The sequence below is a fragment of the Panicum virgatum genome, chromosome 7K, assembly GCF_016808335.1.
Source record: "Panicum virgatum strain AP13 chromosome 7K, P.virgatum_v5, whole genome shotgun sequence".
NCBI lineage: Eukaryota > Viridiplantae > Streptophyta > Magnoliopsida > Poales > Poaceae > Panicum > Panicum virgatum.
Genome location: NC_053142.1, coordinates 48776419 through 48898617, shown reverse-complemented (window position 1 = coordinate 48898617; position 122199 = coordinate 48776419). Strand labels below are relative to the sequence as shown.

Below are 122199 nucleotides of genomic sequence, written 5' to 3'. Positions count from 1 at the left end.
CAGGCCACAAAGCTCGTCACTGCAAGGCGCCGCAAAAGCAAGCAGAGCGCACGGCGGAGGCAAGGAGTCGTGAGGAGGCGACGGAGGCGAAAGGGCGACGTGCGGAGGCTGGGCGTCGAGTGGAGGCCAAGGAGGCGGACGGGCGACGTGCGGAGGCTGGGCGTCGTGTAGAGCGCAGGAGGGAGTCGGGTGACCGCGACGAGGGTAGCTCCACTGCAAGGAGGAGGGCGCCGATGGAGTACTTCATCCCGGGTGAGCCGGAGAGGCGCCCAAATAGGGTGGTGGCCTGTGTGCGACGCTCGCCGGCCATGCGAGAGGCGGAGCGCGACATCATGATCCACACTCTGGTGGCGGTTCAGATGGATGCCTCGGCGAGGCTTTCGTGTGAGGCTGTCAAGCAGGGAGCTTCCAACCAGCTGCGCCTTCCGGAGCATCTGCTTCAGGTCTCGAAGCTCCGTTCCGCGACGTACTTGCTGCGGTTCGAGACGCAGCAACAGAGGAATGCCGCCCTGGGGCGGGAACTGCTTGTCTTTGGTCGCTCACGGCTGCATCTTATGCCATGGACCAGGCAGTTTGGGGCTTCAGCTAGCAACATGTTCTACCGTGCTCGGGTGTGCATCGAGGGTGTGCCGCCTCATGCTGAGCAGATCGAGGTCGTGAGGCAATTGTTTGATCGGCGCACTTTCGTCCAAAGCGTCGATCATGAGAAGGCAACGGAGGATGAGAAAGCTTGTTTCTGTGTTTGGGTCGCTTGTGGTGATCCAGACTCCATTCCTCGTGATGGAACGCTTCAGGTGGAGGAGCTGCCGGAGTTCGCGGCGGAGGTCTTTGGCGAGCAGAGTGGATCGGCGGCGCACGTCGGCACAGCTCAGCTGTTGAACTATAGAGTGTTCCTGCATGTTGATCGTGTCGTTGACTACACAACACCGCCAAGAAGTTCTTATCATAGCTACGCGAGCGTCAGGAGCGGGATCTCGGATGATGAGCCGGAGGTGGAATGGCCGCTACAGCATCGCTTCGTCTGGCAATTGGGCGTACCAGATGGCTACCCTGTACAGAAGAGAGTGCCTGTGCATGAACGGCTGGGTGAGCGGAGGCGTGACCGCTCGCCGTCGGGTGGAGGCGGCGGATTCGGGAGACTTGACTTGAGGCAGTTCCCGCCGCCGAGCCAGCATGGGTTTGCGAGGGGCAGCGACAACCATCAGGGAGAGAACAGAGGAAGATATGGTGGTGGCGCTGGAGGGCGCCAGTACTCCGGCGTGCATGGCCAGGGCCCAGGGGGTAGCGTTGAAGCAACGAAGAAGATGAGCGGTGACCTGACCAAGGTCGGTGATGCGACCGCGTTGCAAGGGCCCGACCTGACCAAGGACGGCGTTGCGACCGAGTTGGAGGTGCCCGTGGTTATCCTAAAAAGACAGGCTGCAGATGAGCCTTCCTGGTGTGCAGACCTGCCTTGCCGTTCTCGTGAAAGTCCTGTTGCGACTCAGGAAACGCAAGACCCAATGAGAGAGGAGGCTAGCAGGGAGGCTGCGCAACAAGACAGACGCCAGCAGGAGGAGACAGCAACGCCACAGTCTGAGAAGACGGTCCAGAGCTTGCTGGGGGCGAGAGTGGGCCAGCTCCCTGTGCACGATGACCAGGGTCAAACGTTGGCTGGTCACTGTTCGACATGCGTTGATACTGATGAAGACACATGGCCGCAAGGTGGGCAGCAGCAAGTGGTGGATACTGAGTCGGTGGGGGACCAACTGGTGGAGAAGTTCGGAGCAGCTGGCCAGTGTTCTGTGTTACCTATTGAGCTTGGGCTGGGCTGTGATCGGGACTCTCGTGGGCCGTTTGGCGCGGTGGGTGCTGGCCAACCGGCTCAGGCGATGGGGGATGCTGTTGATCTCGACCCTGGTCAGAGTGGAGGCAATCTGGAGGCAGGCCTGCCGCCAACACCGATTTACAGCAAGATAGCAGGGGCGCTCCTGACGCCTCCTTGCGCCAGGGGCTTCAGGCCGGATCTGAATGAAAGCACAGCCAAGGAGCAGCCGCAAACAAAAAGAAAGAGCATTCGGATTGCAAACAAGCCAAAAACTGACCTAACGATGGAGCAGCAGGCAACGGTGTTGCTCATGAAAAAATGTGGGTTGGTGGACGATGGTGATCTGATGGTAAAGGATAAGATTGCAAAGTTTCCAGAGCAGTTCACCGGGAAGCTGAAAGAAGATGCTGTTGGTGGCTACAGGGACCTCTTTGGTCTGGATAATGTCGGGAGTGCTGATGCACTCAGCGCTCTTGCCATACATGCTGATGCCTAAGAGGGGTCCTCCCGTGCCTGGGGTGCGTGTGTTTGTAGGCGCGCGTAACTTGTATCGTGCTGTTCATTTGGTGCGTTCCGTGCCTGCCAGGGTGCCCGATGTGTTTAGTGTGTCCAAGTTTGTTCAGTGTCAAGTGTGTTTGGAGGAGCACGTTGGCACCCCCCTGTCCCTGCGGTTGCCGGAGCATTCCTTTTGCTGTTCTGATGAGATGGCAGTGCCTTTGGGAGATTCCCCGTTCAAATCATGAATAAACAGAACTGCTTAATTCTGAATTGGAATGTGAGAGGGCTCAACAACTCAATAAGGCGGCGGGTAGTGAAAGATCTGGTCAGAGACACCAAGTGCACCATTGCAGCGCTCCAGGAGACAAAGCTGGACAACTTCAATGTCTCGGTTATCCGAGAAACGCTGGGGGAGAAGTTTGCGGCAAATTTTGCCTTCCTGCCAGCACAGGGTACACGTGGAGGGGCTCTTATTGCAGTAGATGAAGACTACTACACTATTCAACAGTCTGAATTCCGCTGCCACTCAGTAACGGCATTGCTGAAATCTGTGCGCACGGAGGAAGAGTGGTGGGTGACGGTGGTCTATGGACCGCAAGGAGATCAGGAGAAGCTGCAGTTTTTGCAAGAGTTAAAAGGGTGGAAAGACACAGTGGGGGAAAAATGGCTCGTTATTGGTGACTTCAACCTAATCCTAAATGCAGCTGACAAGAGCAACAGTAACCTCAATAGGCGTCTGATGGGGGAGTTCAGAAGCGTGGTTAATGACTTGGAACTGAAGGAGCTGAGCCTTAGGGGGCGCAAATTCACATGGTCTAATGACATGACACAAACGAGAATTGATAGAGCTTTCTGCTCGGTGGACTGGGATCTGATGCTGCCGTCCTCCCTACTGCATGCTATCTCTTCTTTGGTCTCTGACCAGCCCTATTCTTCTAGTGGGAGGGCATCCAGTAAAGAAATAGAGGCTTTTACCTCCATACCATTATAAAAGATGTATGTTACCTCCATGCCATCAAAATTTTAAAAAGTTTGTCCATGCCATTGAAGAAAGTTCCCTTTACCTGAGTGTCATTGCCGTCAAATTGACCCCTAACACCAGTTAACTTGCTGCGGAAAAGACCATTTTGCCCTTGCTAGTAGAATGCAGCATTTTTTTCTATTCTTCACTCTAGTGGCATTGTACAGGAACACACGTTATATATTTGCACATGAAAATTACACCCTCATCATAGAGTTGAGATATAAACTGAATATTTGAGACAACCACAATTAGTATTTAATTAAACAGAATTAGACATAAATGAGGTCCACATATATCATCCAAGTGCATAGTCTGCTTGATCACAAAGTCAATTTCGCACACAAAAGATGGTCACATTGACCTCATTACTAGTCTAAACAATGCTTTGTCTTGCAGACCTCAAGTGCTACAAAAGCATGTCATACAGACTCATCAAAGATCAAGTCAGATCAAGTTTTTTCTTGCTTCTAGTTCCCATGGCTGGACTAGAAGGGGAACTAGGGACCTTGCTGCGTGTTGACATGGCTGGACTAGCCTTGCTTGGAGTTATTTTTTTAATGGCCCTCTTCTTCTTGTGTTGTTGCTGACGTGTGCTCTTATCATCCATGTGCTGCTTACTTGATCCAGATGGATATGTAATCAACAAAAGATCTTGCTGATTTGAACCTGTTGCGGACCCTCTGATAATAAAGGTGACATTAGTAAACCTATTATAATGGTTAAAAGATAAGTTACAAAATTAGTTTACCTCACGGAAGGGTCACTAGCCTCAGCAGCTGAACTACTCTTTTGTTTCTTTGCACCAGTTGATGAGGATGATTTGTTCTTTCTTTTCTTTGATAGATCAACAACAGCATGTACAAATGGAAATGCCATCCTTTGTGCAGGTGCTGCAAGCACAATACTGGTCTCAGTATTGGCTGGAGCTGTCTTCTTTTTCTTCTTTTTAGGTGGACCTCTGCACGAAAAAATATGTTAGCAACCTATATTGCAGCAAATATGTAAAAAAAATTACAAACTTTAGCTTGCCTGGTACCTTTCCGCAAGCATTGCAGCTATGTCGTTTGGGTCACCATCCTTACAAGTGTACCAATGATGTCCATACTGCTGACAGATTGGACACTGATGCCTACCCTTAGCTCCTTTGCTACCACCCTCTACTGCTGCCTTGTATCTATTTTGCCTTCTCCTACCAGCTGTCGACTTCAATAATGGAGGATGCATAAAGAAACCATGTTCTGATTTGGGCCACATGGACTTGTCTGGTAAAGAAGGGATTTTACCTTCATAGGCAGCCCTAAACATCTGTATCGAGTAGTAGTTGTCCACATGATCTTCTATCTTCTCTCCAGGTATAGAGGTGATAAAAGCAATTGCATGCTTGCATGGTAATCCAGAAACTTCCCATGCCCTGCATGAACATGTCCTTTCCTTTAGGTTTACAACGAACCTGTAACTAGAACCTTCCCTTGCTGTAACCTCTGCAATCCCATCAGGTGAGCTAGTGACAACATCAATGTTAAGGTTCCTGCTTTGTTCCTTTAACTTAGTTATGATGTGTGGCAACATTTTACCTTCCAACATCTGTGCAATTTTTTTTCTCTGGTTCCACTTGATTAGGAGCTTCTGTCTTATAGTATCCATGAAATCATCTAGATGCATCCCCTTGTCATTTTTTACCCAATTGTTGAAGCTTTCTGCTAAATTATTTGTCACATAGTCAATTTTTGGTATTGTAGAGTATTGGCTTCTTGTCCATAGTTTTGTATGGTTTTGCTGCAAGTACAATATTGCTGCTGGACTTTCTGCAGCCATAGCTTGGATATGCTTGTCGAACATATATGAATTCCAAGAATAAGCAGAAGCCCACAAATGCTCATCAAACACTTTTCCACTATACCTTTTCTTAAAATTCTGCAGCAAGTGCCACATGCACTCTCTATGCTCTGCATTTGGAAAAACCTCACTTACTCCTGCCATGACTGCCTGACCACAATCTGTGCAAAAGGTTAAACCAGGTGGGGTACCTATAGCTTCCTTAAGCCTCTCCATGAACCAAATCCAGTTTTCATTGGTTTCAGAATCAATGACCCCTATAGCAACCGGGTACATCCAATTGTGCCCATCAACTGCACAAGCAATGCATAGCTGCCATCTGAATTTTCCAGTCAAGAATGTACTATCAACAGCCAAATAAGGCCTGCAACCTCTAAGGAAACCTTGAACACAAGCTTCCATTGCAAAAAAAAAGCCTATTGAACCTGATCTTGCCCTCTATTGTGTGATGATCAATAACAACAAAGCTGCCAGGGCACTCTTGTCCTATCATTGCCTTAAACTTGTACAAGTTGTCAAAACTTTGTTTCCAATTACCAAACAACTCATCCATAGCAAGTAATTTGCCATCATACACTCTCTTGTAACTAATGCTGACTTTGTAATGCTCCTTAAGTCTTCTTTGAAGTTCTGTAGGCCCAATATTTTTGTCCTCAGCCAACCAATCCTTAATCCTCTCACAAATCCAAAACTTGGTAGCACCTTTGACCTTCCCACTCCTCCTGGTACTATGACAACTATGAGGAAAAGGGTTCTTCTTGACCTACAAAATTTAGTTTGAAACAGAGAAATGTGAAATCAGAAATATGAATGAAGTATTTGTGACAAAATATGCACAAAATATGAACAAAGAAATTACCTGGATAGTAGATTGATTTTTCATTGTACGTGATACATGAATCCTCCACTTACAACCATCTACATAGCCCGTGCAGTATGCCCGATACTTCCCTGGTTCACTCTTTTCAATGTTATAATCAAATTCATTCTTGATAGCATGTGTTGCAAGAGCCAACTTAAATTCAAACATATTTGGATAGATGCTCCCTACTTCAATAGGAGGATCATCTTTGTTGTATGCAACTTCAGATATGTGAGATGGCAATGTATCTTTAATAATCTCATCTACCTCAGCATCCATATCGGACTCAGAGTCAGACTCAGATTCAGAGTTCGAACCTGGATCATAATCTTCATCTTTTTTCTCACTTGTGTCAACATTTGCATGAGAAGTAGGTGCTATGTCAATGTATAAACCCTCCTCATCAACCCCCACATATTCATTCTGTGGTTCAGGATTCATAAACTTGTTGTCCTCTACCATGTCATAATCTGGTTTTGTAACAGTCCCAGATTGAATTGCTTTGCTAGATTCTACATAGCTAGGGGCTGACATTAACGGGGTGCATGTCATTTCAACATTGTCCCACAGTGGAATTTTTGGTGGATCAACATCTGGTTTATGGTATGCAATTGACATGCAACAATATTTGGAACTCATATGTTTCTTGAACATATTCATTAAGTCATGGTCAGAATGAATTTCAATGTTGGACTTGCTAGCAGCACAGAAATAGAACAACTTCACCACATCACCATACCCACAAGGAAACTGATCAACAATTTCATCAACAAGGTCTTTAAAATTTGTGGTGTCTGAGTCAACAACTTTGTTAAAGGCAAACCATGGTCCTCGCATAGTTGTACTAATTATCCTGATTTCTAGATTGAAACTAGTCCCGATATCATTCCTACAGATGAACATAAATATTTATAAAATTTAATTAAATCATAACAACACCAAATATAACACTGATGTTATGCAATTGAAAGCACAAACAAAAACTCACCCATCTAGAAGCCAATCCGGTCGGTCAGCCGCCATCCCGCTCAGATCCCGCAGACAGACCACGCCCCCGCGGCACCCGCTCCCCCGCTCCGCGCAGCACCTCCGCGTGCTGGGCCCGCTCCCGCTCCCACGCCTGCGCACCGCTCCAGCCCTCCGCGCGCCGCGCGCTGCGCGCTGGGCCCGCCTGCTCCCGCTCCCACACCTGCGCGCGCTGCTCCCGCGCGCTGGCTCCCGCGCGCTGGCTCGCCCGCTCCCGCGCGCTGGGCGCTGCCCCGCTGGCTCGCCCGCTCCCCGCGCTCAGGCCTGCGCGCGCGAGCGGCTGCGCGAGAGGGAGGTGCCGATCTAGGGTTAGACTTGAGAATGAAATAGAGAACAGAGGGGAATAAGAGCCCTCGGGGAACAACTAGAGAAGAGAAGAGAACAGAACAGAGGAAGGATAAAAGAGTCTTTTTACAACCAGTTGGATGTATCGCAGTTACATTTTAACGGAAAAACTAACAGCAGTGGCACGTAGGTAAAAAAAATTTCGATGAATGGTACAGAGAAATTTTCTCAATTTTGAATGGTATGTAGATCATTACAAACTTTTATAATGGCATGTAGGTAAAAAGCTCAAAGAAATATAGGGGCTTCCGTTTTGAAGCTTTTTGGCCGAGCATTAATGGATATAGCGACGTGGTCAACTCAGCCTGGAACAAGGACCTGCACGTCATGAACCCCTTCCTGCGGTTACATATAAAACTGCAAAGAACGGCCAAGGCGCTGAGGCAGTGGGCAAGAGCGCAAATAGGAAACAACAAGCTACTACTCTGTGCAGCAAAGCAGCTTATTGCGATACTAGACGTGGTTCAGGACCACAGGCAATTGAGCCAGGCAGAGATACAACTCAAGAGAGATCTCAAAGTCAGGTTTTTGGGACTGACAGCCATAGAAAAACTCAGGGCAAGGCAGAGGTCCAGACTAATCAGCGTTCGGGCAATGGAAGCAAATACTAAGCTCTTCTATCTGCAAGCAAATAGCAGGAAAAGGAAAAACCACATACATAGACTTGTCACCAGCCAGGGCACGTTGTTTTCCCAAGAAGAAAAGGAGGTTTTCATTCACAATCACTTCAGTAACTCCCTGGGACCACCAGGGACAAGGGAGTTCACCTTAAACTGGGAAGAGCTTCACATTCAAAGGCATGACCTGCGACACCTTGAAGATGAGTTCACTGAAGATGAACTAAAGGCAGTTGTGATGGATATTGCTTCAGAGAAGGCGCCTGGGCCGGACGGCTTCATCGGGGCTTTCTACAAAGCTAGCTGGGATACAATCAAGGGGGGTCTGGTGGCAGCAACTAATTATTTCTTCAATCAGCATGACCAGCACTTTAAACTGATCAACAATGCACATATTATCCTGCTGCCGAAGAGGGCCGATGCAGCAGCTGTCACAGATTATAGGCCGATCAGTCTCTCTCACAGTGCGGGCAAATTAATTTCCAAATTACTAGCAACAAGGTTAGCTGGGAGTCTTAACCTCCTGGTGTCAAGAGCCCAGAGTGCATTCATCAAGAGGCGAAGCATCCACGATAACTTCCTCTACACGCAGAACATAATCAAGGAGCTGCACAGGGTGGGAATGCCAACACTTTTCTTGAAGCTAGACATTGCCAAAGCTTTTGATACTGTGAGATGGGATTTTCTTCTTGAGGTGCTAGATCGTATGGGGTTTGGGCATCGCTGGAGAGCTTGGATCACCACTCTTCTTGCTTCAGCTTCGTCCACTGTTCTGCTGAATGGCACAAGAGGACGCTGGTTCAGTCACAGCACTGGTTTACGGCAAGGCGATCCGTTGTCACCAATGTTATTCATCCTCGCCATGGAGCCGCTGCAGCTCATGTTGAACAAGGCCACTGAGCAGGGGCTTCTCACACCAATCAACAGCAGAAAAGCAACACTAAGAACTAGTCTTTTTGCCGATGATGCTGCCATCCTGCTGAATCCGGTGAGGCAGGAAGTCACAATAGTGAAACAGATTTTGAACAGCTTTGGAGCTGCGTCGGGCCTGATCACAAACACACAGAAAAGCGCTGTCTATCCGATCAGGTGTGAAGGGCTCTCGCTGAAGCACATCATGGAAGCGTTTCAGTGCCCGATCAAATCTTTCCCGTGCACTTATCTGGGGCTGCCACTTCACACAAGACAACTGCGTCGTGTGGACATTCAGCCGATCATTGACAAGATTGGAGCAAGACTGGCGACGTGGAAAGGAAAATTGCTGAACAGGGCTGGTCGGCTACGCCTGATCAACATTGTCCTAATATCTCTTCCAATGTACCACCTCACAGTTTTCAGGCTACAGAAATGGGCGATCAAGAAAATTGACAAGATGCGGCGTGGTTTCCTTTGGAAAGGCACTGAAGAAGCACAGGGTGGTCATTGCCTTGTTCAGTGGGCAAGGTGTTTACGGCCAAAAAATTTTGGAGGCCTGGGTATCCTTGATTTGGACCTGTTTAGTCGAGCGTTACGCCTACGCTGGTTGTGGTACCAGTGGACAGACCCTGGTCGACCATGGACAGGCACCGAGCCTCCTGTAAATGCAGTTGATCGTCAGCTTTTCCGAGCCAGTACGGTGGTCACGCTAGGAGATGGCAAGAGAGCTTCATTCTGGCAATCCGCCTGGCTAAACGGTCGCGCCCCAATGGACATTTTTCCGGATTTGTTCAAGCTGGCGTGGCGGAAGAACCGTTCGGTGATGGAGGAACAGGAGCATCAGAGCTGGACTAGGGGACTGTGGCGAATGGAAAGTGTGAACGAAATGGCAAACTTCATCACGCTATGGGATTTGGTGCAAAGTGTACAACTCACGGAGGAGCCGGACACAATCCGGTGGAAGTGGACGTCACATGGAGACTATTCAGCAAAGACGGCTTATAACATTCAATTTGCAGGTTCGCATAGTCAATTCCAGGGGTCAACCATTTGGAAGGCGGAAGCGGAAGGAAAGCATAAGTTCTTTGCATGGCTATTGGTCCAATCGAAACTTCTGACAGCAGACAATCTCAGCAAGCGGCAGTGGCCGTGTGATCCTATGTGTTCGCTTTGTAGTCAAGAGCAAGAGACGGCTGACCACTTAATCCTGCACTGCTGCTTTGCTAAGGAGGTTTGGCACCTAATGGCACGGTGGACACAGAACTTGGTCAAGATACCGGACATGGGATCCTCAGTGGCAACATGGTGGCAGCAAGAGCTGACAGGCCTTCCAAAGAAGCTGCGGAGAACTAAGGCGGCGTTGTTGATGTATACTGCCTGGAACTTATGGAAGGAGCGGAATCAGCGCATCTTTGAGCACAATCGGGCCATTGCAACTAGGGTCTTTCAAGAAATAAAAGCGGAGATCTCGATCAGGAAGCTCGCTGTGGGTGGGCCGGTGGTACCGTCCAATCCATGTTAAGTTTAGCTCTATTGCTAGTGTTGGGGCCGCCGACCACCGAGTTTCTTTTGTTTTATGTAATATTAATTTTGTACTGAACTTGCATGCTTCCCTTCTTATATGACATAGCAGTGCTCCTGCTTTCTCTTCAAAAAAAAAAAGTCAAAAAGAGCTAGGCTTTATACCTCTCTAAGGTTCAAACAAATCGACTTGAGTGAAATGAAGCATGTGCATCACCTTGGAGCATGTGAAGCATACACAATGTACACTAGCCCTCAGACTTGGAGCCTCCTAGTGTCTCGTTCCTCCATTCCTAAGCAAGTTCTCTCCCCTTTCCAGAATCGAAGCAACTGGAAAAAGGAAGCTCCAGTTTCTTCACACTGCTGCCAGAGCAGTTGTCCCGTCCTGCAGTAAACAGCACAAGATCCTGCAAGGGTGCCAATAAGAGGGTGCGTGCAGAGAGGAGATGGAAGCAAGCAAGTACAGATCGAGAGGCCACACAATGGGCAACAACAACACCACCAAGAAGTTGCCCCTGTACCTGCTGCTCGTGCTGCTGGCGATCGGCGCCACCGCGGTGAGCGTCGGCATCCTGCACAAGATGAGGGAGCGCCGCGTCCTCGGCGTCCTCCAGGAACGCGACCAGCAGCTCCTGTCCTTCCAAGTCCTCCTCGAGGTATGGATATGACTTTTCGCTTCAAAAAAGGTATGCATATGACTGAATGAGTTGCAAGCATATGCATCTGTGTTCCAAAAAAAAATTGCATGCATCACAAATTCAAAAATCGTCTTTCTAGTAAGTGGTTGCTGCTTGCCTGCTTCTTTGTTCTTGCATTTGTCGACTGGCTCCACCAGTCGATTATGAATGCTCTCCTTTTATAACCTGGACTATCAACAATTAAGTACTCTTAAGTCTTAACAATCAGTTGTGTTACTCCTTTTCTTCACCGGTTTGCAAGCTGTAACAAAAACATTGATGCTCAGGATGTCCACTTGAACTTCAGAAAGAACATACTTCCGCCTCGTACTGATTTTTTTTTTTTGAGGGTAGCCTAGTACTGAAATGTTGATACCATGGATACATGATAGGAAATATTGTGTCCTCAAGTAAAAATTCGGTACACTGTAGATGAATGTTTGGCCCTTAGATTAGTGAGATTCCTTGATCAAACAAGGGTTCTGGACTAGCAAGTATTCAAATAATTTCAGGCCCCTTCAGATCTCTGCATTACATGTGGCCAAGCAAAAGATAGTGTACATGATTAATTGTTTGTAGCTAAACTTGAGTTAAAATAATATGGGTTAATTGAATACCACATCATCAATTCCCTTGTTCATCATCAAACAGATTAAAACACATTAGTGCATAATAGTTCAAAAGTCAAGATCCCACTATAACTTGTATATAGTTAATTGCCTATACTGCTTAAATTAGGGCATTTTATTTACTAGTAGATAAAATATAAGAAATAATACAATCTCATGGAAAGTATAATTCTATTTGCATTCAGTATTGTCATGACTGGGCCATCACAGTGCCAATTTAGGGTGTAAGTACACACAAATTTGCGGGGTTCGAATGGAAACATTACAATTTCCACAGGACGAGAAAGATTCTAAACAGGGCCCTGGTAGAAGTATGGATACAACAAAAACTGCAGTATTGCACTCGCAAAATCTTTGCACACTCAAACCATGAGGAAACTATCCAATCTAGAGCCATGCCTTCACAAACTAGTCCAAATAAATCACCCCTGAAAAGACTTTCATATTGACACCATTTTGCAGACATACTTTTAGCTGGAGGCGTCACATCACAATTTAGTTTCAAAATGCTAGTAGCCAAATAGATTGATATACTCAATGGAACACCCTCTTGTTCTGCAAATAAATAATACTGAGATGATGGTCTGCCATAGCTGCAGCAGATTTAGAGCCTTCCATGCATGTTTTCTGTTGTGTGTTCTATACAACAACAATAACAACATGGCCTTTTTGTCCCAAGCAAGTTCGGGTAGGCTAGAGATGAAACCCAAAAGAAACAAAGGTCACGGTTCAGGCACGTTGATAGCTAGTCTCCAAGCTCTCCTATCCAAAGCTACCTCTTTAGAGATATTCCACTCCTTAAGGTCTCTCTTAACCGACTCGTCCCAAGTCAGTTTAGGTATACCTCTACCCCTCTTTACATTATCGACCCACTTTAGAATTACTAGATAATTATATCAGCTAAATACTGCTATCTTCTTTATGACAGAAAGAAAAGGAAATTAATAAAGAGATGAGAAGGAAAGTGGACGAACTGGAAGCCAAAACATCCGTCCTAAGTATTGAGAGGACAGAATTGAAAAACAAGCTCATGGATTCAGAAACTACCACCACATATCTTACCAACACCCAGAAAGAATTAGAAGCAGCTCTTGTGGAGAAAGAGAGCCATATCAACCAAATGAAAGAGAATGCAGCTGCTTCCAACTCTGGTCAGACAACACCTATAAAGGAACTCATGCAGCAAAAAGAAGCTGAGCTTGACAAATCTGAAAATTCCAGTGATTCCATACCTGCTACAGCAGATGAGAATTCCAACAGCACTACTGCATCAGAAAGCAGCCACCAGGATGAAAGCACTGTTGTGGGAGCAAACAATGAAAACGCAACTTCAGACACAACGACACTTGACAAACCAGAAAACTCTGGTGACTCCATACCTACTCCAGCAGAAGAAGAAAATTCCAGTATCATTAATGCATCAGAGAACAGCCAGCAGGATGAGGGAGCAAACAATCAAAATGCCACTTCTGATGCTGTGGTACCTGACAAATCTGAAAACACCAATGATTTTGTACCCGCTGCAGCAGAAGAACACAATTCCTACAACACCACTGCATCAGAGAGCAATGACGAAGACAATAGTACCTCACAAGAGCAGTTCTTAAAGTTAACAACTAACATGGAAGATGGTCAGCCACAAGAGAATAAAGATGATGCAAATGAACAGTCAGATGATGCTCCAGAGGGAAATCATTCAGATAAATCTGAGCTTCCACAGGGGAGCCAAAAACAAGAAGATAGTCAGGAAGCCAGCAAAGAAGAACCAGATGGTGCAAAACAGGTGGAGAACCCTCAAGACGAGGCCAGCAATCACAGCAGAGATAGTAAACTGCTGGAGAATGAAGATGGTAATGTAGTTGTTAAAGAAGCAGGGAAAGAAAAAGATCCTGAAGGTACGAGCTCAGAAGAAAGCTTGAGTGAAGCCAACCAGAACAAAATGCAAGCAGCAGAACCTGGTGCCAATCCTGCAGATATAAGCCCCAGCACATCCACGAATAATGAGAGAAAAGAATCAAGCAAGAGACATAGGAGGAGAAGGTCCAGATCTAGAAGGAAGAGGAGGGCCATGGTTGCTGCCGGCAACAATGATGGAGATCATCAAATGGAGGTAGATGCCACAGCAAACCCATGAAATTTGGATTGGAAAAGCTTTGCAGCACAATGATGGATGAAGTAGTAGAAATACAAATTTCATAAAAGCGTTCTAGAAGAGACAAAAATCAAGACCACATTCGTACACTCAAATATCGCTGAAGTGAAGTAGAGAAGAAAGAGAATACCAGTTGTCATTTGTAGCTGATGGCAGCAAAAATAACAGTTATTTTCATACTTTAAATGGATTCCTTCTGTGGACTTGATAATTTACTGTTTACTGTATTTACACTTTATTTTTATGTAAACACTTGCCTGAATTGTAGCCTCTGTAAGAAGTTCAACCACAAGTGATGAAGATATTCTCTCTGCATAAAATGGATACACCTTTTCCCACACTACATGGACTTGTAAATAAACTTTACTATCCCTCACACAAGATGTGACAACATTGAGCAGCAAGATTGCAAGAAGGACAAAATAAATTCAAGTAGAGGTGCAAATGAGATATGGCAACTTTACTTCTCAAGATGTATAAATAAACAGGAAAAGCTTTGCTGTCTTAACATCCAGTAATTATGGATATGTAACTCGAAACTTGTAACACTTCAAAGAATTTTGAATCAATTCTACATCATTTCCATTCTGTGCTTCTGTCTCACCCAAAAAATAAAAAATAAAAAATTACATTGACGGTTGCAGTTACAATAGTAGTGGATGTGGTTCAAGTGGCAGCCTAGTAGCCTACTGCATTGCAATCTTAGCTCTTGTGCTGTTGACCTGTGACTGAAGGTATATGTGATTGTTGTACTTCATCAACTACAGATGCTATAAACAGCCACTGATGTTTCGTCAGAGATTAAGATTATAACTTGAAAGCGAAGCCAACTGGTCTAAGTACAATGTTTACGTGTGGCAGTTGCAGCATGCACTTGGAACATTTCTACTAGGGTGCTTACAAAAATTTCTAATGTTGATACACAGTAATCAACGCATGAAGCACTGCTGAATCAAAGGGTGTGAATAGTCCACATAGTTATCCCAAAAGCTCTTGTACTTCTCCATTCCAATTTTGAGCCATGGCTTCATATTTCCATTGTAATGCAGCACTGCCCCTTCCTTGATAGTAGCAGGATCCACAGTAGTGTAGCCAAGTCCCAAGACATGCCATTTGGGATCCAGTGCTTCAACCAAACCATAGAAAGCAAGAAGCCCAGGCGGTAAAGACCCAAGCTTCCATAGGGTATGATCAGCATTGCGCTCCTGCCAATAATGATATATACCTGTCACATTCTTGTTCCTCCATTCGACAAGATCGAGCACATTCATACCAAATGCCCAGCCACAAGCATCAGGGTCAAAATGAGCACGGATTAGAGGATGGGAATGGTTAAGATACTTATGAAACCTGTGGAATGTCTCCATGCAAGTTTCTACAGCACCCATCACATTACCATTGAGGTTGATAGTAAACAGTTCGGATAAGTCCTTCTGAACAACAATATCATCATCAAGAAATACCACCTTCTGCAATTCAGGATATATTTCTGGAATGTAAAACCTCAAGTGGTTAAGCATGGACAGGTACTTTGGGTTCCTGAATTTAATCGGTGTTCCGCGGTTACCACTGCCAGAGAAGTAGAACTTCTGAGTAGCAGTGTTCTGCAGCTGTTTAAGAACAGGAACATATGATGCATTTAGCCAAGTAAAGTCCTCCACCTTTTGTATCTCCACAGTGACCCCTCTGTAGTCACTCATGGCAAACCATGCCCTCATTGGAGCATAGTTCAACTCATCGGTAACTAAGTGAAAGACAATCTTTTCAGGGTGCTTTGAGTTTGTAGCTGTAGAATTGACAACAACTGAAACAGCAAGGATGTTGTCTGAGAAAACACAAAAATGATAGAGGCTGTTATCCCTTAGGTTGTTCTGCACTACTGGGCTCCTATCAGAAAACTTCCTCTGAAGCTCAGAATTCTTGAACCATTCCATGGTTAACCGGACACCAAGGCAGTAGAGCCCCTTAGGAAGCTCCTCAGCAGCAATCTGCCCGTACTTTGTGCTCTTCTCTGCCTCAGCTTTCGACTTCTCCTCTAGAGACTGAATCTGTCCCTTCAACTTCATGATTGTGATGCCGCTGTCATACCGCAGCTGCTGCGCCTGGAAGAGCAGCACAGACATATCCCTGATCGCCTTCTCTGCTTCCTGCTCCAGCACCGTGCCCCCGTGGGCTGCAGCGTGCACGAGGATGCTCTGCGCCTGCCGCACCTGGGCACTAAGCTCCGCTGCAAACTGCAAGTTATTGGCCTCCTTCGCGACAACGACATAAGATTTGGCTAGATAAATCTGGTCCATGAGCTGCCTGGAGAACGAGCGAGCGCTCAGCATTTCGTCAGTCATGTTGAGCGCATCCGTGATGCCTTCCAGGTAAGATCTCTGCACAGGAGAGGTTTGAAAACGTTCAGATGCTACTCGCTAGCGCACTCATTATCTTTCAGCGAAAGCTAACAACACTAGACACTAAGACAGCTAGCGGATTCAGCAGGTGTAATGCCTACTAACTAAGATTGGCTTGCTCGTGGTCAAATACTCGGATGACGAAACGATCCCTGAAATGCGGTAAATGCGACGTGGTTACCTGACGGAGGAGAGGGGAGGAGGTGGCCTCGGTTCCGGAGGAGGCGGTGGAGGTGGACGGCGAGGCGCCGGGGTCGGGGGAGCCGAGGATGACGGTGAGGAGGAGGACGCAGGCGAGGGCGAAGAGGAGGGAGAGCGCGAGGCGCACCCACCACGGTCGCTGCTGCCACCGGCGCTTGAACGACGGCCGCCGCTGGTCCAGGAACGGCCGCCGCCTCATCGGATCGCGCGGGGGGCGGCCCCGAGCCCGCGCCCGTGCCCCCGCTGCTCTCGCCGCACTGGCCGGGGCGGGAGGCGCCGCGCCGAGATCCGAGACGCGCCGCTAACTGCCGCTCGCGCGCGCGCGCGAGCTGCTCGATTTCCCTCGGTGCCGCGCCTTCAGATCTCGCGGCGCGCGGCGCGGCCGGGCAGCGTCGACGTGCCTTGCTTGACTGCTCTGCGACTTGATCTGGCTGCCCGCCCGCCTGGCTCAGACGCCGTTCAGATCCAGGGGGGACAAGTCACCGCGGCTGCCTTTTCCTGGCTCCCCGCTTCGTCGATGCTGCTGTCCGCGACGTGCGAGCGAAGCAGAGTTATTTCAGTAGGCGGCAGATAGCATCCGTCGTTCGATATGTCGCAAAAAATTATATATATTTTTGAAAAAAATTACAAATAAATTTTATTTGGCACTTTATGTATGCGAGATTCGTTTCTCGACTTATGTGCACTAGAAATCCAAGTGTGAACCAAACAAGATCTAAAAATGATCACGCTGACTGTCCTGTGCCTATATAGTTCTGAACCATTTGGGGTGTCAAGTAGGAGTAGAGAAATTACCAAATTTGTAGGGTAAAACCTGGAGCCGGTTTAACCTGTTGATGCGCCCTCAATTGTTTTCCAGCCAAGAGATGGAGGATAAGAAATGGAAACGGGTTACAAATCTAGCTTACAAACCGAAGCAAAAAAGTACAGAAATAACGAAGATGCTAATTTATTACAAACTATGTCTAACACAACTACACAAGCCAAGATTTCGAAAGCATTCACCACATTATCTAACCTTATATTCCTTTGCCTTTGAAAAGAGATTTCAACAATGTTATCGGAAGAAAAATCGAGGGAAAAAACATAACAAAAATTTCTAGGAACGTTCCCTTTAATAGGCATGTTATCATGGACATCCAAAAGCTGACCAAACAATTGGTCCCAAAGAAACCTGTATACCAAGCTGCTCCATCATAAGATCTGAAATTAAAAAAAAACCACTTTTACCTTCGTCAATTTTACTTGTGTATGAATTTAGATTTAACATATATATATTTAATACTTGGTATAATTAATTTATATAATCATATTAATCTTGGTAATTAACAGCAAACAAAAAGAAACTTTTTTTTGAAAGGACACAAAAAGAAAAAAGTACCGACGGGAATAAGGCCGGCCCAACTGTGAGCCCGTATCGCAGCCCAACGCAACATCTCCTCAGTCGCCGCCGTACCGACTCGACGACGACTCCTCTCTCCTGCGGTCCTGCCACGTCGGTTGCGGTCTAGCGGACTCGCGGTCGCTCGAGCCACCTCTGCCCTCGTAAACCCGACCGCGAGAGCCCCGGCCCTAACCCAATGGCGTCGCCGGACGACGAGGCCGCGCAGCCACCGCCGAAGCGTTCCCGGCGCGACCCCGAAGCGGAGAAGGACGCCGCGCAGCCGCCTCCGCCTCCGCCGCGCGTGGAGCTCAACCCGGCGGACTGCGATCTCGGTACGCACACACACACACTTACCTGACAACCCGTCTTCCTCTGCACTTTCGCTTTCGTTAATCGCGCCCCTAACCGTTGGCGGGGGCGTTCGTCCATCCAGACTTCGATGTCGGCGGGGGCGGCCTCAAGGGGAGCGCGCTGCACGAGGGCGGGTTCGCCTACTGCTGGTCGGGCGCGCGCGCGACGGTGGGCGCCAGGGGCGGCGGGAGGTACTGCTTCGGGTGCAGAATCGTCGCCGAGCAGCCCGTGGAGATGGACCTCACGGCCCCCGAGGAGCGCCACCTCTGCCGCATTGGCGTCTCCAGGGGCGACGATCCCGTGGGGGCGCTCGGGGAGTCCGACCACAGCTTCGGGTTCGGGGGCACGGGGAAGTTTTCCCACCAGCGGAGGTTCGCCAACTACGGCGTCAGGTTCGGGGTCGGGGACACGGTCGTCTGCGCCGTGGACCTCGATTCGAAGCCCATGGCGTCGATCGGGTTCGCGAGGAACGGCCAGTGGCTTGGTATCGCGAAGCATTTCGATGCCGGTGAGAAGGGGCTTGGCTTGGTTGACGCAGCTGTGAGGCCGATGCAATGGGAATCAGCGCTCTTTCCCCATGTCCTGCTGAAGAATGTTGTCGTGGAGATGCAATTTAGCAGGGAGGATGGGCTGGAGCCAGTTGATGGTTATGAGCCCTGGGCCTCGGCTTTTGCTGATGGGAATGCTGTATTTGGACCTCTGTTTGAACAGAGTGAATGTGAGGTCATGATGATGGTTGGTCTCCCGGCTTCAGGCAAGTCGACATGGGCAGAGAAGTGGGTCAAGGAGCATCCGGAGAAACGTTTTATCCTTCTCGGGACTAACCTTGCATTGGAGCAAATGAAGGTTGGTTTTCCTTCTCGCGGCAATAGTATGGCGTTATTTTACTTGTGCTGCCTCTTCAGTTTGTGACAGCCTTGATCATTGCAGGTGCCAGGATTGTTGCGTAAGAATAACTATGGTGAGCGTTTTGATCGGTTGATGGACTGCGCTACATGGATTTTCAACAAATTGCTGACCAGGGCTGCAAACACCCGTCGCAACTTTATCATTGATCAAACAAATGTTTACAAGAATGCTCGTATTCGCAAGCTGAGGCCATTTGCCAACTACCATAAGGTAAGATGCAAAAGAGTAAAAAATACTGCATTTTCTGTATGGTGGTTGGATTAGCAAGTCTTGGCACTGGATTGGTTGATATTGATATAATGTGTAATGCTACATTCTCTTGTATGCAACAGACTGCTGTGGTCGTATTCCCACCGCCAAGTGAACTGAAATCCAGGGCAGCAAAGCGATTCGATGAGATGGGAAAGGAAGTGCCAGCTGAAGCAGTTAACGAAATGACAGGTACCTGGACATATGCACATCTTCATTTTACTCTCAAATAACATGTTTGCTGTCCAGTTTCACTTTTTTGTGTCTCTACATCGATCACTTAAAGTTACCGTACATTCCCGTTTCAGCCAATTTTGTCTTGCCGCTCTCAAGGGATATGCCTGATTCGAAGGAGCCTTTTAACAAGGTATACTCAAAATTTGGTATTATCATACTTCATCTTCTGACTACTCTCAAATGCTTGCTTAGTTCACTGTGCTTTTAAAATTTTTTCAGGTAATTTTTACAGAGCTTTCTAGGGATGAGGCCCAGAGAAACCTACTTGAGATGCAACGACTGCTGCCAAAAACCGGGACCCAAAGCTATGGCAATTCCAGTAACCAAAATGTATGGTTCCTTTATTGTTATTTTGAGATAGTTCCTTTTTTGTTTTGTGTCATCATGGATAAGATCAGTGTCAGCATGCAAAATAACACACTAGTGTTCTGATGTTCTGCGTGCTTACAGGCTAGCTCGACGTATGCAGTGACTGCTGCTCCAGTTGATACTAGGCCAAGGTCATCCATGGCAAACATTCACCCTCCAATGGCCAATTCATATGGAAGTTATAGTGGCACGGTACCTGGAAGTGCTGCTACTTTCAGCACAGGTGTGCATACTGTGGGTATTACAACACAGCAACAGGCACTGTCTAGTGTTCAGAGGTTTCAGAGTCCAACAGGAAACCAACATGAATTTCATTCAGGCTACCCAAGTGATCCGAACCAATATCGGATGCCCTCAAGCTATCCGAATAACCCAAACCAGTATCAGTTACATGGAAGCTACCAAAGTACCCCACTTCCTGGTTATGGACAGAGTACATATGGATCCCATAGGAACCCGAGCCCATACAATCCTAATCCTTATAACCCTGAGATGCACCAATGCATTCAGGGTCCAATGACTAATAGGAACCTCTACCAGGCACCTGGGTCAGCCAAAGCCTATGGGGTCCCTGGCTATGCAGCTGCAAATCTGATTGGGAGGCCACATCAGGTGCCACCACCAAATCTTCCAGCATATAGTTCACAACCAGTTGCTCAGTGGGTGCCAAATCAAGGTAGTTCTTCCTCATGGAGTTCTGACAGCTACAGGCCCTATGGACAACAGTCTGGTAAGTGAACACCATGCGGTCTTGTTAGTCCAGTTCATAATCTACCTATAATTATAATGGTATATTTCTAGGTTAATCACTCATGCTTGAAAACCATTGACGTTTTTAGACCAACAGTTATCATTCCATTAGCAAATTAGTAGTCATCTTGATAGAGTCTTCTGTTTAGCTCACTTGTCATTCAGTTTCCTTGTCACATCTTCTTGCCTGAATTTAACAATCATTGGTACACCCTGATCTTATATTGATTTTCCATAATATGCTGTCAAACATAGAAGCAATGTTCTAATGGTTTCTTCAACTAATGGCAGATGTGCACTACCCGCCGTGTGCTGCTCCAGCAACACCTCCGACTCCCTGGCTTCCTCACTGTTCCGCCCCAAACCACATGAATCAATGGCGGAGTTAGAATTAGCTTGATGGCAGCTATTACTTGTTTTGCAAAGAAAGCACGAGATGCATAAATCACAGGGATATGTCTGATTTCATCCTTTTCAGGTTCAAGGGAACCTTTTTGCTGCCATTATGTACAATAGCTACACATTTAAGATTTAGCAGTTCGTTGGATTATCACACATTTAAGATTTAGCAGTTCGTTGGATTATCTTGTTGAGGATTTTCATGTCTGTGGATGCTCGATCCATTTCCTGTCCTTCTGAAGTCTAAGAGATGGTTATGTACATAGCTACACATGAATGCTTCTCATGGTGTTTTGTGCAAGTTTTGAGTGCCATGCAGTCGATCGAGAACTTCGTACAAAAATATGCACCCAATACATACGCGCAGGCAAGCTTTGACGAACACCCTCAACATCTACATCCCTGGTCAAAATTCATGCGTGACATGTGGATTTAGCATCTACAAGCATGTATAATTCCGTACGCTCGAGTGTGACAAGGTACAGTTAGTTCACCGGCAAAACAAACCATCGTCCATGTTGATGCAAGCTAGCCGGCTCTTCTAAGAAAACTCACAAACCGCTAGCCTATATTCTCAAGGGCACGGAGCCAAGAACTTCCTAAAGATCATCTCCTCTTGACAGCTCCATAGTTCCTGGCGGGCTGCAAAACAATATTTTTTTTTTCAATAAATCAACTCATTTCACGCAATATGTTTTCTTTAAAATGCAAAAAAATTTGCATGGCAGTGGAGATAGCTACAGTATGCGAACTGAGAATACTGAGGTGTTCACTCACCCGAGGATGAGCTTTCTTGGGCGGCTCATCTTCTGAATCATCATCATCTTTGCTCATCATACTTTGGATGGAAGCAATATCTGTTTTTCTCCCCCTCTTCGCAGTAGAACCTCGACCTCTGCCTCTACCTCTAGGAGCCGCTCTTTTACGCCCAACTTGTTGCGCACTCTCCTCTTCCTGTGAGCATTAGAGAATAAAAACAGGTAACGAGATCATTTGGCAGGAAAATAAGGCAGTCCAAAATATCTACATGCACCTGCACCTACAAACAATGAGTAAATAGACATACTGAATTTTCAACCACTTCATTTGCATCTGCTTCTTCCTCTGAGGAAGATGCCACCTCCTCACTGCGGATAACGGCACTTGACCTGCAAATGGATGCTATGTTAGTAAATTTAGCAATGAAGTAGCATTCTAGCTTGGCTGCAGCCTGAAAATCAGGGCACCTGCAAAATTAGGCTTGGGATGGCTATTCTATTTGGTCATTGCTGAATAACTACATTCTCCATAGTAACACAAAATTCTATTGAATTTCAGAAGTTCAAAGCTGGAAAGAAAGATGATAACCCAACTAATGGTTAGAATAACCAACCTCGGCTGACTGAAACTAAGAGTGGTCTGCTTCATTGAGCTGGTGCCTCTTCCCCTGCCCCTTTTGGGAGACCCAAGTTTAGCAACATCAGTACTATCTTTCGAAGGTCTAGTAAATCCAGATGATTTTCTTCCAACATCAGTTGATCTGGCACCAAGGAGCATCTCCCTGGTGTCTTCATCATCACTGAAGGAGTTCAGGCTGCTTTGAGCTGCACCAGATTTGCCTCCAGTATCCTAGATGAATATCATAAGCATTATAAGCTTTCTAGGAAAGAAAATATTACATAAAGAAAAAGAAATTTTAATGCTCAAAGACAATAACAACCAACTGACCAAGTTTTGAGAGCTTGATGTGAACCGTGCGCTTTCCTTAGAGCGAAGGGACCTTTCCTTTACACGGTTCTAGATTTTAGATTGGGACTTGTTAACCCTTTTGAGCCAGAACATTATTGGATAACTATATTTCAACTGTAGAAAGTTTAAATACCTGCATGCACTCACTAATTTTGACTATTATATCTTCTACCTCAATTTTAGATTGATCTGCTTCAGAACTCAATTTATTCTGCAAAATTTGTTATCAAGATTTGTAGATTAGATGCATGATTCTTCTCTGGCATCCAGAACAAAAAGCTAACAGCTCACAATCCTAGGGAATTATACCCTGGTTTCCTCAAGATTTCGCTGCAAACATGAATAAAATGCCATCTTGTCATCCTTATTCACAAAATCATGCAAAGCAATGTCCAAGTCATCCACCGGAAGAATCTCCATTTTCTGAAAAAAGAGAAATGTGTGCCATTATAAAGCTTATATTTTAAGTACATATAATGACTGCAGAAAACAAAGAGAAGGTGAAAATCAGCCAATGGATTCACAAAAAAAATGCAAACTACATAAAATGAAATACTTTTTACAGCACATCATGAATGAGGCATGCACCCAGTAACCCAGAATATGTCATACATTGGGAGAGGACCTGAACAGACATGTCTTTCATCAAAATAATGACTGGTGGTTTATTCATGCCTACCCGCGCGGCTCCTAGCCCTAGCCAGAAGCATTTTTCCAGGCAGTAAAATTATATTTCAGATGAAAGCAAATTGATATGCTGCACTAACAGAAAACATTTTTACACCTAATTCGTGTGGGGATTATTAAGAAGATTAGATGTTTTCTTTTAGTTTGCACAATTAGAGGGATCAGTAAGCATAAAATTGATGCCAACATTTATTCCATCCTCAAAGAGAGCCAAAGAAGTATGTGCAGTATCATAAGTACCAAATTGCTCTCCGCAACCAAGGCTTCAATAGTTTGTTGGTTTAGTTCCTCGGGACGAAGTTTCTCTGAATCATCAATATGGTCTAGAAGATAGACATAATTAAAAAAGAAATCATTAAGAAAATAATCGGATCATTTGTAGCCTTTTTTCTCAATATATAGATATCAGATGCACTGTTTCTCTCAAAATATAAAGACATACCTCCTGCAGTTTGACACTTCTTTGCAGATTTTGAAAAAAATGAGAATATCTTGAGGGTTCGCCACCTTGCAAAATCATCAAACAAGTTCAACCAAGTAAGATTGAGATAGGACACTTCAGTAATACCAAATTAGTGATTTAGGTACCTTTCCTACAAATTTCTGGCCAAAGCGTTGTGGGTTTATTGTTGAAAACCCAGAGTAATCAACCTACAAAACAATATGAGCCTATACTGATTTCCCTATTTACGAAACATAAAAGGAATGAAAAACTACAAACAACACATTCAACATGAATAAGAGAGTTCTGTTTTGAAAGAAGACCTTGATTTCTAACAGAAGAACATGCTTTGGTTTTGCTTCACCATCTATCAGGGAGGTCGCAACTGATGAGCCTGGTTGAGTGATGTGGAAACCCATCCCAGGGACCTCCTCTAAATAGTTTATTAGAAGGCAAGTGCCCTTAAATCATGAAATGTAAAAACCGAAATCCCCAAGCTGTTACCTGAGGATCAACAAGGCATTCATGCTCATGGCCCCTCACAACAAAGTCCATAAATCGTGGTAAGAAATGCTCGTTGATGGCACTTTTAGGGTTTGTCTTTATCCTATGCGAGTTTTGGTGTACATTTGATTTTCAGTAAGCAGGATGTAGGACCAAATGAACAAAATAAATCATTTGTTGTTTTAACTTGCTATGCACACCTGTTCTGATGAAGAACCAATATATTGAACCAGTCAGACACTGAATCTCCATCTTGAGTTCCAGGCCGCATCCACTGTACTGAATGAGGTGTCTGAAGTATTCAAAAACAAAACATGATAAAAATAATAAGAAAATGGCAGCATATAAGTGTTTGCAATATCAAAAAAGTGCTCTTGTTCAACTGACAAAAATATATTTCAAGGTCACAAGAAAATGATGGAAAGGCACCTGAAACATTCTATTTAGTCGTTCATCCCTAATGTTGCCAAGACCATAAAGTGCAACTGAAGTTATGCCCTGAAATAATAGAAAGCAATGAAGTTAGCATGTTGAACATAAGTCATTCCATGGAGCTGAAGTAGTGCACCTTTTTTATGAGTACGGGATAAACTGCTACTTGGCCAACGCCAGAGCCACCAAGGTCCATCTTTCCAAAATAATTTACAAGATTGCAAGCCGAAAGAATATCGATGGCTGAGAGATTGTCCTACAACAAGAAGCAAAAATGTTTCAAAGAAAGCTGACATCCCATCATACACATAATTTCAGTAAAAATACACAAAGTTTAGAGGGTACAAAACAATGTCCATATAGAGGGTACAAAACAATCTCCTTACCACTCCAGCTGGGTCATCGTGATTTCCATGGATAGTGAAAACAGGCAGGCCAACATTGAAATTTGGGTCTTCATAATTTACTTGTCCAAATCTGAAAATACAGCAGAAAATTTCTTGTAACGAAATGAGATAAGCACATATACATATCTACACATCTTTCCAGAAGTTCTCATAAATCATATATCAGACAAATGAATCTCAGGAAAAAAATAATCAACTAAATCTTTCAAAAGAAAGGTGATCAACTTCTCCATAAGAGTTATGTGGTGAAGTTGTCTTGAACTTACATAAATTGACTATCAAAGTATTGATCAAGCAATAACATTCATGTGCTCACCTGTTTGGGAAGTTAACTGTCTGGTCACTGACAACCTGGAACTTCACTGGTTGGTCATTTAGGCAGTAGCGCCGCAGGATCTCAATAGTTTTCACCAGGGTTGAGCGTGACGGCTTGTTCTCATGGAATAAATCACCACCAAGAAGTATAAAATCTACCTGGAATTCAGTTTCGTATAAAACATAAACAATCCATGAGCTCACAAGAGCCGGGAAAACAAGTGGTAATAGCAGAAGTATCATTCCTACAAACCTTATTTTGATCTGCCAATGAGCAAATCTCCTCAAATGCTTGAAAGGAATCGAACCTGCGTATCTCGTCTTTCTCCATGTAGCCTAGATGGCAGTCAGTCGCCACAAGTACCTTGAGCGTGTTGATATCCCCTCCCCCTTCCCTGCGACATCATTGGACACTTGACATAAAAGAACCCAGCATGACACAACAGGCAGCCCTTCAAGTTATATTACTATGGAACAACTATGCCGATGGCTTAATTGCTTAAATTGCAACAATTGAGTTCATTTCACAAAATAAGTACTTGGAACACACCCAACAAGCCATGCAGTGCGCAGCAGTAATCCACAGGACCAGACAACAGGTTCCATGATTAGCAGTTTGGCACCTATTCACCTAATGAGCAAGAGAACTCACATTGGGCGTGCTGGTTCAGACATTGGACTCGACCTCAACTAGTTGACCAGATCAATCCCTTCTGCAAAAAAAAAAAAAAAACATGCGGTGTCACTGCAAAAACCAACGGTTGCGCAAGTTACATTACAAATGAATTAATAATACAGCAAAAGGGTGCAAGAGAGAACACCACGGAGGGGGTGCAGGCATTTCGTCGAACAGGTGCCGCGCGCAAGAACATTGACCCCACACCCAATACGAACAAATTCAAAAACCACTCTGCACGCATGCGACTGCGCGCCCCCACTCAGAAAGCCCGACGCGAAACACGGAAACGCAAGGTTATCGGACGCGATAGACGGAGAAGAAATTACCTGTCCGTCCAGCGGCCAGTAGCCGCCGCCGCCCTGGCGAGGAGACCGCGGCGCCCGGCACTGGCGGGAAGTCCAAGCCTGTCCCCCTGGTGGCGCCCTCCGTCCTCGGTTCCCTCGAAGTCTCGAACGGAGACAAGGGCAGATGAAAAGCATGAACTGAGAAATACGCTTTCGAGGAAACGAAAACGGATATAGGACCCTAAAAAGTTATGGTCTGGGCCAACATTGAACATACCTATGCAAGTTTACATGGGCCGTGTGAGCTGCGACTTTCCCCATCCTCCTCTTCTCGTCTTCTCCGTGAGTTCCGCAGCTGCGGCGGCCGCATCGATTTCTAGGGTAGAAACCCGCTCAAATCCCTCGTCGATTTGAGGCGCTCGGGCGGAGGTAGGAGGAGCCAGCCTCGCGAAGGGTTCGGCCGCGTGCTAGTGTCGAGATGGTAAGGAACTAAGCATGGACTTCCCTTTTCGTGCGCGTAGTAGTTCGCTTGTTTTAGATTCGTGTGGCGGCTGGCTCGTGATGCGAGGTTGAGTGGTGCTGTTTGTTTGCTTCCTGATCAGGCGGGGCGCAAGGAGACTGCACTCGACCTGGCGAAGTTCGTCGACAAGGGCGTCCAGGTGAAGCTCACCGGCGGCCGGCAAGGTTGATTTCACATCCCCCTCCTTCCTCCTCTAATTGTCTGAACAATTTCGTGCCCCAAATTTGCGCCTTCTCCATGAGGAGGATGTAGCTATTTAACACAGTTAAAGTGGAATCCTATGGATAGGCTCCCTATCCAGCTTGTGATATGTTCATGTGCTTGGTGTTTGTGTTAACTTGTGCTGCTGTGCCGTCGTTTTAAGCGAGTTATCGGGTGAAGTTCACAAAATCTGCTACATAACCATGGCATTTGTTTAAACCCATAGTCATATAATAATTTTTTTTTTGTTGGACTTGTGGTCAGGGAACCACAAAACCTGGGGTTAGTCACCTGGGCCAGAAAACTTAGGTTTTGTGAAATTCACTCGAAAACATAATGTGTGCTTGCTCCCCAACTGGGTTTATGTTTGCATACATGTATTTATAGAACAGGAAAAGGATAAAGTAGATAGTGAAAATTAATTAGGATTGTTGTCATATTTTTGTGGGCTACAAGTGTACTACAATCTGGAATGTTTACTGCAAATCATTTGCACAATCTCTTGACTTGCAACTTCCTTTTATTTTGGAAGCATCTTATTACACAATAGGCTTATTGTCTCTTGTGCTAGTAGCTGAAGAATGTGTAAGCTTCTTTAGTGATTTCAATACATGGACCCTTGTGTACCTTTTCTGGACTTTTTTTTCTGTATATGCTTACCTGCCACCATATTCATGTGTCCAGTGACAGGAACTTTAAAGGGATACGACCAGCTACTCAACTTAGTGCTAGATGAAGCAGTGGAGTCCGAAAGAGGTACTGTCTGATTCCTTTGGTTTTGTTGTATAACATCTTGCTCATTAAAATTGGCTAGAGTTAGGACTTAGGACACAATTTACAACATTGTTGCCTCAATAATTTTGGGCAGTTAGCATTTGCTAGCTGATAGTTTAGTTAAAATTTGGCTAGGGATGAGATAACTGTTCACTAGCACTCAACTAAGTGTTAAGACTGAATGAAGCTTTGGATTCTATATTCTGCAAAGAACTGGGTCATAGTGCCTTATTTCTGTAGCTCATATGCTTTGTACGCAGATGGAATACTGTTAAAGTTCTTTTTGTAGTGCTGAATGGAATGATCCATAATCTATTCATTTTCTTTTGTAGAGCAAGATGACCCATTGAAGCTATCTGGGAAAACCAGACAGCTTGGCCTCATTGTAAGTATTCTTTTCTGAGAGATTAGACTTAACATGTGTTGTCCGTCATTTTTCTATATTTCACTGATGCGATCGGGGAGCTGTTGGTCCATGTTGCTGATGTTCTCGCAAGCTTGTGCCCATTTAGTTAGCAATGAACGATTTTAAGAATAAGCGCAAAGTAGGCTCAGGCACTAGTATTTTAGACTTTTAGTAGTCCTCCTGTTGTTACCTGAATATTAGTAAGAAACTACATGATTTTCAGGTCACTGCTAAATAAATTACTTTTGGTATATGTGATGTTGCTTTGTGATGGGCTTTAGAATACTTTTGGTATATGCGATGTTGCTTTTTCATGGCTTTAGAACTGCCGATCTGAACATTATACGCTCCTTTCTGTTCCTTGCAGGTGTGCAGGGGCACGGCAGTCATGCTGGTCTCACCAACTGATGGAACTGATGAGATCGCGAACCCTTTCCTTGCCGATGGGGCATAAGCTTGCACTGGTTGGTTATTTAGAACCGTGCTCTCAAAGCACCCTCAGAACCATCTGTTCCAGTGAAAAAGAACTCCAGTCTCATGTATTATTTACCCGTTGCTGATGAAGTTGTAATTTCCATTGTGCAACTTAAAATGTTGACCCTTTGCTGCTAATGTATTGTTGCAATGTACTTAAGTTTTTGCCTCTTTTCTGATACTACTATTGAGTTATTTTTTTTGCCTGTTTTAAATTAGAACGAGGGGTACATAAGTTGTCACCAACTCACCATGCACACACGAACTACTTGTCCCTAAAGGCTTCAGGTTAATTTGATGAGTAAGCACTATTTGCCGCGCATTGTTGTGGAACAAACTCGTTCATCAATGTTTGACGCCCTCTAACTATATATAAAAAAGTTTGACGCCTTCCATGTCTTCATTCCTCCTGTTATGCACCAGCAGCAAAGGAAACGACTCATGTTTGTGATGTCTTCGTTTTTTGCATTTAAATTCAGATCGTCAATGTTTCTGTGCTGTCATGTACATGTACAACAGTTTCATGTTCCCCCATCATTTTCTCATGTTTAAACTCTCAGGTCATCTTTCCAAAATAATTTACAAGATTGGCCTTTTTTTTTGAGAAATATTTACAAGATTGCCTGTCATATCCAGTTTCAGTTTGCCTCCACAGGGAGTAGTTGCTCATAGGCCGGCCCACAAGCAACACTCCGTCGGCCCACATGCCTGTTTCGGCCCGTTTCCCTCTAGGGTTAGGTCAAGGCCTCCCCCGATCCTCCCTTTATTAATACAGGCCAAGCGCCGCCGCCGTCCGAATCACCATCACCATCACCACTTCTCGCCGGAGAACCACAAATCCACCGCACCCAAGAGAGTAGAGGGGAGAATTCGGCGGCGGACAAGATGGTGTGCATCCGGCAGGCGACCATCGACGACCTGCTCGCGATGCAGGCGTGCAACCTGATGTGCCTGCCGGAGAATTACCAGATGAAGTACTACCTCTACCACATGCTCTCGTGGCCGCAGCTCCTCTTCGTCGCCGAGGACTACGGCGGCCGCATCGTCGGCTACGTGCTCGCCAAGATGGAGGAGGACCCCTCTGAGCCCTGCCACGGCCACATCACCTCCCTCGCCGTCCTCCGCTCCCACCGCAAGCTGGGGCTCGCCACCAAGCTCATGTCCGCCGCGCAGGCCGCCATGGACCAGGTCTTCGGCGCCGAGTACGTCTCCCTCCACGTGCGCCGGTCCAACCGCGCCGCCTTCAACCTCTACACCTCCACACTCGGGTACCAGATCCACGACATCGAGGCCAAGTACTACGCCGACGGAGAGGACGCGTTCGATATGCGCAAGCCTCTGCGGCAGCCGCAGCCTAAGAAGCACCACCATCATCACCACCACCACCACGGCCCCGGTGGATGCTGCTCCCACGACGCTCCTGCGGCGGCGGCTGGTTCTTCTCCACAGTCTTCTAATTCGCCGGATAAGAAGTCTAACACTTGACATGGGGTAAGCTTTTCCTTTGTTAGGTTTTTATTTACTGTCATCTACTGGCGCCTTGTTAATGGTTCCTGCCGAATGCTTCCTTGTGATTAGGCTGGTAAGCGGATTACATTCTTAGTTCGGTGTAGAATGAAGTGATTGTGCCTCTCCTCACCTTTGGTTTCTTGAGATTGTTCACTCTCAAGGAAGCCCAGTCATGGAGGCACAGAGTTACTTGTGAGTTTAACGTGGAAGCTTGCTGTTTCTTATGGTATTGCTTCTAAAATCGCTCACTAAATCGGCTCTGGTTGCTTGTTCTCAGATTACGTTTAACTTCTGGTATATTAACGTTATTGTCTGTCAATCGTTGTTATATAATTTCAGTTCGCTAGGCTTTTTTCATCACTTTTAAATTAACGTACTATTTTTTTTTGTAGTGATAAAGTTGTATTTGACTTGCTTCTATCCAATGATGAATTGCCCTTTAAATTAGGTGTAGATCGCTCCAAGTCTCTGAATTTCAGGGAGAACCTACTTGGGGTCCTACATTGAAATGAGATATATGGGCCTTTACTGAGCTTTATAATTGAAGAATTTTCCAAAGTTTTGAGAAAATGATGGTGCATTTATTTATAGCATGTTTTCATTGCTAGTCCTATGATGATTTGCCTGATGTGTGAGATGTAGATAGCTCCAAGTCCCTGCTCGTCAGGGAGAACCTACTTGGAGTCCTACATTGAAATGAGATTTCTGGGCATTCTCTGAGGTGTTTTTTTAGTTTGCTACTGTACTCTGTTGTACTCTGTTCAGCTTTTTTCCCTGTTGTGTTTGTATCTTAATTAGTGGAATGCATTCATTTGAAATTCTTGCATGTACCAATGATGTGTTGTCCACAATTCGAGGTGTAGTTGACTTCCAAGTCCCTGCTTCAGGGAGAACCTACTTGGGGTCCTACATTCAAATGAGATGCCTGGGCATTTCCTGAGGTTTGGAATCGATGCCAGATGTTTCTATGTTATTTGTATGCATACTGCATGAGAATTGTTCTTTATGACTGATTTGGAACGGTGCTTAGGGCTTTTTGCCATTTTTTTAACTGCTCAAGTCATATTACTGAGATGATCTTCCTTTTACTGGGACTCAGCGAAATAACGTGCTTTGCGAAACTTGGCTGCCTGTGATGATTTTGTCTGCAAAATGGATGTCCTGTGGACTCAAGTCCCTGCTTAAGGGAGAACCTACTTGAGGAAGCAGTGAATAACATGACATCAAAATCATGTATCTGAGGCATTGTGGGAAAAAATGCTTCATTGACAATTTTGCATCTACTCTATTTCCTCTCATTCTAAAGTTGAGCTTGCTCTTTTTTGGCATGCCTATTCTCCATGTTCCTTCGTTTTGGTTAGAGGTCACTTCAAATTTCAAGTACTCTTCTTTCAGTGATGATTCTGTCTGCAAAATGGATGTGCTGTGTATCCAAGTCCCTGCTTCAGGGAAAACCTACTTGGAGAAATAGCATCAAATATGACATGAATTCAGACGTCTGAGATAATGTTGGCTTTATTGCCTCTTCAGCATTTTTATTACTAACAAATTATTCTCTTGTTAATTGAAGTATGCTGTGCATTGACGTTCGTTGAACTGCAAATAAAATATTCAATTTGTTTTGTAGATTAATTGAATTAGTTTTTTGTGTAGTTCTGCCTAACTATCTGAATCAATCTGCAGGAGTGAATCTATGGAGATGCGTTGCGGAGCCCATTGGATACCACACATCTTGTGCTTTCCTTTTCCTATTAGAACAGAAAGGCCCTGTACTGTGATTATTTGTGTTTGTATGTGTCTGATGGTTGATGATTTAAATCCATTGACTGAGTGTCCCTGTAAACTGTGAGAACGTCGTGGAAATATACTGACCTTTCAAGTCACTTATTTTGAATGCCATACCTGCCCGATGATTAATAAGTTGATGTTGCAACAGTATAGAAGAAAAGTTGGTATCCTGGTCTCTGTTTTGGTATTTGTTTAAATATCTAAGATTTGGTAACCGTGATATAGGCAAGTCGTAACAGTTTTTATGGTGTTTAGTTCAGCACCGGTTTCCTGTGATACATTCTACTTGGATATATACTTAACTCAGCCTAGTCAACTAACGAATGCATGAACTTAATGAGAAGATAAAATAGTCATTTTCATCCCTCAACTATAAGCTGAGGCTTAATTTCATCTTCTAAACTATTAAAGTGACCATTTCGGTCCTCAAGCTTTTCTTTTTAGACCAATCTTGTGCTTCGTCCTATGTGGCATGCCCTGTTGTAACACCACTTCATCTCAAGCATTCTGAGAAGTGTGGCATGTTAGAGCTACTCTGCTGCTTTGATTTTGAGAGGTGGTTTGAAGCAGATTTAATTGTTCGTGCTTGGTATGGATGAAAACAGATCGGATGCGGACAGGTATTACTGATATCGTATTTGTTTTTATATTTGTGTTCGAATACGGAGTCGGATACGGATAATGTTAGTTTTTATCGGATAAGATTGTAATGAATATCGACATCAAAAAATGTAAATTTTGAGCATTCGGATACGGATCGATTACGGATATTGGATACTCGGAATCGGATACGGACGGATAAAAATCCTTCCAGACCGGATCGAATTCGAATACAGTCGGAAAATATCCATACCATTTACATCCCAGTGCTTGGGATCGAAGGATTGTGGGCTTGCTGTCTTCTTGGAGTGGTACTCGTAGTGGGAAGGCATAGGAGTGGTAGCGCTGTGTGCTCTCTGATTTTTATTTTTTTAAGACATGGAGAGGGGACATTTGTCCACGAGTGTAAGCAGAGGATCATCAGTATTTGGAGTTGAGCGATGCTGGATGCCGTATTCATCATACTGTTGCCGGTTATAGTTCAGGAACTAAACTGACCCTTGACCATTAGTTGAAGGATGCAATTGGCTATTTTGCCTAACAAGAACAAGAACTACCTACTTTCATCTCGTGCGTTACTGCTCATAAGTGATATATCATAGAAGTGTCATAGTCTTCAGCTTTTTTCATAAGTCATCACGAGCAGGGTTCGAAGTCTGAATCGAAGCTTAAGGCCTTCAGTAGTCATCACCAGCACGGTCCAGACAAGAACTACCCCCTCTTTCTATCTCTCATGCATTACTCGACACTCATTTAAATCTGGATCGAAGCTTTTCATCAGTCATCATTCAGCAGGGTAGCTCTGAGTTGCGGTTTGGTGCTACCAATTTAAAAAGTGCCTTAGCAGCACCAGCTGGTCTTCATTGCTTCACATATTCTGTGATAGTATTTTTGACGCTACGGCAATCAGATCTGATTCATCGAGTGAGTTACCTTTCCTTTTGGCTGTAAACGAAGTAATTGCTCCAAGTAGATTCTGGTCCTAGAACATGTATCGGTGTAGTGTACAGGTGTGCCATCGAAGAAACTGATCCCAGTTTGGTTCTTCAAGCAATCAGGGAAAGGTATCTTAAAAAACTGAATAGCAATATAATTTATTGATTTAAAGCTGGTCCCTCAAAGCTACCAAACCATTCAACAGAAAATCCTGTGCGGAGGGGATGCTTTCTTCAGGAAGATAGCCTGGGCCCTGGAGCACGAGATGTTAACCTCGGAGTACACTTTAGAGGAAAACAGCACTGGCAACTCACTCGAGCAGGGTCTGAAATTTCACTCTCTTTTTTATGCTGCCAGATCTTTCATACCCAATGCCGATCTTACTATGCACCAGTTTAACTGCCAGGTCAGTGTTTCCAGCTTTTCTTAGTGCATTCATCATCATTGTTCGAACCCTCCCAGGTATCTCACGGCCCTTCTGCACAATTCCATCTGCCAACTTGCAGGCCTGCTTTAACCTGCCAGTCTTACACAGGGCATTGATCATATCCTCATGGGCTGTCTCAGGGATCACCCCCATTGGAGCCAGTTCATCCAGTATCCTGCATGCCCGGCTGAATTTGCCAGAAAGGCAGAGTCCATTGGCGAGGACCCTGAAAGCTGCAGCAGTGGGGGTGATTCCTTTATCAATCATACTGTCCCAGAACTTCAGGGCTTCCTCATTCTTGTGTTCCTTGAACAAACCGTCAATGAGTATGGTGTACGTGTAGACTGTTTGATCACAGCCGTCATCTTCCATCCTCTTGTACAAAGCACAAGCATCGCCTGTTCTTCCTGCTTTGACTAATGCATCAATCAGAATGTTGTAACAATATGAGTCTGGCACAAAACCTTTGGACGTCATCTCCTTGAAGAGTTCCTGTGCCTGGTCGACCATCCCAGCTTTCCCAAAGCCATCAATTAGGCTTGCATAGAAAATGGCATTCACTGCCACACCCTTCTCTACACAGCTCCTGAAGCATGCAAGTGCCTCATCCATATTGCCAAATTGGCACAAGCAATTAACACCCACACCATATGTGACCGCATCAAGCTCAATTCCACTAGCCTTCATCCTCTCAAAGAGTGCCATTGCCTCTTTCTCCCTCCCAAACTTACCCATCGAGTCAATGAGTGCAGTGTACATGGCTGCATTAGCAGAACACCCTCGCTTCAGCATCCTCTCAAACACAGCCATCCCCTCGAATGGTTTCCCGTCCTTGCAGAGCGCTCCAATCACCAGCACATAAGCATGCTGAGGTATCTCCTGCTCCATTCCCCTCTCTTCCATCTCTTGGAACAGTGCTATGCATTGTGGAAACGTGCCCTCGCTGTAATGCCGCTGCATGAGAGTAAGGTAAGTGATCTTGTCCGGCGTGAGCTCTGCCTGTTCCCGCATGTCTGCAAAACGTGTCACTGCATCCTGGGTCCTCCCTGCACGGCAGTACCCCTTGATCAGAATGTTGTAGGAAACCACGTCAGGACGCACCCGATCCTCCGTGGACATTGCGTCGAACACGTTGATGGCAGTGTCTAGGAGGCCGGCGTTAACCAGGCCATCCAGGAGGCAGTTGTAGGCGAGCCTGGAAGGCTCAACGCCGGCGAGGCGCATGGCCTGCCACGCCCACAGAAGCTCCTCGGAGAGGCCGAGTGCGGCAAGACTGCGGATCAGCGACGCCGACGACGCCGGCGTGAGGTGCTGCAGTACGGCGTCCCCGTGCGCTCGCAGCTCGGCGACGAACTGCCGCACCTGGCCGGCAGCATCCGGGGTTGCGTCCCTGAAGCGGGCAAAGGAGTGGACAAGCGAGACATAGCAGCTGAGGAGGCTCTGCGGGTGGGCGAGGAGGTCGGCGCCGTTGGGCAGGGACCGGAAGAAGTGGAGCGACGGGAGAGGATGCGGGGCGAGCTGCGGGGAGCGGAGCGCGGCGGCGACGAAGACCGGGGAGAGACGGATGAGGAAGGTCTTGCAGAAGGCGCGGAGGTCGGCGGCGAGGGTGGCGGGCGGGGAGCGGAGGACGAGGGAGATCACGCGGGGCAGCCACGGCGACGGGGTGGGCGGGGCGGAGGAGGCGGAGGCGTACGGGCTCGGGTCCGCGAGGTCCGGGTACGGCTCGATCCACTCCGGCGGCGGGAGCCGCTGGTGGTCGTGGGGCGCGGTGGCCGCCCGCCGGCCGCGAGGGACGTGGCAGAAGCGGCGCATCGGACGACTGCGGCGGCGGAGGCAAAGAGGAGACGCGCGGCAGGTGTTCGACGAAATGAGCGCGGGGCAGGCGTTTTTGAGGTTAGCCTCGCCCGATAACCGTCAATGTCAGTTTGTCACTTCGCCTGAATTTTGCTCCCCGGGAGAGTGTCCAACGCTACAGAAACTTTGCAAACATGAAACCAAATCGAACGTTCTGATGAGGACGCATGAAATTGTTTTTCCAATTGGGAGGGTTTTTTTTTCAGCTTCAGGTATGGTGATGCAACTAGAGAATACAGCAGGTATGATTAGGGACCAGAATACAAGTGAACATTTCCTCAAAAGCTCAAGTCGTTTCGTTAATCATGAACATCCAGAAGAGGCCCTGAAAAAAAAAAACTCTATTCCGCCATAGCCCTGCAGTGCTGGGATGCAGGTGGAACTAGAAGGCAGGGTCGTCCCACTGCAGGACGGCGGTGCCGAGGTTCTGCTCCCTCTTGAGCTTGTCCTTGATGAACCAGTCGCAGACGCGGCCGGCGTTGAGCTCCTCTATCGGGACGCCCTCCTGCTCCGAGATCACTCTCAGCAGATTCAGAGACGATATCTGCGGAACGCGCAAAACAAGTAGTGGCAGTCATCAGACGGTACGTCATCCTCCAAGCTCTCGTGTCTATTCGTGTGTCGTCTCGACGACCCTACATCAGTATTTTCCTTACCGATCGGTAACCGTCGGTTACCGCCGATTTTTACCGATACCGCTACTAGGCGGCAACCCATACCGGCGGTAAATTTCGAAAAATTTCGCCCGAATTTAAAATTTTCAAAAATATTTGAAATAAAAAAGGAAAAAATATGGTAAGAAAGTAGAGATGACATACATCATTCTAATATAGAACATGTTCAAATATTTGACTGTTTGGGCACTCAAAAAAATAAAAAAACTTTCGGACCGGTAATCCCGAGCGGTATCCTCTAATCCCGAGCGGTATTCGGCGTTTTCCGAGCGGAAATCGGCGTGTTTGGACCGGAAACCACTGCATTGTGAGTATTTCTTGTTTTTACATTGATTTTTAGATGTTTGTTGTGTAGCTATATTCAAAAACATGTGTTCATATTAGCTATATGGATCCATTTGTTCATGGTAGTTGGATGTTAATTTGTTCATTTTAGCTATATGTATATATGTGTGTTCATATTTCAAATATGTACATATATTTTCATTTGTTCATTTGTTCATTTGGACCGGAAACCACTACTATGTATTATATATATTGACGATGATGGTTTGTGAGGACTATGGTTGTGATGATTTGCATGGACTATTGTTGTGATGATCTATATGGACTATGGATGTGAATTTCTATTTTTATGGATATGAACTTCTATTCTATGTATGTGTAAATGTTATATAATTGTTTGATATATACCATCAGTAATGATATTTACAAAATTACGGTGAAATGCTGCCAAAATTTTTAATTTTCCAAAGTCATACGGTGTTTACCGGTTAAAAACGACGGTTACCGGTCGGTAAACATCGATTACCGGTCGGTAAACAACGGTTACCGGTTTTTTGAATTTGAATTATCATTTCGAGCGGTTTCTAGCGGTTTCCGGCGATTTACCGCCGGTTTACCGATACCGCTAGTTGGCGAAAATCGCTTTACCGTCGGTGAGGTGAACCCTGCCCTACATACAATGATCACTGGACTTACGGTGAGGCGGCAGAGGAAGCGCTCGTGCGTGCTGAGGCCGGACATCTCCACCAGCCCGGCCTCCTCCAGGCTCAGGAAGGTCCTCTTCTCCTGCTCGTCGGCGCCGCCGCTTCCCTCCGCCGCTTCTTGCTCCTCCTGCTGCTGCTGCTTGTCCTCCCCCTGGCACCTCCTCTTGACCACCAGCCGCGAGGTCGTCGCATCCCTCGCTGCAACCGCACATGGAGTCAGGTTAGCGGTTGGTAACAGGGGTGAACAGAATTCGTCACCCGATCTCGAATCTCGACCTGGTAGTAGGCGGGGGAACGCTGCCCGTCCGGGCAGCACCGGCCTCGGCGGCGGCAGGAGCGCGGCCGCCCGGTGCGACTGATGCGGCTTGCAGGCGCTGATCATGTTCTGCATATCGCCTGGTAGCCGATGAGCGAGCACCTCCCTTTGTGCTGATACGGATAACGCTCGTTGCCTCTGCCACGTACTGTACTACACACGAGGTAGACGACGGGCCTTAAATGGAAATGGGCTGTCATGACTGAGGCCCAGCCTAGCGTGTGCACCGAGCAGGCGTCTTTTTTATTTCTATATTTTTCAAAAAAAAATTACAGAAATATATTTTTCATTTCACATTTTATAGTTCTATACCCCTACCGCACGGCAGGGGTGCCGCGCGGTAGGGACCTCTATGTAAATAAATATAAATTTTATTTGCGTAGAGGTCCTTGGCGGGGGCCTGCCGCCCCGCTGCCGGGCGGCAGGCCCCCTGCCGCCCGGCAGGGGGGCGGCAGGCTCCCGCCAAGGATATAAAAGCTCCGTCCCTTCCCCTGCGTCCTCATTTTCTGCCCACGAGATCCAGAGAAGGGAGAGGGAGAGAGGAGGGGTGAGTGAGGTAATTCCACCGGCGAAGCCCTGCCGGATTTTGGATCCGAACCGCAGGTAACCAAAATTTCTCAACTTTTTCATTCCAAAATTTTTGTATGTTTAATTTTATGATTAGTATTTTTTATTATTGTAAGCACTTAGGGTTCGGATTAGTGGTTATAATTGAAGCCATAGCATATTTCTAGATATTAGATTAATTAAAATGAAGTCTTTGGAAGGCCAGATATGTCGAGTAAAGTGGCGTTTCAAGTTCATTACGGTGACTTCTATAGAATTACTCATGATTCCTATGGAGTAAATCTATCAGCATTGGAAAGAAGACAGTACAGTCTAGATAAACCCCTAGAGAGGAGTTTTGAGTCCATTCGGAAATGTATTCACAGGATGTTCAATGTGAATCCAAAGACCCATTTGCTTACGGTTCATACCTTGACTTCCTGGAAAACTAATGAGGATTTCTGGGAGTTGACGCATATAAGTAGTACGGAAGAATGGCAACATTACATACACATAGCTCTTGAAAGTGGGTGGCCTCTCGCAATGGTAATTCAGATTCACCAGAAGACCGGTGATTTAGGTGAAGGGTCAACACACACAACATCTGACTGCAATGAAGAGATGAAAGAGGATAAAGAAGAAGAGAACATGCAAGCTCCAGAACCAGAACCACAAGGTTTGGCAGATGAAGGCGAGCGGATACCTAGAATTGTGAAGGAAATAGAGAAAGAAGACCAGGATGCGCTAATAATTGAGCAATGTGGGGACTCATCGGATGATGAACACTTCCCAGTGCTAGGTGAATGGCGTGAAGAGGGTTTTGGGAATGCAGTGGTACAAGATATTAAGAGTTCGGAGTTTTAATACAGAGTGAATGAGGTTGTACAAGGGGCAAAGTATCGTACCATTGATGATGTGAAGGATGATGTGAAGCTCTGGGCTGTATCTCTGAGGAAGGAATTCAGAGTACTGAAGTCTAGCAGCAAAGAATACGAGGTGAGGTGTGCAGATAGAGACTGTACATGGCGAGTGCATGCATACAAGGAAAAGTTCAAGACACACTGGGAACGTTCAATTGTTACACCACATACTTGTAGATTGACATGTGTTGTGGGACATCATCGTAATATCACATCAACTTTCATGGCTAAGAAGATGTATGGGGTGATTCTTGACAAAATGGATTACGAGCCTGCATTGATAATTAGGGACATTGAACAGAATTTACAGTATGTGATCAGCTATGCAAAGGCTTGGCGGGCTAAACAAAAAGTATTTGAGATGAGGTTTGGCACTTATGAAGCATCATATGACAACATACCTCGTATGCTTGAAGCAATTGTGCACAGAAATCCTGGAAGTGCTTTTGATACATACAATGTACCGAGCTTGTCAGGGGGGCCAAGCATTCTGCTGCGAGCTTTCTTCTGCATTGGAGCATGTGTCAGGGCATTCATTTACTGCCTTCCTGTTCTGTGTATTGACGGCACTTTCCTGACAGGGAAATATAAGGGAACAATATTGACGGCAATCGGAATTGATTGCAACAAGCAGATAGTTCCAATCGCCTTTGCCTTTGTTGAGAATGAGAATACAGAAAGCTGGTACTGGTTTCTTGAACGTCTGAAGAATCACGTTGTTGCTGGAAGGCCTAATGTTTGTCTTATCAGTGATAGACATGCAGGTCTCCTTGCAGCTATAAGACAGCTACAAGAAGGTAGTACATTTTCACCTCCTATATGGCCAGATGTTGTCAGTAGGTGGTGTGTCAGACATATGACTGCTAATTTTTATGAGCGGTTCAAGAATAAGGATCTCATGAATTTGTTCAAGCGATTATGCACTCAGAATCAGCAGAGGAAGTTCGATGCTTTGTGGGGTATAATTGATGATATGAGCGCCGAATTGCTTAAGAGACAGGCCTCATCATCCAGCAGAAGACGTTCTACAGATTCATTAGTGGGACATGCTAAGCCATTTTCACAGTGGATTGATGGTGCGCCTAAAGAGAAGTGGTCACTTCTGTATGACACAGATGGAGACGTTATGGGATCGAGACGACCAACCATGCTGAGTGTTACAATATGGTAATGCGTCGTGTTCGTGGATTTCCTCTTGTTGGTATTGTTGAGTTCATCATGTATGGATGTATAAGGTATTTTAGAGAGCGATACACATCAGCCGCTCCCTTACTTAATGATCCAGGAGTGCATTTTTTGCAGAAGGGTCAATGAGTACATGGAGAAAAAAATTGAAAAGGCTCGATTTCACTCAGTCATATCGATGGGCACAAAGGAGCAAAGATTTGAGGTATCATGCAGGTATAGGACCGGCCAGTGTGTCCGCAGGCAAAGGGTAATTCAAGAAGTCTTGATAACCATTGACGGGAGGGTGTTCTACCGATGTCAGAAGCCAAAGGTGCATCACTTACCATGCTCCCATGTCATCGCGGCTTGTTCTGTATCTGGGTTAGATGTTGCGTCATATGTTTCTCAATATTTCACAAAAGAAGCCGCAGCACAGACTTGGTGTCATGAGATATACGGCATCGGTATTCTAGGCCCATTCACTCAAAAAAATCCCCATCCAATCCTCATCCCTGATGCAGCTACGAAGCGGGGCATAGGCTGACGGCAGACACATCGTATCCGTAACGGAATGGACGAGTCCGAGACTGGAAAGAAGAAAAAACGTTGCAACTTGTGTGGAGCGGACGGTCACACTTACAAGAAGTGCCCACAGCTTTCCGTACCCAATGCTGCTGCCGAGGCTGGACCTTCCGGGAATCCGACGGATGGATCGGCTCCACCTACAAGAATTCGCCGCATCTAGTTGTGCATTTATTTGTGTGTACAAAATTAGGTATATTGTGTATGTACTATGCCTAAATATCTTGTTTAATTAGTTGGAAGTGCGTATTTCTATAGAATTTGGTTGTAATGAACGTAACCTTCAATGTAATATCTTATGTGGTATCTTGTTTAACGTTCTATTTATATTTCGTTTATTGTATCAAATTGGTTAGCCCCAAATGTTTGGACACATGGTTTGTGGCCACCTATAGCACAAGCCACCACATAATGTGACACATAGAAGAAAGCTAAATGAGTACACATCCATGATACTGAAGAATCCAAATTATTTCAGTACAATTTACTTCACAATCTAGACCGATGAACACCATATGTTACACATTATTTCATGAAATCATCTAGGTAGTCACGCACAGGGGGAGGAACATCATCTCTTGGAGGCCATGGTTTGGGGGGCATGAAGTCATCTAAGTCGTCATCCAAGTTAACAGAACTTGGTGCTGGAGGTGGTGCAGTTTGACTTGACGAACCTCTTGACTTTCCCTTTCTCTCTTTTATGGTTCTACTTTCATGTACAAGGGGAGGAACATCAGGTCTTGGAGGCCATGGTTTTGGGGGCATGAAGTCATCTAAGTCGTCATCCCAGTTAACAGAACTTGATGCTAGAGGTGGTGCAGTTTGACTTGACGAACCTCCGGTTCTATGTGATTGCCAAGTACTATCACCCGAAGATCTTCCACGCCTCCTTCGTCTTGTTTGCGGCATGAGTCCACCGAAGATACATACCAATTTACGAAAATTTGGTATTGATTTGTTAATCAACTCCGTGTCCTCGGGGTAATCCTTGCATATAATTACACAACAACTTTAAAATTTACGGAATATGGATTACAAATGACTATAGATATTAGATCTGAATGATAGTTACCTTAATGTGCATTTCATACACCTCTGACCGCATCCATATCGTAGAAGTACTTTGTACGAAACCAATAACATTAGGATGATTAGCTAGTTCACATACCCTCATATACATCTTACGGCGTTCTAGCAGGTGTCCCTTTACATCTTGTGTTGTAATACCTCGAAACAATGTGAAATTTTTAAACCCTACTAATTTGGACAACACCATCTCTATCGTACTATCCGCTAATGGATCCAACTTCTTACTGATTACAAGATGTGTCATGATCTCACGAAATATACTAGATTTTTCTTCGGTCCATGAAAATCCAACAGAATTAGAAGCAGCCATTGCCTTATGCTGCAATAACAATAAAGTACTGTCATTCCAAATTTACTATTTTATATTTCACTAGCCAAAAACTCAATCTATTCTAATTCGTAATTATTTTAGAAACAATTCTATAATACGTCAGAAATATTGGTTACCTGCGGTTCGGATCCAAAATCCGATAGGGCTTCGCCGGTGGAATTACCTTCCTTACCCCTCCTCTCTCCCTCTCCCCTCTCTGGATCTCGTGGGCAGAAAATGAGGACGCGAGGGAAGGGACGGAGCTTTTATATCCTTGGCGGGAGCCTGCCGCCGCCCTGCCGGGCGGCAGCCCCCCTGCCGCCCCACCACTTGGCGGCAGGGGGCCTGCCGCCCGGTAGCGGGGCGGCAAGCCCCCGCCAAGGACCTCTACGCAAATAAAATTTATATTTATTTACATAGAGGTCCCTACCGCCCGCTGCCGGGCGGTAGGGGTATAAAACTGTAAAATGTTAAATCAAAGATATATTTCTGTAATTTTTTTTGAAAAATATAGAAATAAAAAAAGACGCCACAGAGCAGCACCTGGGGGCTTGACCAGGGTTCAATTTTCCGACCGGACCGGCCTAACCGCCGGGCTCCGGTACCGGTTTACCGGACCGGTTAGGCCGGTTACCGGTCGGAACCGGTCAAATGTGAATTTGAATTTAAATTTCGCCGTGGTGGCGGTTCCGACCGGTTAGACCGGTTTACCGGCCGGTTTGGCCGGTATACCGGCCGGTTGTGCGATCCGGCTCCCAGCGGTATATCGGTCGGTTATTCCGGTTTACCGGCCGGTTTTGCCGGTATACCGGTTGTTTCGTGCAGTTTTCCGACGCTTAAAAAATGGATCCCCGGTGTGAAATAAAAGAAAATTTCGGTATTAGCTATGCACATTTTAATGTAAATGACCCTACCAAAGCAATAATTTATAATCATACATACAAATACAATAGTAATAATCGTGCATACAAATACGGAGTCATACACCTATACACATGAAATGAAAGTTCAACGTAGGAATGGGAAGACCCCAATTTGGGACGCGGTTTGGTATTCGGTGGTGGACATCAAAGCGATACCTCGCACTCTAAGCAGCTCAGCCTTGTAGTGTTGCCAAGTTTGGCCCGTCCACGCCGATGTTGTCTGCCATTCCTGAACTAACATAGTATAAAACATACACAATGTGAATGGAACAGGTTTAGGGACTACTTTGAACAAATATGCAGCATCTTGAGTTCTTCCAGTCGCATTAATAGACTTATGGAACCACATGACCCCATTGCAATATATCAAAAAGTTGATGACACTCATCCTCGTCGGACCAGTCCATGAATCACACATCAACGTGATGCCAAATAAGGGCCAGTCTTTCTGAAACTTTACGTACCTCGTCTTCAAGTCTTGCTCATTTTGATCAAGGTACTTGCCATCAATATCCCGTCCAGTGGGTGATGCGATACCTTCACCTGCAACCATATGAAAATCATAAGATACAAAAATTTAAGCTTATAGGTATCATTGCAATGAAAGAAAACTTACCCCACTTCTGTGTCTCCCTGACCGCGCTGATAAAGTATGGACTGTCAGCCTGTCTTCCAGGTACTCCTGCAATATGGAAAAACTTTGACCAAGCTTTACCAATAGCTTCCTTTGCGTTCTTACCCTTCTGCGTCCAGGAGCCTGTATCAATCCTTGGTTGCGTCATTTCTCTTCTCCCACCAGCTGCCAAGTTATAGTCCTCCACCACATGACTCTCCCTCTGCGAAGTGGACTTTAGAAACATCCTCTGCATAACATTCCCCCTCGTCGAACCACTACCCCCTCCACGCTCATATGCACCTCCTCTCTGTTCCACCCCCCGTCGGAACTCTACTTCCGCTCTCGATAGATCCATGGCACGCTGCACCTGAGCCTCCTCATCTTCTTCATCACCGGGATAGTTTCCCTCTACTGCAGCCTTCTCCCGTCTCAACCTCTCTCGGGCCCGGTCAGCAGTTGCCTTCTTTGCCCTATCCAACTCACGCTGAAAGAAGTCCCGCACATCAGGTGGCACATTCCTGCAATGGATCACCTCTGCCCCGCGCCCAGCCAAATGTTGTTTCAATCTAGTCGCACCACCTCCTCCTTTCTGCGTACGACAATAGTTACATCACCATCTGGGATAAAGATTTTCACCGTGTTCCCATACAACATCTCTGCTTGCCATTGTCTCTGCATACATGCACAACAAAAATATATCATCTAATATTCTTACTCCTACCTAAGTTATAGTGTCAAAAATCATCTAATACACCTAAATTAAATCTAGCTAAAACCTACTACATAGTGCAAAAAATCATGTAATACAAATAAATCTTCCCTAAATTCTAAATATACCTAAGTCATACACCTAAATCCTAAAACAAAACATCTAAATACACCTAAATCCTAGGGAAAAAAATACCTTACCTGACCGCGGCTTACCGCCGCTAATTGGCGGTTTACCGCCTCTCCAGGCCGGTAAACCGGCCCCCCCGGGCGGCTAACCGGACGGGAGCGGTAGATCTGCTACCGGTCCGGCTTACCGGTGGGGGAGACCGGTTAGCCGGGAGCTGATGGCGGCTAGCCGGCGACGGGCGGCGGTCGGCGACTTCTGGCGGCGGACAGGACTCACTGAGGGGGGAGCGGATGAGGGAGATGCGAGTGAGCCTTCTGGTTCTCGGACGCCAGGTTAAATGAACGCTGCAACACGATGGGCCCTTAATGGGCCGCGGCTTTTTTTCTTTTTCTTTTTTTATTTAACTTATAAATTCCGCAAACCATACTAAATGAACGAATTTTGCAGAAAATTTGACACCATTAGATTCGTCGCACCTTGAAGTATTTTTAAGAATTTTTTGGGAATTTTTTATTTTTTTGAATTCAAATTTAAATTTTGAATTTGGAACGGTTTCATACCAGACCGAACCGGTACCGGGCCGGACCGGTTTAACCGGTAACTGGTCAAACCGGACCGGTTACTGACGGTTCGGTTAACCCTGGGCTTGACAGCAAGCAGCCCATCAAACAACGCCGGCAGGACAAGGAGGCGTCCTTGTCTGGTGAGTCCCTATTATGGGGCGTGGGCCCGCCGCAACAACAAGTCGAGAGGGTCGTCTTTTTCATTTTTATATTTTTGGAAAACATTTTTTACAGAAATATATTTTCAATATCACAATTTACAGTTTTGTACCCCTACCGCCCGGCAGAAGGGCGGCAGGGGGCCTGCCGCCCGGCAGGGGGGCGGCAGGGACTTATATGTAAATTTAAAAAAAATTATTTGTGCTGAAGCCCTTGGCGGGAGCCTGCCGCCCCCCCTGCCGGGCGGCAGGCCCCCTGCCGCCACTCCACTGGGCGGCAGGGGGCCTGCCGCCCGGCAGGGGGGCGGCGGGCTCCCCCTCCCCGCAAAATGGGCCGGTTTTAGATATTTTGGATTTTGGATAGAAATAAAAAGCATTAGTAAAGTATATGAATATGAAAAGTATAAGTTAGCAATTAATACACATACGCAAATGAGAACGAAATAGGTGATGCCTGAGAATGAAATAAGTATAACATGACGACATGTCCATAACAAAAATACAGAAACAGCTAGAACCACCTCCTAACCACCCCGGCCATATCGACATCTTTTACGCTGAGCGTGGACATGGTCTGTAGAGTAGGTGTGCCACTCTGGAGGCCCTACGTCTCTACCTGGACGTCCGGTGGCCATAGGTGTCTGGAAGGTAGGATCGGCCTGCTGGTTAGGTGTAGAAAATAACCGACTCCAATCTTCGAAGTTCGCCTCAAAGGTATCCTGTGTGGGCCCTATACAGTAGCAATTAAGATATCTTAATCATCGTCTTATAAGTCATATATTTTGGTATATATTCATCATACGTACCTGGTGGTGGTGGATACGAGGAATGACCCATATCAGGAAGCTGGTGGTGCGATCCTGTAAACCGTTCAAATTATTTAAAATATTCATAGAAATAAGAAGCACATGATAAATTCGGGCTACAGATTAGGTATTTACCTTGCGTTCCTTCTGTTGTCGCCGTAGGGTAATACGAAGAAGGTCCAGCATCATATAACTGTTGTGATCCTATATGTAAATACAAAAGGAATTAGACTTCATACCATAATTAATTGAAATTAAGATATTGACTATATGTCTACCGAAAGGTAGTGGTGGTGCCTGTGTTGGTTGAAATGACATCCCTGCAGCTGGTGCCATGGTACTAAACTGAGTCCCTCCGTGAGGTTGGTAAGGTGGGTGTGCATCACCTGTATGGACTGAGAATTAATTGTTGGCTTCAAAGTAGGAAGTTAGTTAGTATCCTCACGTACCTGGATAATGCTGCTGAGACCAATAAGGTGCTTGGGAAGACTGCTGCTCTGTGGGACCACAAGAAAACGAGGTCGAGGCTTGAGACGAACCGTACGAGTCATCGTACGATGTCCGGCTACCAAAGGCTTCAAGCATGGAATGGGCTCTTTGTGAAACTCGGGTCCAGGCCGACTCTTGCTCATTCCTATCCATCATAGATCCCCTCGAATCCTCATCAAATTCACCCTGGCATCTAAGTCCATCAACCTGGACATTTCAAACTGCAAGCAAGAAAAAGAAAGGCATTAACACTGTAATCCAAAGTATTTGAAAAGCGATGATAACTTTGACTCACCGCCCCAGATAATGCCTCATCCCTATGTCGTGCGTACCCATCCTGTGCTGTCGCAACATGCGGCTGTGGTTGCATGTCAGCATATATCAAGCGACAACGAGTCTGAGGTTGGTACCAGCTCAGGTACGCCCTGTACGAAGCCTCCGTGTGTGCAGGGGTCACAAGCGCCACGTTCTACTCTTCCTGGTCCCAGCCATCGACCCAAGGCTGCACCCTTGTCACCCACATGTTGGAGAAGGGTTGCCCAGTCCTCGATAAACTAAATATTGAAAACAATTTAGTCAAATATGATTAGTTAACTATACAATGCATAGTCACTGAAATAGTATATGAATTGTTACCTGTGGTCATGGCGGTCGACCCGATCCAATGCTGACGGCACAGGATACAACTGCCTTTGACCGAACTGTCTCCTGACTCTGTCCGGGCAGTGAGCCTCAATGTAAACGTCGTACACCAACGCTGTAGTTGTCATCCAAAAGGCCTGGTCCTGAAAGCAAACCGAAGATATCCCGATCGGTGCACGAGTGTTTATAGCCAACTCGGAGTAGGGCTCCCACACGACGTCTTCAGGTGTCAACCGATCAAACTCAGCCACAAATTCAGGATAGGCCCGACGAGACTGTACGTGGGCCCACCTCTTCTGCACAAAATTAATAATAATATGTACAAATAAGAAATACAAAGAGGGTAAAACAAAGCAACAGAATTGCCAACAGAATAGTACGAGTAGCAGTCATTTCCGTACCTGACGAGTGTACCAGAGAGTCCCCATGGTGGGCCTATCGTCCTCGGTGTCACCGTACATATCCAGCTCATACGGTGAGTGGTCGACAAGCGGGCGACCAATTGCTATCCTCTCGTACGACCAAAGCTGTAGCAGAATTGGACATCCTGTAAGAATTGCATTGTGCTTATTTTGCACCGATGCCTTGCAGAGGCCACGATACGTGGCTGCAAGTACCGCTGCACCCCAACTGTATTGAGGCATTTCCTCCACAGCTGCCTCTGCGATCTCCAGTGCGTAAGGCACAAGCACCCTATCCACATAGGCCCCGTGTGAGTTGTTGAACATTATGTATCCAAACAACCACAACAGGTATGCCTCAAGGGATCGAGTGACGCTATCATCATCAGCATCATGTGCCAAATTGTCGGGCTACATAGAAAAGATGAACATTTATGAGTACGAGATCAATTATAAAATAAAACCATAACTGCACTTGTCAAAAGCATAACTCTAACATTAATCGTAACAAAACAAGGTATGTACCTGGGACTGGAGGATCCATGCCTTGGCAGGGCCTGTTGCTTTTGGGTGCTCTTCTACATCAATCGCGATGTCAATATTTGCAAAACGCTCTTCTAGATCGTCCAACCACGTAGGCGGGACGACACGAGGCCCTACGGCATCCCCACTGATAGGAAGACCCAGCAGCATCGCAACGTCCTGTAGGGTCGGTGTCATCTCCCCACAAGGGAGGTGGAAGGTATTTGTCTCAGGCCTCCATCTATCAACCAGAGCCGTCAGTAGGGACCTGTCCAGCTGTACTGAACCACTCTCAGCAAGACGACCTATAGTAAGAAGACCAGCCTCACTCAACCTGAAAAATAGAACGATCAAAGGTAAGTACATTATGTACGAAACGTATACGAAACAAACGTATTCTTAAAAATATAATCCGACGACATATCACATGGGCACCCATCGTGGGTCAACAGGAATAAACCACTGCAAAGAAGGACCGGTGCGACGAGTCTATGACTCCATCAAGTAGAGCTGGCGTATCTTCGGCCATACCTAACACAAAAAAATATAAGTTTTCTGCATGTTCTACAATTTTTCTGCATTTTTCTACAATTTATCTTAAATTTTCATAAACTTTTCTAATATTTTCTTGCATTTCCTACAATTTTTGTACAATATATTTTTATAAATATATTTTTCTAACATTTTCTAAATCTTTCTGCATTTTTCTACAATTTATCTTAAATTTTCATAAACTTTTCTAACATTTTCGTGCATTTCCTACAATTTTTTACAATATATTTTTATAAATATATTTTTCTAACAATTTCTAAATTTTTCTGCATTTTCTACCATTTATTTGAATGTTTCATATACTTTTCTTACATTTTCTACAATTTCTGACTATTTCTCGAAATTTTTTCTCGTATTAAACAACTAATCAATACCACAAAATTTGTTGGTAAACCTAATTGGTTTTTCTAAAAACTAATCTTAATTCTACCTAAATTATATTAAAAACATTACCTAAATCGCTAAAATATCATTACTGCTGCATACACTAATTATAGAATTAAACATATAAAAAATTTAGATCGAGAAAGTTGAGAAATATTTATTACCTGCGGTTAGGATCCAAAATCCGGCAAGGCTTCGCCGTTACAACTCCCTCCCTCACCCCTCCTCTCTCCCTCCCGCTCTCTGGATGTCGTGGGAAGCAAATGAGGAGGAGAGGGGGAGAGAAACCTTTTATACAGTATGTGGGAGCCTGCCGGGCGGCAGGCCCCCTGCCGCCCAGTGGAGTGGCGGCAGGGGGGCCTGCCGCTGCCGGGCGGCAGGCTCCTGCCAAAGGCTTCCGCGCAAATAAATTTTTTTTTAATTTACATATAAGTCCCTACCGCCCCCTGCCGGGCAGTAGGGGTACAAAACTGTAAATTGTGATATTGAAAATATATTTTTGTAAAAAATATTTTCCAAAAATATAAAAATATAAAAAACGCGTCGAGAGGGTGGAGCCACTGGGCCGGCGCCGACGAAGCGGTATGGGCGCGCAAACGGACAAGCAGAGGCGCCGAGGAGGGGAGCCCCCGGTATGCTGGGAAACCAGCGCCCGCCGCCGCCTGTTTCGCCGGCGCTCCCCCAAGTATATTAACCCACCCACCCTCACCCGATCGTCTCTCAAGTCTCAGCATCACAATTCACACAACCTCACTGCAGCGACCAGCGACAGCGAGCTATCTCTCGAGACAGGCAGCTAATAAGCTCCGACCTCCGAGGAAGAAGGACATGGCGGGTGCGGCGAAGGCGTCGTTGATGGTGGCGATGAGCGTGGGCGCCGTGGAGGCGCTCAAGGACCAGGTGGGCCTCTGCCGCTGGAACTACGCGCTGCGATCCGTCCACCGGGCCGCCAAGGCCAGCGCTCCTAGCTTCGCGCAGGCCAAGAAGCTGGCCCCGGCTGCGGCGGCGGCGGAGAGGCGGCGGGCGGACAAGGCCGAGGAGGGCATGAGGACAGTCATGTTCCTCAGCTGCTGGGGTCCTAATTAGGCGTGATTAGGTTGTCTAGCTCTGTTTCAGCTTAGAGCAAGCGACTAAGCGAGCTTTGCCTTCAGGCCTGGCCGGTTGCTCCTAGCCTCCTGATTGTAAATACACGACGACGATGATGATGAAAAGTTCTGCCACTTCTGCTACTGTATGATCTCTTTGCGCTCACACAACAAAGACTTTCGTGTGGTTCGATGTGCTTTGGTCACAACAAAGACTTTCGTGTGGTTCCATGCTTTGGTGTGCGAATGTAGAACAAATCGCTCATGGGCTCAAGGCAAATGTAAGACGATTGGTAACAGGTACAGGCCAGTCTGCATCTGTATCGGCCATGTACTACTCATTACCTGGCCCACGCTAGCTAACCAAAATTGTACTCCGTATAATTCAGACATGATCTCCCAGTTTTTAGGGGAAGCCCGTACCTATTTTTGTGGCGAAGCAAAGCAACAGAACGGCCTCCATTCTGGTTTGCCAGTTTCTAGTATGCAGTAATCAACCTAGTGTTGGAGTAATGGGCTTGGCCCATTCATTCTAAAACATTAAAAGAATTTAAAGCCCACTATTAATGCTAGGGAATCAATGCTTAATTCCGTACCGGGAATTGAGGAGGATCTCAACCGACTTAAAAGGTGGACTTCGTGTACACCACTTGTGAAGCCGGTAAGAGGAGGACGGTGAACCACACGCCCGCGCGCTCGATCGCCGGGCCGGGCCGGGCTGTGGCCGAGACGAGACGAGGCGCGGCCGGCCGGCCGGGCGGTGCGCGTGCAGGTGCAGGTGGCCCGGCCGTGGCCGTGGCTGAGGCCGAGACGAGGCGCGGCGCGGCCGGCCGGCCGGGCGGTGCGCGTGTGCACCTGCACGCCTTCTCATCCCCGGCGCTACTGATCCGCAAGCGCGATGGCACGTGGCGCTTCTGCATTGACTACCGGGCGCTCAACGACGCCACCGTCAAGGACAAGTTCCCTATTCCCCACCGTCAAGGACAAGTTCCCTATTCCCGTGGTGGAGGAGCTGCTGGACGAGCTGCGCGGAGCCAAGTTCTTCACCAAGTTGGACATGCGCTCGGGGTACCATCAGGTACTCATGCACCCGGACGACGTTGAGAAGACGGCGTTCAGGACACATCAGGGCCTGTTCGAGTTTCTAGTGATGTCGTTCGGGCTCACTAATGCTCCGGCGACGTTTCAAGCCATGATGAACGACATCCTCCTACCGTATCTTTGCCAGTTCGTGCTTGTCTTCTTTGATGATATATTAATTTACAGCTCATCGTGGTCAGAACATCTCCGCCACGTTCGCACGGTGCTTCGCACGTTGCAGGACCATCAGCTCTTTCTTAAGAAGTCCAAGTGCGAATTTGGCCGCCCGTCCGTGGCATATCTGGGCCATGTGATATCGGAGCGCGGCGTCGAGGTTGACAAGCAAAAGGTGGAGGCCGTCCTCTCGTGGCCACTTCCTTCATCGGCACGCGCTGTCCGTGGCTTCCTCGGCTTGGCGGGCTACTATCGCCGATTCATCCGCAATTATGGCGCCATCGCCGCGCCTCTTACCGCGCTGCTCAAGAAGGAAGGGTTCTTCTGGAATCCCAATGCGGAACAAGCATTTCGGACGCTACAACGCGCCCTGACGGAGGCGCCTGTCCTACAGCTTCCGGCGTTCGACCGCGACTTCGTCGTCGAGTGTGATGCGTCGGGCTCTGGCTTCGGCGCTGTTCTCCATCAAGGCGGCGGGCCAGTCGCGTTCTTCAGCAAGTCGATCGCTCCTCGCCACACCAAGCTAGCGGCGTATGAGCGAGAACTGATTGGCTTGGTCCAAGCCGTTCGGCACTGGCGACCGTATCTCTGGGGTCGCCGCTTCATCGTGCGTACTGATCATCACAGCCTGCGTTTCCTCTTGGATCAACGCTTGACAACTATTCCGCAACATCAATGGGCAAGCAAGCTTCTGGGGTTCGATTTTGTTGTGGAGTACAAGCCGGGCTCCTTGAACGTCGTCGCTGACGCTCTATCTCGCAGGGGTGAGCACTCCGGTGAACTGGCCGCCCTGTCGTTGCCCACGTTTAGCTTGTTTCAGGCAGTTCGTCGGGAGATCAATGGAGATTCAGACCTGTCCCAGCTGCGTGATGCCATTAGAGGTGGAGCTAAGCCAGAACAATGGTCGGTGAAGGACGGCTTGATATTGTTCAGAGGTCGGATTTTCATTGCACCGTCCTCGGGGCTTCTGCCTACAATTCTGGAGTCTGTCCATAATGCCGGACATGAAGGGGTTCAGAAGTCGTTACATCACCTGCGTGCTGACTTCCATGTGCCGAATGATCGGCGGGTTGTTCAGGGTTTCGTCCGTGCTTGCTCAGTTTGTCAGCGCAACAAGACTGAACACTTGCAACCAGGAGGCTTGCTGCAACCATTGGAGGTTCCTTCATCGATCTGGTCTGATCTTGCTATGGATTTCATTGAGGCTTTGCCCAAAGTGAATGGGAAATCAGTCATCATGACAGTGGTGGATCGTTTCTCCAAGGCAGCTCACTTCGTCGCCTTATCTCATCCATACACGGCAGTTTCGGTGGCTCGTGCTTTCTTTGCTGAGGTTGTGCGACTGCATGGCATACCGGCGACAATAGTCAGTGATAGAGATCCGGTATTTACAAGCTCTTTTTGGCGTGAGTTGTTTCGTCTGGCCGGTGTCAAGCTTCAGTTCACCTCAGCGTTCCATCCTCAATCGGACGGCCAGTCGGAAGTAACAAACAAGATCATCACCATGTATTTGCGGTGCCTTACAGGAGATCGCCCACGCAATTGGTTAGACTGGCTTTCTTGGGCAGAATTTTGTTATAATTCTTCCTATCAACAATCGCTGAAGACTTCTCCGTTTGAGGTGGTTTATGGTCGCCCACCTCCTCTCTTCGGTCTTATGACCATGGTGACGCGCGGCTGCCAGCAGTGGAAAAGGCCATGCTGGACCGTGATGAGTTTTTAGCCGAAGTTAGAGATCGGTTGGAGCAAGCACAGCAACACTACAAAGTTGTGTATGATCGCCGTCATCGACCAGTGCACTATGCTCCAGGACAGTGGGTGTGGCTTCGTTTGTTGCACAGACCAGCGGCGTCACTTGATGTTCGTGGCCGTGGGAAGTTGGGTCCTCGATTTTTTGGTCCTTTCCAAGTTCTGGAGCAGATTGGTGATGTGGCTTACAAGTTGCGCCTGCCTGCCGGGGCGCGTATTCATGATGTGTTTCATGTGGGTCTTCTCAAGCCTTTCCATGGTGAGCCCCCAACACAGGTGCAACCGTTGCCTCCTGTGCGTCATGGCCGTGTGTTAGTGGAACCTGAAGAAGTTCTTCGGAGCCGACTTGCTCGAGGTAATTGTGAACTTCTGGTGCGATGGAAGGGCGCACCAGCATCCGAGACATCTTGGGTTTCTTTGGAAGAATTTCAGCAGCTGTTTCCCAAGTTTCAGCTCGGGGACGAGCTGTTTGTCCAGGGGGGAGAGATGTCATGGTCGGACTTCAGTTCAAGAGGCGTAACAAATCAGGAGTCAAGGAGGCGTGATCTGTTAGGATTAGTTGTTAGTTTGTTTCCCGGTTTGTTACCAGGCTTGGCATTATATAAGTCAAGACCTAAATGACTCTGATGGTGTCCAGGTTCAACGATCCTGAGCACCTGAGTCACTATATAAGGAGAGCCATTCCCCTCATCCATTCTGCACCAGAGCACTGAGGCAACTCGGCTCCTCTCTTCTCCCTCTCCAGTTGCAACAACTGAGTTCCCCAACGCTAATTTCTGCGCGCACAGAATTAGCGTGAGCAGGCCTCCGAAACCTTGCTCGCCTTGAGATCCTGCACAGGATAGGCGGGCAATCAGGTTTTTGGGTAACGCTTTAGCGTGACTGCTAAAAAATACTAAGGCTTTGCCCGATTGTACGACTACTTCCTGGTGGACGAGCCGAACGACTACGTCGACTACATTCTGGTGGCCGAACGACTACGTCGACTACATCTTAGTGACCGTCCGCGGGACTGCACTGCGAACTTCTTCCTGCACCGATTTAGTTCGACTACTTCGACTGAGGCCAACCGAGTAGATGTCTACTCCAGTTGGTAACAGCGCAGCCAATGCCTCCGGCAACGGCCCCGCTTCAGGGTACTCCCTGAAACTTTGGTTATTTATATTGTTTATGCTTATATGTGTGATAAGTATAAACATGTTCACATGTTTTATTTTACTCCTTAAAGTCATAGAAATATTGTTAGTTTATACATTTAATTTTGGAATTAAAATATACCGAAAATTGCCTAGATATCTAACAATCCAAAAACCTGATTGTGTTAATAGGCTTTCGATATCTAGCTTTGCTGCATCAATCAAACCATCACCTTTTGATGGTTCAAATTACAAACGTTGGCAAGAGCGGCTTATACTGTGGTTAACACTATCGAGAGTGATCCATGTGAAAGAGGGTAAGCCTGAACAATTCTCTCCAGAGGAAGGGAGTGCGTTCGATGAGGCTGATATCCTCTTTCGAGGCTTGATCATTAGTGTTCTCAGTGATAACCTGGTGGATTCTTATATCCGGCTGCCAACTGGCAAAGCATTGTGGGATGCTCTTGAGGCTCAATATGGAGTATCTGACGCCGGGAGTGAGTTGTATATCATGGAGCAGTTCCTTGAGTACAGGATGGTCGAAGACCGTTCTGTAGTGGAACAGGCTCATGAAATACATACTCTGGCAAAAGATCTCAAAAATTGCAGCAAAGAGTCCCCATGTGTGTTACCCAATAAGTTTGTGGCTGGAGGTATAATCTCTAAGCTGCCACCTTCTTGGAGGGACTTTGCTACTTCTCTAAAACACAAGAGACAGGAGTTCACAATAGATGGACTCATAGGGACTCTTGATGTTGAGGAGAAGGCGAGAGCAAAGGACATACGTGGGAAAGGAGTTGTTGGTGCTTCAAGTGCCAATCTTGTTCAGAAGAACAACTCCCACAAGAACAAGAAAAAGCCACCGCAGAACCAACCAAAGACTAAGAAGACAACCACTTTTAAGAAGAAGAAGAAGACGGGAGCTTGCTATGTGTGCGCTAGTACGGATCACTTTGCTGCAAAGTGTCCGAACCGCAAAGGCAACGACTCCGCCAACATGGTTATTAGCGAGCCTAGAGGAACATCGGGGTACGGTAATTTATTACCTACTGTTCTTTCAGTCTTTGGTTCACCCGAGTGGTGGGTTGACACTGGTGCTAATATTCATGTTTGTGCTGATGCTTCTTTGTTCTCTTCTTACCAGACCGGCGGGACTTCCTCCTTGCTGATGGGGAACGGATCACATGCGCGTGTTCTTGGTGTTGGTACGGTAAATCTGAAGTTTACTTCGGGGAAGACCGTGCAGCTGAAGAACGTACAGCATGTCCCCACCATCAAGAAGAATTTAGTCAGCGGCTCTCTACTGTGTAGAGATGGTTTCAAATTAGTCTTTGAGTCCAATAAATGTATCTTGTCTAAGTTTGGTACTTTTGTTGGAAAAGGTTATGAAAGCGGAGGCTTGTTCCGTCTTTCTTTGTCAGATGTTTGTAATAAAATTGCATACAATGTTATTAACGTTGATGAAACAAATGTTTGGCATTCGAGGCTTTGTCACGTTAATTTTGGTTGTATGATGCGCTTAGCTAATTTGAGCTTAATTCCAAAGTTCACTTTTGTCAAAAATTCTAAGTGTCATGTATGTGTTGAATCAAAACAAACTCGTAAGCCTCATAAGACCGCGGAGGCAAGGAGCTTGGCACCCTTAGAATTAATTCATTCCGATTTGTGCGAAATGAATGGAGTGTTGACAAAAGGTGGTAAAAAATATTTCATGACTTTGATTGATGATAGTACTAGATTTTGTTACATCTATTTGTTGAAGTCAAAAGATGAAGCTTTATACTACTTTAAAATCTATAAAGCTGAAGTAAAAAACCAACTTGAGAGAAAGATCAAAAGAGTTAGGTCAGATCGTGGTGGCGAGTATTTCTCAAATTTATTTACTTTATTCTGCGAGGAACATGGTATTATTCATGAGAGGACGCCTCCCTATTCACCTCAGTCAAATGGGGTTGCCGAAAGAAAGAACCGCACTCTAACGGATTTGGTTAACGCCATGTTAGATACAGCAGGGCTTTCCAAGGAATGGTGGGGTGAGGCTATATTGACTGCATGTCATGTCCTAAATCGTGTTCCTACAAAGAATAAAGAGATAACTCCATTCGAGGAATGGGAGAAGAAAAGGCCAACACTGTCATACTTACGTACATGGGGTTGTTTGGCAAAAATGAGTGTGCCAATAACCAAGAAACGTAAGCTTGGACCTAAAACTGTGGATTGTATCTTTCTAGGTTATGCTATTCACAGCGTTGGATATAGATTTTTAATAGTGAAATCTGGAGTACCTGACATGCATGTTGGTACTATAATGGAGTTCAGAGATGCTACATTTTTTGAAAACATTTTTCCCATGAGAGATGAAACAAGTTCATCTAGACAAGAGTTCATCGAGGATGATGGCTCTGCTGAGCCGATAGAACACAATGAACATATACTTGTAGAAAATCCTGAGGAGAATAACAATGATGCTCCGAGAAAGAGCAAGAGACAAAGGACTGTAAAGTCTTTTGGTGATGATTTCATTGTATACCTCATAGATGATACACCCAGAACTATTGAAGAGGCATATTCATCTCCTGATGCTGACTATTGGAAGGAAGCAGTAAGGAGTGAGATGGATTTTATTATGTCTAATGGAACCTGGGAGGTCGTTGAACGTCCTTATGGATGTAAACCGGTTGGATGCAAGTGGGTGTTCAAGAAAAAGCTTAGGCCAGATGGTACTATTGAAAAGTACAAGGCTAGGCTTGTGGCCAAGGGTTATACCCAAAAAGAATGAGAAGATTTCTTTGACACTTATTCACCAGTTGCCCGATTGACCACAATTCGGGTGTTACTTTCCCTGGCAGCCTCTTATGGTCTTCTCGTTCATCAGATGGACGTTAAGACGGCTTTCCTCAATGGAGAGTTAGAAGAGGAGATCTATATGGATCAGCCGGATGGGTTTGTATCAAAGGGTCAAGAAGGAATGGTTTGTAAGTTGTTAAAATCTTTATATGGTCTCAAGCAAGCGCCTAAGCAGTGGCATGAAAAGTTTGATAGAACTTTGACCTCTGCAGGCTTTGTTGTGAACGAAGCTGACAGATGTGTGTACTATCGCTATGGTGGGGCTGAAGGAGTGATTTTGTGCTTGTATGTGGATGACATACTGATCTTTGGCACTAGCCTTAATGTGATTAAGGAAGTCAAAGAGTTTTTATCTCAAAATTTTGAGATGAAGGATCTGGGAGAAGCTGATGTTATCCTTAATATAAAACTGGTAAAAGAGATCAATGGTGGGGTGATTCTTACACAGTCTCACTATGTGGAGAAGGTGTTAAGTCGCTTTGGTTATAGCGACTATAAACATGTCTCAACACCATATGATGCCAGTTTAATTCTTAGAAAGAACAAAAGGATAATGCGAGATCAGCTGAGATATTCTCAGATCATTGGTTCATTAATGTATTTAGCGAGCGCTACAAGACCTGACATCTCGTTTGCTGTAAGCAAACTGAGCCGGTTTGTTTCAAACCCGGGAGATGATTATTGGAAGGCTCTTGAAAGAGTAATGCGCTATCTGAAGGGGACAATGAACTATGGAATTCACTACACCGGGTACCCAATGGGTACTAGAAGGGTATAGTGATTCAAATTGGATTTCTGATGCTGATGAGATAAAGGCCACAAGTGGATATGTGTTTACACTTGGTGGTGGAGCTGTTTCCTGGAAGTCTTGCAAGCAGACCATCTTAACGAGGTCAACTATGGAAGCAGAACTCACAGCATTAGATACCGCCACTGTTGAGGCTGAGTGGCTTCGTGAGCTCATTATGGACTTGCCGATAGTTGAAAAACCGTTACCGGCAATCCTAATGAACTGTGACAATCAAACGGTAATTGTCAAGGTGAATAGTTCTAAGGATAACATGAAGTCATCTAGACATGTGAAAAGGCGGTTGAAATCTGTCAGAAAATTGAGAAACTCCGGAGTTATAGCCCTGGACTATGTTCAGACGGCTAAAAATCTGGCAGATCAGTTTACAAAGGGTCTTTCACGAAATGTGATAGACAATGCATTTATGGAATTGGGCTTGAGACCCACGTGAGTCATTCTATAGTGGAAACCTGTCCTATGTGATCGGAGATCCCGTGAATTAGGATGGTGAAACAAACTGAAGTCTGACTGTGAGAAGAGAACCTTTGTGAAAAGGGCTCATTCCGTGTATAAGGTGCATTTCTCTTCTAATCTGTATGGCAGGTTGGTCTATACCTTAATGTGTGCCAGGTGGTTTCTTTTAAACAAATGAGTTGTTTTCTTGAAACAAAGATGTTGTCCTACAGAACATCTGAAAGGAACACACCTATATGAGTTTGACCACTGGTCATGGTCTATGAGAATTGGGTATTCTCTAGAAACTCATGAAGGGCCTGGAGTATGACTTATAAGCTCCAAACCGCGGGGATGCTTATGCAGCCTAGTACCAATGTCGGGCTCTGGTCAAACTTGTTTGCACAAAACTGGCAATTCAAGGCATAGTCCATTGCACAGTTGTGAATAAGTGTAGCCTTTGTCCTAGATGGAAGTTTAACTTAACAGTCTCTGTCGAATACTGGTATATCAATGAGGGAATGAGGGTATTTCTAGTGTGGCTTGAATTTCTTGGTGGGGATTGTTGGAGTAATGGGCTTGGCCCATTCATTCTAAAACATTAAAAGAATTTAAAGCCCACTATTAATGCTAGGGAATCAATGCTTAATTCCGTACCGGGAATTGAGGAGGATCTCAACCGACTTAAAAGGTGGACTTCGTGTACACCACTTGTGAAGCCGGTAAGAGGAGGACGGTGAACCACACGCGCGCGCACTCGCTCGCCTCGCCGGGCCGGGCCGGGCCGGGCCGTGGCCGTGGCCGTGGCCGTGCCCGAGGCCGAGGCCGAGGCCGAGACGAGGCGCGGCGCGGCGCGGCGCGGCCGGCCGGGCGGGCGGTGCGGTGCGCGTGCGCGTGCGCGGCCGGACGTGACGTGACGTGCAGGTGCAGTGCGGTGCGGTGCGGTGCGGCGTGGCGTTGATGGTGTCCAGGTTCAACGATCCTGAGCACCTGAGTCACTATATAAGGAGTGCCATTCCCCTCATCCATTCTGCACCAGAGCACTGAGGCAACTCGGCTCCTCTCTTCTCCCTCTCCAGTTGCAACAACTGAGTTCCCCAACGCTAATTTCTGCGCGCACAGAATTAGCGTGAGCAGGCCTCCGAAACCTTGCTCGCCTTGAGATCCTGCACGGGATAGGCGGGCAATCAGGTTTTTGGGTAACGCTTTAGCGTGACTGCTCAAAAATACTAAGGCTTTGCCCGATTGTACGACTACTTCCTGGTGGACGAGCCGAACGACTACGTCGACTACATTCTGGTGGCCGAACGACTACGTCGACTACATCTTGGTGACCGTCCGCGGGACTGCACTGCGAACTTCTTCCTGCACCGATTTAGTTCGACTACTTCGACTGAGGCCAACCGAGTAGATGTCTACTCCAGTTGGTAACAGCGCAGCCAATGCCTCCGGCAACGGCCCCGCTTCAGGGTACTCCCTGAAACTTTGGTTATTTATATTGTTTATGCTTATATGTGTGATAAGTATAAACATGTTCACATGTTTTATTTTACTCCTTAAAGTCATAGAAATATTGTTAGTTTATACATTTAATTTTGGAATTAAAATATACCGAAAATTGCCTAGATATCTAACACCTAGTTTATGTTTGATTGTTTCCGTGAACGTTTGGTTGATGACTGTGAGATACAGGCCGCCGGGGCAGGGGTGCGGCTGGGGGAGCAGCGGCGGCTCGGGAACCTCCCGGCCGTCCAGGCACTCGCCGGAGAGAGGAGAGAAAGAAAAAGGGAGGAAAAAGAAGAGAGAGGAGAGAGGATGGCTGACAAATGGGTCCCACAGTCATGTGGTGTCCACGTCAGCGAAACCGGTCACTAAAACAACCCGATGGTAAAAAATGAACGGTTTTCATAGTTGAGTGGTTGAAGATACCCGATTTTGAAGTTTAATGGACAAAACCAAAATTGAGCAAGAGTTGGATGACCAAAAATAGATTTTATTTTGTTTTCATAAATTGCATCAGCAAACGCTCCAATGGGTAAGTGGATCCTGGGAACCATGTCCCATGGCGCATGGTTATCCCGGCCCACAATGTCGCGCTCTGACGGTCAGTCACTGCTGGTCCAAGATCACGCGGTAAAATGTCTGCTGCTAACCCATGTGATTCAGCGCGTGAAAACGGATTAGTTTAATCCGTGCGGCTCACCTCGAAGGCCAGAAGAAGATTCCTGGACACCTCGAGTGAGTTTTAAAAACCTCGCACGAAAGATTTGTAAATTCTGGCAGATCCCTCATCCTGTTCACTGAAAGCAGGACAATGCACCGGCCGGCCACCACACGCAGTTTGCTTCAAATCGAAATGTAAATTTGTACAGCACACATCTCTAGCCCAAACAGTAGTCTAGTCCAGATACAAAGATGCATCGTGCCAGTTGTGCCAGTGGGACGGTGACGCGGCGTCCGTTTCAGCCCCCAAATAAACAAGATGAAGGGTGCTCTGTACACTGCGCACCTGGGCCGGTGCGGGAGAAAGAGAGCCAGCCCCCGGTATCCGGGGAAACCAGCGTCCGCGGCCACCTGTTTCCGCCGGCCGGCCTCCGCTATATCAATCAACCCGGCCGCCCCCGCCTCTCCGCCGCAACACAGCGTCACACAACCTCACACTCACAGCACTGCAACCATCACCAGCAGAGCTCTCACTCTCTAGGCTCTAGCCCACCAAGACCTGCGAGACCCCGCGAAGAAGGAGGTCAGGACTCAGGAGGACATGGCGGGTGCGGCGAAGGCGTCGTGGATGGTGGCGATGAGCGTGGGCGCCGTGGAGGCGCTCAAGGACCAGGCGGGGCTCTGCCGCTGGAACTACGCGCTGCGCTCCCTCCACCGGGCCGCCAAGGCCAACGCCCCCAGCTTCGCGCAGGCCAAGAAGCTGGCCCCGGCGGCGGCGGCGGCGAGGAGGCGGGCGGACAAGGCGGAGGAGGGCATGAGGACAGTCATGTACCTCAGCTGCTGGGGACCTAATTAGGGATGGATCATGGATAGGTCCTCTGTTTCTACTTCCAGCAAGCAGCAACCGAGCTCGGCTTGAGACCTCGCCGGCCGGCTGCTGCTCCTGATTGTATCATACCACGATGATGATGAAAAGTTTTGCCACTTTATTCGATCGAGTATATATATATATATGAATGTGCATGCTTCTGATACTGTGCTTGCTTACGACCTCTCTTAGCTGAGCTCGTAACAAGATCTCTTTGATGTGCGAAAGCGAACAAATTGCTCCCGGCAGATACTCTATGAGATGGATAATACTCCAGCTCCAGGTCTATCCGTATGAGCTTTGGAGTTCTCGGCTAGAGCACCGCATTAATCAACCGTGATCTTCCAGTAAAAGATAATTCAGTCATGGTCTCCAACAACTTAGCACTAAATTCTTCAAACGGGAGTGCTAATGAAATAAGTGCTAACTAGGCGTATAGCCCGCGTATTTGCGTGGCTAATATTGAAAATTCAAAAATTTGCATGTCGTTGTATCTTTACTTAAAAATTATACTATTTTTTTACCGTACATCATCCTATTCATTATCGTAAATTATGTTTTATTGTTGATTAAAACAATTCAACTATGATCTACCTATAATAACAATTTGATTTGTTGAGCATTAATAATATTATGCAGATAATTATTTTTATTTTCATAGTTTTTATTAATAGTATATATTTATAACTGATACATAGCTAAATGATAATTTATATTTAATTTTTCATAATGGCATTGGTGGGTGATTTTTAATTAGATATTTTATATTTAATTTTTCATAATGGCATTGGTGGGTGATTTTTAATTAGGCACAAGGGTATTTTAGGCTAATTTTTATCGTAATGGCAGTGGTGGATAATTTTTATTTTTCTATTTTCCTCCGATTAACGTGGGAATTTCTAGACCTTGATAGCGAACGTGGAGGCTCCGTTTGTTGGTCAAATAATAAAATAATAGATTAATGAAATGAAACTTTAGTCAAAATTCAAAAAATTTAGTACGTACATAAGTGCAAATATACGCTAAAGTTTAGCACTCAACTTTAACGTCTCCAAACATACCCCAAATAGCCATAGGTGCTTATGTTGTGGTGAAGCAAAGTGTCAGCAAGGTCTACATTTCGGCTACACCCTCCGTACTCAAAATAATGGAAGTCTCGCTTTCCGAAAATCAAATAATTTTAGTTTGACTAAATTTATATAAAATAATAGTAGTATTTATATTACAAAATAAGTATTATTAGATTAACCATGTAATATATTTTTATATTAAATTAATAATTTGGAGACATAAATAGTAGTAATTTTTTATAAATTCAGTTATTTTTTTGAAAAAAAATAACTCATAAGCGAGAGCTGTTTTTTTTAGGACGGAAGTAGCAGGTGGTTCAGATTTGTACTGCTGAAGAACCTTGTGCAGAACATAGCTCGACTAGGCAATCGATCATGCAAGGTGAAATCTTGACAAGTTTTGTGTTTTCTTTTTTTTTTTTTTTGCCCTCATGCGTTGCATCAGCAAATAGCAAAGTCCCAACTCCGAACGGAAGGGATCCTGTCAGACCGCGGTATACTAGAGCGACTGAGCGTGTCTGGTTGTCTGGAGACCCTTTGCCCCACTGGTTCCGTGTTTTTCACATCACATGGCCAACCGCTTCGCAGCTACAACATGAGCTTGTGGACTGTGCCAACAGTTGACCATATGATCCAGTAAATTCAGAAAAGGACCGGCCGTGTTTTCACCGAGAAGGCAAGATGATTCCTGTTTCTCGACAAGGCTTTGCCTCGAGTTAGTTCAGAATTTTCCTACTACGGCCTATCATGATGTTTGCTGGGACTAACTGCAGTGCTAAGCTTCGCGATTAGAAAAAGGTAGTGTAAGGCGTGTTTGGTTTGCCGCCTACGGCGCCGCACCGCGCCACACCTTCCGCGCCGCAGGTGTGGCGGCCGAATCGGCCGCCGCGCCTTAGGCGCGGTGCGGCGCCGTAGGCGGCAAAGCAAACAGACCCGTAGTCACTGGTCGATCCCCATCTGTGACTAAAGAGTCCAGATACAGAGATTGGGCGGTGGCATGGCGCTGACTGTGAGTGATTGCTGCCTCTCCTGCCTGGGTCTGGATCCGGGGGGTTGGCACAAGCTGCTTGCCACGCACGCCGTTTCTGCCGCGAGTAAACAAGACGAGTCGAGTGAGCCGTTTCAGCTTGGGTTGGTTGGTGGGGCAAAACAAAAGCAACCAGTGGGAGCGAGCCCCCGGTATTCATGAAAACCAGCAGCCTCCCTCCCGTATATTAACCCGCTCGCCCCCCCTCCAGTCTCCACCTCAACAAAGCATCTCTGCATCTGAGCATCGCACACAACCTCACAGCGTCACAGCAATCGCAAGCCAAATCAACAGGCCGTGCAAAAGCCTCGAGAAGAGAGGAGGAGGAGATGGCGGCCGCAGCGAAGGCGTCGTGGATGGTGGCCATGAGCGTGGGCGCCGTGGAGGCGCTCAAGGACCAGGCCGGCCTCTGCCGCTGGAACTACGCGCTGCGATCCGTCCACCGGGCCGCCAAGGCCAACGCTCCCAGCTTCGGGCAGGCAAAGAGGCTGGCCCCGGTGGCGGAGAGGAGGCGAGCGGACAAGGCGGAGGAGGGGATGAGGACAGTCATGTTTCTCAGCTGCTGGGGACCTAACTAGTCTTCACTCTGTTTCAGCCTTCTGCAACTGCAACCGAGCTTTGGCTTGAGTCCATGCGTGCCGGTTCGGTTGGCCTTTGGCCTTTCTGATTGTAATATAGACGATGACGATGACGATGACGATGAAAATTTCTGGAATTTCACTCAAGCAAGTGAATCCTGCTTCTACTCTATTTGCCAACTCTCATGGAACTAGGATCTGTTTGAGCTGAGAACAATCTTTTAGTGTGATCCGTTACTTCCACGTGCTAATCCTGAACGATGAATGGTTCATGGCACATGCGAGATGATACTATGAGACTGATGAATTTGACAACAGATTAGCTCTCGGAGAACAATTATAATGAGAATTCTTGCATCCACAACTATGCCGATTATTCATTGGATCAAAATGCTAATTAGCATAAGTAAATGGCTACCTGACGACCTTAAATTCAGGCCAATCAACATCAGCCTTGTGCTCCTTACAGTTAGGCCACGTTAATTAACAGTGATCTCCAACCAGGAGATTAACCACAATCTCCAAGTTCCAAGGAAGACCTGCGCTTATCTTTGTGCAGGAGCAAAGTGACGGCCGTTTCGGTATATTTGGCAATTTCTAGTTTCTACTAAACAACCTGCTGGAGAATTAGTACACAAAGTTTTAAAACCGGACGATGACAGGAAAACAGGAAAATCATGAGTTTATTTTCCTTTTTATTTTTTTAACTAACGAGGTGTCCCGCACAAATAGCGCGGCTAGCTAACTTTTGTATTCTACCATCTTTAATCCTAAAATTTTATGCACACATACATCTATATTGGCATAAAACTACTGAATCTTTCCTCGTCATGACTACCATTTATTATTGCTAAGGTAGAATCATCTTCTTTAAGCTCGCCATCCTCTATTCCCATCATCATTGTCTTGAAATCTGACTCCTGTTAATTTATTTCTCTATTTTCTTTTACTCATAGTTGTTCAATGTAAGCTAATGTTATTCAATGTGTTTCTCCATCATCATTATTCTAATGATTTTTCAGAGTTGTTAACACACTCCCTAAATTGCACGCTATTAATCTGTTTGGTTGGACCTCATCTGCTTCTAAAATTGCTTTAGTTTTGACTTCAATGCTGAAATCATATTTTGATGGAGACAAAATTGAAAGCAGCTTCTTGGTGCTAATGTGGCAATTTTAAGAACACTTTAGAACTTAAGGAGGCAAGAGAAGCCATAAAGTTATTCTTTCTCCTCTCATTTTAAGCCGTTCTGGGATTTCATTTGGCTTCGTTGGTAAGGCCACTTTATTTTTATGTATTTGGTGTAACTTTACAAAAACTGTTGGAAAAGCTTCCAACAAACATGCCCTAATACTTTACGTATTTGGGGAACTTTACAAAAAATTATTTTTTCTTCCTAATTTGCTTCTTAATCGCTATGCAAAATAACTATTTTTCCCTATTTTATATTTCTTAAATTTATCTATTTGTTAGCCATATTCGATTTGGACTCTTTGGTCAACTGCTATTTTTTAATTTCTAAAAACTTGAATTTAGCTATTTAATAATTGTATTTGATATGGACTCTTGGGCAACTGCTAATTTTCTTATTTTTTCCATTCCGAAATTATATTAGTGGTACTCGATATTCGGTATGGATTCTTTGATCACGTTCTATCTTTTAAAGTTTTTAATTCCGAAGTTATATTAGTGGTACTCGATATGGACTCTTTAGATTAGTAAGCACCATCATAACTTAATCCATAAAATTAATGGCATAGAATTCAAATACTAATCTTCTTTACTTTTTAAATTATGAATATAGTTATTTATTAATCATGTTCGACATGGCGTATTGAACATAGACTCTTCAGGCGACGGTAGATCTTTATAAAATCTAATGGTGTATATTCTCATCTTTTTCCTATTAACTTGAGAGAATTTCTACATTTTTTGGGCGAATGTGGTGGCAAATATATCCTCAGCTGCATTGTGGAGGAAGGCAATTTTTAACTTCACTGATAGATGTAGACTCATGCTTTACAATCTTTTCTTTGATCAGGGCATCTGGCTAATTATTTGCCGAGATTTGATTATGGGGTGAGCGGCATGTAGTAGGATTGTTAAGTTTTTGTTGGACCCTATGATTTTTTTTTGACTTTGCACATGCTGAACTTATACCAGCTAAAAAACTACTCCATGCGTTTGTACCTCTAATATATATTTCACTTTGCTTGTTGTACTGTACTCCCTCGGCATATTAGGGGATTCATTATTTGTTTATTCAAAGGCATCTTTTGGACGGAAGAGATGAGTCCTAGTCCGTGTATACCTGTTTACATCAAAATATAATAGAGTCCATATCTAAATAGGAAATACTAATTTTTTATTCAATATAGATTTTTATGTCGAATTCTTCATAATAATATAAACCGTTAGATCTTTATAAAATTCAACGGTGTAAATTCTTCTTTTTTTTAGATTAATGTGAGAATTTCTAGACTCTTTCGGCGAACGTAGTGGCTTCTTTTAACACTATTGTATTAAGATAATAGATGAACTAGCATCTCTATCTCGGCAAGGGGGTAGGCGTAAACGATCATGGAAGACAAAAATGCGATTTTTGGGGGGGTGTCTCGAAGAAAGAGCAATTGTTTTGTTTTGTTGTATGAACTATGCAAGCACGCAACCATTGGTTAGGTTACATGTCTCACCATGGTCCTCACCCACACAGTACACCACGGTTTGTACATGTTTTCTTAAAAAAAAATCGAATAGCCGCATAAATTGCATCAGCTAGGCTCCAAGGATATTTGCAGCCCATGGTATCCTGGAAACCAATGTCTCCTGCCGGCTACAGAGTCTGCTTATGCCATGAGTCATGACATCGTTCTCAGTCTCAGACTCTCAGTGCCTCGCGCCCTCACTGCTGCTAAGCCATGCGTTCCGCGCTGTACGGAGAGCACGTTACGTGGTAACAATCTTTAGTTAAACCATTAACCATGCGTCCCGCGCGTTAAAGAAACGGGTTAGTTTAATCGGCGAACTCAACAAGAAGTCGATAAGATTCCTGGACGGCTGGGGTCCCTCGTGCGAGTAGCTCGGATCCTAATCCTGTTCGCTGAAAGCAAGACAATTCACGGCCGGCCACCACAGGTAGGATAAAACTATCTCTATTTTACTTCCCCTACAAATTTGATGGTACTGCTACAAAGATGTCCAGATACCAAGACGATGGCGGCGGTGGCACGGTGCTGCGCGGCGTGCGTCCTTGTCCCTGCGCGAGACGCGGAAGACAACCGCTGGGCCGGTGCGCAAGAGGACGCGAGCCCCCGGTATCCAGGAAAACCAGGGTCCGCGGCCACTTGTTTCGGCCGGCCCCTCCCGGCCTTCCCCCGCTATATTATCCCCGGCAGCTCGTCTCTCCACCTCAGTCTACACAGCATCACTCAATCTCTCACTCACAGCATCAAAGTGATCCCAATCATCGAGCTCTCTAGCTAATCGAGCCTCGACGAGAAGAAAGAACAAGGAGATAATGGCGGCCGCAGCGAAGGCGTCGTGGATGGTGGCCATGAGCGTGGGCGCCGTGGAAGCGCTCAAGGACCAGGCGGGCCTCTGCCGCTGGAACTACGCGCTGCGCTCCGTCCACCGGGCCGCCAAGGCCAACGCTCCCAGCTTCGCGCAGGCCAAGAAGCTGGCCCCGGCGGCGGAGAGGAGGCGGGCGGACAAGGCCGAGGAGGGGATGAGGACCGTCATGTTCCTCAGCTGCTGGGGACCTAATTAGTTAGTCATGGGTCTCTTTTCTTTTCTTTTTCCCCATCTTCAGTGACTGAGCTTGGCTTGAGATCATTGCCGGTTGCTTCCCTTGATCCCTTCCCTGATTTGTAAATATCCGATGATGATGATGATGATGAAAAGTTCTGCCACTTAATTCCCGTGTGTTACCAGTGATTCTGCTACTGTACTGTCGTGCAAATCTGAAACTCAGAGTTTTGAGTTTATAACTAGACTCTGTGGATCGATGTGTTACGAGTTACCACAGGACAACCCATGTTGGATAATGTGATCACGATAATCTCAACTCCTAAAGTCTGGAGATCTCCAACTGACAAGCATGCCCCAGGTCGTGTACCGAATTTAGTTTCCGAACTTGCCGGATTAGGCCTTCTGCTATTTCTATTCTTGTAAAAAGATATAACTTAATCCTGGCATCCAGAATTTGCGTTAAAAGTGTGCGTGTCTTACAAGAATGGGAAATGACAGCAGAACCTCTCCCATCAGTTTGGCAGTTTCTACTTTGTACTGAACCAGCAGCTGGAGGGAGATCCAAAGTCCAGAGCTCAATTAGCCAGGATCAGGAAAGGCAAAAGGTCTAGTAAGTAGGATCTACTAGTATTCACCGACAGTTAACAATTTGCAGACCTCGTATTTTCCGTTTGTGTGAAGCATTCGTTCATGTAACTGCAGACAAGCTGAAAATCGTAGGCATACGCAGGTTATAATTTTTCCTTTTGTCACAAAAACAAGGCATCAGCAGAAGTGAAAAGCCATGACCTGTAGCCCCTGGTTTTCCCAGTCTCCCATAACATGTCAGTTCCACTCCAAGAGCTTCTGAACATGTGGTAAATAACAGTGTGCACTTTTTCTTAAAAAAAATGTGCACTTGAACCCCATGAGATCTACTGCGTTAAAAAATGATTACTACTACGACTTTTAACACCCAGCCAGTCACCGAGAAAACCGGAAGTTTCTTGGATGGAGCTCGCCTTGAGTAAAGTGTTTGAGCGTGGGTGTAATCGAGAGAAGAATGAATGAACTGCAATTTTACATTGAATGATCTCGGGGATTTATACATAGCGAACCGTCGCTATGGGAGTCGCGAGATGCCCGTTCGGGGACACGGATACGCGGTCGCCCAACGGATGGCGATGTCGGTTCTCGAGAAGGTAGCGTAGTCCGTACGGAACTTTACAGGGAGGTTACATCGTGATTGTAGGATTACATCTAATGGCTAATATTAATCTACGTTGCTAATCCAAGTGGATGTGATCCCTGCAATCCTATTGGCTCATCTCCTGAGGAACGGATTGCCTCTTAACACTCCCCCTGATGGCATCCAGTCTTGAGATCAATCAATAGCTTCAGAACCTCCAAAAAACCTTGTAGGAAAAATATGAGGTGATAATGTTTGTTGATATGTCATTAAACTCCTCAAAACCTGTAGGAAAAATTAGGAGAAATGATATGACACATATTTAGGTTATTGTTCATTGTAAACTTATATGGAAAAACCTATAAAGGAAAAATCCATAATTTAGTTTAGAACAATGTTATGGATTATGAGCCATAATTAATATATCCTCCTCAAAAACCACGTGGGAAAAAATATGAGGAAGAAAATGTCTTTGTTGTTTCCTTTAAAAACCTCTTTTGAGGAAAATAGGAAATATGATATGATATGTATCGTATATTGCCTCATTAAAAACCTTATTTATGAGAAAGTTTATAAAAACTTATAAATAGGAAAAGAGTACAATATAATGTTTTAACACAAATGATTAATTTCAGAGAGTATCTCCCCTGAAGCTTGCAAGTCTTTAAGTCATCGCATACCAATCCCATGAACAAAATTTTGGAACATGGGACCTGGTAATAACTTAGTGAATAAATCAGCGAGATTATCACAAGAATTTGTTTGCAAAATGTTTATTTCTCCATTCTTTTGTAATTCATGAGGATAGAATAATTTTGGAGAAATATGTTTGGTTATATTACTTTTGATATAGCCTGTTTTCATTTGTGTAATACAAGCAGAATTATCTTCATAGATAATTGTAGGTGATTCAATGGAACCAATTCCACTAGATTGTTGTATGTGATTAATCATTCTTCGGAGCCATACACATTCACGTGATGCTTCATATAGTGCAACAATTTCGGAATGATTTGTAGAGGTTGTTACAAGGGTCTGTTTAGAAGACTTCCATGATATAGATGTTCCTCCATATAAAAATACAAAATCTGTCTGAGATATGCCATTATAGGGATCAGATAAATAGCCAGCATCAGTGTATCCAATCATAGTTGTGTCTTGGTTTCTTTGGAAAAATAATCCAAGATCTTTGGTGCCATTGAGATATCGTAAGATATGTTTAGCTCCTGTCCAATGACGTTTAGTTGGAGCAGCACTATGTCTAGCTAGTAAATTTACAGCAAATGCAATATCAGGCCTAGTTTGATTTGCAAGATATATAAGTGCTCCAATGACACTCAGGTATGGGACCTCGGGTCCTAGTACTTCATCTTCATCCCTCGGTCTAAATGGATCTTTCTCCATGTCTAGAGATCGAACAACCATGGGAGTTTTGGATGGATGTGATTTATCCATATTAAATTTCTCTAGTGTTTTATGGATATAGGCAGACTGATGTACTAAAATTCCTGAGTGAAGGTGCTCTATTTGTAAACCCAAACAAAATTTGGTTTGACCCAAATCCTTCATCTCAAATTCCGTTTTTAAGAGATTGCGTGCTTCATTGATATCATGTGGGTTGCCAATGATATTTAAATCATCTACATATACGGATATAATGCAGAATCCCATTTGGGATTTCTTTATGAAAACACATGGGCAATCATCATTATTGATGTATCCCTTTTGTAATAGAAATTCACTCAGTCGGTTGTACCACATACGTCCCGACTGTTTTAAGCCATATAGTGACTTATTTAGTTTTACAAAATATGTGTTGCGACTTGCTTTAGGATTCGGAATAGGGATTCCATCGGGAACCTTCATGTAAATATCCGAATCAAGTGACCCATATAAATATGCTGTCACTACATCCATCAACTGCATAGATAGATGATTTTGAACTGCCAATGCTATTAAGTATCAAAATGTTATTCCACTCATAACTGGAGAGTATGTTTCATTGAAATCAATGCCAGGTCTCTGCGTGAACCCTTGTGCTACAAGTCTTGCTTTGTATCTCACCATCTCATTTTTTTCATTCCGTTTTCGAATGAAAACCCATTTAAACCCCACAGGGAAGATTTTTGAAGGTGTAGGCATTACTGATGAGAATACCTTTCTTTTTGTGAGCCAGGCTAACTCTGCTTGAATTGCTTCTTTCCATTTGTTCCAATCCGGTGCTTTTTGCACTCTGCCATGGTCTTTGGATCTGGATTGTTTTGGATAATTTCAGCAATTATTTCGGCAAAGTATATGTCGATAATTGTAGTCTTTCGGTCATATGATTCTCCAGAATCAATGTAGTTTATGGAAATTTCTTGTACCCCTTGTGACGGTTCGTTATTTCCCAATATGATATTGTCAGGGCGTTCCGATGTCCCAACATCAGATATTGAGTGCACTGTTGATGTGGGATGTGAATTTTGTTTATTCACTTGGTGCCTCTCAACTTGTTGTTGAGTTACATTTACTAATTCAGAATTTTTGTTATTTTGTTTCCTTTGGCGTTTTGGCGCCACATCCTGATTAATGGCCTTACTTCTCACCCTCTTACCTTGAATCGGTTTCTAAGGTGGAAGTTGAATAGTTTTGTTTGGTACCTCTATTCTTTCAGGCACATTCCTAGCAGGATGATAGGATTTAGTGACACCTTTATAATCAGTAAATGCGTCTGGCAGATTATTCACAATGTTTTGCAAATTTATAATTTTTTGAACTTGAAGTTCAAATTCTTGTGTACGTGGATCGTTAGTGGAGATGTCTTGTGCATCCCAATTTATTTCCGGGCATTCCTTTTGGTACTTGTAATCTCCCCCTAATGACGGAAAAAGATCCTCATTGAAGATAGAGTCAGCGAATCGGGCCGTAAACAGGTCCCCTGTGAGGGGCTCCAGGTATTTAATAATCGACGGAGATTGATACCCGTCATAGATCCCTAATTTTGTGTGGACCCATTGATGTACGCTTTGGTGGTGAAATCGGTACGTATACAGCGCAACCGAATTTTCGCAGATGGAAAATACTTGGTGGATTTCCACGTACTAATTGTAAAGGGGAAGCAGTATGATATGATTGTAAAGGGGAAGCAGTATGATATGCAGTTGGTCGCAATTGTAGTAAGTCAGCAGCGTGTATTACTGCATGACCCCAACATGAAGTTGGTAGATTACAATTCTGTAATAGTGGTCTTGCTATTAGCTTAACTCTTTTGATAAGTGATTCTGCTAAACTATTTTGAGTGTGGACATATGGAACTGAGTGCTGAACTTGAATGCCTAGAGCCATACAATAGTCATTGAAAGCTTTTGAGGAAAATTCAGCAGCATTATCCATTCTAATAGATTTTATCTGATGTTCTGGATAATTTGCTCTAAGTCTAATAACTTGGGCTATTAGTTTAGCAAAAGCATGGTTGCGTGTGGATAATAGGCACACGTGAGTCCATCGTGTAGATGCATCTATTAGAACCATGAAATATCTGAATGGTCCAGATAATGGAGTTATAGGACCACAAATATCGCCTTGAATTCTTTCAAGGAACTTAAGTGGTTCAGCTTTAATCTTAAGATAAGATGGTCTTAAAATCAATTTCCCAGTGGCACATGTAGTGCAAATAAAATCAGAGGAGTTTGGGAACTTAGAATTAGCTAAGTCATGACCATGAGAATTGTTTATAATTTTTCGCATCATCCCTATGCCAGGATGACCAAGGCGATCATGCCAAGTTTGGAATGTATTAACATTCTGAAAAAATTATTTTATAGGCAACATGTGGTACGGGTTTGATGTATGTATAATATATTCCAGATGGTAAAGAGGGAATTTTCTCAAGAAGTTGTTTGCCATAACCGGTATCTTTAATTAAGAGAAGAAATTCTTCTTTATGTTCTTCATGTGTTTCCACGTGAAGTCTATTTTTCCGGATATCTCTATAGCTAAGTAAGGTACGAGTTGAATCAGGATACAATAACGCATCCTCAATTGTAATTTGAGTACCCATGGGAAGTGTAATAGTAGCGCAGCCAGAGCCTACTATTGTTGCATCGCGTCCAGCGATTGTTAGAACATTTTCTTGTCTCTTAGTTAGAGTTTGAAAATATTTGGTGTCCCTTAGTATAGAATTGGTAGTGCCACTATCTACTAGACATATTTCCTCCATTGGATTTATCCCGTAGAAATGTGCTATATATATGATATAGCGAGCAAGCCACAAATATTTTACAAGACTGCTATATGTAGCAATAATTTACAACACTTTATTGGGACATAAATAAGTACGTAGTACTAAGGATCATGGGAGTCTAATTGAGATCTCCAAACATGTCAGTGGATGCAAATTCCTCGAGCATCTTGTCCGTGTCCATTAAGTCTTCCGTAGTTGGTAGAGTCTTGTGGTTGCTTGGTGCATCGGGAACACTCTTGGAGCAACTAGCTTCTGCCATGTTGATGTCATTTGGGAAGTTTTAATGAGCAACGTCTTCCATTTGAACGCCATTTTGGAAGTTGAAATGGGCTTCATACTTCTGTCCTTGATTTGGGCGATCATGGCCAACTGACTTTAAGTACAAGTCAACCAAGTGACGGGGGGTGCGACATTTCTTAGTGATGTGGCTGTAGCAATCACACTTTTGACAAAGTTTGGATTTGTCAAAATCCTTTTTGGGAATGTCCTTACCCTTGGAAGAATTATTTGATATATGCTCTCTTTTGCGCTTATTGTCGCCTTTTCTTTTACCTTTACTTTTGAATTTCCTGAATGGTTTCCTATTTCCACCATTCTTCTTGTTTGTATTCTGATTATTTGCGTGTACTTCAGGTAATGGGGCAGCACCCAATGGGCGTTTATTTGAGTTCCAAAGAAGGATCTCATTATGCCGTTCGGCCTGAAGTAAAGTATTAATTAAATCAGAATAAAGTTGGAAATTTCGCTCACGGTACTGTTGGTGAAGGATTCTGTCTGCAGGCATCATGGTAGATAAAGTCTTCTCTATTTTGTCTGCATCAGTAGGCTCTTTTTCACAAAATTTGAGTTTTGCACAAAGCTTGTGAATTGCATGATTATATTCCCCTACAGTCTTAAAATCCTGCAGACGAAGATGATTCCACTCATGCAAAGCTTCTGGCAAGACAATTGCCTTTTTGCTGTTCATAGCGTTGTTTGAGAGCATTCCACAAAGCACGTGGATCTTCTTCCATTAAATATTCAGACTTGAGGTCTGGATGTATATGTGCCCGTATGATGTACAAAGCACTATACTGTTTTAGTGTCAGGTTCCGTTGTACCCTGTTGTGGTGGAACAATAGCCCCATAAAATCCTCGTAAAGAGAGACTAACTTTGAGGTCCACTGACCACGTTGGAAAATTATGTCCATCAAGAGCAAGTGGGTCAAATTCTTTTGACATTTTGCCTTTCCGACGGGAAACTTCTTCTTCTCGACTTCGACGAGCAGTGCTGATAACGTGTTTGAGCGTGGGTGTAATCGAGAGAAAAATGAATGAACTTCAAGTTTTCCATTGAATGATATCGGGGATTTATACATAGCGAGCCGTCACCACGAGAGTCGCGAGATACCCGTTCAGGGACACGGATACGTGGTCGCCTAACGGACGGCGATGTCGGTTCTCAAGAAAGTAGCGTAGTCCGTACAGAACTTTACAAGAGGTTACATCGTGATTATAGGATTACATCTAATGGCTAATATTAATCTACGTTGCTAATCCAAGTGGATGTGATCCCTGCACTCCTATTGGCTCATCTCCTGAGGAACGGATTGCCTCTTAACATAAACTCATAAAGTTTGCCAGATCTCCATGTGATTTCTGTACTACCGTCCGTTTATCCTGATTGCTGATGGAAAGCCAAGACTGCACTGCACATGGGCCACCTAAACCTTGCCTAACTCTTTTGCTCTGTCCATATATATTAAAAAAAAACTCTTTTGCTCTGTAACTGAGAAAAAATAGCGCAATCTGGAACTACTAATTTGAAAGAATAAAAGTCAATCTCATCTTATCTTATTATAACCTAGTACTGGCCTACGACTCCGTTCGGTGAACCGGAAAGGGCAGGTGAGCATGCGCGGCTTCCCTCGGGATCTGCAAGTTGATCGGTGTGTCAGAACCCCCGTCCCGGCGGGGTGACTCATCGCAGCAGCGCTGCGTGGCGCCCCTATCTGCAGCCGCAGCGGCACGCGTCCGCCGCCGTGGTCCGGTAGCGGTAGCAAGCCGCAGCAGATACAGCCGCTCTCGCCACGAATAGACAAAAGGCGATGGGATGGGCGCCACTGGGCCGAGGCGAAACCGCGAAAGCGAGGTCTGCTGCCTGAACAAGAAATCAGCCGGCCGGAGCGGAGAGAGCCCCCGGTATCTCGGAAAACCAACGTCCGCGGCCACCTGTTTCGCCGGCCGCTGCCGGCCGCCCTCCCCTATATAAACCCACCAGCTCTCCTCTTCATCACAGCGTGACACACCTGCTCCGATCACAACGATCACCAAGCAAAGCAAGCTCTCGAGTACACCAAGGAGGCAAGACAAAATCAGGCGGCGAGAACCGGAGAAGAAGAAGAACCAGCAGATGGCCGGTGCGGCGAAGGCGTCGTGGATGGTGGCGATGAGCGTGGGCGCCGTGGAGGCGCTCAAGGACCAGGCGGGGCTCTGCCGCTGGAACTACGCGCTGCGCTCCGCCCACCGGAACGCCAAGGCCAACGTGCGCAGCTTCGCGCAGGCCAAGAAGATGGCGCCGGCGGTGGCGGCGGAGCGGCGGCGGGCGGACAAGGCCGAGGAGGGGATGAGGATGGTCATGTACTTCAGCTGCTGGGGGCCCAACTGAGCTCGTCGGCTTTCGGCTGTCGGTCTCTGTTTTGGCTTTCGGCGACTGAGCTCGGCTTCAGATCTGGGCTGGCCGGTTGCCAGATTGTAACATACTACGATGATGATGATGAAAAGTTCTCTCACTCGGTTTCAGTACATGAATGCCTATCCTACTGTACTGGAATGGGAAATAAAATTGCTCCAGTTTATAACAAGCTCTTCTTGAGTTCTAGTGGATTATTACTCACAACCATGGCAAATATGGGTTAAAATTGTGAACTCTCTTCTTTGGTGACAAGCCGGAACTGTTGAACCACATCGCATGGTATATGCAATTTTGTTCATCAGCACAGGCCAACTTCTAGCAAACACAAGCCAAATGGTGTTTTCAGTTTAATTACAGGCTTATTTGGTTCTGTCATTGTATTCCTATAAGCCAGGCCGTAATAGCTAAACATAACAGCATGTGTTTTCGTCAACACTGCATTTTATGTTGTTGTGATGGCTGAAGAGGAGTCTTCAAAAAAAAAATGATAATAAGTGTTCATTTAATTTGGTTCATCACCGTAGGCCAACCCCAAGTAAGAAAAAATAAACCAGGTGGTGTTTGGACCTTAAGTGAAGGCCAGCCACGTTAACCGAACATGACACCGAACTTTAGGCTAAAACTGAACTGATCCTGTAGTGATGGCAAGATCTAGCAAAAGTCTTCATTTCAGCTTGGCAGTTTCTATGTACTACTACTAGATAAAGCAGAACCATGCCTCAGACAATTATACGAAGGAACCGATCATGAGAGGCAAACACTTGTATTCATTTAGAGAAGAGAACAAAACTAGCAACATATATAATCTATATCGCAGGCTATCTAAAGACAGGACAACGATATCCGGCATGTCGTTTGTTGAGATATCGGCTCTTCATTTCTTCGCATCCTATGAATGATCTTTTAGTTTACGGATTGATTTTTAATAAATATACTTTATAGTCTCAGTGCTTTGTGAGAACATGATGTGGTCGCTACTATGAGTAATAATATTGGTCTGATCCCGCTGGACGAGCAGGGTGAAATCAGATAATTTTTTTCATTATCATTATATAAAACAAGATAATGAGATCCGAGGCCTAAATAAGTAAATATTGTGTACTATTTTGCATCGGGATCCACTGCCGACATGGATGCGTAATGCGTTACTGGCAGCCCTATGCCCCTATTGTTCTCTGGCGTGGTACACTGACATGTGGGTCTGGGAGTACTGTGCAGGATCAGGCTATCCGCCCATATGACACCAAAGGCTTGTTTGGTTCCTTGCACTAGTACTCGAAAATTTTGACAGTTAATTATGGTGTCAAACAAAATTAATTTAAAAACCAACTCAGAACCCTTACGGTAGGAACCCTGAAGAATCTAATGAGACATTGGACCGTGTGATTAGAGCATGGTTACTGTAGCATCACTGTAACCAATTATCGATTAATTACTATTATTAGATTTGTCGCGAAAAGTTATACACATTTCTAAAAAAAATTTACAAATAGACTTTATTTAGCACTCCATACAAGATTTTTTTTCTCGGCTTGTGTGCGCTAGGAGCTAGTAGTGCGAACCAAACAAAGCCCAGCAAATTTGATGTTTGCCGTACGAGACAAATGACTCATGCAATGTACCAACTCACAGGACGGAGGTGACCAAGTCATAGACCACAGCACAGATGCTTCCGTCCTCTTCGTGTGGAGCTTTTGTCGCGCATCCGTCAGCAAACGATAGGCCGGACCCACATAGCCCCCGGTGTCATGGAAAACCATGTCCAGTCAAGCCCCTGGTTTGCCCTGCCCATCCAATGACCGACGTCTGTCTCCGGCTGATTCTTGCGCTGCCCAGTTGCTGGCACCGAGAACCCAAAGTTCACTCGGGCTGTGTTTAGTTCCACCGAAAAAAACACTGTAGCGGTAGCACGTTTCATTTGTTTGTGGCAAATATTGTCCTACCATGACCTAACTAGGCTCAAAAGATTCGTCTCGCAACGTACATCAAAACTATGCAATTAGTTTTTTTATTTACCTACATTTAGTACTCCATGCATGGGTCATTTGTTATATTTAATGTTTTGATGTGATGGAGATGTGATGGAAAGTTTGGATTTTGGGGAAAGTTTTTTTTTAACTAAGGCCCCTTCAAAATTCCAAAACTTTACAAGATTCCCCATCACATCGAATGTTTCAACGCATGCATGAAGTATTAAATGTAGCTAAATAAAATAACTAATTACATAGTTAGATTGTAATTTGCGAGACGAATCTTTTGAGCCTAGTTAACTCATGACGGGACAATAATTATCAAATACAAACGAAAGTGCTACAGTGTTTTACACCCAAATTTTTACGCAACTAAACAAGGCCTAAACACAGCTTCGCTCAATTCAGCGCCTGAGGAAACGCTTGCAAAGAATTTACGGTGATGAAGAGAATCGATGGATTGATGAGTATCATGTGCGGTGCAGTTCAGCGCGTGAGGGGGGAAGAACAACAACAAAAGAAGGCCTTTTGGTCATGTCAGGGTTCACCATGAGTTGTTCTTCCACGGTTGGCCTAGAGCGAGTCAAAAATTGGCGCATCCTGTCCGCTCAAAGCAAGACAGTCCACGGACACGACAAGCCTTTTTTTTCCCTTTGTTCTTGCATAAGGGCACGTGCGTACAGGCAAAACACTTGTACAGAGTGTGGGCACTGGGCCGCGTACACGCGGATTAGGATTAGGGCTACTGGTTTAGCGCTGTACGGAGAACCGTGCAGCGTGCCAGCTCCGCGCCATCGCTCGAAACAGTCTCTCCGCTACCGTACGCCCCGACGACTGCGACGGAACCGCGGCGCACGCCCGGGCCTGGGTGCCTCACTGAGCTCTCCGACTTGGACACGACACACACGGCTGCAAAAAAGGCGCGAGCCGCATCCGGAGCAAGTGGCCAGCACACTGACAGCCGACAACTGACAAGACAACACGGGCCGCGCCGCGCCGCGCCGCATTTTCCAGCAACCGGCTGGCCGGAGAGGCAGCCCGGGCCGTTAATCTTCGGCGTCCGCGCAACCTCCTGCACCCGGTTTTCAGGAGCTCCCCCCCTGTTTTCCACGCGAGGCCGCGAGTCCAAGCCCCAAACCACGCGCGCGTACGTATTCTCCCGCGGCAGCGACGGCACACTCCCTGTGCTGCCAGGTCCCAGCGCCGGCGAAGTCGCAATCGCAGCCGAGAGCTCGCCCCCCTATAAAGCCACCACCAGCCGCGCGGCCCCATCTTCTTCTCAAGTCCAAACACATCCATCACGGGGCCAAGCAGCTGACTAGCCGAGCGCATCCATTCAGTTCACCGATCGGGACAAGCACAGGTGGGGGAGAAGAACGCATGGCGAGCGGGGGCGGCAAGGCGAAGGCGTCGTCGTGGGCGGCGGCGATGAGCGTGGGCACGGTGGAGGCGCTCAAGGACCAGGCAGGGCTGTGCCGCTGGAACTACGCGTTCCGGTCGGCGCAGCAGCGCGCCAGGGGCGCGGCTGCCGCCGGGGGCGGCTCCGGCTCCGGCGGTACCGCGCGCTCGCTGCCTTCGGGGGGCGCCGCGGCGGCGGCCGCGAGGAGGAAGGCGAGGCAGCAGGAGGAGGAGCTCCGGACAGTCATGTACATCAGCAACTGGGGACCCAACAACTGACTTGTTTGGCCGATGAGCAGTTAGATTAGGCGCTACCGTTTCATCCATGTGTGATGAGTAGTAGTAATGTATAGTTTGTTGCGCGATCAGTTCGTGTGGGCGGATGGATCATCCAACGTGTGCGCTAACGTGTACGCTGCAAAGTTGTTGATGAACAAGATCTTAATTTTGCAAAATATCATCCAGGTGTCCATGATTTATTTAAAGGTGGCTTAATGTTATTATATTTGGTAGTGTACATTCTTGGAAGTAGATGCAAGAATGCTCCTGTTCCATTATCTACGAAAGCATCATCTATTATTGAACTCTATGAACAGAGAGACAAATGTTCCATAATTTAGGAGACTGCAAATAAATTTGACCTTGATGAAACATTAAGAAATAATGCATGTTGCTTCTCCCTATACCTCGATGGATAGCAAAATGCAAGTTACCTTCAAACTAACTCCATTAATTCAATAGGGATCAACCGAGTAGTCATGACTCAGTGAGACGCAGCAATTATCCGTCTAAGCAGTGGCAGCATCTCCACTGAGGTGAGTGACTGATCGACGGAGGTATCAAACCATTGGCTCCTGTGATAGTTTTTACAAATCCTAGTAGAATGCTGAAAATAATTAAAAATGTCAATGAATAGTATTTAGATTGATTTAAAAAAAACTGATGAAGAACTCCATTTCCTAATGCATCGAAAATCCATTTCTTGAATCGAAAAACTTGAAAGTGCATGTTTCTGATGCTAATTTTAGAAGCTTGAAATCATAACCACAATTTATACACACAAAATTTGAATTTTTGAAATGAGAATTTAGTTTGGATCTTGAAGGTTCGTCGCAATTGAAAGTCCGCAACTTTGTTCACTGGTACAATACAGTGGCAGACTGACAATACACCATTTTGTATTAATCCATCTGTAATCAGCTGTCAGTGACGAATCTAGGAGGGCTAGGGGACTCATGCCCCAATTCCCAATATCAATGGATACCCCCTAACATCCCCCAAAATCATTTACTTTCTATTAGAACATCTCTTATAATTGCCATTTTCATTACTTGCATATTGTCAGGCAGACTCGTTGTCCTTGTATCCAGTCAATTCAACATTGGATGCGCTAGAGTGGATGAAGATCTGAGAAACAAATGGAGCAGTTGGATCAGCATTGCTGAATGAAAGAAGTTGTCAATCTCACAGGTATTATACCGTAGACTACCGATCAATGTTACTAGAACATCGGGCGTCCTTCTAGCATCCTGGTGACTTTGCTTTCACAATTTTCAATATTAGTAGGTTTATTAGAAAATTGTTTCATGCTTTGATAGTAGGAGATAAAGCATAACGGTAAATATTATTTTAAAGATCGGTAACAGATTCACAATTGCCATTGTTTGTTTATTACATAATCTTTGAGAGTAACTAGTACATGATCTTATATGAAAAAGCTTAATCTTGATACATATCTTTTTAGAATGTTCATGGTTGGGTCTACTATTTACATACTTTTTTTTAGATCAATCAATAGTATTGCAACATAATATTGCAACATTCTAATATGTAAATAATAATTCTTGCAACACAATATTGCAACAAAAGCTTTCATAAATATCGTTGCACGCAACATTCTAACTGTACATGTTAGAGGGGTGAATTTGGAGAATCAATCTACTTGGAGAGGAGAGGATGTCTACATCTCATTAACAATTCAGTTTGGATCTTGAAGGTTAGTCGAAAGTCTGCAACTATGTGTCACTGGTAAGTGATAGACTGACAGTGTTCCACTTTGTTTTTAGAATGTTTATGGTTGGGTCTACTATTTACATACAGTTTTTTGGATCAATCAATCATAAACATTCCTATTAGGGTGTTGTTTACTATGATTTCATAGGTTGTGCTTATGTGTAGATATAAGTGATTTACGATGTTGTATCGTATTCTCACTGCTTGACCCATCTTAGTTGTCTTGATAATTTGCTTTTATTAATTGTTCGCGTGATGCCAATAGCCCATTCTCCATTTTTGGAAGAAAGACAGAAGAAGAAAGTGCATGGAGAAGAAAGAGAAGGGAGATGAGCCTCATGTTAGTTGGATTCGCCTCTACCAGCTGCAGTCTCTCATTGGGCAGAAATTTCACAGGATAAGAAGTCCCCGTTCACCCAACCCACCACATTCCTTGCCTGTGTGCTTCAAAGTTCAAAGCCTGCAAGCGGCAGAAAGAAGCAAAGTTACCACACATCACGCTACAATGCTTCATCAACATGATAACCCTGAAACTGACAGACCCCCAACTCAAACCCATCCGTCCATCTCCCCTGGCATCCTTACCCTCTGCCCCCCTCCGGCTGCATCCATCACAAGTTGTCTGCACGAACCAAGCCCCGTTTCGCTCGCTTTGTTCTCACCTGGCCTCCAATTCTCCAAATTGCACGAGCCACTAGCAACTCGAGATCCCCTGTCGCTGACGGGAGCATCAGTGTCGTCCACGGACTTGCACCACGCCGCCGCTCCCACATATTTGCGCACACCGGAAAAGAAAATCATGGACGGAAACCGCGTGCCCGGCCGCCGCTCGATCACCCTGACGGTTTCGGAACTGAACGGCGCTGTGCTCCTCCTCGACCCGCTTGTATACAGTCAGCGTGCGCCGTCTTCCATCACCAGCACAGTAAAAACCCACTGGATTCAGAACAACAGAGAGTTCCAGCGGCCGCCAGCCAGCGTCGATGAGCCTGAGGTACGCGAGCAGGGTGGTGCTGCGAGCGGCGCAGGCCGTGCGGGCCAGGCAGCCGGCGGCGCCTAGGCCGATGGCTGGCGGCGTGAAGCCGGGGACGGCACCAACGGCGCAGCGGCCGCAGGGAGTCGGCGGCGGCCGGAGCAGCGTGCCCGTGGAGAAGGCGGTCGCGGTGGAGAAGCTGAGGAGGAGGAAGGCGCAGAAGGCCGAGAACGTGATGCACCTCGTGTGCTGGGGACCCAACTAGGCTGCGTTCTTGGCGTCCAGTTTCTCGTCAGCCACCACGAATTCTAGCAGAGTCGTAGAGAAGTACTAGTACGTGTCTGTATAAGATATCTGCATGTGTTCACTGATGTAAAATTGTCACAGTAGCGATGAACTTCTAATTGCAGCATGCTCAATCTCTATGCATGATGAAAGGATCACCTGCTTCAGTAAATTTTTTTTTTGGCAACCTGCAATTTCAGAGCCGACGCCACATGTTGACCATTTTGGGAAGTTTTACCGTTCTCGTAGTTGGTAGATCCACACGCTAGCTCGCTAGTTCTTGAGATAACGTGCCCGTCAGCCGCGCCGGAACCGACACCGTAGGCCTCACGGGCGCTGCTGTCTAATCGACTCCGGAGCCAGCCATCTGGCCTTGAGCCCTTGACGCCACCATGGACGAGAATTACGAAGCAACAAGTACCATGGCGGCGCTGCTGTGCCCCTCCCCACCTGATTCTGATCCATGCCGCCTTGTTCTGCAGTTTTGCTCCCTGCGCGTTCTTGCAATTCGGGGTGTTCCTCTTGTTGCTACTCAAGCTGGCGTCCAACAACAGATGCCATCGCCGAAAAAAACAGATCCCTGCTGCTCAAGTGACGGTACATGAACTGTGAACTGCCTCACTATAATCTGAAAGTGGAGAGCATGCTTCAGAAAAATTTTCAGTCTGCAAATTGCAAATTCAGAGTTCAGAGCTGATGTCCTGAATTTGGCCATTTGCAAAAGTGGTTCCTGTTGGCAGAGGATTGCACGCAACCTCAAGGGTGGCCATCTGCAAGAGTAGTTATACAGGAATTTAGCCATGAACAGAAGGCTGAAGCCCAAGCACAACTGACAGCAGGTCGTCGAGGGAACCGGCAGACGCGCGCAGTGCTAGAATTGGAATGGGATGTGCGCAAGCAGATTCGAAAGAGAACGGGTACGAATCAGCATGGAATGAATACAGCTTGAAATCAACAACAAACCAGAGGCTTTTCCAAGAATCAAAGTATCGATGTGTCCATATATTAGATCATTTACAATTTTTTTCCTTCAACTCAAACACAAACGTGCACAACGCTAGGTGTGCACGCGCAGAGAGACGCAGAGAAACTAGTATCACACGCAGAGAGAGACGCTCTGCTAATTCTAGGTGTTGGGCCCCCAGACGGAGAGGAACATGACGGTGCGCAGCGCCTGCTCGGCCCGGCGCCGCTTCTCCTCCTCCGCCTTCCTCCTCGCCGCCGCCGCGGCGCTCACGCTACCCGAGTCCACCGACGACCCGGCCGCCCTGCTGCTCCGCGCCATCGACGCCGACGACGACGAGGCCGACTGCGCCTTGTCCTTGACGGACCTGCCGGTGCTCTCCCGCACCGCCTGCGCCGCCCGCGCGCCCACACGGCTCATGTACCTCAAGCTCATCGCCTTGCTCTTCTCCTCCTCCTCCCACACGAAACGAAGTCACCGAGCGCTTCTTGTCTTCTACTTCTTGGTTGGATTTGTGGATTGACCTGGAACGTGAGGAGGCGCGGGTGCTTTATACTGCCGTGGAAGGAAGCAGTGTTGGGGAAGAAGGCGGCGCCGCTGGGCCCTATCTGCCTCTTGTGTCTCGTGTGTTTCTGGTGGGCGCGCGCGGAGCGTGGTTTAACTGAAACAGTGGGCGCTCGCCGCGGGAACAGAGCACTCCCGAAGCCGGCGTTTGCCACCGCTTATCCTAATCTCCATCGTCGCTCGCGTCATATGTGACGTCGGCCGCAACGCGTTCTGCCTGCCGTGTGACCGTGTCTCGGATAGATTACGAACTCTCTATTGCTTTCGGAGGTACGAGCAAACGAATTTCTGACCGAACACGGTAGCCTTTGCCGTGGAATTACCGGACGAAGAAAAAGAAGCAGTGCCCTCTGTTTCCTTTTTTTTTTTCCTTGCGCGCGCTTTTTTAAGAAAAAGCATGTTCTTTATTTTCAACAACTCATGAGGTTTCTCGTTATTCAGGGCGAGAAACAGAGGGACACATGTGATTGCATCGCAAGGAGAAGAGTTGAGCTATTGCATTGCGTTGAAGGTTTTATTTTCTAGTTTTTCTTGTACAAAATTTTTTTCTTGTACATAAACATCTTTTGTTTCTGTTTCTTATTATAAAAAAGGTTACACCTAGAGACCTTTTCCCTACAGTTTTTCAGTAAAAACAAAGTTTATAATCGCCTGTAAGCACTTGCAGAATTTTTGATGGTGTACCTTCATTGGTGCTTGATAGGCATGCTAAATTTGTCATAAACAAAACTTGATATTGTAAATATTGTTATTCTTTTAACTCGTTCAAAAACTTAAAATATGTTCACTAGAACATACTCAGGATTTCATATATTTAGGAGACTCAATAGAATTTCTCTCTTGAGCGGTATACGTTGCGCCCACGTCGTGCAGTGCCTGTGTGATTATGCAAGTCATGTCTTGTTTAACATGACGCAACGAATCGCTAGACGCTAACAGCCGCAAGTCACTCACGTGACGGAGTGATCGGTAAGTGTTTAGCATTTTTTTGGATGTGATTATCTGAATGGAAGGTAACCTTTCTAATTACCGCCCCATTGTCAAGAGCAGCGGATAGCAAAACAATGATAACAAGTTAATTAACATATGGAGTAGTCCAGCCACCTCCGCTAAACTTGTGATTTACAGGAAAATAGAGAGCAAAATGAGCAGTATCGCTAACAGCAGTCGTTAACTTCTGAAATCTGAACTCCCGAAAACGATAAGAAAAAAGGGAGCAGAATCACTAACAGCTGCAGGGAACATTCTGAAATGGCTTCTGAACTTCCAAACCTCACGCACAACCAGCACGAACGGAGGAGAGGCAGGACGCCAGGACGGACGCGCTCTAGCTAAGATGGGCGATGTCCACCTCGTCGGGGATCTTGAAGGTGGCCGCCGCACCGAACTTCTTCCTCCCGTCCACCCACTCGTCCTCGTCCTCCAGGCTGTTGCTGTCGTCGTCGTCGTGGCCGTGGCACGACGGGGAGGAGGGGTCGTTGACGCTCTTCGACTTGCACGGGTCGCTCGCGAGCATGGCCACCTGCCGGAGGTGCGAGATCTCGACGACCACGGTGTCGTCCTCCTTGGGGAGAGGCTGCTTCCATGGCTCCCCGTCGATCCTCATGAACGTGTGCTCGGCCGCTCCTTTGTGGAACTCGAAACGGATTCGGTGGGCCTGCATGTAGAACGCCGTCAGCAATCTTGAATTCAGCTCAGGGTACGAGACGTTGATACGGCAGACAGCATAGTACTTCACCTGTGCTAGACGAGTTCCATGGCCGTTAGGAGCCAGCAGGACGAGCCCGTGCCAGGCATCACGGAAGCCGACAACCTCAATAAGGCCATCATCAACATAAGGTGCAGTCAGGTCTCTCTGCATTTTGCCATGGAAACTTATGAATATCTTCACATCAACGTAACAGTAACAACGAATCCTTAGAATGTTTCAAGAAGGAAAACAACTCACGTCTTGTACTTTCCTCGTGCTAGGCGTACCCCAAGGATTCAATCCTCCTGAGAAACTTGGCAAGTTGAGGCAGATAATTGATCGGATGCTGAAAGAAGAAGACCAAAGTTCGTCAATTATCATTGTGGGAAGAAGCAGGGATTTCAGATGTAGAAATGGAAAATATTGCAATCATACTACTGAGAGTGCAAAAGGCTACAGGGATTATTTACCTGCGAGGAATCTTAAGCTCTTCCCATTGGCCACCAGGTCTTTTAATGATCTTCACCTTTGCAAGTTGCGCAATGTTCCTGAAAGTAGAAGATGTATAGGTCATATGCACATCTGAGGTCAAGGAATACAGACTCTTAAAACTGATGGTGCAGTTCTGAGTTCCAATGTTCCATATACAGACGGAACTAGTGTCATCCATTATTTGATACTACACCGAACATGCTGATGGCGAAAAGGAAGTACAATAGGGGCACGATCAGAATTCAGAAGCATTATAGCTGCATTAGTTACCTTGAAGAAGGATGGGTTAGGGAAGCAGCAAACCATCCTTGTTTAAGTCCAAGTTTAGCATATGTACCCTGAATCAAAGAAATGCATTATAAGAACCATAAAACACCAAGTCGATCGATGGGGTTGCAAACTTGAATAAACAATCAAGGAAATGAAAAATATTTGTCTTCAAAATAAACACAAAATGCAAATATACCTGATTTGTTAGCTGGTTTTTGAACTTCTCTGGATTTCTCTTCCTTTCAGAGTGGAATTCATATGATACTTGTGCATCCATTCCTGCAGTATGTTTAAATTATGACGATCATGGTTAATAATCTTTTCCGATATTACTTAAGGATATGCTAGGCAAATGGATTATAATTTTTAAACTTGGACATTGCAATTCCCTGATACTTAAAGTTCTGATACATAATCTTGATTATCAATGGTGAAAGTTTGCGTCTACTGTACTATAAGTACACCATCAAACAATATTGACGAAACCGTCTGGTAGGTGGCCCTTGTCTGGGAACATAATGAACAGAGGAACTCTTACCCATGCTAAAATAATTCCAGAATCCTCCACGAAATGTGTGGTAACCCTCCTGTAAACGAAAATAAATAAGATGCTGGTATATACATATGTGTGCCACACCAAACTAGAAAGTGAGTATCAATGGTTGCTTTTACCTTAAAAAACAAAACAAGTAACAAAAGAAAAGAGGTTGCATCTGAAAGATATTTCGTACCACATTGAGAGAGTCACAGTCTGAAACACGGTGGAATGCATGCAACGAATGTGGAAGATCCAAGGGAGCAATAGGATCGCATGGGCCTTCCTGTGGAATTCGCATCCTCATGATGATATGCCAACTGAAACAGAAAAGTAGCTAATTTGAGTGTTTTCTTCAACACGCCGAAGAGGATCATCAGTGCGATGGATGAAAGAGATGATCTAGTTTCACAGCGCATATTATCTTTAATTCTTCTTTTTAAACAAGATAGTACCTATCAATATTCATTTCCCTTGCTCTTTTTACTTTGCCCAGGAACGATTTCACTGCTGCTTGGTCAGTAGCTGGATTCTTTTTTCCCTGCAGTTGAATTAAAATTGAAAATTGTTTTCACAACGGCAAAACTTAGTACAGAAACTTAATTACTGAAGAACATGGCCATGGAACAGGCAAAATTGTATAGAAACTAACATTATACTAATTTACTAACAAATAATATAAATTTTCTGCATCAAACTGAAAAGCTATGTTCCTTAACAGGCAGGCATAATGGTTTTCTTATAAAGAATTACAGTAGCTAACAATCATTCATAAAAAAAATCACATTTCTTGTTGCTAACTTTTAGGGCTATATTGTAAATAATGAAGAGTCAAACAAGAAATTTAACCAAAAAAACGTAGAGAGGCATTCATTATCATTAGGAACTGAAATATGTATGATCAAAGTGAAATATAGTCATTGACATACCCATCCAAATGAGAAAGGAAGGTTATTTCCAGTTCCTAGAGGCACAGTAGCAACTGGAGGTGGATGTGAAAGCTTAAGGTCACTAACTACTCCAAGCAGCCAACTTGCTGTGCCATCACCACCAGCAACCTATTTCAAAATTCCCATTGTTAATAAAAGGGCACATCCAACAAGAAATTCTTTTTGGATGCAATAAACTCATAAGTAGGTTACTCACAATCAGTCTCAAGCTCTTCTGAACTTGAATAGCAAGAAGGTCACCGTTACACTTGAGCTTTTCGAAATTGCAATATAATCTGTGCAGAACTTTGTCAGGAGACTCTTCCGAGAGATCAAAAACCTACGGAAAAGTGAGTGGATCCAATGATAAGAACATGATTTAAACTGCTAATGTGGCAGAGTGCAAGGTAAAGCAGATTTTCAGTATTGCACAGCCTTTCCAAGCTGATAGATAGCCTATTTACCTGCGCTTCATTGAGAAGTTCACGGTATGTTTTGATCAGACTGCTCCCCAGTTGGCCGCCACTTCTAGAGTTGATGAAGACTACCACAGGACAACATGGTGCATTATCAATAATGACTGGTTCAGAGTCCGGCTTCAGTATGTAATCGGGGATGTAGTACTCTGTCAGTGGCCCGCATGAGCTGGGGCAGGAACCGTTATTGCCATTTTTGTGTAGATCCATCCTGGGAAAGCATTTCCATGAGCAATGGTTGTTAAAATTATGTTTTGCTGATGCAAGCTGGAGAAGTGGAAAGAAATTACAGGATGCTGGAAGGTTAAAAAAAAAAACTAAAACCATACACTTGTCACCATTACGATTTCATTCAGAAAAAAAAAACTAAAACCACACGATTTCACCATTTTCTTCCCTTTTAATGAAAACGTGCTAGTCACGGTCGCGAAAAAACGATTTCACCATTTTCTTCCCCGTTACTGTATACACCTATCAATCATTCAGAAAAAAGAAGAAAACCATGCTATCCACATTTTACAGGATTGTTGGTGCAGTATGTATAGCTACAAAAGGATTTGAGCATTGACCAACAGGAAGTAATACTAGAATGAAGGAAGGAACATAGCAGTATATTGCTTTATTCCATTATCAACACCACAGGAAAGCACTCAAATTAGGGTAGATATATGCAATTAATTGCTACAGCTTCTCTCCCAATTCAGCATCTTCTCAATTCGCATTATAAATATGTATCACTGGCTCACTGCGTTTAGTGTCATGTAACAAGAAACAAAAAGCGGGATAAAGATGAAACAGAAGGTTCACAAAAGGCTAGCCTTGAGCGAATAAAGAAATCGGCACCTATTGATTCTTTTTCCCAACAAAATAATGATATTGTGTTCAAAAGATATTTTTCGGAAACAATAATGGAAGTAAAAAAATCGCTAATCAACAGTTCTTCTCTGTAAAACAAAACACGACCGAGTTCCTGTGCAGTCGCTACTTCGACCGCAACTTAAGCAGTCGCGGGAGAGGGGAACAATGTGCGGTACTGTTCATTACTGTTCACCAGGGCACTGTTCATTACTGTTTACCACTGTAGCATCAGATCTGGTCCGTTCGCGGGGAAAGTGGATGGCTCATATCACGTGCAGTCCTTACAGTCGCTGAAGATCTGCGTCGAACAAAACAATGCCACAATGTTCCCACAATGGAGAGAACGAGACTAACGGCAAATGACTGAAATTGTACGGAACGAAACAAAAATGAGAATCACATGTCCATGGACGGGAACCATGCTTAAATCCGTCACCATCAGTGTAAGTGGGAAGGATGCAGCAAGAATCAACCACCAAACGGGGACATGTATCGAGATCTTTGCAGCGGTTAGCAAGATCCTCCGATTACTAGCGAGGGCACCGCAATTCAGATACGGCAACCAAGAGAAAAGAAATCCCCAGGCAAGATCCCCATGAAAACACACAGCAAAGTCGGTGGGTTCCATGATTTTACCTGGAATCTCAAGAACCGGTGCTCCCTCGCGTCCTTTCGCGTGTGAATTCGGCTCCCGCTATGGCGAGAATTCGGTGGATTTGGGCTTGGATGAGAGCAATATTAATAGGGAGGAGACACGGAGGCGAGGACGACGGCGCTGAGGATTGAGGAAGCAGCGGAGAAAGAGAAAGGGACCCGCGATCGAATTGCCTGCGTCCGATGGTGCTCGGCATTATTGTCCTGCTCTGCAGCATCCATTGGCATGCATCGCGTCACGTGACGGCAGCACGACATTGCTTTCTGACTTTTCCCCACTTTTCCTTTCTTCTGCCGTGGTTAAAGCAATCTTTTTATGCAAAAAAAAAGATCATTAGAAACATTGCCGAGCCGTTTTTTTATAGTAAGTATTTAGCTTATTACCAAGTTAAAATTGCAAATTATATGGCGTCAATGTTTCATTTACAGTGTGAATGAATTTGAAGATTTTTACAGAAGCAAAGATTGGGAGTGAAAAAGTTATAGGCCTTCCTATTTTTATTAGCCTATTTGTAGTTAGTTTTATGGCAATTTGAATCCAGCTTGTACTTTGACTGATATTTTCCATGAAAACTACGACTTGAGGTTCTCCCTGGAAACGTCGAACAATAACATGCACATGGGGGAGCAGGTCATGTAACCATCGAATGAAATCAAGTCCTAATCTTGATTTCAAAAAATATCTTAATCACTTATGCAGCCACAACTACTAGCTACCCCGCAATGATGTATCCTCCACTAATGCTGTTCTTGCCCATTACTCGTCATTTCTGAAAGCAAGTTGTGTTGAGCAGTGAAGATGTTGGTATGACGCAGCCCAAGTATTCCGCTCAAGCTCAGCTAGGACTCTAGCAGGAAGGAGACAGTTCCATTGCCAGCAGGCAGTGGTACGAGGCCCAATTTGTTTTAGAGATGATGCCAAAAAGTACAAATTAAATAACACAAAAAATCCAAGTCCACCGTCAGAGATAGGCACATTGCATCGGGCACCGATCCACTGTCTGCTTCTCCATCTAGAACCAAAACGTGACGAGAACGTCGTGACAGTGATCGGTATATAGTTTACTAGTCGCTGATGACCCTGCGGGCACGATAACCGGCCGCAACCGTAACCAGTCTGCGCCGGAAAAGAAGAAAAGAAAAATAAAAGGCACGGTGGTGGCCGCGGATCCGAGCCTCCGAGCATCGTCTCTGACATGTGATCCCGCCGCGGGTGACTCGACGCCGGCGAAGAGGGCAGGGCAGGGTCGCAGAGGGACATGACAAGACAAGTGGGCGCGGTGGGTGGTTGGTGGCCCGCGCGGCCGCGCCTGCTTCCACTTGGACCTGTGGATTGGACCCCCAGCCCAGCGGAGAGATTCCGTTCCGGGGCGCCGCGGTGGTGTGAAACCTGAGGCGAGTGGACGCGTCCTCGTCCTCCTGGCGCCGTGGCGCGTGCCAATGCTGGTCGCCCGGCCGGCCGGTTGGCTTTGAAGTTTGAACCTCCCGGTCAGTTTCAACCGGTTGATCTGACGACGAGGACTGGACGCGTCTGCGCGAGCAGCGCCGCCGGCGCCGAGTGGGGTGGGTTCGGTGGCGCGGCGACCGGCGACGGCGATGGCTCGGATGCTTAGGCGCGTTAAACTCTTGAGGGTTAAGGCGAATGCGTCACACCGAAGGTTCGGAAATCGCGTTTACTAGGCGACGAAAGTGGGGGAGGGTTTTAAATTCGCTTCCGGATTGAATGAATGGTTTTGTTCGAGATGTTCGAGGACAAGATGGTTTACATCAGCTCATGAGGATTTCGCTACGGTCTCATCCAAACAATCGAGTTGAAGTTGACCCACCAGTGGTACCCCTTGATCCACGGCCAGCGAGGCCCCCTCGTGCTCGTGGGGTTATATTTTGGTTTTGCAGGTGGGCCAATCGGTTCTCTTTGGTTTTGACCAATGGAGCACATGGACTGATGGACGTGACACGCCTCTAGTACAACGATGAGAGAAAATAGTTATGGGATGTCGATTTTGCGCTAGCCATGTGACTGGGAGAGGGATAAGATAGTTCTTTTTTGAGAGAGAATCCCCCACCTTTATTAAGGTGGCTAGGGAATTCCCCGCTTTTATTAAGCAGCTAGAGAATAATAAGAGATACAAACACCCTTAGGTGGAGGAGAAATGAACCACATACGCCGGCCTAGCGATCATATAATACAAGGAGCCTTTTGCTAATATTCTAGGTAATTATGTCCGTGCATCGCTACGGACGAAATTGGTATAAAGTCTTGTTTACATCCCAAATTTTTTTCAGCTCCATAGTAATTTCGAGCGTTTGACTACTAATTAGGAGTATTAAATGTGGATAACTGATAAAACGCATTCCATAATTCCCGGACCAAATTGAACCATGATTAGATAATATCGTGCTACAGTAAACAACCTCTAATGACGGATTAATTAGGCTCAATAGATTCGTCTCGTGGTTTCCCGTCCATCCGTGTAATTAGTTTTATAATTAGATTATATTTAGTTCTTCTAATCTTCGATTGAAAATTGCTACAGTGAATTTCGTCTAAATTTTTACAGCATCTAAATACACCCTAAGTATCGAATACGTATCGGTGCTCGTGCGTTAATTGTAGTGATCTATATGAGCGAGTCGTGAATGGAGGGGTTGGTCCGACTCGCATGCGGGATGAACTAAGACCCACCAGTCAATAATGCGAGTTGGATTGAACCAAACGGACCAAATAAAAAATTTAGATGAAAATATTACTCGCTTTACAAATAAGTATAAATATAGATGTGCGCCTATATTGGTGCAATCGTGCTACAGCGTTCATGGATGAGGTCTGCCCACGTGAAGCTCACAATTGTCGCTTTGAGTTGAGGGGTGCCCCCTGTTTTTCTAAAGAAAAAAATCTAAATTACTACCCTAACTATTCGTTTTGTCCGAATAACCCCCCGAACTATTTTTGTATTTACTAAATCCCACCGTTTGCTAAACCGGATTACTATTCACCTTTAGGTACTAATCCAATCTGATTTTGATGACTAGGAGGGTGGTTTGCTGATTGGGCGCGACACATGGCATTCCAACATGGCAAAAAGAGCTAAGGTCCACAAAACCCCCTCCGACTGGCCCAGCCCAACAAGCGCTCCCTCTCTCTAACTCTCAGTGCGACCGCCGCTGCCGTCGTGCGTCATCATGCCTTGCATCGCCGCCGCGCCGCCGTTGCTCGGCCATCCCCCATCCCGAACCGCCGCCGCGCGTCCGCATCACCAACCCATCGTTGGTCGGCCATCATCATCCGGCACCGCCGCGCGTTCGGGAGGATACTACACTGACGATGCGGCTCGCTCGGCGCGGGCGCCACATCTCGTTGTCGATGCGCCGCCGATGCGGCTCGCATGAGGATTGGCACCAGGTTCAGGTTTAGAGCCAGCAGGTTCAGGTTGCAGAGCCAATACAGCTTCAGCAGGTTCAGATTGCAACGGCTGGAAGCTAAGGAGGGCAACAACAGCAAGCTCAGGAGAATTGGCAACAACAGCAAGCTCAGGAGAATTAATGTGTTAGATTGTAATTCTAGGATGGTGAATAAATTGTCATACAGTTTCCATTGTATTGTAATTCTAAGATGGTCATAACATTATGAACGTGGATAGTGAATAAATTGTCATACGGTTTCCATCAAGCATAAGAGCATACGGCATCAGTACATAAGAGCACCAGTATATATAAGACAAGAGCTCATACTGCATTAGTATAACTTTAGCTGATAGATAACTAATATGTGGCATTGTACCATAACTTACGTAGAAGAACCAAAGTTGACTAAAGTAGTTACATCCAAATAACTAACTTAATTCACAATAAGAGTTGGCTTAACTTTTGAAAGAAATAAGTTACTAGACATCTAATCATTTTCTAGTAGATGCTCCCTTCTTTTTTCCTGTAAGAGCCTTGACACTAGAGTGCCTTGGCTTGGGAGCTGATTTGTTCTTCACTGGAGTTGAGGTTGATTGGGAAGGTATATCACACTGAGTAATGTTTTGATTTTGTTTTGTCTTCCTCGGCTTTTTCAGTGGCCTACTGCCTTCAAGGACCTGCGTAGATGAAAACTAGTTAATAGTGGAACAGACAAGTCCTAAAAAAAAAATTCTGCATCACATATACTTGCCTCTTTGCCAGCTTCAAAAATCCTCCTCTTGGCATTAGATTTAGGCCCACAAGTCCTACTATTATGACCTTCCTAGTGACACTTGCTGCATTTTATTTTGGTTCTAATCTTACTGACCTTTGTTACTTTTTTGGCCTCTCCATGCTCTCTCCTCCTCTCCTTTCTTGGCCTACCTGGCATCTTCGCATAGGCTGGAGGTTTTGGCCTTCTTGTGTCTTCTGGCCATAGATTAATTTCATTCATGGGCATCATACAGTGGTCATAAATCTTGTTGTACACCTCAACTGAATAGCATTGTGCTAAGTATTCTTCAGCAGGCTTAGAAATGTAAAAAAATGCAGTAATTGCATGAGCACAGGGTATACCAGCCAACTGCCAGTAACTACATGAACAGGTCCTCTTCTCAATATCAACTGTGAAACTCTTGTCCTTCTGTCTAACCTCAAACCCATCCTTTCCATTCCAAAATGCAAAGCATTGTTATGCCAAATCAATATATTTGTTCAGCTTCTTTAATATATTTGGACAGATACTTGGTGACCATTTGGATGTCCTGCTCCTATTTTGCTGGATTCTCACATAAACTTTGGTCCTAATACCTTCTAGCATTGAAATGATTGGATGGGCCCTTACATCTACTATCTAGTTATTGAAACTCTCGCACATATTATTGTCGACGCTATCACAGTTTGAACCAATGTTGAACCAAGCTCTACTCCAGTGCTTGGGATTAGTGTTCATCATGGCCTTGGCACCATCAGGGGTCAACTGAGCAAGCTTGGCCCTGTAGTAGTTGAAGAAGGGAACACTTGAGGCTTTTGCACACATCTAGAAAGGCTTTTGATAGTCCTCAGATCTGTAATTCTTCCTCCGACTTGCATGGATGTGCCTTGTACACATTCTGTGCTCAATGTTAGGAAATAATTCTACATCTGAATTGAGGAGCCCCTGCCATGCACAACAAATAAAAATCATGAGACATGAATTAACAATATCTATTAATTGACAAATAAAAATTAATTTTTTTACCTTTTACTGATATGAGATAATAACCCATCCATTTCCACCAATGGGAATATGTAGATCCTCCTGTAGAAGCCCCAAAAACCAAGTCCAAGAGTCTTCTATTTCTTTCTCTACAACTGCCCATGCTACTGGATATATCTGGTCATTTGTATCTGTACCTACAGCACAAATGAGTTCTCCATTGCATGCTCCTTTGAAGAAACACCCATAAACTCCAATTATATTTCTGCACCCAGCAAGGAAGCTCCTCTTGCAGGCATCAAAGCACACATAAATTCTCTGAAATACTGGAAAGTTGTAATCAGGATCCAAGCATACAACACAAGTGCTCCCTGGATTGCTCCTCAAGATTTCTGCTTGATACTCAAAAATCTTGGCATATTCTCCTTTGCCGGACTCATATATCCTCATTATAACCATAGCCTTGGCTCTCTTGACCTTTGAAATTGACACATCTGCTCCCATCTCAATCAAGACTGTCTCTTGGATATTCTTCAGCTTCCAGGAAGGGTTGGCCCAGATGATATGTTCATACTTGTCTGCTATCCTAGGCCCTGTTACCAACCTATTATCCCTTCTTTGTGGGTAGTGGTGCACATTGTTGTAGGTCTTAACCATGTACTTGTCATTGTGATTGGAGCCATAAATGAAGCAAGGACAACCCTTCCATGAACACTTAGCTCTTATCCTTTTAGTCTCATCCTTTCTAAATATCAAGTGTATCCTAGTTGCAAGCCCATACTTGACTAAGGCTTCTTTAAACTGCACTCTACCACTAAAAATTATCCCTACTAAGAAAATAGAAATATTTGCTTCTGGGTTATACCTTGCAAATCTGCTCTTCCTTCTAATGGCTTCTCCATGATCATCATCTTCATAGCTGCACTCTTCACTACTATCCATGATTGGTGGATCATCATCATCTTGCAAGTTATGTGCTTCTTCTTCAATTTCAGCAAGGTCAAGCTGATTTAATCCTTGATTTTGGACAATCCCCCATGGATTTCTTGTCTGCTTCCTTGCTTTCTTCCTGAATTCACTAGTTTCTTCATCATAATCAGATGTTTCATTATGTAGTTCCTGACTTGCATCATCATCAGTAGATGAGTCATCTTCATCTTGAATATAGTCTTCATCTTCGCTATTGGAATCATCAGAACCTGGGTTGTAGAAAGTCCACCTGTTATCACTCTGTTTTGTTGGTGAGCTATAGAATTGCCTAACCTTTTCAATGTCCTTTACATTCTGATCATCATTAACCCTTCGTTCATTAACTGCATTAAACCCCAACTGATCTCCCACTTTTCTAATTCCATGTGCACTGTACAACTCAACATAAATTTCTGCCACTCCTCTCTCTGTGATGCATGTACACATATGAAGGCATGCCTGGTCATTTTCAAGTATCTTTAGTCCATTATTTAGTTCAGCTCCTGGGGTCAACCAATGAAAATCAATGTTGTCGTCTGCAGATAGTGTCACATGATCAGCCAAGAAACCCCTCGATTCTAGCAATGACACCTTGTCCCTGTCCAAATATGACATAGCCACTGCACCTCCAACATAGTTTGGTCCATATCCATCATAATCAAATTGTCCTCCCAAATGAAATCTTACTGGTAGACTATCGAGTGGTTCCATTGCACCTGTCAGCACAACACAGTTCAAAAGCAGAGGGGAAAAAAGCAAACTTTCAACATTTCAGAACGGAAAAAAATCAAGATTGATTCCATCCTAGTTCAGGACGCTACAACCCTAGCAGCACAAACTACATGGATAACATCCCATACTGTAATATCCTAGGGTAACAGAACAATTCTGGTTGCCGTAGTTCTCGTCGATCAACTTGTTCCACCTGCGATCATCCCCTGTGCTCGATCTGCCGAACCTGGTGACGATGGTAGAGTGGGAGGCGCCGTAGAGTCTCAGTGCAGAGGAGAAAACCGACGGGGAGGGAGAAAAACGGAGTCAGATGGGCCGGCTCGTGAGGGGTTTTTGGGCCGCACTCTTTTTGCCACTTTGGAATGCCATGTGTCGCGCCCAGTCAGCAAACCACCCTCCTAGTCATCAAAACCAGATTAGATTAGTTCCTAAAGGTGAATAGTAACCCAGTTTAGCAATCTGTGGGGGTTTAGTAAACACAAAAATAGTTCAGGGGTTATTCGGACAAAGCAGATAGTTGGGGTAGTAATTTAGGCTTTTTCCTTTCCTAAAACCGCTGAAGAGCCCAAGTTGTAAAAGCTTTTGGCTTGAAAAAGCCCACCAATAAAATTCCGGTGGGACCCCCGACCCAAAAAAAGAAGATAGGCAAAGGAGAAAAATTCTATTTGATTTGCGAAAATAAACAAAGTAGTACTCCCTCGTTTCAAATTGTAGAATGTTTTCTAAGTGGCAGGTCATTTTGGTAAATTTAAATACATACATTTTGCTACACAACACACACAATACACTAAGTATCTAGATTTGCAACAGCCTACAATTTGAAATAGAGAAAGTACTAGACTAACTATTTTTTGAATTTGCTGCAAGGAGCCAAGGATAGGATGGTCATGAATCCATCCTACTAAGTCGCAGGCCTCCGTATCAAATTCAAAAGGAAACCGTATCTGGCCCATTACGATCCCAATAAGTATGGCCCATCGAAACATTTGGGCTCTATGCCCTGCGCTACCAAGGCTGGGCCATCCCGCGTCCTTTGTAAACCACCTGGGTCAAGGACGCCGTGGGCTTGCGCGGCGGCGAGCGAGGTCGACGACGGGCTTCGGTCGAGGCCTAACCCACCCGCCCACTCGCCTGCGGCCTGCCGGAAACCGGGGAGTTCTAGCCGGCGATGACGAGGGAGGCGGCGGCCGGCCCTAAACGCGACCACGTCGCCGCTCAAATCCTCCACTGCCCTGACCACCGGCCGGCCGGGAAGGGCCAATGCGGCCATCAGTAACAAGGTAACCGCCTATTTCTCCCCAGTATCCGCACAAAATTATATTTCTCAAAAATTTTGCATTTAATATCGTCCTCCCTATGTCTGCACGAAGAGTGAGGAGGATAGTTTGTCGAAATTTAGTGTCAGCTCCATACTGCTTCTACGCAGACAATACATTTGACCTCCTAGGTGTTAGGGATCACCGGATCAGGACTTACGAGTGTCATATCAGCAATGAGTGACCCTGATGGCCCATTATTGCTGCAAGGTATAGTATACACATTACGCGTCTGAAGATTCAGAGTTAGTCATCCGGAACAGGTCGTTAGGGTGATCCCAGCTTTTTTTTTGCTTCCCAGTTTGTTGTGTTTGTGCCTGTCAAAACTCTCTGTCTTCACCTACTGATGACGTTGTTTACAAATAAAATATGGTCTTCTTTACTTCTCTAAGAAGATACGCGTTCGCTGGTGGCATCAACATGTAGTGTCATCTCACCATAGTCAAATATAATCACATAAACAAGTAAGGACTCTTCAGTAATTTCGTCTAAGCCAAGATGTCAAACAAGATAAAGCATATTCTAATAGCATCATGTCCACTCCCACCATCATATGAAACTTATGGTTTTATTTTTTTATCATCAGGCGACATTATCTAGTTGACCAAATGCTTCTATTGAAAAGGGAGCACTAGCAATTTATTGCCTTGCAGAAGTCATGCAATTTCCTGTTTGACGTGCATCCATATGTACAAAGCATAAAAGCTTCATCAGTTCTGCATATTGGTAGTTTGGTACTAGCTTCACAGATTGGCGTCATGTATTTCTGCGTGTTTGGTTTCCTGAAGAGGCACATCATCAAGCAAATAGGTGATCTGATGTTTTCTGCCTTATTCTTACATGCATATGGACTTCATTTTTCTTCTCCTTCTTATTTGTTTCTTATGAAGCTATGTCCGAAATTGGCAATGAATAACCTCATATTTTGCTTATTATTATTGGCTTCTTTGAATGGAATTGTACGATAAGACCTCTAATTTTTGTACAGCATATTTTTTAATCCTTTCTTATGTTGAGTCTCCAATCTGCTGTTGCTAAGATGATGAACTTTGCAGGTTCGTATTTGATACTAAACTTGCAGGTTGATATCTGATATAACCTTTTGTATCAGTGTAATTTCCATGGCAGAAGATTTTTAGATGTCACTCATTGTTCAATTTACTTGCAGATTGATATTTGATACTAAAGAGTATGTTTGTTGAACTGTTCACCAAATTGCAGGCATGCGGAGAATACAAAAACCATTTCAGACTGCTGGAGAAGCTAGATCAATATCAGCTGCAGATGATAACATATATGAAGATGATTCATTGAAAGGATTTCTGAGCTCACCATTAGTTGAGTTCAGTACTGTTTATTCAGCAACGAATAATTTCAGCGAAAAGCTTGGTGAAGGTGGATTTGGGCCAGTTTACAAGGTGGAGTGTTGGATAATTCATATACTTTCTCCAATTGTTGTAATATGGTTGAATGTTTAATTAATTATTTCCATCTTGGTGACATGATGAAGTCAATAGCTGGATAATAGTGGATACATGATGCTAATTGCTATCTCCAGGGGATACTACCAGATGGCCAAGAGATTGCTATTAAGAGGCTATCTAAAAGCTCTGGGCAGGGACTGGAAGAGTTCAAGAATGAGGTGATGGTGCTATCCAAGTTGCAACACCGGAACCTAGTGAGGCTTTTTGGTTGTTGTATTCATGGAGAAGAGAAGATGATGTTGTATGAATACATGCCCAACAAGAGTCTTGACTCATTTATTTTCAGTAAGTTTCAGTTTGTTTCTTGCAGTTCTGATTATACATGCATATTTTATAGAGTAAGACAGTAACTGAAATTTTCGATTAACATTTAATACTTTCTATAAATTGATCAGATGAAAGTAAGAGGCTTGTATTAGGTTGGAAATTACGATACAAGATTATTCAGGGAATTGGAAGAGGGTTACTGTATCTTCATCAGGATTCCAGGCTGAAAATTATTCATAGGGATCTCAAAGCAAGCAATATTTTACTAGATGATGATTTCAACCCCAAGATATCCGACTTCGGCATGGCTAGAATTTTTGGTGAACACCAGCTTCAAGACCTTACTCGTCGAATTGTTGGAACCTAGTAAGGCTGCTTTTCTCTTTTCTGGTTATGGTATAGTTGGACATGGAGTCCCATGGTATAACTGAAATTGAATTCATCTGCTTCTGTAATTATTGGTTCGGTGCTGCTCACTAATTGCATCTTCAACCTTTCAAATCTTACTGCTTCGCTCAGATAATAAACAAATTAACTCCCCTTTGAGTTGACATTACATCACCTGACATAAGTTAATGCGCTAAAATATGTGGAATTCAGTGGCTACATCTCCCCGGAGTATGCAATGGAGGGTAAATACTCTGAGAAATCTGATGCCTTCAGTTTTGGCGTATTGATCCTAGAGATTGTGAGTGGCCGGAGGAACAGCACTTTTATTGATGAAGAATGGTCGATGAACCTCTTGGGCTATGTAAGATAGCACTTTCTCCTACACCTCACCTTATCGTCAAAGTTGCAAACAATCATGAATTTTTGCTTGTCGTCTCTCATTCACAACATACATTCCAGGCATGGACCTTGTGGAAGGAAGGCAGTGTGTCAGAGCTTATTGATCCGCTGATGGGCAACACATACACTTATGATGAGGTCTGCAGATGCGTTCAGGTGGGTCTCCTGTGTGTGCAGGAGTTACCAGCTGAAAGGCCAACCATGTCCTTAGTGCTCAGGATGCTGAGTGGTGATGTTACAACTCCGTCTCCAAAGCAAGCTGCATTTTTTGTTGGAAGGGTTCCTCATCTTCCTGCGGATGACAACTATACTGGGTCAGGTAATCAATTGACGTGCACAGATCTTCAGGGCAGATAGTCTCACTATTTCAGGCTGCTGAAGTTTCATATGGTATTGTACGTGGCCTCGCTTTTTATTGCTAGATATGCTGTTTCTCTACTCTTCCTTCCTATTACTAAGATTGTGTTTGTACGGAATACTTAGTCCAAGAGATAGTACTCCGGGGTATAGATTTATTTGTAACTTGTGAACTGTAATGTGTATTTGGGAATTTTGATTGTGTATACGTGTGAATGTTTTAAATCATATGAGATTCTTGTGAACTGGTATCCTGTTGTTTTTGAGGGATCGAATGTGATGTTTGGGCCTAGTCCGGCCAATGAACTACTCTGCAAATCAAGTGACACGGCTAGCTTAATAAAAAAAATACAAAAATGAATGGTCAAGCCAAGCACTGGTTTCATCTGTTGGTCTTACTTTCCTATCTTATTTTGTATTTTATCTGGGAAAAAAAATCTAAATTACTCTCCTCAACTATAGCCAAAGTCCGTGTAACCCTTAAACTATTATTTGGTTTATTTTACCTCTAAACTATGCCATTTGGTTCAAATTACTTCGTAATTCAATTTGTCTTTTCCATTTCTTCATGCGTAGGTGGGGGTTTTAAGTTAAAATTTTATAAGATGATATACATCATAACACATGTTAGAAAAAACAGTCATAATTTTTTATCATTATTTTGATAGGTTAGATATTTAATAATGCATTAATCATTGGAGTATAAAATTATATAAAAAATAACAATAAAAAATTTATATTTTTAATGTGCATTTTGATGTCCACTACTACCCTGCAAAATTTGTAATTAAAATTCAACTTGTGTACGGAGAAACAAAAGGATAAATTGTATTATAGGGTAAAATAAATTAAATGGTATAGTTTAGGAAATAAATTAAACTAAGTTATAGTTTAGGAGATTATTCAGACTTCAGCTATACTTGAAGGAGTAAATTGAACTTTTTTCCTTTATCTGCATAGTTATACAAATGAGCGAAATCAAAATATTGGTGCTTGCAAAAATGGTATTGCATTGCCTTGGATTAGAAGGCATTCAGTACTCAGGCTCGTCCCAGCACAGAGAAAGTAGAAAAAATGGTAAAGTTATACAATTTACCGGAAGGGTAGCTGTTGTATGCGACGAACCCAGCTGAGCCTGCCTGCTGCATGCGAGCCAGGCTGACCTGCGCAACGAACCAATCACGCCCTGTAATGTACATAAGTCTTCATTTTGTCATTTCTACCCCTACATAATGGAAAAGGGGCTCTAGCCTAGGTGACAAGCCTATACTCCCTCAGTTTACAAATATAAACATTTCCCCTAGCCTACACATATAAGCATTTCTAGGTTATTCTAAGTCAAATATGTTAATTTTTCAACATGAATAATAAAAAAATTATAAAGATCAACGTAAAATATGATATTATCAAATTCATCATGAAATCAACTATCAATAATATGCAGCTCTTTTTTATTTAAAATTACATCTTTTATACATATTCTTATAGAAATGTCATATTGAAAATCGTGTCAATATTCAAGATGGGAGCCTAGGGTAGTAAAGTATATGCTGGGATCATACGTATATATACAACCGTCAATGCCGCATGACCTTGTTTGCTTGATCACGAGCAAGAAGCTAGATTGAGGATTGGTGGAAATCTTCCCTCATCAATTTACCGAAGGCCGAGCGCAGGGTTGCGGCTGCTTTGCTCATGTACACGGTATGGGACACCTGGAAGGAGAGAAATCGAATGATTTTCCAAGGAGTCCTGGTGCCGCCTAAGCAGATTTTCATTTTTATCAAGGAGGAGATTGGAATGATTTTCCAAGGAGTCCTGGTGCCGCCTAAGCAGATTTTCATTTTTATCAAGGAGGAGATTGGCCTGTGACAAGCGGCCTTGAGAGTACTAGGGGTACCCTTGTTTGAGTCCTTCTGTTTTATGTGAAAACAAAAAAACTCAACCTGTGGGGTACAAGGCCGCCCCATGGTATTGTGTTGTAGGAAAAAGACATCCTCACATAGATCGAGAAAACTCCCGAACCTCCACCCCACCCATACACACCGCAGCCCTTGTGAGGCTGGATCTGCCTTAGACCTGTGCTTTGGAGTGGGATTTCAATGCACAGATAAACTGCGCCGGCACCGCAGCCCTTGTGAGGCTGAACCTAACTTAGACCTGTGTTTTGGAGTGGGACGGGCGAAGAATTTTTTTTTAACGTGCAGATAAACTACGCCACCGCCAACAAATTCACCCCGACAGGGGATTGAACCTGGGCCGGTCAGGTGCCAAATGGCTAACAGACCAACTGGTCTACTGATGCTAGGCTCCTTGTATTTTATGTAATATCTAGCACTTCGTATGAAATTTTGCTTCTCCCTCCTATATGATTCGGCAGCGGTCCTACCGTTTGTTAAAAAAAAGAGCAACAAGCTAAGCAGCCATCAATCATGAGCTTAATGTCCAGCCATGTCCTCGTCCTCCTATCTCTGCCTCTGTTCCTTCTCGGAACAGCAGCCGCCACCGGCATCACCGACATGTTGGATCCCGGCTGCAACATCATTGACGGCGAGACGCTCATCTCGGCCAATGGGTCGTTCACTCTGGGCTTCTTCTCTCCCGGCGTGACCACCCGGAGGTACGATGGGATCTGGTTCTCCGTATCGGAGACCACCGTGTGCTGGGTGGCCAACCGGGAACGGCCTCTCAATGACACTTCCGGCCTGCTGGTGCTCAGCGACACCGGGAGTCTTGTCATCCTAGACGGCTCTGGGCAGGTCATTTGGTCCTCGAACTCAGCCAGTGCCACTTGGGCGGTGGCGCAGCTGCTGGAGTCCGGCAACCTGGTTGTCTACGACGACTTGCTGCCTGGCATGAAGACCGGCAAGAACCTGTGGACCGGAGCAGGGCCGGTCCTGAAAATATAGGGGCCCGGGGCGAAAGGAAAATATGGACCCCTCTAATAGTAGTAATAATCTAGATAAATATTCAATATGCATATTAAATATATTTATATATTTTTTTAAATTTTTCTTTTACTATTTTTAGATGCGAAGTTGTTGATGACTATGACTATGCTGAAAATTTAATAAAATTATAAGTAATTGGAAGCTACTATCTGGCAGCTTAGCACAAAGCTGTAATGTTAGATAAATTTACAGAAATATTATTGCTTACTAGCAAAGACTCTGAAAATGATCGGGTGCTTTAGCCTAAGAGGGGAAGGGAGTGAATTAGGCACAATTAAAATCTTAACCTATGGCTCCAACTAGTTTGCACAAAACTTAAACTAAAATAAGCTATCTAGATGTACAACTACGGTTCACCTTAGTGTGAAACCCTCATCCCAAAAGAGTTTTGCAATCTATAACCAATCCTAACAAGATACTACACTAAGAAAGTAAAGGCACACAAGTTGCAATATGAAATACGGAAGCTTAAAGGGAGGGATGAGAGGAAGCGAACTCTCGACACGAGGATTTATCCCGTGGTTCGGTTTGCCACAAAGGCGCCCCTACGTCCACGTTGTTGAAGCACTCACTAAGAGTATCGCTTCCCGGCAATCAAGTCTCTTCCGTGAACACAATCACAGTCACCTTGATCCCGATCTTCACTAAGGGAGATTGCCCACGAAGGAGGGGTCTTTGTCCCCCGCACAATATCGTCGACGCCGCTCCACACCAAGCCGGAGGGTCGTTGACTTGCCGGCGAGCCACCAATTGCTCCAAGGGGCCGGCGCACCGTAATACAAGTGTGGTTCACTCTAGAACCAGCCACAAGGATCTCAACCTTGCTTGTTCACTCACTCAAGAGCTAATCTAGCACTCACACTTTACAAAGCTAGTGCTAAAACCTAAGGATATGATCAATGAGCTCTTGTATGGCTTGGAGGTGTTCTTGGGTGTGTATGAGATGTCTTGGGACTCCAGCAAACTCAAAATAGCCGGGGTGAGGCGTATATATAGGCCACCAACTCAAGAGATCCGTTACTAGCCGTTGGCCAGTTTTCTGCGTAGGCATCGGAACTTCCGGTGCATAGGGCATCGGTTCTTCCGGTCACTCTGTGCTCTGAAGTAGCCGTTGGCATCTCTGACACTGCTGCAGCAACTTCAGGGACCATCGGATGAACCGATGCCATAGCGTCGGAACTTCCGGTGATATTTGATCTTCATATAGCCGTTACACCTTGCTGACGTCATTGCACCGATGCATTGCTCCGATGGCCATCGGTTCATCCGGTGCTGAAGGCTTGGCTGCTGCACGCTTGACATCGTCTCTGGAACATGGTACATCGATTTCACCGATGCCTCTGAATGGACCGTCGGTTCAACCGGTGCTGCACTCTTTCTTCAGTTGATCTTCCCTTGATCTATAGAGGCGCTCAGACTTGCACCGATGACAAGGCGTCGGATCTTCCGACAACCATCAGATGCACCGATGCTCATGCATCGGTTAAACCGGTGCCTCTGTTTTCTGCCGAACTCGTCCAATGCATCGCAGCGATCAATTGGATCCTTCAAATTTATTCTATTTCTGGATTTCCACTATGCTTTTACATCTCTACGGCGGATTGGACTTGTCATCTTGATGGTGGATTGGACTTGGCGTCTCGACGATAGATTGGACATTGCGTCTTGACGATGAATTAGACATGTTGACTCATATTCATGGGACCTGAAAACTCCTACAAGTGTGATCTCACAAACTCATTAGTCCCATTGATTATGTTGTCACTTAATCACAAATCCAAATATCATCTATCCATCGCAGATGTCTAATAAATCAATTACTATTATCTATCTACTGGAATGAACACACAATATTGTTCTGAATATCATTAATAAATCAAAGATGAAACATCTATTCGTTAAGATCCTGTGACGGTCAAATCGGAAATGCTACCTTCTCTTTTCCGGTTGCTGCCATGATTGCTGGCTTGCTTTGCTGGCTGCCTGGTTCATGCGGCCCTGGCCTCTGGCTGGTATTGGTCAGTTCTCTGCTTGAATCGGCGACGGGGAGACTGAAACACCGTGATGGACGCGCTCTGGCAGCATGCAACATTGCAGCAAGGGCCCAGTTTGACAATTCACGAGCGGTCGCACCTCTCGCGTAGCGGCGTAGGCCATCGAAAAAGGAGAGACGATTCAGGAGATGCATGGATGGGCGCATTGCGGCGTTTGTTTCGCTTGGGAGGTTGGGGCCAGCGTTGTTTCCTTCGTTCACGGAGTATGTGCCGCGCTGCATACTGCTACTGCATACATCTTGATCTGAGTCTGAGGGCCTATAGTTTTGGGGGCCCGGGGCGGGCGTCCATCTTGACCCCCCCCCCCCCCCCCCCCCCCCCCCCCCAGGGCCGGGCCTGGACCGGAGCCGAGTGGTATCTCACGTCGTGGCGATCGGCAGACGACCCGGGCCCGGGGTTCAACCGGCGAGGGACGGAGAACGTCGTGTGGTGCGGCGGCGCGAAGAAGTACCGCACGGGGCCGTTGAACGGCCTCTGGTTCAACGGCGTCCCCTAGAAGCCGTCGTACGCGGACATGTTCGCGTACCAGCTGACGGTGAGCTCCGGCGAGATCACCTACGGCTACGGCGCCAAGGTCGGGGCGCCCTTTTGTCACGCGTCGTGTTCTCCGAGGACGGCGCCGTCCAGCGCATGGTTTGGGACCCCAGCAGCCGGGCGTGGAAGACCTTCCATAGCGCGCCGCGGGACGTGTGTGATGCGTACGCCAGGTGCGGGCCGTTCGGCCTGTGCAACGTCGACGCGGCGTCCACGTCGTTCTGCGGCTGCGCTGAGGGGTTCAGACCCGCGTCGCCGGCGGAGTGGCGCATGAGGGAGGCCTCGGGCGGGTGCCGGCGTGCCGTGCCCTTGGACTGCGGCGGCAACGGACGACGACGACGGACAGCTTCGTGGTCGTGCGGAGCGTGAAGCTCCCCGACCCGCTGAACGCGTCGGTGGACACGGGCATCGCGGTGGAGGACAGGAGGAGTGCAGGGAGAGGTGCCTCGCCGACTGTTCGTGCGTGGCCTACGCCGCCGCGGACATCCGAGGAGGTGGCGGTGCTGGACACATGACGTTGTCGACATCCGGTACGTGGACAAAGGGCAGGACCTCTACCTTAGGCTCGCCAAGTCTGAATCTGAACTAGGTATGTCCGAGTGAACAGTACTCAAGTGTGTTGACATTTTTCTTCCTGGAAAACTTCAGTTCTGGCAACTGAAATCTGCATCTGTCAACTCTCCTTAGAGGATGATGCCAGGGCCAACAAGAGGATCGGAGCAATGCCGTCATCGCAGCCATATCTGTTGTGTGCGCCGCCATTGTGGCCATTTTTGTTGCTCTAGCCTTCATTATCTGCAGGAACCCATCGTCTACCGAAGTCAACCTCACTTGATTGGGCCGGACCTATATATGCTGACTCTTGATCTCGGCGTTTTTTCATTTTTTCATTTTTTCAATTCTTTTTTTTCAGAAAAATATGGTCAAAACAAACAATTACAAAATTAGTATCCTGACGCCCTGCCTGTGGGCGCCAGGTAGCCTGGCGCCCAACCAATGGGCGCCAGGGTCCCTAGGGACCCCGATATGAGAAAAAAGTTTTACGAACAGGTCCTTGGGGATCCTGGCGCCCCACCAGCGGGCGCCAGGTCCCCTGTGCGTATATAAACTCTCTCCTCCCCCATCCATCACCCACAAAGTCCAGAAAAAAGAGAGAGTCTGAAGCGGCGAAACCCTGCTGGTTTTTTTGCGGGGTCAGCAGGTAAATAAATTATCTTTTCTTAGTAGTTGAATTATGTAAATTGACATTATATTTGGATGGTAAATTAGATACATTATGTTTAGATAAAATCAAATATTAGTTTATTTTAGTTAATTTAGATTATAGTTTATTAGTTAAATATTAGTAAATAGGTTTTTAGTAATAGGTTATTTTAGAGTGTAGATTATTAGTAAATAGATTATTTTAAATTATAGGTAATAGTAAATAGATTATAGGTTATTAGTAAATAGATTATAGTTATTTTAGATTAGAGTTTATTAGGTTGTTAGTTATTTTATTATAGGTTTTTAAATTATTCTAGAATAATATTTAGTAATGCACTTTATCTGTTATTAACAGATATGTCTAGTAAAGTGCAATCCAAGACGCACACGTTCCACCTCCCATGCGGGGAGATGGCACCGACACTACAGGATATTTCTTTCCTACTTGGTCTACCACTAGTTGGGGAGGCTGTAGGACCCCACGTGATTCCGAGAACATGGATGCACGACCTACAAGTATGGTTCGCGGATGTGGACCTCAAGGATGAGTTTAGGCCAATCCTTCCGCATGCCATGTCCGCATGTGGACCATCGAAGAAGTGGATCTTGCAGTTCCAGGTTACTTGACCACATCCACCTCAATATGTTATACTTAACAATTACATTTTTATATTGTTTTACTTACCGATTGTTTCATTCATGTAGGCGCATATGTTGCAGGATGATGCTGACGAGGATAGTGTGTCCCGATCGCTAGAGGCGTATCTGCTGTGGCTCTTTGGCTACATTATGTTCAACAACGGCCATGGCAACTCCATCAACAAGATCCTCATTCACTATGCATAGGAGATTGCTGATTCTGACCTAGAGAAGGACCTGACGTTATATAGCTGGGGCTCTGCAGTTCTTGCAGCCGCGTACTATGGACTATGTGAGAGCTGCATGAAGAGCGAGAAAAACGGGATCCTCACGGGATGCCCACTTCTACTACAGTTGTGGTCATACGAGAGGTTGGGCCGTTTCTGGAAAGATGACCCGTTTCTGAAAAAAACATTAGAAAGGCTTTGTTAAAGCTGAATGCTTCTTCAGGTTTTAACGCATGTCCATCTGGAGAGGTTTTCACCGCACAAGCTCTGAGGGGCCTTTTGAATGAGTATCATGAAAAGTACAGAAGGATATGTGCTATTGCTGAACTTCCTTATAGCGGATTTTCTAGGATGGAATACAAGATTATGATGTTACCCCCTGACTATGAGAAATATGTGCAGGTATGGTGTCTTTAAGTAATGTCTCTGCTACTTTTGGTTTTAGAAATCATGATATTTATGTTGCACTCTATTGATGTAGGAATATCCGGAGGATGATGAGTTGATAAACAAGTATATCCCTAATTTTATACCTATGTACGTGATGTTCGGTGGTGGTGTAATGCCTGGATGTTCGAGAGGAACACGAGGGAGACGCAAAGTTGTTCATGGTAGATCTCATATGTGTGAGCCAGAAGATGGGAGCCATGCCGGGTCATCCAGTGGTAGTGCAAATGGAGGCACCGTGCGAGAAGTCAAGTTTGATGATGACGATGATGACGCTTTCATACCAATGCCCCCTCCGCGCAGGCATCCGTCACTGGAGAATCCTGATGATTACAAACGCGAAGATTTATTTGAACCACTCCCACCTTCTACCGTTTTCCCACCGTTCAGCCCACCACATCCACCTCACTACCGTTTTCTTTAGTTGGGCAAGCCTATCTATACTTATCTGTGCCAAATTTATATATGCTTCATGTGTTGTGTAATCTTTAATCAGATTGATGGCCATCTATTCCAAGTTTATATATGCTTAATGTTGTCTAAATATTTTAATTACGAGGTTTTGGGATCCTGGCGCCCTTTCGGGGGCGCCTGGTCCTAGCGCCCATGGGAGGGGCGCCAGGTCCTGGCGCCCATAGGGGGTGCTAGGGACTGATTCGCAAAGATTTTTATAATTTTTTTCACATCGGGATCCTGGCGCCTAGTGGTGGGGCGCCATGCTACCTGGCGCCCACTAACAGAGCGCCAGGTAGCCAATTTTGTAATTGTTTATTTTGACCGTGTTTTTCTGGGAAAAAAGAATAAAAAATGAAAAAAATGAAAAAACGCCCTTGATCTCCGTGGGCCTAGCTAGGTTCTCGTCCGGCCCGGCTGAAGAAAGGTCGGCCCAGCAAATAATCTCCCGCCTTTCTAAAAAAAGAGGAAATAATCTCCCGCCTCTCTAAACCAACCAAGAATGCACATAACAACAGCAAATATATATTTGGGTTAATTGCTTCATTTTATTCTCATTCTGTGATATTGAAGAGAATGATAATGGTCTGCTTTATTTGTGAAAAAGAGGAAAATTATCTGCTTTACAAAATTCTGAGCCAGTATGATTACACACAAAGAAAGGAAGGAAAACAAATGCTATACAAGGAACAAAAGGAACTCACAAAACTGTTATAAAAAGAAATCATAAAACAATGGAAACCCTGCCACACAATGATGAAACTAGGGTACACAAACTAAAATGATTTTCTTTTGAAAATATCCAAACCGAAAAGGAATAAATAGATGCAGTTCACAAATCATAAATTTACCCATAGCTATTCTCACGCCTTTCCTGCAGAATTTGCCTTGAACTTGCTACGAGAGGTTGCCTCGCAGAGAGAAGGCTTGGTCGTCATGCCATCGAACACCGGTCAGTATGATTACACACAAAGAAAGGAAGAAAAACAAATGCTATACAAGGAACAAAAGGAACTCACAAAACTGTTATAAAAAAATCACAAAACAATGGAAACCCTGCCACACAATGATGAAACTAGGGCACACAAACTAAAATGATTTTATTTTGAAAATATCCAAACCGAAAAGGAATAAATGGATGCAGTTCACAAATCATAAATTTACCTATAGCTATTCTCACCCCTTTCCTGCAGAATTTGCCTTGAACTTGCTACGAGAGGTTGCCTCGCAGAGAGAAGAAGGCTCGGTCGTCATGCCGTCAAACACAGGTCAGTATGATTACACACAAAGAAAGGAAGAAAAACAAATGCTATACAAGGAACAAAAGGAACTCACAAAACTGTTATAAAAAAAATCACAAAACAATGGAAACCCTGCCACACAATGATGAAACTAGGGTACACAAACTAAAATATTTTTTTTTGAAAATATCCAAACCGAAAAGGAACAAATGGATGCAGTTCACAAATCATAAATTTACCCATAGCTATTCTCACGCCTTTCCTGCAGAATTTGCTACGAGAGGTTGCCTCGCGGAGAGAAGAAGGCTCGGTCGTCATGCCGTTGAACACCAGTCGTTTAGGCGCACGGATCTGTGAGCTGCTGTTGTTGAGCATTGTGACAACTGCATACATGATAGGCCTGTCGTTGGGCGATTGTTGCACGCAGAGAAGGCCTATCTGCACGCATCTGTCCAGTTCAAACAGGAGCTCAGGCTCTGGCTGGGCCACCGGCTGAATCCAGAAGCTCAGTGATCCTATGCTCATTCCAAGATTCCCAGTCCTGTAAAGCGTTAAACAAATTTGATATGCTTGTTCCAGAAATGAAAAACGCCATCAGCGTTAGACACCATGATTTCTCTGTCAGTAGTGTGCTCACATCAGAAAGGAGCGTCAAAGGATCGACGTTCAAGAAGGAGGGGTTGAATTATAATTTTTTTAAATTTCTGTTAAATTCTTAACCTAGCACTAGTGTTGCCCAATCTAACAAATTTATTCCTATCAACTAGAGTACACTGACAATAGAACCTTAAGTCAGTAAACACACTAACATGTTCATTTTGCCTAGTTGAGATCACACTAGCAAAAGAACACCATAGTCAAAAGATCACACTAGCATGTAAGTGATCTAGTCATGGAACAAGTAAGCAAAAGCAAGAACAAATACAAACAAATTGAAATGCTAGAATGTAAGTGCAAGAAACACGAGACAACTGGATTTTTTCCGTGGTCGAGGAGTTGACGCTCTCCCTAGTCCACGTTGGAGCACCCACTAAGAGTTTTGCTCCCTTGCCCCATAAAGAAGTAAGACTTCACTAAGAATGCTCCTTTTTTATCTCTGTAACGGCGAGCTTCACAGCATGTACAATCTTCTCTTTTCGGGGCTCCTACAAATTCCAAGAGTTTAACAAGAACCTCCCGATCACCAAGACCGTTGAATACCATCAAGCACCAAGAGTAACAAGCTTTCAAATCTCCACTTGACCCACACTAAGCTGGCCCTAAGCTCAAGCACGCTTGCTACACTCAAATGGATGATTTCTTTTGGTTTGGATCAACTTTCAAGCTCTAGATCTTCATCTCATGGCTCAAACACTCTTCACCTTTGCTTTTAGGTGGCCTCAGGTCGTCAATGTGTCAAATGAGTCATAAATGAGTTAGGGGGTCAGCTTATATAGAGTAGAGAAGCCCCCATAGTTGGTACAAGCCCATTGCACAAAAGTTGTGGGCATCAGTTAAACCGAGGGGGGCATTGGTTAAACCAGTCTCTCTAAGTCCAAATAGTAGCCGTTGGAAATCTGACACAGTGTGCAGGCTTGCGTCATTGAACCGATGCATGCTTCGTTGGTGCATCGGTTAAACCGGTGCGGAAGGAAGTTCTGCTTCCACCAAAAACATGCTCTCTGAGTAATAGTACATTGATTGCACTGATGCTTGTGTGAACACCATCAGTTAAACCGGTGATGAAGCCAATTTTGTTTCCAGAAAATATGCTCTCTATGTGATAGTATGGTAAATACACCGATGCTTGTATTTGGATCATCGGTTAAACCGGTGCTGAAGAGATTCTTGACTTGGTTCCATTTTGCACTGAGAATTACACCGATGAATGGGCGTCGGTGTAACCTGTGACCATCGGATGAACCGATGTAGCGGCATTGGTTTGACCGGTGCAGTTGATTTTTTCTGTTTCTGCACAAATGACTTTGATTTGATTTCTTCTTTGAGTTTTTCTTCTTCCAAGGGATGTTTTGACTTCTTGGAGCTATATTGGATTGAGTTTAAGCAAGTTTGCTAGATTTCTAAAGCTAACTCCATCTAGGTCAAGCAACTAACTCAAGAGCTCCCCTTAATAGTACGATCAAGAACTAAAAAACTATAAAATTTTAACTAAATCAAATGTCCTTCATCTCCTTGTGACACTTGATACTAGAAAGATCCTTAATCTTCATAAATGAGTCCTTGTCACGTAAAAACATTTAATTTGAGGGGTCTCCTTTCATATGAATACTTAACTTGTAAATGATATTTCCTTCAAAACACACGTTAGTCACATACGGTTGTCATTAATCACTGAAACTTATCATATGCATCTATCGGTCTAGATGCACTTCGGAGCGTTAGTGCGTTCCTATTCTTTCGGCCACTGACTCTCCAGCATGATAACTCCAAAGCTGTACACATCGCACTTGAGCGTTAAATACCGTTCCATTATGTATTCTGGAGCTGTGTATCCCCTTCGGTAAAAAAAGAAAACAATTCAATATCAAAGGCTTAACAGTAAAGGATTCGCACTGGTAAGAAAAAGCCTACTAAAATTCTTCGTTGGTGTATAATGTGAAAATATACACAAAGAATAAACTAAATAAAGTGATGCCAATGATAGTGACAAAATGAGGCCACGCACCAGCACCACTCTGTCTCCTTCGGAATTAAGCTATAATAAGACAACTAAAAAGGAGAGAGTTCTGGTTTTGACGATCATACACTGTTTGCACTAGTGTTGGATCTGTCTGGTCAACAACAAAGAGTTTTGCGGTGCCAAAGTCTACGATCTTAGGCCTCCAATTGTCATCCAGAAGAATATTGAGGAATGAGCAGTACTCACTCCTGGCTGTGATGAGTGAATTGTCAACCGTGCGGTGTGATCGTGTGCTTGGTCTTTGGTTGTAGGTACACGGGCGTCAAGTGTCGACGGAGAGTTGCCGTGGAGGAGCTCAGGCCAGGCGGCAGCTGTAGCGTCCACTCCTGGATCGAGGGCGCAAGCAGCGACGGATGACGGGTTTCTTGGTTTGCGCCACAAAATCAAGCAGGCGGACGGCGGTTGAAGACGCCAAGTCGTGGAGGCACGGGCGTCGGTCTCGGGACTGGCGGAGGAACGGGCGTCGACGACGTCTAGGGCCTCGCTGCGGGCGAGGAGGTGACGGGCGTCGGGCGGCGCCTAGGGCCGTCAGAAGGCTGAGGCGGGAACGACGTCTAGGGCCACGGCGTGGAGGCGGGAATCTTCTCGCGCGTGGAGTTTTGGCTGTTTTTTTCAAAACCGGCCACCTACCCGGGTTTCGCGGACCCTCCAAAACCGCGAATCGGATCTTCATCAACATGGCGGCATCGCGGAGAAGACTTTATTTCGAAGAAAGAACCTCAACCGTCAGATGAAATCGTGTTAAGTTCATCACTTGTGTGCTGGAATTTCGTCCTCCCCTTTCTCCCTTTTCAAGGTTTGCGTTTTGGGCTTGAATTCTCCTCTTTTGGTGTGTTTTGTGTTTGGAGGAGTCAAGGCCTTGGATTCGTGTTTTGCTAAACTCGTTGTGACAATTCTTATCCATCTAGCCTAGTGCCAAACCCCCTGAAATCGCGAGTTCTCACAAATTGGAGTTTTTCACGTTCTTGAGAAAACCCCAATCCTCCTTGATCATCCCTCGAATTCTCAAGTTCCTTTGATCTTTTGGGAGAGATCTCTTGGGGATATGTTCACAGGACAGTTGTGAATGTATCCTTCAAGTTTCGTTGGATTTGGACATCGTTTGCTCAAGATTCATCTTTTGGAGGTTGAATTTCAGGCTATCTGGGAAGGACTGGTCTGACCGGTGCCCTGAACTGGTCTGACCGTTGGGCTGCTGGCTGACTGTTTTTTGCTAGTTTTTCGTGTTTGCTTCCGCAATATCTTCCGCTTAGTTTCCTAGGGCGTTCTGCAAAGAGATAGCTAGTCCATAGTTATTCTCTCATATCTTAGGTTTGAGGGTTTGTGGTGATTTTCGGGATAAAAGCCGACGGATCGATTTCGAAAGAAATTTTGATCGGCTCACATTCACCCCCCTCTGGTCGCCTTTTCGGTCCCTCAAATATTGGACGGTTTTAGATCTCTGTGGATCACTTCCTCGTTTAGTCCATGAAGATAAGCAACACCTTTTGCAACCCCTCGAATTATTTCCAGCCTACGCTCCCAGTTCAGCAAAGCACGAAGTTTGGGCTCTTCACCTGTTAGTTCCGAAGCTAGCAGGTCAGAGAGAAGATCATGATCATACACATACTAACGTACACTCTATGTATTATGATGTACCAAATATGTAGAGGTCCAAACTCTTGTTCTTCATGTACTCGTAGACTAATATCCGCCCATTCCCGCTTACAGTAAGAAAGGAGTTGAACAAGGTTGCCATGCTTGAGCTTGGACATGACTTCCACTTCTCTCATGAAAGCCTCACCACCTTCATCGACTAGAGGAGATTGTATGATCCTCTTCACAGCAACCTTTCTACCATCATGTATCATGTATGCGCCCCTGGGATATTACAACACAGACATATTATTAAACCGACTTCGAAGAGTCAAACATGTAATCACATTTTCAACTCAATAAAGAAAAATAAATTCATCATCATAGCAAAATGTCACAAAGAAATTCAAATTAAGATCATAAATCTGATGTTTTTAAAAGAAATTCTACGACAAATTAATAGCAGAGCCTAAAAATAATAAAAATAAAGGTAGCACACAAACCTCATATACAACTCCAAATCCTCCACGACCAATGATATTGCTCTCGGAAAAATACCCTGTTGCCTCCCTCAAAGTAAGCAGATCAACATAAGGGACAATCGGAGCAGGAGCAGAACTAGATGTGACACTGTGAGCAGGACTTTGCTGATGTTCAATACAAGGGAAACTGAGAGCACAACTACGAGCACCTGGAGCATCCAACGTGCTGTGGATATTAGCATATGCTGTATTAAAAATAAAACTTGAAACGATGAGTGAGAAAAAAAAAAGAAGAACAGGAAAGAAGAGACAACGTGACCATGGTTGCAATTTATTACCTGAAATTGTTGGTCCCTTGCGCCTCCTAATCACAGTTAGTACCAAAACAAGGACAATCACAACAACAACAGTGACGGATGCACCAACAACCGGCGCAGTAGGAAACGCCCGCGGCGCCGCGGGCGGCGGGAGCTCCGACTTGGCCAACCTCAGGTACAGATCCTGGCCGTGGTCGACGTACCGAAGATCAATGATTTCATCCGTCCACATGGCGCAGCCGCTGCGGACGTCGCCGCCCCTGATGTCGGCGGCGGCGCAGGCCACGCGCGAGCAGTTGGCGAGGCACCTCGCCCGGCACTCCTCCAGCGTGATGCTCCTGTCCACCGACACGTTGTGCGCGTCCGGAAGCTTCACCCCGGGCAGCAGCAAGAAACCATCCGTCGTAGTGGCCCCGTCGCCGCCGCAGTCCAGCTTCACGTTCCGGCGGCATCCACGCGAGGTGTCCCTCGAGTCCCACGCCGCCGGCGACGCGGGGCCGAACCCCCTGAGGCAGCTGCAGAACGACGTCGACGCGGCGCCGGCGTCGCACAGGCCGAACGCCCCGCACTTGCGGTAGGTGTCGCAGACGTCCCTGGGCCCCTGGAAGTAGGTCTGCCATGCCCCGGCGTTGGCGTCCCACACCAGGTGCCTGACCACGCCGGTGTCCAGCAGCACTACGTAGGTCAAGGGGCCGCCGGGTTTGACGATGTAGCTGCAGGTGGTCTCGTGCGGGCTCATCACCATCTCGTACTCCATCACGTCCGGGTACGTTAGCACCTCCGGGATGCCGCTGAACCACCTGCCGTTCCACGGGCCCGCGCGGTAGCTCTTGGCGTCGCCTTCCCACACGATGTTGTCAGGCAGCCCGCTGCTGGTGTCCAGCGCGCGACGGTAAGGCCCCGGCGACGGGTCGTCGGCGGAGCGTCACGACGTGAGGTGCCACTCGGCTCCGTTCCAGAAGTCCGTGCCCACCTTCATGCCGGAAAGCATGACGTTCGACGGGTAGTCGAACGACTGCCAGAGAATGGCGGCGGTGGTGCTGCGGCCTCGGTTGCGCAGCACTAGGTTGCCGGAGTTGAGTTGAGGAGCTGGGCCTCCACTGGGGACGAGGTGCTGGTGGAGTTGGACGACGACCACATCACGTGGCCGGAGCCGTCTAGCACGACAAGGCTCCCCGTGTCGCTGACCGCCAACACGCCGGAGTTGTCGTCGATAGGGCGGTCGCGGTTGGCCACCCAGCAGACGGCGTCGCGGGACACGGTGGACCAGATGCCGAGGTACCTCTTGGTTGACGCCCCAGGGGAGAAGAAACCCAAGGTGAACGTACCGTCGGCCGAGACGAGCGTGTCATTGTCAGTGATGTTGCGGCCCGTGCTGAACGTGTCGACGACATCCCCGGCGGTGAAGGCTCCGTGGGAAAGTAGCAAGAGCAAGAGCAGAAGGCTCACAAGGTGGATGATGGTTGCTTCCATGGTATACTGTGGGATGGCTCTTTTTCTTTTTTTTTTGATGAAACAGTGTGGGATGGCTCTTGCACGCATGGGCGTACGTCGAGACATGGATATACTTTGCAGTAGTAAAATTTGGGTGTAAATTAAGCATTTCAACTCAATTAGAGAGAAACATGCAAGCTAGCATTGGCCAAGGATCTGTCTACCTGTAACTCGTGCAATTTAAGACTCACCATCACTCGGGCAATATGTTGTACCCCAGCACCTGAATTTGGTTTCCAGAAAATTCGAGTGATGGACCCAAATCAATCACTTGAATATATAAACCACCCGATTAGAGATTAACGGCTCTTAAAAAACACATCATATATCCATTACAAAAAAATGGAACAAAAAAGCATGTATCAAAATAAAACATATATTACAGATTAACCTCAAAAAAGAAAATTACAATTTGATACTGAAAAAATTACAGTAGCCTTTGCCATGTAAAATTGGGTGTAAACAAGTGTAAAACAGTAAATGAATAGATGCTGAGGCCCAAATGAACAGTGAAAACATCCGCCCATCCTCAAAACGGAGGCAACCACGAAATAGGGGAGGTGTGGGAACTAAGGCAGGGGTTTAAGGCCCATAAAAAACAAAAACCCAGGCCCAAAAAAATGGCAGCCCATAAAAAAAGAGAAGTGCTGCACAAAAAGTGGAAAAAGGCACTAGGCAGACTTCCCAACTTGGCGTGCAAGAAAGCTCAAAGCCAGATCACCTCGAAGCCGATGGAATAGATCGGGGGAAGAACACCTCGAGGGCAGGGGCGCAAAAAAACCCAATGGAGAATAACCGAGTGGAGGATAGCTGGGGAAGAGTACATACCAACAATCAACAGTGTGGGGGTGCATCAACAAATTTCCAGGTGAAACACTTGATTGCTCTTTTCAGATTGCAAATTTCGTGATCATCCTGTGAAGGGCGCTGCAAGATTAGTATACAGACAAAAAGTTTTCATATCGTACCACACATGCACAAGATTAGATCAAAGAAAACTTTGAATATGCACGCCAACAAAATAGCAGCATTGAAAAATCCCCAGCATAATTGATATTTCGAGATGCTAATTTCTGTAGTGGGGGGGGGGGGGGCATAGACTATTAAATCTGGTACAAACATGCATTCTAGGATGGGCATATTGTAGACTAGACAAAAAGACATCTTAAGTTGCATACTTTACAGTTCAATTATGCTGAAAATACAGTAGACTTTAGCACAAAATTACAGTGGCCAAAAATTACAGTAGACTTAGCACAAATTACAGTGGAGTCAGTCATGTAAAAAAAGTGGAATGAAACTGTAAATACAATATATTTCATTGTAATGCATGCATTTGCTCATATGTTTCTGATTACCGAATGTTTCATACAAAAAATCTTTTCCAAAGAGAGAGACTCCACTACAGCCACTTTTTGAAAATGCAAAACTTTGAAAAAAACCATACTGAAAGTACATGCAGCTGCAAAATCCAAAATATGGAGGTACAAAAAAACTTGTAGATGGTGTTTTCCAACTTCAGATCACACAGTGAACATCCATATGCTGGTTATGTGTTTTTACAGTTCGATATATCTGAATTTACAGCTATGATGGTCATGTAAATACAATATATTCCATATGTAAAAACCAGAAAAGAAAATAGTGATTGATATATAAGTATATCCATATTCAGATACGAAAAAGTTATGATCCCTGAGCATAATTTAAGTATCTTTTTTGTATAGGGCGGACAAGATCAGCTAACACTGGAAAACCTGACAGAGAAAAAGGGATATGAATTATCGCTCGAGCAGCAGACCCAATTGCAGATGTCAAATTTACCAGCAAATCAACTTCTACAGGTGACTTGTGTGGTGTATAGTCAAAAAATAGAAACATATTTGTCGGTACCCCAGGACTGGGGTACCCCCTCTTGCTGTGTCCAGGCAAGGATCTTGTAGTTATCCTTAACTACATCCAAACAGCCGGACCCCTGCGGTCCGGAGTCCTGTTCTCCCAGCAGCGGCCCGGACCGTTCCACAGTTGGGAAAGGTCCGGAGACACCATGTGTCCCGGAAGAGGCAGGAATTCGTGCGCAAGCAGCCGGGGCTCCGGACCTCCCAAGGAGACCAGACCCCCGCAGGGTCCCGGACCCCTCATGGGGTCCCGGACCCCCTGTATAGTAACCGGACCCCTCACTAAGGGAAGAAATCGGCACCCCGCGTCGGGGTGGTCTGGGGATGCCACGTGTCTGCAAGATATGGCCGTTTGGGTTTCCTTACTAACGTTCACCCACCATTGCATTCATTGCGGTTGGTGGACGTCTGCATTGATATGACGGAAGCTGAGGCGTTCCATTGACCAGGGGACACTATTGATCGCGTATTACCAAGGCAGAGAAGCCGCTGGCGCCGCCCATACCGCATCTGCCAGCCTGCCGTGACAGATGGATACGACGGCTCGGCTTCGCTCATTATGACGCTACATAATAGCCTCACCAGGCCACGCCGCAAGCTACGCTACTCCAACGGGCGCCTAGCTGACGGGACAAGAAAAGACCCCCCTGAGTCAGAAGAGCAGCAGTGTGCATATCGGAGGAAAGATTCGCTACCACTGTAGCCACAGTCACGTTGGGCCCACCTGTCGGGGCACCAACATCCTATGTATCCGCTCCCCCTTGATCTATAAAAGGGGGGGGCGCCGCTAGAAAACCTCAGGCTGGGCAAGAACCAAGGCCAGCAGAGGATAGGTTCATACACACCACCAAGAACAATACATCTCCCAGTGGACGTAGGGTATTACGCTCCGGCGGCCCGAACCACTCTAAATCGTGTGTTCTTGAGTCCCTTTCTCAGCGTAGATCCAGCCCCATCGCCTAGTACTTCCCCGAGTACTCCCTCACTGGGAATAGGCGGATGCGTTCCGCCACCCGGCTGTGGGTACCCCTAGAGCCCCACAACAATATTGATTCAGGCTCAAGTCTGGAGGTCTTTTCGAAAAAAAACTGATGAATCAATTTTTGATATACAGATGATCAATTATGATGGGATGCCTGGATTCAATGATTACTTCAATACCATTATTTCTAACAGCTGCCCGGTGAGTGTGAAAAAAATATAGAAATGAAAAAGGATATTAACAGCACACGGAGCTTATGAAAAAAATATACACATGCACGTACACATGCACATATGTATGTATATACTGCACCAATTGAACCACAAAACTTGTGTTGCAGGGCGCATACACAGGGCTTCTGTTTGAGCAGATTAAAAACTCGCAAGAACAAGACATCGAACTGGAGACACAACAGATAGATTCAGGTTTGGTAGGCAAGCTCAACGCTGGATATAATTATGAGGTAAAAATGTTACATACTGCAGATCACAAAAACTATTGCTTATATGTATGTGTCCAGAAAAGGTATTAATTAATGTTATCCAAATTTGGGAGCAGGAATTTGCGGCTAAACATTGCCATCCTGAATTATGTCACGGTACCAACTTTTCAATGGGTTCAATGAGTGGAGGGCAAAAAAGTCAAGATAACGTGGGCTCACACACAGAGCAACATTGCGCAAACCTAGAGGTTAATATATATATGACATGAAAAAAATATTCATCTTTGCAGACATTTTTTTTAAAAAAGAAAGACATACCTTTTGCTGGGTACTGTGTCGGAAACTTATGACTTTGAGCGACATGAGGAAGCAATATTTGAAGATTCAGCAAACTGCCTGGTGGATATTGAAGCACAACAAAAGAAGGTAAAAAAATAAACAGATTGAAAAATGGGAAATGTGATGAAAAATAATACATAATCTGTATGATGCATGTTGCAAAAAAAGATTGGTCAGACACATTAAATCCCGCAAAATGAAAAATATTTTTAGATGACCCAAATATGTTACAATAACAAATAATCCCTCCCCCCTTTTGGGAAATGCAGGTTCTGTCTGGAGAAGATGAAACAGGCAATGACCACACTAACTGGAGAGAGGATATATTCCAAGGTATGCAGGTACAACAGGTACGCAGGGCAGAAAAAAATGCTAAAGCCACCCCCCCTCTCCCCACTCCACCCCGCTCATAGAAAACATGTATTAAAAAATATTGATTCACATATATCAGTTTGATTGAGGGGGGAGGGGGGAGGCCCTGCCAGTATATATGTATGTGCAAAATTTGAAGAAGCTATAATAATGCAGATTGAACCAATTGGAGGCGCTGCTGAAGAGGAATATTCAGAAGTTGCAACACCCACAGAATTACATACAGATGATGATGTCAATATAGGAAGCCAGGATCAAATTGAGGATTTTATTCGCTGTGAGCAGCAAGCAGC

At 45.4% G+C, this 122199-nt stretch overlaps 17 protein-coding genes, 4 non-coding genes and 3 pseudogenes across 25 annotated transcripts; 16 read left to right on the top strand and 8 right to left on the bottom strand.

The window, feature by feature from the left end:
* Nucleotides 1-3561: 3561 nt before the first annotated feature.
* Nucleotides 3562-4969, bottom strand: LOC120641916. Its single transcript, XM_039918230.1, has 3 exons — nt 4366-4969; nt 4078-4287; nt 3562-4009 (listed from the first exon to the last, which is right to left on the bottom strand). The coding sequence occupies exons 1-3, from the start codon at nt 4911-4913 to the stop codon at nt 3769-3771; spliced, it is 999 nt and encodes a 332-aa protein (XP_039774164.1). The 5' UTR covers nt 4914-4969; the 3' UTR covers nt 3562-3768.
* Nucleotides 4970-10623: 5654 nt separating this feature from the next.
* LOC120641914 (uncharacterized protein DDB_G0290685-like) lies at nt 10624-14229 on the top strand. The gene is made up of 2 exons (XM_039918228.1): nt 10624-11107; nt 12686-14229. Exons 1-2 carry the CDS (start codon nt 10898-10900, stop codon nt 13889-13891), a joined length of 1416 nt encoding a protein of 471 aa, XP_039774162.1. The 5' UTR covers nt 10624-10897; the 3' UTR covers nt 13892-14229.
* Nucleotides 14230-14354: 125 nt separating this feature from the next.
* On the bottom strand, nt 14355-17008 carry LOC120641913 (probable galacturonosyltransferase 10). Its single transcript, XM_039918227.1, has 2 exons — nt 16490-17008; nt 14355-16287 (listed from the first exon to the last, which is right to left on the bottom strand). The coding sequence occupies exons 1-2, from the start codon at nt 16706-16708 to the stop codon at nt 14839-14841; spliced, it is 1668 nt and encodes a 555-aa protein (XP_039774161.1). The 5' UTR covers nt 16709-17008; the 3' UTR covers nt 14355-14838.
* A 1040-nt stretch (nt 17009-18048) lies between these two features.
* On the top strand, nt 18049-21310 carry LOC120641907 (heterogeneous nuclear ribonucleoprotein U-like protein 1). The gene is made up of 8 exons (XM_039918220.1): nt 18049-18225; nt 18327-19090; nt 19175-19363; nt 19486-19594; nt 19711-19769; nt 19859-19969; nt 20090-20738; nt 21050-21310. The coding sequence occupies exons 1-8, from the start codon at nt 18090-18092 to the stop codon at nt 21145-21147; spliced, it is 2115 nt and encodes a 704-aa protein (XP_039774154.1). The 5' UTR covers nt 18049-18089; the 3' UTR covers nt 21148-21310.
* A 178-nt stretch (nt 21311-21488) lies between these two features.
* LOC120641909 lies at nt 21489-26844 on the bottom strand (annotated as a pseudogene).
* Nucleotides 26845-26891: 47 nt separating this feature from the next.
* Nucleotides 26892-29181, top strand: LOC120641912 (sm-like protein LSM7). Its single transcript, XM_039918226.1, has 5 exons — nt 26892-27116; nt 27238-27319; nt 28041-28112; nt 28463-28515; nt 28904-29181. The coding sequence occupies exons 1-5, from the start codon at nt 27114-27116 to the stop codon at nt 28988-28990; spliced, it is 297 nt and encodes a 98-aa protein (XP_039774160.1). The 5' UTR covers nt 26892-27113; the 3' UTR covers nt 28991-29181.
* A 614-nt stretch (nt 29182-29795) lies between these two features.
* On the top strand, nt 29796-32442 carry LOC120641910 (N-terminal acetyltransferase A complex catalytic subunit NAA10-like). 2 transcript variants are annotated; one of them, XM_039918223.1, is made up of 2 exons: nt 29796-30501; nt 30589-31781. In XM_039918223.1, the coding sequence occupies exon 1, from the start codon at nt 29896-29898 to the stop codon at nt 30493-30495; it is 600 nt and encodes a 199-aa protein (XP_039774157.1). In that variant the 5' UTR covers nt 29796-29895; the 3' UTR covers nt 30496-30501; nt 30589-31781. The 2 variants fall into 2 exon arrangements, with proteins under 2 accessions (XP_039774157.1, XP_039774156.1); XM_039918222.1 differs by lacking the exon at nt 30589-31781 and adding an exon at nt 32203-32442 and having other exon boundaries at nt 29799-30501.
* Nucleotides 30940-31054, top strand: LOC120643231. The gene has a single exon (XR_005662919.1). It is a non-coding gene; the product is annotated as a small nucleolar RNA Z278 (small nucleolar RNA).
* On the top strand, nt 31128-31242 carry LOC120643228. Its single transcript, XR_005662916.1, has one exon. It is a non-coding gene; the product is annotated as a small nucleolar RNA Z278 (small nucleolar RNA).
* On the top strand, nt 31349-31462 carry LOC120643230. The gene has a single exon (XR_005662918.1). It is a non-coding gene; the product is annotated as a small nucleolar RNA Z278 (small nucleolar RNA).
* LOC120643232 lies at nt 31648-31763 on the top strand. The gene has a single exon (XR_005662920.1). It is a non-coding gene; the product is annotated as a small nucleolar RNA Z278 (small nucleolar RNA).
* Nucleotides 32443-33043: 601 nt separating the features above from the next.
* Nucleotides 33044-36216, bottom strand: LOC120641908 (pentatricopeptide repeat-containing protein At1g03560, mitochondrial-like). Its single transcript, XM_039918221.1, has one exon. The coding sequence runs from the start codon at nt 36080-36082 to the stop codon at nt 34154-34156; it is 1929 nt and encodes a 642-aa protein (XP_039774155.1). The 5' UTR covers nt 36083-36216; the 3' UTR covers nt 33044-34153.
* An 81-nt stretch (nt 36217-36297) lies between these two features.
* On the bottom strand, nt 36298-38265 carry LOC120641911. Its single transcript, XM_039918224.1, has 3 exons — nt 38064-38265; nt 37780-37985; nt 36298-36668 (listed from the first exon to the last, which is right to left on the bottom strand). The coding sequence occupies exons 1-3, from the start codon at nt 38176-38178 to the stop codon at nt 36507-36509; spliced, it is 483 nt and encodes a 160-aa protein (XP_039774158.1). The 5' UTR covers nt 38179-38265; the 3' UTR covers nt 36298-36506.
* A 12051-nt stretch (nt 38266-50316) lies between these two features.
* On the top strand, nt 50317-50909 carry LOC120641906. Its single transcript, XM_039918219.1, has one exon. It carries the CDS (start codon nt 50440-50442, stop codon nt 50695-50697), a length of 258 nt encoding a protein of 85 aa, XP_039774153.1. The 5' UTR covers nt 50317-50439; the 3' UTR covers nt 50698-50909.
* Nucleotides 50910-61525: 10616 nt separating this feature from the next.
* Nucleotides 61526-62099, top strand: LOC120641903. Its single transcript, XM_039918215.1, has one exon. The coding sequence runs from the start codon at nt 61690-61692 to the stop codon at nt 61942-61944; it is 255 nt and encodes an 84-aa protein (XP_039774149.1). The 5' UTR covers nt 61526-61689; the 3' UTR covers nt 61945-62099.
* A 2109-nt stretch (nt 62100-64208) lies between these two features.
* Nucleotides 64209-64882, top strand: LOC120641904. Its single transcript, XM_039918216.1, has one exon. The coding sequence runs from the start codon at nt 64383-64385 to the stop codon at nt 64629-64631; it is 249 nt and encodes an 82-aa protein (XP_039774150.1). The 5' UTR covers nt 64209-64382; the 3' UTR covers nt 64632-64882.
* Nucleotides 64883-68030: 3148 nt separating this feature from the next.
* LOC120641905 lies at nt 68031-76614 on the top strand. The gene is made up of 2 exons (XM_039918217.1): nt 68031-68519; nt 76517-76614. The coding sequence occupies exon 1, from the start codon at nt 68149-68151 to the stop codon at nt 68395-68397; it is 249 nt and encodes an 82-aa protein (XP_039774151.1). The 5' UTR covers nt 68031-68148; the 3' UTR covers nt 68398-68519; nt 76517-76614.
* On the top strand, nt 75983-76614 carry LOC120641901. Its single transcript, XM_039918214.1, has one exon. It carries the CDS (start codon nt 76164-76166, stop codon nt 76416-76418), a length of 255 nt encoding a protein of 84 aa, XP_039774148.1. The 5' UTR covers nt 75983-76163; the 3' UTR covers nt 76419-76614.
* A 2950-nt stretch (nt 76615-79564) lies between these two features.
* LOC120643133 lies at nt 79565-80285 on the top strand. The gene has a single exon (XM_039919657.1). It carries the CDS (start codon nt 79796-79798, stop codon nt 80090-80092), a length of 297 nt encoding a protein of 98 aa, XP_039775591.1. The 5' UTR covers nt 79565-79795; the 3' UTR covers nt 80093-80285.
* A 3768-nt stretch (nt 80286-84053) lies between these two features.
* Nucleotides 84054-84653, bottom strand: LOC120641900. Its single transcript, XM_039918213.1, has one exon. The coding sequence runs from the start codon at nt 84481-84483 to the stop codon at nt 84211-84213; it is 273 nt and encodes a 90-aa protein (XP_039774147.1). The 5' UTR covers nt 84484-84653; the 3' UTR covers nt 84054-84210.
* A 1013-nt stretch (nt 84654-85666) lies between these two features.
* LOC120641899 (diacylglycerol kinase 5-like) lies at nt 85667-90693 on the bottom strand. Of its 3 annotated transcripts, XR_005662444.1 has the most exons (15): nt 90499-90693; nt 90081-90160; nt 88993-89215; nt 88746-88868; nt 88529-88657; nt 88055-88140; nt 87796-87919; nt 87603-87651; nt 87261-87343; nt 87065-87132; nt 86773-86850; nt 86561-86648; nt 86351-86467; nt 85842-86269; nt 85667-85786 (listed from the first exon to the last, which is right to left on the bottom strand). XR_005662444.1 is itself a non-coding variant. In XM_039918211.1 (14 exons), the coding sequence occupies exons 2-14, from the start codon at nt 90089-90091 to the stop codon at nt 85940-85942; spliced, it is 1509 nt and encodes a 502-aa protein (XP_039774145.1). In that variant the 5' UTR covers nt 90092-90160; nt 90499-90693; the 3' UTR covers nt 85667-85939. The 3 variants fall into 3 exon arrangements, 2 of the variants coding, with proteins under 2 accessions (XP_039774145.1, XP_039774146.1); XM_039918211.1 differs by having other exon boundaries at nt 85667-86269; XM_039918212.1 differs by lacking the exon at nt 90081-90160 and having other exon boundaries at nt 85667-86269; nt 90499-90692.
* A 7782-nt stretch (nt 90694-98475) lies between these two features.
* Nucleotides 98476-101818, top strand: LOC120641898 (cysteine-rich receptor-like protein kinase 10). Of its 2 annotated transcripts, XM_039918209.1 has the most exons (7): nt 98476-98640; nt 99263-99486; nt 99898-100094; nt 100235-100445; nt 100556-100793; nt 101028-101178; nt 101277-101818. In XM_039918209.1, exons 2-7 carry the CDS (start codon nt 99435-99437, stop codon nt 101571-101573), a joined length of 1146 nt encoding a protein of 381 aa, XP_039774143.1. In that variant the 5' UTR covers nt 98476-98640; nt 99263-99434; the 3' UTR covers nt 101574-101818. The 2 variants fall into 2 exon arrangements, with proteins under 2 accessions (XP_039774143.1, XP_039774144.1); XM_039918210.1 differs by lacking the exon at nt 99263-99486 and having other exon boundaries at nt 98477-98640.
* Nucleotides 101819-104014: 2196 nt separating this feature from the next.
* LOC120640357 lies at nt 104015-110055 on the top strand (annotated as a pseudogene).
* A 3659-nt stretch (nt 110056-113714) lies between these two features.
* On the bottom strand, nt 113715-117852 carry LOC120640356 (annotated as a pseudogene).
* Nucleotides 117853-122199: the final 4347 nt, after the last annotated feature.

Coding starts and splice junctions, on each gene's coding strand:
- LOC120641916 (XM_039918230.1), bottom strand. CDS start 4,913: ATGTTGGAAGGTAAAATGTTGCCACACATCATAACTAAGTTAAAGGAA. Junction 4,288..4,365: donor GCTGCAATGCTTGCGGAAAG/GTACCAGGCAAG, acceptor TTTTTCGTGCAG/AGGTCCACCTAAAAAGAAGA. Junction 4,010..4,077: donor GCTAGTGACCCTTCCGTGAG/GTAAACTAATTT, acceptor CTTTATTATCAG/AGGGTCCGCAACAGGTTCAA.
- LOC120641914 (XM_039918228.1), top strand. CDS start 10,898: ATGGAAGCAAGCAAGTACAGATCGAGAGGCCACACAATGGGCAACAAC. Junction 11,108..12,685: donor CCTTCCAAGTCCTCCTCGAG/GTATGGATATGA, acceptor TCTTTATGACAG/AAAGAAAAGGAAATTAATAA.
- LOC120641913 (XM_039918227.1), bottom strand. CDS start 16,708: ATGAGGCGGCGGCCGTTCCTGGACCAGCGGCGGCCGTCGTTCAAGCGC. Junction 16,288..16,489: donor CCTCCCCTCTCCTCCGTCAG/GTAACCACGTCG, acceptor TCTCCTGTGCAG/AGATCTTACCTGGAAGGCAT.
- LOC120641907 (XM_039918220.1), top strand. CDS start 18,090: ATGGCGTCGCCGGACGACGAGGCCGCGCAGCCACCGCCGAAGCGTTCC. Junction 19,364..19,485: donor CATTTGCCAACTACCATAAG/GTAAGATGCAAA, acceptor TGTATGCAACAG/ACTGCTGTGGTCGTATTCCC. Junction 20,739..21,049: donor GCCCTATGGACAACAGTCTG/GTAAGTGAACAC, acceptor AACTAATGGCAG/ATGTGCACTACCCGCCGTGT.
- LOC120641912 (XM_039918226.1), top strand. Junction 27,320..28,040: donor GCTCACCGGCGGCCGGCAAG/GTTGATTTCACA, acceptor TCATGTGTCCAG/TGACAGGAACTTTAAAGGGA. Junction 28,113..28,462: donor AGCAGTGGAGTCCGAAAGAG/GTACTGTCTGAT, acceptor TTTCTTTTGTAG/AGCAAGATGACCCATTGAAG.
- LOC120641910 (XM_039918222.1), top strand. CDS start 29,896: ATGGTGTGCATCCGGCAGGCGACCATCGACGACCTGCTCGCGATGCAG.
- LOC120641908 (XM_039918221.1), bottom strand. CDS start 36,082: ATGCGCCGCTTCTGCCACGTCCCTCGCGGCCGGCGGGCGGCCACCGCG.
- LOC120641911 (XM_039918224.1), bottom strand. CDS start 38,178: ATGCAGAACATGATCAGCGCCTGCAAGCCGCATCAGTCGCACCGGGCG. Junction 37,986..38,063: donor GTTCCCCCGCCTACTACCAG/GTCGAGATTCGA, acceptor GTGCGGTTGCAG/CGAGGGATGCGACGACCTCG. Junction 36,669..37,779: donor GCTTCCTCTGCCGCCTCACC/GTAAGTCCAGTG, acceptor CGCGTTCCGCAG/ATATCGTCTCTGAATCTGCT.
- LOC120641906 (XM_039918219.1), top strand. CDS start 50,440: ATGGCGGGTGCGGCGAAGGCGTCGTTGATGGTGGCGATGAGCGTGGGC.
- LOC120641903 (XM_039918215.1), top strand. CDS start 61,690: ATGGCGGGTGCGGCGAAGGCGTCGTGGATGGTGGCGATGAGCGTGGGC.
- LOC120641904 (XM_039918216.1), top strand. CDS start 64,383: ATGGCGGCCGCAGCGAAGGCGTCGTGGATGGTGGCCATGAGCGTGGGC.
- LOC120641905 (XM_039918217.1), top strand. CDS start 68,149: ATGGCGGCCGCAGCGAAGGCGTCGTGGATGGTGGCCATGAGCGTGGGC.
- LOC120641901 (XM_039918214.1), top strand. CDS start 76,164: ATGGCCGGTGCGGCGAAGGCGTCGTGGATGGTGGCGATGAGCGTGGGC.
- LOC120643133 (XM_039919657.1), top strand. CDS start 79,796: ATGGCGAGCGGGGGCGGCAAGGCGAAGGCGTCGTCGTGGGCGGCGGCG.
- LOC120641900 (XM_039918213.1), bottom strand. CDS start 84,483: ATGAGCTTGAGGTACATGAGCCGTGTGGGCGCGCGGGCGGCGCAGGCG.
- LOC120641899 (XM_039918211.1), bottom strand. Junction 87,652..87,795: donor ACTGTGACTCTCTCAATGTG/GTACGAAATATC, acceptor TTTCGTTTACAG/GAGGGTTACCACACATTTCG. Junction 86,649..86,772: donor GAGCTTAAGATTCCTCGCAG/GTAAATAATCCC, acceptor TTCTTCTTTCAG/CATCCGATCAATTATCTGCC.
- LOC120641898 (XM_039918209.1), top strand. CDS start 99,435: ATGTATTTCTGCGTGTTTGGTTTCCTGAAGAGGCACATCATCAAGCAA. Junction 100,794..101,027: donor CGTCGAATTGTTGGAACCTA/GTAAGGCTGCTT, acceptor TGTGGAATTCAG/TGGCTACATCTCCCCGGAGT. Junction 101,179..101,276: donor CGATGAACCTCTTGGGCTAT/GTAAGATAGCAC, acceptor CATACATTCCAG/GCATGGACCTTGTGGAAGGA.